This window comes from Eulemur rufifrons, chromosome 15 (assembly GCF_041146395.1).
Source record: "Eulemur rufifrons isolate Redbay chromosome 15, OSU_ERuf_1, whole genome shotgun sequence".
Classification (NCBI taxonomy): domain Eukaryota; kingdom Metazoa; phylum Chordata; class Mammalia; order Primates; family Lemuridae; genus Eulemur; species Eulemur rufifrons.
The window spans coordinates 20,982,111-21,126,289 of NC_090997.1; the positions used below are offsets into that span (position 1 = coordinate 20,982,111).

The window sequence follows — 144,179 nt, forward strand, 5'->3', positions numbered from 1 at the left end:
AAACTGCATAGAAGGTACAGAGTTCCATATACTCCCTTTTCCCATCACCTCCCTCTGCTTACAGTTTCTCCTGTTAGCATCTTGCAGTAGTGCAGTACATATGTTACAACTAATGAGCCACTATTGATTCATTATTATGAGCCCTAAGTTCATAGTTTACCTTAGGGTTCACTCCTTCTGTTGTATAGTTCTACAGGTTTTGGCAAATGCACGATGTCCTGTATCTACCGTGACCTTATCATACAGTTTCACTGTTCTAATACCCCCCTGTGCTCCACCTATACATCCCTGCCTCCCTCCTAACCCCTGACAAGGATTAATCTTTTTACTGTCTCCATAGTTTTGCTTTTTCCAGAATGTCATATCGTTCAAATTATATAGTATATACAGTTCAGACTGACTGCTTTCACTTAGCAATATGCATTGAAGTCTCTTCCTCCATGTGTTTTCATGGCTTGATAGCTCATTTCTTTTTAGCACCAAATAATAATCCATTGTCTGGATGTACCACAGTTTGTTTATTCACCTAATGAAGGACATCTTGCTTGCTTCCAAGTTTTGGCATTTATGAAGAAAGCTGATATAAATATCTGTGTGCAAATTTTTGTGTGACATAGTTTTAAATTTTGGGGGATAAATACCAAGAAGTGTGATTGCTGGATCATATGATAAGATTATGTTTAGCTTTGTAAGAGATTGCAGAAAATATCTTCCCAAGTGCCTGTACCATTCTGCATTTTCACCAGCAATGAATGAGAATTCCTGTTCCTCCATATCCTTGCCAGCATTTGGTGTTGTCAGTGTTTTGGATTAGCTGTTCTTATAGGTGTGTAGTGGTGCCTCATTGTTATTCTAGTTTGCAGTTCTCTAATGATATATGATGTGGAGAGCATCTTTTCATGTGCTTATCTGCCATCTGTCTACCTTCTTCAGTGAGGAGTCTGCTCAGATATTTTGCCTACTTTTTAATTGGGTTGTTTTCTTTATCCTTTCTTTTTTTTTTAGAGATAGGGTCTTTCTCTTTCTCCCAGGCAGACTGGTGCAGTGGTGTGATCATGGCTCACTGCAGCCTCAAACTCCTGGGCTCAAGCAATTCTCTTGCCTCAGTCTCCTGTGTACCAGGGAATACAGGTGTGCACCACCATGGCTAATTTTTAAATTTTTTTTTATAGAGACAAGGTCTTGCAATTTTGCCTGGGCTGGTCTTGAACTCCTGGCCTCCAATGATCCTCCTGCCTAGGCCTTCCAAAGTGCTGGGATTACAGGCATGAGACCCCAGCCTATCCTAGATTGTTTTCTTTGATTCTTTTTTTTTTTTTTTTTTTGAGACAGAGTCTTGCTCTGTTGCCCCGGCTACAGTGCAGTGGCTTCATCATAGTTCAGTGCAACCTCAAACTCCTAGGCTCAAGTGATCCTCCTTCCTCAGCCTCACAAGTAGCTGGGACTACAGGTGCATGCCACTGCATCCAGCTAATTTTTCTATTTTTAGTAGATATGGGGTCTTGCTCTTGCTCAGGCTGTTCTCGCCCCAGCTAGAGTGCAGTGGTATCATGATAGCTCACTGCAACCTCAAGCTCCTGAGCTCAAGCTCAATCCTCCTGCCTCAGCCTCCCAGAGTGCTAGGATTACAGGTATGAGCCACCACACCTGGCCCCCTTTTCATTCTCTTAACAGTGTCTTTTATAAAGCAGTTTTTAATTTTAATGAAGTCTAGCTTATCTTTTTTTTTTTTTTTTTTCAGAACATGCTTTTGGTGTTGTATCTAAAAAGTCATTGCCAAACCAAAGGTCACCTATATTTATTCAGATAAAAATAAATTTATCTAGATTTATCACCTATGTGAACTTTCAGGAGTTTTATAGCTTTGTGTTTTACAATTAGGCCTATAGTCCATTTTGAATATGGTACTATGTTTTTATTGTCCCTATCTCCTGATTTACTGTACCTGTCTGGGTTTTCCTGGAGAGTATGGATTATTTCCTACTTGTACTAGTACTCTCAGTACTAAGTAGGCCTCAGAAAAAAAATTAAAAAGTAACTTTTTTTCTGTTCAGCAACTCAGTCATTCTTAACAGCATCACAGTGGCTCCAGGTTTACCAGCCTAAAGAAAAGATGCAGAACTTTTTGGTTTAAACCTCTGCTTGCATGTTGTAAACACAGAACAGCTGTTTCCTCTGAGGACTTGCACAGTGTTGCAGGAAGATCTCTGAGTGTCAACAACGCTGTCCTGTTAAAAGACTAAGAATAGATGAGGCTTTTATTTTCATTAGAACTGGATTTGCTTCCACTGGCAACCTACAAAAGAATGCCCTGTGGTCGTGGGCCAACGTAGGGGTGCAGAGTCAAAAGTTTAAGGGTTATATGGTCACTGTCCCATCAGTGCAATGTGACTCACCGTTTCCTGGGTTAAATGTTCTTTTTTGCTATTTGTATGCCTATTGATGTAGAAACAAAAGCAAGTTCCTTGATCAGGGGACAAATATAGAATAATTTTTTTCTATGTCTAAAGCAGAGAAATACCTTCCTTAATCCTAACTTCCTTTTCCATGGAGAGATATCCACAAAAACAAAACATTCAGATTTCATTGGTACAGTGATCAAACAGTGTAGTTTTTCTGTGAAAAACACAATTTCAAATGAAGGTGATTTAGCTTATACCTTTCACATTTTATTTATATAAATAAATTCACAAATCAGGAAAATTCTTTGTTGCTTTGTCTTGGAAGGTGTTTCTGGGACATTCTTCCTTTGGGGCCTGAGGCCCACCAAGCAAATACCGCTTTGGTTACAAACTCTTCTCTAAAATGTTAGAGCCTAGACCGGCAGCCTTCAATATCAGTTGGCCACTACAACTTCATTTTTATGATTATTACTATTATTATTTGGAGATGGTCTCGCTCTGTCATCCAGGCTGGAGTGCAGTGGCACGATCATAGCTCACTGCAGCCTTGAGCTCCTGGGCTCAAGCTGTCCTCCCTTCTCAGCCTCCTGAGTGGCTGGGACCACAGGTAGTACCATCACACCTGGCTAAGTTTCTTATTTTTAGACAGACAGGGTCTGTTATGTTGCCCAGGTAGGTCTCAAATTCTTGGCCTCGAGTGATCCTCCTGTTTTAGCCTCCAAAAGTGCTGGGATTATAGGTGTGGGCCACCTTGCCCAGCCTACAATTTAATTATAATGTAGCAGTTTTTGTTGAATACCCATATGATATTTGCAATGAAAGCATGTTGCTGTTTTTTAGATATATATTTTTAAAGAACTGGTGGGTTCTTTGTGGTTGGTGGACTTTTTGACCAACTAGTAAAAGTTGAAACTACTCCAGCAGGCCCTAGATAGGGAAGGCCCAATGGCCAGCTTCACAAAGGGCAGAGCCTTGAGACCACCAGGAATGTGAAACAGGTTAGCTCTGACGCCCAACTTCCTAATATAGCTAAGGACGAAAACAGCTCTTAGGCCTTCAGGGGGCTCAGAACTCAGACACCAGTTCTCTTTTTGATAAGTGATAAGTCTCACAGTTTCTTGATCTAGTATCTGTCTTAATAATATTGAAACGTTGAGCCTTGTTCAGCCTCTTGGGTGGAATGATGAATTCCAGCCCTGGTAACAGCGATTAAAGGTGCTTACAAGAGGGGAATACTTTCAGAAATTTTGTCTCCCCTCACCTTCCTTTTGAAGCACATAAGAATGCTAAGGAAAAAATTGTGAATTGTTAATTAGCTTTCCTGTAACTCCAATTATAGTAAGCCTTTAGAGTTCAAGCCAAGACAGCTTGCTAGGCAAGTCAGGCAGCTGCATCCATTTGCTTGATTGACTTAAGTACCCTTTAGCTGGGTTTTTCTTTACACGTAAGGGCAGTCAGAAGGGTGAGTCCCAAAGCACACACTAATAATTTCTAGCAGCTTAGATTAGGATGGAATCTTGCTACTCTTTGGATATGGGAAGAAGTGGAATTCTGAGCACAAAAGTCAAGAGACACTCAAGTAAACAGTTTCAAAAATATAAAAATATTTTTGTTGTGTGCCACATATAAAAATATTATTTCTATCGATGGAGAATTGTAGGGAGTAGAACATAGTACAAAATACCAGAAGACAGAATTATCATTTTCATAGATCGCTTAATTATAACATTTGACACACATACTCTCCCTGTCTCTCTCTCTTGCCCTTTGCTGTGAGTTTAGGGGACATTTGGGATAAGCCAGTTCTGGCATGAAGTGGGTGGCAGCCTCCGATTCTGGGGTGACGTGGGTAGGATGTTCCCATGAACTTTGCATTCTCGAGGCTTTCTTGTATAAGCTTGAGTACCTTGATTTAGACCTCCCCGCTCACCTCGTATATTTCTAACCAGTCAGTGTTCAATGACTTTGGGACATGTTTGATCTTGGGTTAAGGTCTTGAGATTCCTTGAAGCCTAAACCTAGAGTCCAGGTTATCACACATGAAATTACATAGTCAGTGGTCAAACACAGAGACTACAGGGTTAATGACCGCTCCTAGATCCCTCTCCAGATCACTGGACCAAACCCAGAATGCCTGGGGGTCAAGTCCACCCCTGGACTTGCTAAACAGTGACTTATTGGAGGAGGAGCAGAGTCTGAGTCTGAAGTGGCATGAACAGAAACCGTGTCCCCATTGCTTGGCTTGTTTGGGGTTCACAGATCTGACTTGGTGAAAATTGTCTGCACTGCTCTCCCTCTGCAGGGGGTCTCTGTGAAGGACAGTGGGTGGCACAAACAGGTGATAAGGATGGAGACCATGACCATTTTATGTTTCTGCTCGTTCTCGGTTTTTGGAAAGGATGTAGAAAACTACCTGAAAGGAAGCTTTAGGTCACCTATGGATTTCAATTTTTTACATTCTGGTCATGTTCCCTATTACCAGGAATAATCAAGAATCAGCTAGCCTCCAAGTCAGGGATCTAATGATTGATGGTAATTTGGAATGAAAAGCAAGGTGAATCATTATCCAAGAAGTACAGATGTGCTGAGAAGCCCCGCAATATGCTGGCTGGTGGACAAGAAAAGATGCTGACTTTGTGGGCTTCAATCAGACATTCTACGTTCTTTAGGCAAATAATTTTAGCTAATGGAAACTGATTTTGAAACATGTTGCTTTGTTTGCCCTTCAAAGCAACTTAGCAAATAGAGCATAGGCTTTCCAATATTACAGACTGAGACACACAGTGATAAGTACATCTTACACTGTGAGTGACCAGTATATACATATCCCCCGACACGCGCGCGCGCCCACACACACACACACACACACACACACACAAATGTAATGGAAACAAGAGTTTTAGGTGCAATACCCTTTAGAAATAATGTACTGGAATATTTTTTATTCTCTTCTCCTCAATTCTATTTCATTAAAAATAAATGCTGATTGTAACCCACTGACTTGCTTCACTAATGGATCATAATTTGCAATTTGGAGACTCGTAATGGGGAGAGGGTTGGAGCTAAAGACACTGACTTGACACAGGGGCAGGTCATCCTAAGACCACAATTTCTCTGTCTGAAGAGCCAGGGCAAACTCTACTCAGTTGGATCATGTTGGTAATACAGGTAGACAAATGGGTTCAAAGCATCTAGATTTTGTCCAAACTATGGGGAGATGCATCTGTTTTGGAATAGTACCCTAACTTCTTGTTTATGGGATCTGGGTAGTGCAAGATTTTCCACAGTGGTTTCCAAGTTCATGTAATTATATTACTTTTTAATAAAAATAAGTCTGTATAGACTGAATTTTGCAAGGGGTGAAAAAAAAATTTTTTTTAGATAAGTCCATAAAGATAAGGGAACTGTCAAGGACTAGGTAGATTTTGAATGTGTCTAGTGGGGAATTCTAGTGCAAATCAGAAGCCGTGCCAAAGCCCTGTAATTTGAACCAGATCATCAAGGTGGGGCCTCAGAGTCCTGGATCACAGACCCCTTTGAGAAGCTAATGCTATGGTTTTCAAAGTGTGCCCCCACACCCCCCAGCAGTGTCCTGGAACTTGTTAGAAATACACAACGTCAGGCTGCACCCCAGACCTACTTAGTCAGAAACTCTGGGGATGGGGCCCAGAAGTCTGTGTTGTAATAAGTCCCCCAGCTGATTCTGATGAGAGCTAAATTTGAAAACCACTGATTTAATGAAATGAATGGACAATTTTGTCAGAAAAATGTACATACACTCACAAGGTTTTGCATATAATTTCAAATCTGTAAACTGGGGAGGGGGAGTCCTTAGGCCCTAAGTTAATAGGGAATAATGAGAGTCTGGAAGGTTCAGTGAAAGTATAGATGTGTATGTGGAGAGTATCTGTGAGATCTGTAGCCACAGGAAAACAAAACTGATCCTAAGCATCCTATATATAGGGTGGATAGGGCTCGTTCCATGCTGGCCGGGGGAGGACTGGCTCCTGAGTTACTGGGAAGAAGCCTGCAGGTGTTGGACCTCAGTTATTTGCACCTGTCTAGAGAGGGTGGGGAAAGTAAATGGAGCTTCAGAGATGGGGTTGACAGATCTTTGGGATAGTAAACAAAGCATGAGGATTATGAACGTCTTGCTAAGGACCATATGATGCAAATATAGGTCCCAGAAGTTTTAGAATGATTCTGATTTTATATACTTTTTTCATTTTCAATAAAAACCAATCTTATTTATTTATTCATTTATTTATTTTTAGAGACAGGGTCTTGCTCTGTCACCCAGGCTGTAGTGAAGTGGCACGATCATAGCTCACTGCAGCCCCGAACTCCTGGGCTCAAGTAATCCACCTGTCTCAGCCCCCATGAGTAGCTGGGACTACAGGAGTGTGCCACCAAGCCCAGTTTATTTTAAAATTTTTTTTGTAGAAACAGGGTCTTGCTATATTGACTGGGCTGGTCTTGAACTCTTGGCCTCAAGCAATTCTCCTGCCTTGGCCTCCCAAAGATTACAGGTGAGAGCCACCATGCCCAGCCAAAAATCAATCTTTTAGTGTATAAGTAAACACGGTTGCATTTTTATTTCTCATAGAAATAAATTTACAAATCAGAAAAAAAGTGTCCTTTATTGGGCCATGTGCCTTGGTTTCTGCTTCTGAGTGAGTGGTCACCCTGTCTATATGGCCTGGGAGATGCACTTTAAAGGGTTCACCATCATGGGTTCAGAAGTAAAGAAATGACTAGGGGATTATAAAGCCACTTAGCATTGACTGCAATTTTCATGGCAAATAATTTTTATTTTAATTGAGGTGAAATTCACAAAATAAAATTAACCATTTTAAGGTGAATGGCATTAGTGTATTCACAATGTTGTGCACCTACCACCTCTACCTGGTTCCAAAACATTTTCATCACTCCAAAGCAAGGCCCAGTACCCATGAATGCTGTGGCTTTACTCCCTGTTCTCTCCTTCTTCCACCCCCTGGAAACCATCCATCTGCTTTCTGTTTACCTGTTCTGGATATTTCTTACACATAGAGTCATACACTATGTGACCTTTTGTGTCTGGCTCCTTTCATTTGGCATAATGGTTTTAATATTCACCCATTCTGTAGCATGGATCAGTATTTCATTTTTAATGACTGAATAATATTCCATTGTATGGATATACCACATTTTCTTTCTCCATTCTTCCACTGATGGACATTTGGGTTGTTTCAACCTTTTGACTCTCGTGAATAATGTTGCCATGAACATTCATGTTCTATGGCAGATAACTTTTGCTCTTCTCTTCTTTGAGCCCTTTCAAAAGATGGGGATGTTAACTTTTTGTTATATTGTTTTATATACTTTCCCCAGCTAGTTATTCACCTTCCCCTTTTCTTAATGATATTTTGCTATAAACTTTATATCAAGTTAAAATTTACAGTAGCCTTTTGGATATCTTTTTTCATTTAGGATAATTTTTAAAAACGGTACTCAGAAGAATAGCATTTATTGAGTGTTTCATTATTCTATAGTAACTGTCTACTATTCATACTATTCTTTTATCCTCACAACAAATCTATGAGATAGGTACTATTATTATCGCCCCATTTTACATATGAGGAAACTGAGGCACAAGGAGGTTAGATAACTTGCCCAAGGTCACACAGGGAAAGCCAAGAAGTCAGATGTCAACTTGCTCCTTAATTTCTGTGTTCTCTTGCTTCCCTTCCTTGTTTGTGCCTTTTATTCTCGGTTCATGATCATTCAAACTTGTTATAGGTTTATCAGGAAAAATGAACCTTTAGCAGGGAACCTTTGGAAGCTCAAGATAGGATCTTTGCCAACCAGGAAATACTATATCATGTGGCAGTGAGATAAAGTCAGCTCTAGGTCCTCAGTCTAGATTAGGGGAGCAAAGTAAAGAGTTTGTCCCTAGGAGCTATAGAGGACCTGAACCTATCTCCAGGGCAAGAAACTCTTTCAGCTTGGTAACAGAGAAGAGAAAACACACTGTGGGAAAAGTAAGAACGTTAAGCAATTTATTCAAAATTTTATGTGGAACTGTTTCAATAACTGTCCGAAAAATGAGTTTGTACAGTGGGTGTGCTAAAAGTGCTCACTGGTATTGATTGGTTGTGAGTAGTGTTAATAATACCAAAAACTCATATCACTAATAGTAACTTTTTCTTACCAGAGGCTTTTTTGAGCCAGAAAAAAAAGAGAATCTTCCCTAGTGTTTCTTTGTGGTTTTTTTTTGTTTGTTTGTTTGTTTTTTTTTTTCAGCTTAGCAGTGTGCTAAACCCAACTCTTTTCCATCCATCAGAGAGAATGCACCCCAGGCTCTCTAGACAAAACTCAGACATGCTTTATTTGGGGGCATATATTCATGATCATGGTGTCTCCCCTGCCAGGTAAGAATGGGAGCATATATTCAAAAGGAGGAGAAAACAGTCAGAAGATATTGAATATCATTCTGGTAACCACAGTGATACCAAAACAAACCTGGATCCTTATCTCATATCTTGTTTATTTTTTCTGAAAGAATTATATTTACACATAAGCCTGTAATTTTGAAAAAGTGGCTCCTCTTTGTTATTTGATTGTGTAAGTGATGTTTTGTTGGCCTTTTGCTTCATAGAGAGTCCCTGTAATACTTTGGTATGTTGCCAGTGGCTGTCTTGTGCATGCTCACAAACAAATCTTTCATCTCCCATACTTGTCTGATGGCAGCCAGATCATGGGGCCCAAGGAGGGATAGACTACCTAGTAAGGGACAGCAATGCCTATTAGGGTTGGGACCCTTGGGGTGGCAAAGCTCTTCAAGATTCAGCTGCAAAATTGATGAGAACATCCTCTACTATGTTTCATTTTTAAAAAGGAGTATTAAAGAGAGATACTGGTGCCCCAGTGTTCTGAAGGACTTTGAGAAAACAGCTTTTCTAGGGTCTCCACAAAACTTGGACATGAATCTTGTGGTGCTGAACTGTGAAAAAAATCTGAGTCACAAGGTCTAGATGATGCTTGGTGGACACTCATGAGGATGTAGGATTCTTGAGGGCAGGAACTGCTTGTTTTGGTCACCCTGCATGTCTAGTTCAACAACCCCTGGCATGGAGTGGAACCTCAAGAAATATTTTTTGGTGCCAGATGCAGTTTACCACTGCATTGTCCATGTCTTCTCAGCAACAGGACAGTGAGGACTTTAATAACTTCCCAGCAGCTCCATGGAATCTTGGGAATCTTTTCTCTAGACAGAGCCGGCAACCTAATGCCCCATTTATAATAGGGCGGTTTACAGACACTCTGAGAGCCACCCTAAGAGAAAAGGTTTCCCCAGTGGTGCCTGAAATTCCATGCATAGAATTTTTTCTCTCTGTATCATCTTCACTAACTTCTTTGAAAATGCCTAGAGAAGGGGTATCCATATTGGGCCCTTGTGTCTTTATGAGAATGAGTTGACCAGGTGAGTATTTTCTCTACAAGAGACAGCACTAGCAGGAGGGGGCAGCTGTCCAGTTAGGAGGGTTAGACTTTCCCTGCACCAATATATCCACGCAAGTGGGCTCAAGGGTCCCTCTGGGCTTTCCCACTCAACTTTCACTATTGGCTTAAAATATAAGAGTTCCATGTCTTCTCTCCAGCAACAGGCCTCCGTCCTGTAGTTCATAAGCCTATTTCTTGGGAGCACTGACCCACCCCTTTTTCCCACCACCACCATAGGCTCTAGAGAGAACCTATGCTTGGCTAAACAGCCATTGTTAAATATGGCTATATATATATTTTTCTTTATAGGGATGATGTATTTTCTATTTTAAAAGCTCCCATGAGCTCTGTGTGACTTGCATTTGAGAACAGCCAAATCTGAGACCTTTTGCAAGGCAGCGCAGAGGCTGACATTTATTGATGAGCTGCCATGCGCCAGACACCCGGCCAGATGGATGCTTCCTGCTTGAAATGAGTTTGTTAAGCAGATGTTATCATTTCCATGTTTACTGAGAACAAAGCTGAGGTCTGAGAGAAAGAGATCGTTTACAGGGTCACCAAACTGGGTTGAATTCCAGAGACCCTGTTCTCTTCCATAGCAAGGAAAATTACCCATACCCACGGGGGCAGGTCAACATCACAGATTCTTTTTAAACCCCCCCTAAACTTTGCACAGAAGTTTGGTGTCTTTGATAGAGAATGCATGTAACAGAAACCCCCTCAGATTAAGCTTAAACAAAAATGCTGATTTGTTGGGAGAGTTGCTATTCACCCCCTAAAATCTGAGTCCCCACCAGGGACTTCTCTCTAATGCTCCACGCACACCTGGACCCACTAATATCTCTGTCTCTTAGTTGGAGCTGTCAAGAAAGAGAACCTAATTGGTTCCTGGCCAGCCGATGGATTGCCTCCTCCAGAGTCAGGGTTCACCTCTAGTCCGATCACCTATGACCAAGAATCATGACGTAAAAACAAGACCGCTGGGGTGTCATGCTGTGGATGGGATAGTTCTCTGAAAGACAGTCCAGCGCTGAGAAGATGGCCCAAAGGTGTCTGTTGTACTTGCACGTAACTCAATAAATGTTTATTGTCTGGTGTTTTTTTTTTTTTTTTTTTTCCAGTCCCAACCAAGCACTTTGAGAACCTTGGCTGAATTACCCTTCATTTAATCACCAGGCCGGGGTTTGTAAGGCCGTATGTGGTCAAGAAAAATATGTGACAGTTCTATATGCCAGTTGTCCCCTTGTTTAAAACCACTGGAGCAAATCAGGAAAGGAGGAACGAACTATTTATTCGCAAATGCTTGCTTTCGAGAGGACAGAGGAAATGGGGAAAACATCTGTGGCTAGAGCTATTGTGTTTGCTGCTGGAAGACTACCAAGGCCAGTTACTGAATGGGTGGGCAGCAGTAAGTACGGGCTTTGTTGTTTCCCCGTAGGAAGTTGTTTTCTCTGCTTGGCAAGTTTGTCGAATTTCTTTTGTTTCTCAGGTCAGTAACAGAGATGCCTGAGGCTCTTCCCCGCCCCCCGCCCCTTCAGAGTACTGAATTTTGCATTTTATGTAACACCAGAGCTGACCAAAAGTTGATCCGTTGAGAAGTGCGGCGCCTGCAGGTTAGCTTGTTGACGCCGAAGGCTGCATCTACATGGATTGGTCTTATACCGCCACCCCAAGGGAGATGCTGGAATGCCAAGGCTCCGTTAGTTAAAATGGTTCATTATCAAAAGTAAATTTTCAGAAAGGGAAGTAAACAAGTTATAAAACACACATAATGGAACAATCCACCTCTTAAAACATGGCCTTCTGGAAGGCTTAGAGGGATAGAAACCAGTGCCAGGTGTATCTAGGTTAGGTAGGTGAGGGTTTGAGACCTGCCCCCACTGACCATTGCTAGTGACTGTCTTTAGACCAGGCATTTAAGTCTTCTAAGCCGTAAGGGATACTCCGATAGTATCTATTTCACCGGGTTTTGTGTTGACTAAATGACATAAACAGTGTCAATCTGTAGCACTTGGTAAGCACTCAGTAGAGGACTGTTATTGTTACTACCTGAACTTGGCCATGCCTGAAAGCATTAGGACAGCCTTCTGCAGGGAGAGAAAGGTGCGGGTGGAGGGCGCGAGCAACCAGTGACACCCACCGCCCAGGACGACGAGAGGGGACACTCCACGAACAGGAGAAGGGTGAAGGGGTGAAAGGTGAATCACCAGAGATGGCCCCAGCTGCCAAAATAGGCACCAAAAACTTTCTTTTTTAGGATTTAGAGTCAGGGAATCATAACAAAAATATAGAATGTCCAATATAAAAATACAGACCATCCATGGGATAAGGATTCTAGAAATATACTTCAACCTCTTTTTTCAAATGGGGCAACCAAGTGATTGGATCCCTTCTCAAGTTAAAATGTGAATCAGTAGTAGAGTGGGACTAGAACCCAAGACTTTTGACAAATAATCCAGGGTTTTTTATTTATAAGCACTGAAATATCACTCAAGATTGGCCAAATCAGGACCACCCTAGATTAAAAAAAAAATAAGTTGGACAGGTTACTTAATCTAATCATGCTTTAGTTTCCTTGCTGGCAAGATGGCAATAACAATCCTACTGCAGAGGGTTGTAGTAAGGATTAAACGAGATGCTACACGTAAAGCATTTAGAATTGTGCAATAAATGTTAACTGATATGCTTGTGTGACCACAGGGTTCATCTGTCACGATTAAACTATCTCCTGGATATGGCTGAGAGAATTCTGCCATTGCTAAAACCACTGGCCTCCTAACTCTGTCTCCATGGTGATGAGCTCTGTAATGGCAGGAACATTTGTTAACTCTTTATACCTTCCGGCACCTGCACAATTACTTTTTTTCTATGAGAGACAAGGTCTTGCTTTGTTACCCAGGCTGGAGTGCAGTGGCTCAATCATAGCTTCATAATTCACTGCAGCCTTGAACTCCTGGGATCCTCCTACCTCAGCCTCCAGAGAAGCTGGGACTACAGGTGCACACCACCATGCCTGGTTGGTTTGCTTTTGTTTTTGTTTCTTTTTAACCTTTTGTAGATGGGGTATCGCTCTGTTGCTCAGGCTGGTCTCGAACTCCTGGCCTCAAGCAATCCTCCCACCTCAACCTCCCACAGTGCTAGGATTATAGGCATGAGCCTGGCCCAATTACCTTTTTTAAATTAAACTTTTAATATTAGATAATGATAGAGTTACATGCAGTTATAAGAAATAACACAGAGAAATCCCATGTACCGTTTACCCAATTTTTGCTCATGGAACAGTTTGCAGAACTATAGTTCAGTACCATAGCCAAGATATTGACATTGATATAATCCACCAATATTATTTGGATTTCCCTAGTTTTACTTGTACTCATCTATATGTGTGTATTTAGTTCTATACAATTTGATCACATTCATAGTTTCCTGTATCCACTGTCACATTCAAGATATTGGACAGTTCCATCATCCACAAGGATCCCTTGTGGCCTCTTATAACCATGCCAACCTCTCCCTTGCATTCTCCCTCCCCTATCCCTAAACTCTAACAACCACTAATCAGTATTGGGCTTTTTTCACTGAGTGCAATTCACTGGAGATCCAGATTGTTGCTTGTATCAATAGTTTGTTCCTTTTTATTGCTGAGTAGTATTTGATGATATGTGAGGGATGTCCGGAAAGTATCCAGCCATTGTTAATGTGATTAGAGTGGTTACATGGCTGGGTACTTTCCGGACAGGCCTCGTAGATGGGAAAGTTGGTGTGGCTATATCAACATCAGGCAAAGTTCAAAACAGGAGTACTACCAGAGATAAAAAGGAATACTTTATTGTGATATAAGAGTCATTTCATCAAGAAGACATACCAATCCTAAATGTAAAGATACCTACTAACAAAGCTTCATAGTATATGAGGCAAAATTGATAACACTAAACGGAGAAATAGACAAATCCACAATCACATATTAAGATTTTAAACTCTGCACTCTCAGTAATTGAAAGAGAAGCAGTAAGGATTCAGGAGCTCTGAAGAACATTATCAAAAATTCAACCTAATAAATAAAACTACACACTGTAGATGTCAAATATGCATTACTTTGAGGTGTATGTGGAGTATGTACTCTAAGAAAGGCCATACGCAAAGCTATTAAAAAGTTTAACATCCAAAGCATTGAAATCATACCAAATATTTTATGACCACAACGAGACTATGCTAGAGATCAATAATAAAACAAGATATTTAGGAAATTCTCAAAGATTTTGAAATGAAGCCACATACTACTAAATAACCCATGATCAAAGAAGAAATCACAATGGATGTTAGAAAATACTTATAACTGAAAAATAATGGAACTACAACAAACAAAATGACTAGGAAGCAGCTAAAACGTTAATAAATGTGAAATCCACCGCTTTAACTGCTTATTTTAGAGGAGAAGCCTATTTCTATCTTAAGAAGAGAACAGAAATAAAATATATTTCAATATGGAATTTAATTTTACAGATTTGCTCAGAATATGTGTCTATGAATTGGGGAATATTTGTAAACCAGTGAAACAAAATAGGTCACTAGAGGGCACTATTCTCTAACTTCCAGAGGAAAAAGCGTTCGATGTGGAAAACTTTGGAAACGCTAATTCTGGGACAAACCTGAGAGCCTTGAGATTTTTATCCCTCTATTCTGAGATTTTCTCTCTCTATTTTGTGAAGGAAACAACTGAGGCCCAGAAGGAGCAAATGACTTGTTCAATGTCACACAAATACAAGTAATAGAATCAGAACTAGAACCCAGTCTCCTAAATCTTTATAGCACATTGTGATTCTTCATGAAATCAGACCCAGACTTTCTTACGGACTTTGGGAAAATGAGAGGCTCTTTTCCACTGGGGTTGCCCAGCTACTGTGATGTATGCCTGGGGTCACTGGAGCTGCTGCGAGGAGGGTGGGCGCTGGAGGTCTGGGGAGTGTTCTCTATGGAGAAATCCTGCCCGAAAGTGAAACCGTTACATTGGAAAGGGAAGGCCAGGAGGGAGAAGAGGACTTGATGGCATTTGAAGCCCTCCTTGGTGCTTGAAGCTAGCGCCACCTCTTGGACATTTCAGTTAGACAAGCTGTTAGATTTCTTTTTTATCTAAAACTAGTTGGTATAGGAATTTTCTGTCACTTGTATACAAGTGTCCTGAATATGCCAAGTGTCTTTACTTTGCAAGACCAATGGTATTCAAAACACGTGGTTTTATTTAGGACAAAGCAACAAAAGGTGCTAGGAAACTCACCAGGTGTTTGAGAGGTGATAAAAATATGAGGATACTTCCACCTTTTCTCTTCACAGGACTTCAGGTCCCTGAGAAAGCTTCCATCAAGTCCTCAGAGATATGGACCAACCCATGCCACATCCTGGATTTCCACACATCTCTTGGCTAATTTGTTATCAGGTGGTGCTTTAGAACGTGAACTAAAAATAAAGTCCTAAGCCTCCTGCTAACTGTACGGACCCCTTGTCAGCCCAGAGGACCCCAGAGAAACCTTAATCCCAGCCATGATGCAATGGCAGGCATAAAGCACAATTGCACATGCGCATGTTTTCTCTTTTTATACATATTCATGACTCCTATATGGCTTGTTAGGTGTGTATAATTAGCCACCCTGCCCATTATAAAATGCTGTTCCCTTTGTCCCTCCCTCCCTCGAGGCACATGTTCCTGGCTTGTGGCCAGGAGCCCGGTTTCCCAGCCTGCCAGAATGGCCACCGCGGGCTACAAAACCTTTACGAAAAATAAAGCTCTCCGTTTTTCAAAATATAAACATCACTATTTTTTCTTAGCTAACAAAAAGGAGGCCGGGGCATAGTGGCTCACACCTGTAATCCTATCACTCTGGGAGGCCCTGGTGGGAGGATTGCTTCCAGCCTGAGCAAGAGTGAGACCCCCATGTCCACTAAAAATAGAAAAATTAGTTGGGTGTCCTGGCACGAGCCTGTAGTCCCAGCTACTCAGGAGACTGAGGCAGGAGGATCGCTTGAGCCCAGGAGTTTGAGGCTGCAGTGAGCTACGATGACGCCACTGCAACTCTACCTGGGGCAAGAGAACACAGACTCTGTCTCAAAAAAACAAACAAACAAAAAAGGCTAAGGCAAGCTCAAGGCTCACAGCCAGCCTCAGAGATGGGCCAAAGTGGCAGAGGCATCTGAGACCAGGAGGAAATCTCTTACTCACACAGGAGACTTGAGGGGCAGGAAACCAGACTTTAAGTTAGAAGCAGGTTCTGTATTAGGTTATTAAGTATGAAATGTCTGATTTCCTTAAGGGCTAAGTTTGACAGTTGGTATCTGACATTTCACTTTGACTCTTTTTATTGTGAAGGTACATCATTTTTATAGAGCAATTTTTGTGAAACCACGGGTAAGTCAAAAATTCATGTCATTTTCAAATATGAGTTCCATCAGGAACCAATGCAGCAGACAGCTTGAAATATCAACGAAGTGTTGGGGAAGGCTGTGGCTAATGAACAAACAGTGCATCAATGGTTTGAGAAGTTCCGTTCTGGTGATTTTAATCTTGAAAATGAGCCACGTGGGCAACCTGAGACCAAGGAGAATAATGATGAGCTGAAAGCTGTAGTGGAAGCGAATCCTTCTGAACCTACGCATCAATTAGCAGCAAGGCTTGATGTTACTATTCCAACAATATTGGACCATTTGAAACAAATGGGCAAGGTAAAGAAGCTGGGTACATGAGTCCTGCATGAATTAACACATTGACTGCCACACTAGAAAAAGAATTTTTTCCCTTGGAGCCACGGTGTTTTATTATGAAAATAGAATAAAAACTTTGAAAACAAAACCATCCTTTCTAATTTAATGAAAACTTTTTGTTTTCTGTGCTTGAGTTAAATACAACTTGAAAAATAGTTCATGCCATTCCCAAGGTGAAGAGATGTGTGAGTTACATATGCTTCACGAGGCCCTGGGCTCAAAACTAGCATAAGTACAACTCACATGGCAGTTAATGTATTAAACCAGCATCAGCAGAGAAATCGTCTTCAAGCTTGCCTTTCTTTGCTGTCACAACATAAAGGTGAACCATTCCTACACCATGTCTACCATTTCTATTGTTATGTGTGATGAAAAATGGATTCTCTTTGCTAATTGCAAACGTTTGGCACAATGGTTGGATAAAGTGCTGAAACACAGTCCCAAACTGAATATTCATCAAAAAAAGTGTTGTGTTTGGTGGTCCAGTGCTGGTATTATCCACTACAACTTCATGAAACCTGATCAGTCGATTATAGCAGATGTCTACTGCAACCAATCGGACAAAATGATGAGGATGCTTGTGGTTAAGCAGCCAAGATCGGTCACTAGAGACAGGCCAACCCTCTTGTAAGACAACACTGTTGCACAAACAATGTTGCTCAAACTACAGCAGCCTTTTGCGATTTCTTGGCCACTTGCTCTCCAGGTTTCTTTGCTGCTGGCATAAACAAGCTACTGTTAAGATGGCAAAACTGTGTCAACAGTTTAGGTACATACTTGTACTGCTTCTTGTTTGAGATAAACTTTTAATTCAAAATTGGACATTTCAGATTTATGACCTGGTAACAGTCAGTTGTATCCCAAATGAGGCTCTGAAAGTCTGGGCTTGGCCGCAGTTTTATTTCTACCAGGGAGAAAACACTTTCTGCTTACTTCAATGTTTATAGTTCTATTTCTTCCCCAAATCCCAAATTCTCAGTTGTGTTCAGATGGTAAAGCTCATGAAAGTTGTGGAGCTTATATTCTGTCTTGGAGAAACAGTACTAATACCTAACTTTTAGTAAGAAAAAATCTAGACAGACACATCACATTAGAATTAAAGGCAAGTGTTATTTAAAAATTGACTTGTCTATAACTCAGGTACAGAGGGTGATCCAAGTCCTTGATATTCACGTTGCCAGCAGACCGGCAACACCATTACCTGGGAGTTTGTCAGAAATACAGAAATGTGGGTCCCACCCCAGACTCAGCAAACCAGAAGACCCCCAAGAGATTCACATGCAGATTACGGTTTGATAAGCACTGCCCTAGAATCATTCAGGTAAAGAAGTTAAAGTTCTGAGAAACGTGTATTTGCTCAGATGAAGAACATTATTTCATGAACTCTGTGTATGGGGGTCGATACTGACACACAGACATGAACTGAAAATGACTCTGCAGGACTTGCTGATTCACGGTCTAAGTGTCTCCAGCCTAGAATGCAGTGTCCCCACAGCACCCACGTCACTCAATGGCCACCACGTCCCCCCTAACCCAGCACAGTTGGGAGTGAAAGAAAAATTCACTTCCAGGGGCAGGGCAGTCATTTCAGCCACAATTCAAGTCCTTCCCCTTCCCACAGGAGTTGACTGCCACTAAAAGAGATTAGACATCTGTCTGTCACTAAGCTTCTTTCTAAAAACACCTGAGGATCGCAATGATGAAGAAATAATTTCATGGCATAGGAGCTAGTTAACAAACCCCAAACTCTACTACTATCCATTTAGTTGTAGAACTTAACACACATGCAAGACTTTTCTGAATGCTAATTCCATTCTTTTATTTCCTCATACCACAAACATTTTAGTTATCTGCCTTTTTACAACCTGATTTATCATAAGCAAATTGCAAATAAAAAACAGGCATTCTTTAATCCTCCAAAATGCATGTATGAAATACAGAACAAAATCTAGTATTTAAACATAAACAGGTTTAGCTGAAGCAACTTTATTGCAGTCTCTTAGAGTTAGCATTACAGTTTAAATATTTATGCCTGTAAAGGTATGCATAATCTACAGTACATAGTTATTTCAGAAGCAGTTAAGACTTTTAACGAATTGGGAAAAAAAACAAAACTTCAACACAAAGCTGTAACAACAATTATCTGAAACTGAAATTATTTACAATTAAACATCTGGGGTCCTGATTCACAAAACTTAGTGCATCATTTCATGATTTATGAGTTTTACAGAGAAAGTAAGCAGTATGTAGAATGTTTCCCAGGTAAAATCTGGGGTGAATGGCTTTTAGAAGAAAGTCTATCAATATACTTACTGAAAACTAGAGATAGAGTAACAAAACTAAAGCAAATGCATATGATTTGAAAATTTAAGTATATAGCAGCAATCAGAACAGGCAACAACATAAGAGCTAATGCCATTTTGACAGTATTCTTTGTATGTATAGGAAGAAAAATGATTTTTTAGTTAAAAAACAGTCATCCCCATAATCACATGTGAATTCTGGGCAATAGTCTCCCTTCTTCCTACAGAGTTGTCCTAATTATTAATTAGTTGTTAAGCTTAATGCCTGACTCAGAAAGTTTAAACAAAGAAGGAAAGTTCCTTTTCTAAACAGTCATAAGACTTCAATGGGTTTTATTCAAGTATGAAAGCTTAGGGCAAGGTGACCAAATGGTTAGCTATTCCAATTGCCACAGAAATATCATAGATAAGGTGCCAGAAACCCAAGATTACCCTTGAAGCACTTCAATGGATTTAAGTGATTTTATGTACCCAACCAAGGAGATGACTCAAAGAAAATTAACAAGAGAAAGTGTTTTTAAAGGGAAGTGATAAATTTCAGTGAATCAGATCCCAGGTAGTCTTTAAGGGAACAAAAATTTACAGTAAACATTTTAAACTCTGGAATGCAGGTATTGTACAATTACCAGTGCATTTACAAAACTGCTCAGGCAGTAGAGTAGTTGCTCCAGAGCAAGAATTAAAAAATGTACAAGCCAGTTCACAATGACTGTAGATATGTTATTAAAATACATTGTTAATCATAAAAATACTTTACTATGTACATGTACTGTATAAACTCTAGATTTACCTACTGAAGGAAGCCTCTAAATCAATTCCTGGCCCACTGATCCAGGAAACAGTGCAGCTCTATTTGGTCTTCACACTATACACATGGGCTGACAAGCATGGTACTGCAGCCGGTCGTCAATAAAACAGTAACGCATTTTTCTTTTTGCAGAGTGTCTAGTTGGAAGACTCGGTTTTACTTCCGCTATATTTTACTTTCCTAAATGCTGATCCAAGTAACTCTGGGCATTCACATAATTCATTTGCAATTTGGTTACACTTCAAAAGAAGGCTATAATTCATTTCATCAGTTATTACACTATCTTGCTTGTAGTCAGGATGGTTTGCGATAAACTCCCTCATCCATCTGGCAACTGTCATTAGTTCTCCTGGGAAAAAAAAATAAAAAAAAATAAAAAAAATTTTTTTTTTTTTTTAGGATAACATAATAGAAGTGCGTGTGTGTGTGTGTGTGCGTGCGTGTTTTAACAAGTTGATATTTAATGGGCAGCATAAACATTCTTAAGAGGAATCACTATGACCTTTTAGTGTAGCCACATGGCAAGCGTTGGGAATGTCTTTCATAGTGTCTGAAGAACTCCTCCTGGGGAAGAATTTTATGTTGTAGGCAGGCAGTGAGAACACACACACATCTACTTTCTGTGGTACCTGTTAGATGCCACCCATATGCCAACCTTGCCAACTCCTAGGGGACAGGAGCCAGCACACGTGTAAAAGAGCATGTGTCCTCCCATTTGGCCAGAAGGCTAGGACTACACATTCCAGTGTCATGAGACTGCCTCAGAGGACTGTAGGGTCCCTCCAGTGATGTTGGATCAAAGCAGTAGGGAGAGTAAAGAACAGTGAGTAGAGTGAATGGAGAGGGAAACTGGTGATGTGGGGTTCTACCGCTTTCCTTTGTGCCTCCAGAAAGTTTACAGAAGGCTCCAGTGAAATACAGATGCCAGCACCATTATTACTGTTACTTTTATTAACTGCTGATGGCCCCCTGGTACTGAGTTCTGTTAGGTGCTGTAAATGTGATCTCCTCAAAGCTCACGAACAAACGGGGTTCCCGGGAGGCTCACTGCATGGAGGCAGGCCGAGCAGCTAGACACCCTGGCTGTGAGCTCGTCCTGTAGAGTTCCTTAGCTCCTCGTTGCAGCATAAACTGGTCCACAGTGACACAGCTGGACATAACTGACAAACAGGCAATCCAGATACCACATTTCATCATCTAAGATGCCATCGATTTTAAGATGCACCTCTACTTCATGAACCAGTAAGAAAAAAAAGCACCGCTAATCCCAACTGTGACTATCAAAGATGACAAGGTGCATCCAATTGCAGAAATGTTAAAATGTGAAAAGCTGTACGTGGATAAAATACGGCATACTTTAAAAGATTGCTTTAAGAAATTGAACATGTTAAGATCGTGTGGTTCTGTCCACAGTATGATATTAAGTAAAGAAAAGGCTGTCATACCAGATGCTCTCTTCTTAATCAGCTTTAGGTAGTTCAGAATACTACATCTGGTGTCCACATCCACTTCCATGTTTTCAAGGTAGGAGTTCAGAATTGGGATCAGTCCAGGAAACACACCTTCCTACAAGAGGCAGGACATGCTGTGAACTCCTTGCCAGGTGGCAAGAAGAGCAAGATGTACCGTACGGGGCCCCTACCTTCCCGTTGATGATGGTGTCTATGCTCATGAGGGTGTACTCCTCCACGGCGGGCTCCGTGCTGTTCGGCACCTTGCCACACCCGTCCACCACAGCATTGCCGCCTGCCGGAGAGAAAGGCAGAGGAGCTTTAGTGGCTTGTTGCAGCATAAACCGATCCTAAAATTCTGAAAGAATGTAATACCTTTGCAAATGTCTTTCCTGAAGTAAAACATGCCTCGCAAGACAGCATCTCGTTTCTGTGCTACTTTCATGTTTTCATCAACCTAAGGGAGAAAAAGAATCATGACTAAGTCCACAAACATTCTTCATCAAACACAGAAATCGTAGTGCTTTTCCTCGCTTCTGCAGCGAGACTCATTCTCTTATGAATTCTACTTTCCCTTCCAGTGCTTTCTGGTTGGAAGAATAGACTATGTGGGGCCTGCGTCACTCAACCACAGACTGGTATGTGCTTTTAATACCAATCAAGGAATTTTAAGAGAAGCTTACCTTGAAAAACCAACCCAAGCTTACGTTCCTGTAGAATGTCTGCAATTCAAAGCACCTTTGTGACTCAACCTTGCAGTAAGCCTACAGTGTTGCGGGGACAGGCGGCCAGTTCCCTTCACACAGCACGACGGCATGCCGGAGCTCCCAGGGCAGTGGAGGTGGGGCAGGCCTAGACTCCATTCTCCTGACTGCTAAGTTCAGTGTCCTTCCCTTCCTGCCACTGGGGTTTTGCCTCCTCACTTTAGTAAGAAAGGGGAAGAGTCAGCAGGCTGTCAGATCTGGAATAAGGTGACAGTCCTCCAAGGGCAGAGGGTCACTGCTGCATGCCCACCTGGTGGCTCTGGCAGTGGTGCCTCGTTCATGAACTCTTTTGTCTGTGAACTCTCCATCTCTCCAATGACTTTTTAAGACCTTCAAAGTAGGACTTTTAAGCTTTTTAGTAGCAATCCCTTATTTTCTACAATGAAATCTTATGGGGAATCTCAATGTATAAAATACTATATTATTTTAGTATTTTATATATTATGTATTATATATTTTAGTATTTATATTTAGATGATACTAAGTCTTTATTAGTCATCAAATATGAAATGTCTGATTTTGAATCAAAAGTATAGTCTATTATATCTCAAACAAGCAGTACAATTAGTCAAAATATGCACCTAAACTATGGACACAGTTTTGCCATCTTAATGGTAGCTTGGTTATGCCAGCAGCAAAAAAGCCTGGAGAGCAAGTGGCCATGAAATCAAGAAAGGCATTTTCCACAGCTTGTTGAGAACTGAATGTTTTTCCTTGCAAGAAGGGGTCCAAAGCCTGGAAGAAGTGGTAGACAGTTGGTGCAAGGTCCGGTGAATATGGTGGCTGACAGAGAGTTTCTAAGTCCAGCTTCTATAGTTTGAGCAGTATTGTCTTACAAGAGGATTGGCCTTTTTTAATTGACCAATCTCAGCTGCTTAATCACAAGCATCCTCATCATTTTGTTCAGTTGGTTGTAGTAGGATAGTTACCAGCGCTGGACCACCAAACAGACACCATTTGCTTTCTTGATGAATATTCAGTTCTGGACTGTGTTTCGACATTTCATCTTATCCAACCATTGTGCTGAATAGCTGCAATTGTCAAAAAGAACCCAGTTCTCATCACAAATAACAATACGGTGTAGAAATGGTTTGCCTTTATGTTGTGGCAGCAAAGAAAGGCAAGCTTCAAGACGATTTCTCTTCTGACACTCATTTAATTCATGCAGAATCCATCTATCCAGTTTCTTTACTTTGCCCATTTGTTTCAAATGGTCCAATATTATTGGAATTGTATCGTCAAACCTTGCTGCTAATTAATGCATAGGTTGAGATGGATTCACTTCCACTTCAGCTTTCAGTTCATCATTATCCACTTTGGTCTCAGGTCACCCACACGGCTCATTTTCAAGATTAAAATCACCAGAACAGAACTTCTCAAACAATCGATGTACTGTACATTCATTAGCCACATCCTTCCCAAACACTCGAGCTGTCTGTGCGGCATTGGTTCCAAGATGGAACTCATAGTCGAAAATGACATGAATTTTTGACTTATCCATGGTTTCACAAAAATTGCTCTAAAAAAATTTGAAAGATAATCACAAGCCAAAACATGCATGTGAAAGACTGAGGAGGTACCTTCACAATAAAAATAAAACAAGTGTCAAAGTGAAATGTCAGAGATATCAACTGTCAAACTAGGTCCTTAAGGAAATGGGACATTCATACTTAACCTAACACTTAGCCTCCTCCCTTACTCATTATGGAGGGAGTCCTATTGTTATTGCTTCATTTTTTTAAAAGACACATAGGACCTTCTGAATAATCTCAATACTTGTAGGAGCATATGCAAATATTAAATAATAGTCTAAAATTCCACCATGGCCATGAACATCTCTTGCTTTCATTTCAAATAATATTTGTTTTTTCTTAGTCTTAAGAAAAGCTCATAAAGATTATTGGTTTTATTTTAATTTCTGCTTTTATGGATTCCTTTTTAAAAGTATATTTTATGATCACTCTTCAGATTCTTAACTGCTTAGGTTTGTTTATTTTCAATCCTCTTGTTAAGACATTCAAAGCTGTGATTTTTCCTTTGAGACTGTTTCTGCCAGCATCCCACTGCCAATCACTCTCCTGTACAATCTGTAATTCTAATTTTGATTCATCTAAAATCTACTGGGAAAGACATTTTAAATTTCCAATAGTTAAATTTTTCTATAATATTCTTTTGGTGACTTTGGGTAGGAATGCACCCTGCATGTCTACTTTTAAGAAGTAAAGGTTTCCCTTAATTTTTGTAAATCTTCCTCAGGGCATTTGGATAATGCGGTGGCATGAGATACGCGATACAGGCTACACAAACCCACTCATTACCATGTCCTTTAGTTCCCTAGTGGCCTTTCTCGTCCTTTGATGATACAACCTGTCGGGTAAGTGAGTAACGCGAGAGGTGCTCTGCTAAGTGGGGTTTGCCTCCATTAATCTGGCCCAGGCTCACGACAGCCCACCTATCCCCATCTGCATGTGGAAACTGAGGCACTGAGAGGGGGAGTAACTTGTCCCAGATAAAAAGCTAGTAAGCAGTACCAGGGATTTATGTATTTAGCTCTCGCACTGAAGCCATATTTTACCCATCACCTTACACTCTTCTCATGATTCTAAGAAGTGCTGTTACACTTTATGGTACAAAAAGAACTGTGGCTTTAACATCGTCTTGGAAGAATATATAAAATTGCTTTCCCTATTCCATGTAATACTTTCTACTTCATATTTTACTTTCTCTGATATTATTAATACTTTGTCATTCCTGTTAGCCTTTTAAAAAGTCATTGTGGACTGGGCTCACACCTGTAATCCCAGCACTTTGGGACACTGAGGCAAGAAGACTGCTTGAGGCCAAGAAATTCAAGACCAGCCTGGGCAACATATTGAGATCCTCTCTCTACAAAAAATTTTAAAAAATGAGACAGGCATGGTGGCATGTTGTCTGTAGTCCTGGCTATGTGGGAGGCTGAGGCAGGAGGATCGCTTGAGCCCAAGAGTTTGAGGTTATAGTGACCTATAATGACACCACTACACTATAGCCTGGGTGACAGATCAAGACCCTGTCTCAGAGGGAAAAAAAAAAAAAATCATTATGTAAGCTCTTTACTGTCAGCATTTGTCCTTATTTTAGGTATGTCTTTTGCAAACAATTTATAAAAGTAATGTTGCTATTTTATATTATCTGTTTAGCCCTTTCATAGGACAGTTTATTCAAATTTGTTTTCATTTACTGTTACCAATTTATGTCCTGTGGACTAACACCATCTTACCATTCCCCTGGCTCCACACCCAATTTTGTGGCACTGAAAAGTTTTCTTTGTTTATTTTCCAACCCTTTTAGCCAGCAGTTTAGAAGTAATAAATCATATTTCTATACTAATAGTAATTTACCTTACTTTCAAAACAGGTAGTTTTGAAATGATCACTCTTTAAATGTCAAGTATTGAAAAGTATCTACCACTCATCTCCTTCTACTATCCCCTTGCTAGGTGTTATGGTCTAATGTTTGTATCCCCTGCCCCCCAAAATTTATACATTGAAACTTAATCCCCATCGGGACAGTATTAGAAGGCGGGGCCTTTGGGAGGAGATTAGGTCACAAAGGCTCTACCCTCATGAATGGCATCAGTGCTCTGATAAGAGACTCAGAGTGCTAGCTATCCCCTTCCACCATGCGAGGATGCAGGAAGGCGGCACTAAATATGAACCAGAGAGTGAACTCTCACCAGATGCTGAGTCTGCCAATGCCTTGATGTTGGACTTCCAGCCTTCAGACATGTGAGCAATACATTTCTGCTGTTTATAAGCCACCCAGTTTGTGGCATTTTTGTTACAGCAGCCCAAACAGTCTAGACTAACATGCTAGAAAAGACTCCCAGCATATTTTTAAGCCCTAACTTGATCTATTAAGCTTTGTTAGAATCACTTGGAATTTAAGGACTAATTTGGCTGGGAAAAGAATTCTGTGGTCCTAATTCTTTACCTTTCAGGCTTCTTTCCATCTATTTTCTAGTACTTACTGTTGTAAATGAAAAGCAGTATCAGCTGACTTTTGTATCCTTTGACGGTATCCTAATTTTCTCTCCTGTCCTGACAGTTGGCTGAGATTCAGAAATGTCTAGATTTTTCTTTAAACATTTCTGTCTCATCCTTAATAGACTCTTACATTAGGAAAAATTCTATTATTTCTTTAGTGTCTCTCCTATACAGAGTTTATTCTTTTCTTCTAAATTATCATACAAATGCTGAACTTTCTAGAGCAATTCTCCATGCTTCACTCTTTTCCGTATTTCCATTTCTTCACCATCCTGCTGGGATGAATCTTAATTTGGTCTCCTAAATCACTAACTTGGATCTTCAACATCTGCTCTACTGGTGAGTATACTTGAGTTTTAAAGGTACAGCTACGATGTTTTTTAAAAACTTCTATTCTCCAAATGTTCTTTGGTCCATAATGTATGTTTATTTTATGGCTGTGACCCTTATCTAGAATTTCTTTAAGAATTCTTTCCAGTTTCTTGAATCAACTATATTTCACTGAGAACAGTATACTCTGCAAGACCAGCTGGGCCTTTCTCTTTAAGGCTGTTAATTGTTCTCAACTTTCTGTTGACTTCCAGACATCTATTTTCACTTTATAAACAAAGGCCTTGATTGGTAGTGTACATGGACTCTCCCTTAGATGGATTTGGTCTCCCCAGCAGGTATCCATAAAGGCAATGTGGGAGCACAGAATTCTGTGGGTCACCTTCAGTCTGGGTGGTGATAAGCGGGCAGGCACAGGCTGACAGCCAGACTTCCTTCAGCAGGGGTGAGGAGGGACAGGCACAGGCTGGCAAACCCCTCATGGAAGGGGCAGAGAGCAAGGCATCCTGGGGACAGATGCTGGGGCTAAGTAGTTTTATTCTTGCTTCCATGTTTGTGTGACAGAGCTGCTCCACTTCTCTCTCTGGCCCTCACACCCTCAGCAGAAGCCCCTGCAGCAGAGCCCCCACTCTGCTTAGCATCTTTCCCAGTCACTCTCACCCTTCCTCAGCTTTCCTGCCTCATTGCCTACAGCTGCTCTAAGGCTCTGCTGGGAAACTTCTCCCAGAAAGCTCCTTTTTCGCCTTTGTTGAGCTGGGGCTGATTAACTCCGATTTGCTTTTCTAGCAGTCCATTGCTATCTACGTTCTTCATAAACAGCTCAAGTTCGGTTCTATTGAGACCTTTCCCTGCAGCCCAGAGGTTACACTTTCCCCTCCTATCCTAATTTTAATATTGTAATCAAAATGGGATTTTTTGGTGCATGAAATCAATTTGTGGTACTACTTCTAGCCATCATTATCTTCAATGGAAACCTTTTAGAAATAAAGCTTATGTTTAAAAGGGAAAAAAAGGTAAGAATGGAGGGAGAATCATTTTATTGTAAAGGGTAAACAATTCTAAAGGAAGTCAAATTTGAAATAATAGAGTATACTAGCAAATGACTGTATCTATAGATATCCATACCCATCACCATAATGAAACATATCCTTACCTTTGACAGCGGAATGAGAAAATCCAGTTTGTACGAAAGGATCACTCTGGTGAGCAGTACCACAAACACCACATAGGCAGAGTTCTCAAAGTCTGTTAACTGAACCTAGACAAGCAGAAGCCCAGACAAGTTATGGACCAGTGACACAAATGTGCTCTTCCCTGGCCCAGGCCCCTCCTTCAATCACCTCATTCCCAAACCCTCTCCTAATTCCCGTCCGGGTCTGGAAGCCCTCTGCCCACGTCTGTTTTCAGAAACCAAGCTGCCTTAGCCTTTGGACTTGCTTTTATCGTGCACATGCTGGATTTTTATTGCCATATAACAAATTTAAGAGGCTTCTGATAGGAGCCTCAGAGGGTAACGAATACTTAGAGGAGAATGCTTTTGAGCCAGTTCCTGCCAATGCCTGGGTCTTACCTCCATGGGTCGGAATTCAACTCTCCATCCAATATCTGAGTTTGGAGGAGGGGGCTTAAATCTCATTGTCTGCCAATTTGTGGACTGAATATTCTATAATAAAAAAGAGAATAAACCAAACTTTCCACATATCCAGGAAAATATTAAGATGATTTGCTATTTAATTAGGGAAGAAGATTGTTTACTGTCCATGCCAAATACTCTAACTTACAAACACAAAAAGGTATAATAAAACTTTCTTGGAGGATGATCTTCTAGGAAAATAAAACAAGTATTCACCAAAGTCAGATGCCCTACCCCTGCATGCCTCATCCCCACTCCTGCCGTCTACCCCCATGACTGGGTGGCATCTTAGGAGCCACACGGCCCACCCTCATTCCCACTCAGAGTTCTGGCAGCCAGGCTGCCATTCTGAGAGTCACTGGACACTTCTATCCTAGAATCCTGGACACGACACAGTCATTTCCTTTCCTCTGTCCTTCCCTTAGGTTCTGGGCATGCTGCTGCTTCAGTGACTCCAGAGCCTGAGAAGGGCAGCTGTTTCTTAAGATGTTGCGAGATGGCCCTGGCCATCCTGGGACGCCTAATGGCAATCCTGGAAGATTTGTATCTCTTTTCAGAGTGTGGTAGGGAAGGAAGGCACCATAGATTGTATTGAGAAAGGCATACATGTAAATCTACATTTAATGTTAGGTGATAGGACACTGAAAAAACTGATCGTGTTATTTTTTTGTGCAGCAGATGTTTGAATTTTTTAGCACTAGGCAAATAAGAGAAAATACAGAACAAAAAAATTTAGAATCAGAGATAGAACCAGTAAGAATCATAGAATAAGAGTACTTTAAACCAATTTATAATTTTTCTTTGTTCTGTATTGCAACTGGGTAATGAAGGGTCTATGAGAGTCCTACTGTTACCGATTCCTCACAGGTACAGAAAACTGCCTCCATCTGGGCTCATGGAACGAAATGCATTCAAAACAGAGGAGGTACCTCAAAATGGTCAGACTCATTGGCATCATCCAGGTGTATCTTCTCTTCAAACAGAGTCAGTGGGTCTCTGATAAAGAGGTGAGCAACATGCTGGGCCAGGAGATGGTCAATGCCTGCAAAGACAGATCACACGGGCACTCACTGCAGAGCAGGAGACACCACTTTCTCTAAGTCTAGAAAGAAGACAGAACAGCTCAGGAAGTGTGAAGAAAGGGTGTCTAGAGACTTAGGAAATAGCTGGTTTTTTAGCATCTTCACCTCGCCCAGGATTTTATCCTATGGACACTGGGGAAGTGTCAGAGTTTCATTCACTACTTACACAATGCCTGCGGGGGCACTGGTGTGGACCTAGGTACAGACCTCCAAAGTAAGTTCCTTTGGCTAAAAGTCAAGAAGATCTCACAAGTATTTGGAACTTGAAACTTTAGGAACAAGCAGCCTCATAAGAAAAGTTAGAGACTTCACACTAAAAATAGAAACCAGACCAGGAGTCAGCAAAAAAGTTTAAAAGAGCTTTGAAGAACTAAAGACGTACAATCAAACCTAGGAAAATGGAATGGAGGCTCACCTTCCTGCAACAGCTGTTCGTAGATTTCTTTATCTATCGTCAAGTCGATGTCATTATATTTCTCTCCACACTTAGATAAGTAGCTGTCTATTGAGTCGTATCGGGATTTACTAATCCTATAGTTATTGTTCTTTAGTGGCTAAAATTAAAAAAAATATGAATAAATGCCATATAAAATGATCTGTAAATAAATGAATGCCCCAACTAATTATATTAAAAAGCCACATATTTTTACATATGATAATATAAAAACCTCAACATAAGATACTGAAGTTAGTGAACCCTAAAAAGGATTATTAGGGAAAATTGTATTTTAAAAAATCTGAAGGCAATTTAAGTACTCTTGTCTTCTGATATGATTTAAATATCCTTTTTTCCTTTTTAATGTAGATCATCTCATTCTTACTAAGCTAGAAAAATGCAAGGTTGAAAGCAAAAAAAAAAAAACCCTATAAAATCAAAATGATCTATCCTTTAAAGTTTATTTCTACTTAGAAAGTATGCTCAATAATTTATGAATAATCACATAAAGATCAGAGCAGCAGTAGTACAGTCCAAGTTGAGACTTCACAATCACTTGGGAGAGGCGGGTCCTTTAAAAATACCTATGTCCAGGACCCAGTCCTAGAGGTTCTTATTTATCAGGTCTAGGATGAAGCCTGAGTGTCTATTTTTAAAGATCTTCACAGGTGGTTCTGATGCACACCCCTAGTTGGAGAAATGTAGGGTTACAGTTCAACATGCAAACAAGAGGTGCTAACATACCCTTACTAAGCAAAGCCTAACCCTTTATATGGAAAAAGAATCTTTTACAAAAAAATTATACCTTCCACAGCAGAAAGCATCATATACAAAGCACTCATGTAGTGCCAAACGCCTTTTGGTAAAAATAGCCATCAGCACTGACTTCCAAAACAGAAAAATGGCACTAATTTTAAAAGAAGCTAGAACAAAGACATAACAACATATGATAAAAATTAACTCCCCACCAAGATCAAATCACTTTCCCCACATATTCACCCCAAAACAAACCCTGTGAAGTCAAAGACCAGAAACAAAGACAGGTCTATGATAGTATTTCTTCCCACATGTGACTAACCTACTTAAGATAAAAATTTAAGGGGAACTTCAAAATTGCAAGTAGTTACAATAACTCCATTTTACCTGCTTGATTTAAAAGGGCTATTAAGGAAAAATCATTCCCACCTCCAGTCCTCTCTCCTCCCGAGTTCTGTCATCTACAGATGCAGAAATCACTCCCCAGCGACAATCAATGTCTGACACGTAGCCTCGGTAAAAAGGAGACGCAGCACTCAAAGCCATCTAAAAACAAACAGAAGTCAGTTCCTGTAGATACAGAGTCACTTGCATGCTGAAAAAAGCTCCACACAGTTATTTTTCTGGTCAAAAAGAATCAGTTTATGAAACCCATACAGACTTCCACCCTATGTACCTGCGCTTGCTTTCTTACAGTGAAACACATCAGAAGCAACCCAAATTCTCGGATTTGATTCATTCAAATCATCCTCTCTATAATGTGGAAACAACCCAAATCCTTTCCCATGAAGAATGGGAGAGAGAAAATGGCTACACTCAAACTTGACACTTAACACATGTTTTACTAGCAACAGTAAACTTCTACAGCTTAGACTCTTAGCTCATTAGCTCTAACTCTGCAGATTATTTACATTCTTTTCTGAACAAAGTTTTAACTGATGTGATTTAAATAGCACACTATCAGCAAATCCTGCACGTGCAGTCTTATTTCATACAAAGAAGTATTGAAAATAAGATGTAATTTCTACTTACGACAATTGGACAGATAGTGGCCAACTGATCATAAAGGTATCTGGCCTCAGATATGCTGCAGGCTTGGAATGTCACCTGTTTAAGATTGCAAGTTATTAACAGCAAGGAAAGATCATCAGCGTGCTCCCCAAGCAGTAAAGTCAGAGGAGAAAGATGGCTTGGGAAGGGAGGGGTAAGGTAACAGCCCTTCACTGGTGACAACATTTAAAGCACTGGTTTTGTTTAAAAGCTGTCTTCAGTGAATTAGAAAATGGCATTTAATCATTTTCCACTACCTATAGACAACTAATATATGTAACCATGTTCCTAAGTGAAATACGATTAAGAAGTCAGGAAAGAAAAACAGAACACAAATAGATGATGAAGTTCAGCAAAGCATTTCCTCTTCCACTGGCTTATTTTCTTCTGCAACTTCCCATCCCTTTGTGTAGCTGAGGGGTTACATACGTTGTGAAACAAAAGGGATTTGGGAATGCTCACGATAGTTTCCAAAGTTCACTGGTGGCAGTGTGGGGAACAGCTTGGAAGGAGGGGGGCAAGACTGGAAAGACAGGGAAGCAGATAGAATACTACCTGTCAAGGAAAAGGCTGAGAAGGGCTGTGGGGAGAGGCACACCAGAGTCAAAGCATCAGGTGCCAGTGACCAGTGGGGACAGAGAGTGGCAGGGGTTGGGGAAAGGCACTTAGGTTTTGGCTAGGGTGCTCCTAGGACAAGCAGGAAGAAGAGTTAGAGAAAAAGAGGTAATGTGACGTGATGGGCTTATGAAACCAAGGAAACATGACCAAGAGGCCTCATGAGTGGCTGAGTGCCCAGAAGCAAAGTCTGAGCTGGAGAAATATTTGGGGAGTAGGCGCAGATGATGTCCTGAGGATGGAGAGATCACCCCAGAAGCCCACACAAGGCAGACAGGGCAGTTAGGACATTTAAGAGTTAGGCAGAAAAAAAGATCACATAATGTGGTTAGCACAAATCATCCTCTAAAACAATTGCCCAATAGAAACTAAAAAGAGATCTGCCTTCTTTGGAGGATTGGCATAGAAGAGGCAACGAATACAAACTGTGTTTGTGTTAGCACATTTGTAATAACTGTAAATTGGGAACAGTTTTAATGTCCTCTGTTACTGTTATTCAATGACAGTTTGAATTTAGCATTGGTTTGGAAATTTAAGTGTTTAAGACTTGAAATAACAGCAGCTGAGTGAATAATTGTTTACTGTTATGATCTCAACCTGTTAGTTATAATAGTTTTAGCTAGATCTCAACTTTGCTTTTTTAACAGCTGACAACTTCTGTTGGTGACTCACAAGTTTATGTGCTCAATTATGATGGCATTTCATGTCAGTATGAATAACTATCAAAAATAATTGTTTAGACAATTTAGTGTCCCGATCTTCATATAATTCCCATGTCATTCCTTAAGTCAGCACTGTATTTTAATTAAAAGGTAATGATAATTAACTAGTCATTACAAAATAATTCAACATGGAGAGTGTCACAGACATCAAGGAGTAAAAGTTTCAAAGGTTAACAGAAATAAAGATTCAGAAGGATTGGCAATCAGGTCATTACCAAATCAAGGGTCATTTCCGCAAACAGGTGCGAACTTGGAAACCAGTTTGTGTATGGTAAGGATTAAATGAGAAGTGAGGAAACAGGAACTGGTAAGCCAAGTATTTATGTATAATACTTATTTATTGTGATCCCATCACTAAAATTTAAGCTTCAGGAGGGCAGGGACCTGTCTTGCCATTCCCTATTCCAAGTTTGTAGGACGGTGTCTGACACCTAGTTAGTGCTTAACAAATACATATTAAACGAACAGAGAATCTTGAAAGAAAGACGGTGCCAAAGGGGAGAACACAGGGGGGTAAAGGTATGGTGAGAAACTTGAAAAACCATGACCCCCAAAACCAAATTTATAAGGCATCAGGACTAAAAAATACCTAAATGTTCCCCCTAAGTATTTTGACTGATGAATTATTTTGAACGTGCATCTTGTTGTTTACTTAGGTCTTTTTTAAAAGTTATTTTTAGGTATTTTGGTGTGTGTTATTTTATTTATTTATTTTTAAAGATGGGGTCTCATTCTGTCACCCAGGCTGGAGTGCAGTGGCACCATCATAGCTCACTGCAGCCTTGAATTCCTGGGCTTGAGCAATCCTCTCACCGTGACCTCCCAAAGTGCTGGGATTACAGGATTGAGCCACCATGCCTGGCCTATTTTTGTTTTTAAATGATACTATGTGAAGCATTTATTCTTTCCAGTTTTTTGACTGGCTTCTCTCACGTCCTAATACACACTGGACAATTAATAGGGAAGTCCTAGAAAAGCCAACCCTAGAAAAGTATGCTTACAAAAATTAGGAACTGGAATTTAATAGTTTACAACACTGAGATGACTTAGTTATGTTAAATAAATTTAGTAATTAGGTTTCTTACTCTAGAGCTCATATAGCAACCATCAAATCAAACAGGGTGTCACTGTTGATAATGGCTTTAATGGAAAGAACAGAAGTGTCCTTACACCTTAGAAAGGTGTGAATATATCAACGGTTTTGGCTGTTGGTATTCTTTAAAGCACCATATAAAAAAGAGACACATGCCATTAGGAAACTGAAAAGAGGGGGCAAAAAAAGAAACTAGGAAAAATATATGTTAGAAACCTAAATATCTCAACTAAAATTTACTTAGAACTCAGTTTTGAAGTCACACAATTTTCTCAGAGGGAAAAAAACCCTATCAAAACATGTCATAAACTTACTACTTAGTAAGTGATTCCTGAAAAACCCAAAAAGAGTCAAAAATTTGAACATGGTTACAATGCTTTAGGTTTTAGACAGTTTTCTGCTTTATTGTAATAAGTAGTTTCTGGTGTTCCACTTAAGAGACACAAGGCAGGGATTTCCGTGGTGATTTGTGGAATTTGTCTCATTTGCCACATATTTATGTAGAGAACTGAAACTGGACATGACATGATCATAAACCCATGACAAAGCTTAAACTGGATGGAAATTGTTACCTACAAGCAACAAAAATGTTTGTCATCTACCAGTAGGTCATATTTACTCGTCTACATACAGTGTTTCAAGGGAAACACTATCCCTTTGGAACTACATGGTGTCTCAAAAGTCACCATACATAGGGAAAATGGGAAATTGTAGCTAAATATGCCTTTATTTACAAAATATTCATTATAAAATTTTTAAAAATGTTTCCTTTGTATGGGACACCCTGTATGTTGGAGTAAATATGCTGTCCTTGGCAGAACACCTTGTTTTAATATTAAACCAAGGGAAGGTAATCAGTACTGTAATAGCACTTCAACAATTTTAAAGCTATGCACTGTGAGTTCTAGAACTTAATGGTTCTCTTTAGAAACATTTGTAATTAAGATAGGAAAGCAGATATACATTTAAAAGTCAAAAGGTCTCTTTTCATGAAGTGTGACTGTTTGTAACTTACTGGCCTATGGTTGTTTCGGAAGCCACATTTTATACTACCTACACATGTCAAGAAAACAAAAAAAATTATCCTTGGCCATGTTATTTAAACACATCAGCATGGAAAAATCTGACTCTGGCACTTAATTTGGATTATACATAGTTAAAAAATAAACAGATCAGAGGTATATGTGCAAAGAGGTGTGTGTACATGCCGCAGCTGTTTGAGAGGAGGGCACACTGGCTTTCTGGGCCTGTGTATTGAGAGTAATCAGGCGGGCAGCCCAGAGGGGCCTCCCACGGCCAGGCGCTGCGCTGCTCCAGGCCCCTAAGGACTCTGCTCCCAGTCAGCTGAAGTAATCAGAACTGGATAAAATCTCTGTGGACAATAACAAGCAGCTGCTTTCTCTCTTTTTTTATATGAAATTTTCAACTTGAAAATTTACTTTTTGTGCATCTCCTAAGCCTGTTCTAACATGATTTTAATCAAATTGAAAGTTAAAGCACTGAAATAAATATTAGCTTAGAGTCAGATCTAGTAGAAGGGGCCTTAATATAAACCCTTCTTTTCACTAACGAGAAAACTAATCCAAAGTGCGGGGAGCTACACAGATACCTGAGCCAAAACCCGGTTGCAGGCCTGTGTGCTGCCTGAGGGGTTCTGTGCTCTCCCACTGAGGTCCTAAGTGAGCCTCGGCACAATCACTGCCAGGAGCACCAGTAACTTAATCAGACCCAGAAAAAAAATTGAATGGGTAAATACAGAAAGGCTATTTTACCCCCTGTACAACTTAGCCAGGGGTTAAGACAAACATGGGCTGCTAAATATTTACTCTTTTTATACCACTAGATGGCTGTGCACAAACGTAAAAATTTAAAGTCCAAACAATCCTTCTCTTGGATTACAAAATCACTGGAGTATTTCCATGAGAGCTCATTTCCAAGAAATAAGAGATTTGAGTGATGTTTAACAACTTCACTAGCCTGTCACTAGATGGCAGTAAAAACCAGGCATATAGAAAGAAAATAAAGATAAGGATCACAAAAATTCTACATTTTAAGTTAAATAATAACCACAGTACAGTATATACCTTTGTGGCAAACTGCACACTCTGTAGACTTATTAGTCATGATAGAGTTTCCAGTGAATTTCCTAAAGTAATTTCATGGCTTTTCAGAAAGGCATACCATCTACCATTTCATCCTGATGAAATTGTAATTTTTAAAAGAGGAAACATGCACACATAAAGAAAAGAAGCTAATAAACAGAAACGGATGAGGACACATTCCCTCTCTGGATATTTGAAACAATACCTGAAGACAGCAGTTGCCCATCCCAAATCCCATGGCATCCATGTAAATATGATCCGGCTTAGAAGCCTTTGCTGCCTCATCATCCTCAGGAAATGTTTCTATAAATGGAGATGGTGTGTTCTTGTCCTTAAATACTGTATTATTAATTAAAAAATAAAAGAATAAAATGTTTGAGTCAATCATTAAACAACAATTCAACAGGTATCTCTCCCATCCCGCCACCCCTCTGCAGACTCACTTGGCACATTGATGACAACCTTTTCTCCTCTCCTGTGTCGGATATTTCTTGTTAAGGTACTAAAACAGACAACCAAATGTCAAAAATTGGTCACCTATTAAGAAGAATTTCATGACATACAGGTAAATGTAATGAAATCAAACTAATTCTCTAAGACCACCCTACAGAAAATGTGGGTCAAGATGCTCTTCGGGGAATTTTCTGAAAAAGAGCTTTGCCTTAATGTCAATTCCTTGGCTCTTGCCTGAGAACGCCATTCTCTCCCTGCTCAGCCCTGCTTCCATAGCTCCCTAAAACTTACCAAATCCATTTCAGGTGTCAAGGTCTGCCATGGTCTGATTTCACCCTAGGTTTCTAACATTCCCCATGTTAACTTCAAAGACGCTGGTCAAACTTTAGTACTCCTTTTCCCCAGGCTTCTCTGGAGCCCCACCCAATACCTCGTTCCTCTCTCCCCGCCATCGTCCGAATTAGTACTTGTCCTCCAGACCCTCTGTCTCACCCAGAAGCTACCAGGCACACTGTGACCATTAAGCACTTGAAATGTGGCTAATCCTAACTAAAACATGCTGCGTGAGTAAAATACACACTTGATTTCGAAGACTTAGTACAAATAAAAGTAAAATTTCTCAATAATTGAAAAATACTGATTACAAATTCTGGATCTATTGGGTTAAATGACATATATTATAAAATTACATGCACCTGTTTTTTACTTTAATGTGCCTACCAGAAACTTTATAATTACGTATGTGGCCCAGCTCATGTTTCTGTTAGACAATGCTGCCATATACGCAGCGTAAATGCCACCTCTTCTATGAAGCTTGCTTTGATCCCCTCAGTGGAAGCACCCTCCCTTCTCCAAGGGGGATCTCCGGTGCTACCACCTTTGCGTATATGCCATAATCTATCTTTCTTGCAGCTGAATATTTTTATTTTCCTTTAAACACATGACAACATTTGAAGTTGGGAACTACGTCGATAAATCTTTGTCTCCCTTAAAGACTTTGCACACAGCACATGTGCAGGCCTGTTAAAGGAATGAAGACTGAGAAGCCCCCATGTTCCTACCTCCGGCTGAGGAGTCTGGGCTCAGGATGATGGATGAGCACTAAGGTACAAAGCCAAGGGCAGCCTCGTGAAGCCCTGAAGCAACTTAAACCTAAGAATTAAACTACAAACTAACAGACCTAGAAGTTAATAAGAAGGGAGAAAGCCTATACTAGCTTCTGGGCACATTTTACCTTTTTACCAAGGTATACAGAGCGAGATGAGCTGATCACAGATACTGATGGTAACTTAGAAAAAGGTAGGAGTAACTAAGGGAAAACTTCCTGAGGTAGGTGTTTACACAGCTAGGACTGAAAATAATCTCCCCAATAGAGAGGATAGGGGCTGGACAAATGACTTTAAGATGACTTGGAAAACAGACAAATCGAGGCTGGATGAAAGAAGCGACCACCAAGCAGCATTGGGGGTACCGGGGATGTGGACAGGTGTATGTCTGCCACCTTCTCTGGTTATTTAGGAAAGGAGCCAGAAATCAGTAAATGCTCATTAAGGATCCCCAGACTGGAACACAACATTCTCAGAAGGCAGAGGTCTGAGTGAGGGGCTCCCGCATTTCAACACTGAAGCCATACTCACCTGAAGCGAGGGTGCTTGTTTATTGCTTCATCTGGGAAGAAGAGGGACTTGGAAGCTCCTCCTTCAACCGGGTTGGGTTTGTACTCGGGTATTGTGAACCCAGGACAGCCTAATCTACAATAAATAGAAGAACTAAATGGATGGGATTTGTTTTCAGGAATAAATTATGTGTAGTTTTGCCATCATGGCACCTGTTAAGAACATCTCACTTCTATTCCCTTTTCAAAGGGCTTTGTGTTTACAAAACAAATGCTCTGTAAGTGTTGTGCCCCTTTACAACCACTCTTGCACTTCTTGCTTGAGTCTTACGAACATCGTCTTGCTCCTCTGTGATTCCAGCCCAGCACTGATCTACCAGAGTCTCTGTTCACTCACGATCCAGAGCATTTACTTGGGTCCTCCCCACCTCTCCATCTAATAGGAAGGACTGAAAACACAGAAGTCACTTCCCTTGGTCACATCAGTTGTTGTGGGTTGTATGTGTCCCTCTACACAGCTTCTGAGGCATCCTCTTTTCCCAGCGCTAACCTCTCAAGATTTTCCTCTGACCCCTGCACACCACCACCGCCCCCCACCTCCTGGTAGGCTTTGTTCGAAAATGGGAATCTGGACAGGGCCTGCTGTTTTTTGCCTCTGCAGATTACACGAATCCCCCAAGATCTGGCAGTGTCTCTACAGGTGTCCCCATCCACCAGAGATTTTCTGCAGTCTGAAACCCAACCCAATTATCTTACTTGACCTAAAGAAGAGCTCTAATTACAACACAGAAAAATGAAACTCCATATTTATCCCTAAGTTTGTAAAGCTCAAATTCCACATCACCTACAGTGATGCCACTGGTTTTTCCAAGTTAGGAATTTAAAATCAAAGTTAAGCATGCTGTGAGGACAAAGATTAACAAAATTAGTGACAGCAAAGCAAGGGAGGCTCTTGTCAGGGTTTTAGATCAGTGGTAGGAAACTTTTGCCTTAAGAGCCAACTAGCCCATGCCTTATTTTTAACCCCTACCTTTTATAAAATAAAGTACCTATTGGCTGCCCACATCCACCTTGTAAACAACTGAAGTTGCTGATCTTATCTGGAAAACAGTTCCCAGCTCTAAGGGCTCTTGAGAATTCCTGCAGCTATGTGCATTATTTACTATGAGCCTGCAAACCTTAGGAAAAGTCCTTTAGTTGAGTGACAATCTTAAATCTGGGGGATTCCTTGCTAAATGTAATCAGGTGAGATGCAGCTAGACTGAGAACATGTTTGTCTATAAGGGAGAAGGCACCGTCAGAGCTTGGATCTTCAGACACCTACAGTACTGCTTTCTTTTAGACCAGTGCCGCTCATGGAACTTCCTGCCATGATGGACATGTTTAATATCTGTACTGTCCAAATCAACCCGATAGTCACCAACCACACGTGGCTACTGAGCACTTGAAATGAGACTAGTGTGAATGAGGAACTAAATTTTCATTTTATGTAATTAATTAATTTAAAATTAAAGTCTAATGACCAATGTTTTAGACTACAATTCTACACTACAGACCTTTGCCTCCTTAGAGAGAAAAATCACACTGTTTACACTTAAGACTAGAGTATTCCCTTTCTCTCGTGATCCCACATTACAATAAACTTTTATCATTTACTGTGGATGTAAGGGTAGGCTTCTAACCACTAAATAACTAATACTTGTTCTTGTTTTGTTTACAAATCCAAAGTATCCTCCTATCCTAATACATATGGTTAGGCTTTAAAAAATTATCGATTTTTAGAATAAAACTTATTCCTGTTTCAACTCTCCTTTCATAACAACATAAGAAGCTTTAAAAAAGGACAACTATGCCATATAGAGCCATTCTCAATTAAGGTAAGAGACACATTAGGTTGAACCAAAAACTTTACCTTGTGGCCCAGAAAGAACCACCACTGCCTAGCAATACTACACATTCCTAAATTTTAAAATATAAAACAGTTCTGGTTTGTGTTACAAACTCTTTTTTTTTTTTTAATTTGCTAAGTGAAATGTACAACCCTCTTAATGTTAAGAGGCAAAAAGGAAAATGTAAGATATTACATTTTCCAGTTCACTAAAAGTTGTCAAATAACATCTGTAACCCACTTCTTGGCCTGTACTCCGATATTCTAAGGTTTTCAGGACAATCACTAATGCAACAGCCTTGACATCTCTCCCCCAGCAGGTCTGTGATTTTGCCGCCTTTTGATCTACCCACCCACATGCAGGCTGTCCTTGCTTCCCCCAGGTGGGCCCCTCACCTATCTCCTAGTCAGCTGGGGCACCTGTTCCAGGGCCAAGCTCACACTACAGCCCAGGTGAGGGCTGCGAAGCAAAAATGGGAGGCTACCCGCTCAATCCAACCTTCCCAAGGCCTCTCACTGCTGTTAGGATGACAATCAAAATTCTTCCTACGCACACCGGCCAGCTTGCCTTCTTTTAGTTCCCAGAAGGCACCCCCCTTGCCTGGCTCATCCTAGGACTTCTGTGCACACTCCTCCCCCTTTCTCCTCCCTACTCCTGTTACACACCTCCTAGTAGAACCCTGGACATCACTCAATTACCTACCTACCACGCCCCAGAGTGCATTAGAAAGACACGTCACACGCTTTGCTCCCCACCTCTTGCTCACAGCACTGCTCAAGTTTACACTTGCTGAATCTGTGGGCATGAGGACTTGTCTCTCCCCCTAGCTCTGTAGAGACACTGCCTGCCTCTTCTCAGTCATGACGGCATGTCCATACTGCCTGGGGCAGGCACGCAGCAGGCACTCAAGCGTCTGAGTGAATGGCAGAGCCAATGATTTTCCACCTCCTCTTTCAAACATTAGGGTGAAGAAATGTGCCAACCCTCACCAAAACACACCAGTCCACCCTCACCCAGCTGGTTTTTTTTTTTTTCTTCTGGCAGGGAGGGGAGTGGCCTACACAAATGGAACGAAGGAATCACAGAAAATAAGAGATGCTTCTATAAATGTTTGATGATTGGCTTAAAAAAGGTTTCGACTATTTAGATGTTACACTGGAGATTTTTTTGTTTGTTTTTGAGACAGGGTCTTGCTCTGTCACCCAGGCTGGAGTACAGTTGTGCCATCAAAGCTCACTGAAGCCTCAAACTTCTGTGATCAAGCAATCCTCCTAGCCTCGGCCTCCCAAGCAGCTGGAACTACAGATGCACACCACCACACTCGGTTAATTTTTCTATTTTTCTGTAGAGACACGGTCTCGCTATGTTGTCTGGACTGGTCTTGATTTCCAGGCCTCAAGTGATCCTCTCACCTCAGCCTCCCAAAGTGCTGGGATTACAGGCATGAGCCACCATGCCCAGCCAACGATGAAGATTTAATAAAAAGAAAATTTCCATTTAAATGCCCCTCTCTAAGACCAAGGGAATAATTCTGAATGTTTGTGTCTGTTACAGACATTTATCAGGGAAAAAAAGGTATAAAAATAGTTCCAAATGTTCTAGGCCATGGATGCCAACCATTAAAGCTCTTCTGAACTCTGGGAGGTCAGCACACTGCCACGATCTGACAGATAGCTAGCACAGACAAGTCATGCTCAGGATTTGGGAGAACTGCATTCTCGTGTAGCGGCTCTATGTAGAATGTGCACAGTATTTACATACCTCATTCTAAGCTAAGAACATTATTTCACAATTTATATTTACTCTTATGTATTCTAGTATGTGTCATAACTACCTCTGATGACAAATCCTAAATCTTTTCAGTACAATATCCAAACATGACCTAACGCTACATCCTGTTCATAATATGTACTGATAGTACACAGGGAGCACAGGTGACTCGATCTGCCACCAATACCACCACATGCTAGTAGGCAAATGCTCCTTTTCGAAAAGCGCACGAGGGAGCAACTGTCACAGTCAAGTGAGAAGAGCATTCGGAGGTCACCAGGAGGCTCAGCTACTGCCTGCAGGGTTGGAACTGCCTGGCAGGTGTGCCGCGCCTTCCACTCTTGCCTGCGGTGGACATGGCCACCACTGCTGGTCCTCATCACAGGTCCCCATGGCGTTTCCCCCAAGCCCAGACGAGCGCTCTCACCACAGTGCTCTGGGCGGCCACCATCCACCGACTGAAGCTGCCATGCAGTTTTGCCTTTAGCTCTAGCATTACAGAGTCTATTAAATGTGGTATATAACGTGTGAACTGTATGTGAAGTGTGAGGATTGTAGGGTGAAATGCTTGCATCACAACCTGCTCCCTTTATAACCTACAGCTCTAATATATCTTCTGGGGCATGTTCATATAGGAACTAACCTTGGAAATGAAGTTATTGTGCAAAGAGCCTGATTTTCTTCTAGTAGAGAAGTGGCCTCCTTCCGGCGTTTTCTCATGTTGGCCTCAACTGTGTTGAATTCAGACATTGTTCCCCCGTAGGGCTGTCCAGGTGTCCCTTCAATCATGTAACTCCCATATTCTGGTCTCCAGAGGGTAGGATGGCTACAGAGGAGAAACAACTTAGTTCCATTTTATTCTTTTGCTGCAGCCTACTCCATTTTTAAAAGTTTTAAGATTGCCTAAAAAATTTAGAAACCATTAGATATAAGCAAAGCTAAGAACTCATTCACAATTCCCAATAGCTATTACTTTTCCATAGCTCTTTATCTATAAGGGTTCACAAGTATTGGGTCCAAAATATTTGTAAATAACTGAAAATACACACATGCGACTCACTGTTCAGGACAAGCTAGAAAGGAGATGAGGCCTTACAGGTGTCCAAACTCAAATGCAGCTTCCCAAAAACTAGTGAGTAGAAAATGAACTGGAGAATTCATATCATCCCCTTCCCTCCCTCTCTTCGTCTATTTAAATAAAAAATATTTAAAAACATCATGCTGGCCAAACAAAACTCATCTGCAAGTTTTATCTTGCACCATGATTTCTGATCCCAGTTATGCTCTGGGAATGTGTTTTCTTTGCCCCCCAAAAATGCTTAATAACAAGTTTTAATATTTAGTTGGCGGTACACAATGCTTTAACATATTAATGTATTTAATCCTAGTGCCCTAGAGGTAGGTATTGCCATCATCTCTACTTTAAAGCAAGGAAACTGAGGCAAGTAACTTGCCTGAGGTTATTCAGCTTCTAAGCAGAGGAACCAGGATTTGAAAGCCAGGCAACCAGGAACCAGAGCCTGCACTCTTAACTGCTATGCTGTCCTGCCTACTATAAATCTGAGACAAGATTCTACATTCTTAGTAGTTCCAACAGTTTCAGAAACAGGCCTTCAACACATCAGCTTACTTTGGGTTTGTCCTTTCCCCCTTCTCTTGTAGAGTTTCAAGAACTTCCTCTCCAGATAGGATCAACTGGACTTTTTTATTTTCATGATCAAAAGATACCAACATGTATTCCACCTATTGAAAATAAAAGTGAGAAAGATTAACATTCTTCCAGATTTGTGCTCACTGTAATCTTCAGAAGAAAAAGGCAGGGAAATGTGAAGGTTGGAAAGGATCCCCAATAACTTGAGACAGCCACATTTGCTTACGCTACAGGATATAAGGAGTATTCGTTTGCATAATATGAAAACCTGTAGAGGATGGTCAGTCAATAGTGGCACTGTTGGAGGACAAGAACTCTTATTCTTCCATCCTTTCTCTCCTCTATTCTACTTTATGCCCCATAGAAAGGTCAAGATATCCATTTTCACAAAAATGTACTTTAAAAGAGATGGGTTTCAAAGCTAAGGGTCTGTAAATTGCAGTTGTAGAGAAGAAGTTGAGTTTTAAAATTTAAAATGGCTCACTATATACTCAGTTGGCTTATTATAAGTTTAAGAAAGTGGTTACTGGACAATCCTATCACAGCAGATTATACCTAACTTACTGGTAGATTTTTTAATAATCCCACTACAAGTTCCACTTTTGGAGAGTTAAACCATAATCATAAATATATCAATATGAAGAAGCTGCTTTAGGGGTTTCAACAATTTGGTTTTGTCACAAATAATTTAAAACAACTTCTCCACTCTGAAACCATATAAAATTTACAATGCAGGGTGCACCAGTGCACTTTTCATAATACCTTATGGTGGAATTCTGATAAAAATAAAGAGTTAAATACCAAAGTAAGACTCTTCCGGGCAGAATACAACTAGAACCTGCTTTTGTTTTCCCTTTAAATCATGCTTTAAATCATGACAGCTGGTGTGAACAGTGAAGATTATGAATCATTACCTGCAACTGAAATAAAACCACCATTATCTGTATGTAAGTGAAAAGGTATGGAACTGAATTATTCAGGCTAACACGTGAAATTACCATTTACACAAGGCACAAACATAGTTACTGTAGAGAGGAGGTGGCAAACTGACGTCCCACAGGCAAACCGGTCTGCGAGGTAGTTGGTTTGACTTACAATGGTAGTTAACAAAAAAAAAAGGGGGGGGGGCGGCACAGGCAGGCAACAGTATATCCACTATCTCCTAATATTTCACATGTAAATCCAGATTCTCAGCCTTAAAAACAACATCCAGGAGCCCAGCACTATGCCTGTCTCTGCAGGGCTGTGGTTGGGTTGCTCTCTTTTGGGCGTATGTACACTGTCTGCAGTGGCCTGTTTTCTATTTGTGTGGACCTGTCTGGTCCTGGAAGGCACTTGGGTCAGCCATCCCCACCACACAGAAATGGTAAGAGAATGTTTTGCCCTTTAGCTAAGAAATATAATTATAAAGAGGAAAAAATGTTAGTATCCATAAGAAATAGCTCAGCAGGTTTAAACCACAAAAAATAAACTTTCAATTCATTTTTATTAGTTGTCTTACTGGTAAGTTTAGTTTCCCACCAGAATTTTTTAGTTCAAGAAATGGGTAAGACCCCTTGATTTAGGTACACGAACCAGAAATGTGAGATCTGCACCTGCACAATCACTCAGTGTCAAATGACGGAAGAATCTGGAACTGCATCAAGTACAGGTTGGTAGGTAGCATCTACAGATCTATGACTCCTGAACAGCTAAAACTATGGAACAGGAATCTTTTTTTTTTTTTTTTTTTTTTTTGTTGAGACAGAGTCTCACTTTGTTGCCCAGGCTAGAGTGAGTGCCGTGGCATCAGCTTAGCTCACAGCAACCTCAGACCCCTCGGCTTAAGCGATCCTACTGCCTCAGCCTCCTGAGTAGCTGGGACTACAGGCATGCGCCACCATGCCCGGCTAATTTTTTCTATATAGATTTTTAGTTGTCCATATAATGTCTTTCTATTTTTAGTAGAGACGGGGTCTCGCTCAGGCTGGTCTCGAACTCCTGACCTTGAGCGATCCACCCGCCTCGGCCTCCCAGAGTGCTAGGATTACAGGCGTGAGCCACCGCGCCCGGCCAGGAACAGGAATCTTTAAGTTCCGGGATGGATACATGAAAAGATCATAAGTATGAGAAATAAGTTTACATTTAAGAGAACATAATGAGAAAGGATATGCTTTCATATATGGATCCTGACCTTTAAACCTAGCAGGCAAAAGTAGGCTTGATCACCCACTTTTTTTTTTTTACAGGTGGGCAAAGAGGTTTAGAGAAGCTGAGTAAGCTACCCGATGCCACAAGTGTCAGGCAGGAATTTGAAGCCAGCGCTGGCTGGCCTCAAAGCCCAGCATACCTTGCTGCTAGGACTATAGAGGATGCCAATCTTGGTAAGTGATGATAAGCTTTTTATAAAAGTGTTATAAGCTACATGAGGCAGGAAAAGATTATAATAGGGGCTGGAAATATCTCAGATTGATTATGCTTCAATTTTATGAAGTGGGCCTAACATTGTATCATAGAAGTCGAAATGTAACTAACAATTACAGTCAGATTTAAACATATGAATTGACTCATTTCTTAGACCCAGGACAGAGCCCACTTGCTCTGTGTAGCATTCCTAACTCTCCCAGCTAGAAGGAATCTTTCTCCTTCACTCACTGACTCCAAACACATATGCCTGGCATCATCTGCTACCTGAATTAAGTTATCCTCTTAGTCAGATAACATGCTTCCTAAAGAAAGAAAAAGACACTTTCTAGCTTACTGGGTCTGCATCATTTATTTATTACCAAAAAGAACAATAACTTTTGCAGCAATTATATAAGCTAAATTCAATAACTTTCGTTAGTTTCCTACTTTTGAAAAAAATTGAAATCCTTAGTTTTCAAATTCACTCTTAGCCCACAAGTTTAAAGCATGGGTACGGCAAAAGAAACAAAAAGCTCAAACTCTTGAGTTTTAAATATCAGCCAAATGGATGACATTTAAAATGTTAACAAACTCTTCTTAATTAAAAAATAATCACTTCATGATCTCATTAAGCAAATGAAACAGAAAAACAACAGAATATTTACCAAATACAGAAAAAAACAAACTTACTTTTCAATAAATGCTAAATTCAGTTGGAAGACATACAAATTTCCTGAATATTTTTCAAATTCAAATTCAGGGCCTTCGGAGGTACTCACCCTCTGTAGTCACCCTGATCCTTCTGCATCAGTCCTTAAAGTAGTCCTTTAACCTCTTAAGCTTTTTGGAATTTAATCGCCCCCGCCACCTTAACACATGTATGTTTATTTCCAATTCTAGTTCATACAAGCATACCAATGATTAACTAAATCTATAAAAGCCAAACTACAGCTGAATCAGGGTTTGGTTCAGTAACCTAGATAATGCGTGATAATGAAAAGCAATACATTAACACTTTCCTATTAATAAAACACCTAAAGCCACAATGATTTATTTTATGATTTCTGGATTTTGTCCTCATCCTAAACTTCCTTTTTGCATCCAAAGGGTGAGAGGAACAAAGTCAAAGAGAAAATAATAAAACAGAGGCTCTTTTGTACCACAACATTGATTCTAAGGATTAAATTGTACCAGCTTCCTAACCTTGAATAGCATCTGGGCTATAAACCCAGAATCCCAGCAACATCTCTTTCGTACATCGCACACATACAACTCTGAAAGCATATGGCCAAAGAGCATCATAAATGGGTTGCAGAGTAACCAATTCAAATTCGTGTAATTAACATACTATATTGGAAATAGAAAAAAAAAAAAAAAAAAAAAAACAACACTGAGCTCTATTCTCCAGAGTACATAGGTCACAACTCCCTAGATGTGACTTTGGGACAATGTTGTTTGGCAGCCATCAGTTATCCTTTTAAATGGTGGAAAAGAGGCCCAAGAAAAACACCCATCCACTTTGCAAGACACTCATATTTTAAATATACACTACCTTTTCTACAAATAGAAATTAAAATCCCTTAGATTTCTAGTGCTAAAAGGCTAAATTTTATCCTACTAGAATAAAAGTCACTAATATCCCTGAGCTGTCAAATCAAGGACAACGACACATATGAAAGACTAGGATGAAAGTCACTAATATCTCTAAGCTGCAGAATCAAGGACAAAGACACATATACAAGACTATGTACTTTGCTTTATGTGTTATATAGTGTTGCTAGGAACAACGTGGACATAATCCTTAAGTCATTTAATGCAGGTTTAAACAAAGGTGAGGTATTTTATGTTCATCTAAAATTAGGCCCATAAAAACAAAGTATCTTAACTGAGGGTAATGTAAGTATTCAGTACAATGCTAAATATAGAGTAGACAGGAAAATATCTGTGGCATTTGAGATAACAGTTAATATTCATAGTTTTAGGATTTATGTTGTCTTTACATGGCATTTACCACTAGGGTAAAACAGAAATTTTCCTTTGTTTTAAACATTTTGATACCCTGTATTGGCGGGTAAGAGTTTCAGGGAGGTCAGAATTTGAGGAATGGCTAGACATTTTACGAAACCCAAATTTCTTAATTTCTCCTACCTTGAGGTAAAAACTACTTAATCAGAAGACAATCTAGTTCTGTAAGAATCAGACCAATTATACAGGCAGTTCCCCATTTAGGGAGGTCCTATGATGAGAAAGTTCCTTTGTTAGTTTCTGTGTAAATCAGAACTACAGCATCTTCCCTCTCAAAAGTATTTAAGCCATCACATGCCTGACCTCTGGAGAGAAGGAACCTATCACCAAGTCCTGGAGGGACAATGACCTGTGAGGGCCCACATTTCTCCCAGATGGTGACACGAGGGCTTTCCCCTTCTCATACCCTAGGAGGGGTCTGTGTGCAGGTTGTCAGGTCAAAGAGGGCAAGACAGTAAAGGGCTCCACATGACTCAGCCCAGGGAGAGTGGGTGTGCCAGCCCCCACTAGAATCAGGGGTTCCTGGCCAGCTCCTCCATTCCACTGTTGGCTCTCTTCCACTGGCCCAAGTGGTTTTGATTCAATTGCTAGAACCACCTGCTGGTTCTCAAGACCCAGTTTTCTCCTTACAGTAACTCCTAAACAAGCCTACAACTATTTTGATGATTAAGGCGCTAATGAGAGTTGATGATAATCAGTGCCAAAACACCTGAAAGACCTGGCTCCTGTTCTCAAGCTTACGCTGATGCTGCAGTGACAGCCAATAACACCCAACAGCTGAATTATCTGGGTACGTGCTCAAAATGACCAAACGGACCTGTGCATATATAATACAGCAGGGTCTAAAATCCAGTCCAGGAGCTCAGAAGGCTTTCCAGAGGAAGCACCATGTAAATTTAGGCTGATTCCTGGAATGGGGACTAGCTGAGCAGAGGTGAGGGTCTAAGAATCCTTAAACATACACGCAACCTCCAGTCCTCCCTTGGGGCACTGCACTGCTGACTGCAGCATGATCACCTGTCTGGACTGTCAGAGATGCAGGTTACCTGGGGCCGCCCTGCAGAGACCAAGCATAATAGTCCCCGCTCTAGAATATAAGCTGTTTTAAAGTTAGGGGTTGTGCCTTCTGTCCAGAACACTGTTTTCCTCACACAGCGAATACTTTTTGAGCACCCCTCAACCATAGAGTTGGATGGCATCCATTTCCATATCTCGCACAGCATCCAAACCTGGAGCATCTAAACAGGTGCTAGCCATTGCGAGGCTAATTCATTTTTTAGTCACCCCTAGGGAAGACCTGAATGACAAGACCAAAAGAGCAGCTGCATTTAAATATTAATAGCAGAAAACTGAATAAGAGATCCTAATACAGATGTAATGAAATTTGATATGGCTCAGCATTTGGTTTAAGGTGGACTCTCATATTAGACATGTCTAATTATGACACCACAAATATCAAAACCATTGTTTTACATGGTAAGCTTTGAGTGCTTTTGGGGGACCAGTAAGTACCAAGTAGAAACTGCAATGTGTGTGCTTTTGTGTATATGATATTTTATACATGCTGATATTTAAAACTGGTGACTGTTGATATGTTACAATTAAACAACCCTATGTGTTCTGAAAAGAAAATATTTTGGTAGTCTCATGTAATAACAACTTCTTAAAATTTTCCTATATTTTGAGAAAATAGGCTTTTCTGCTTTCCCCCCTTACTTTGAAAGGTCAATTCATACCACAGAATTACACATGATACACTCCAGGGGAAGTTTACACTTTTAGGAACCAAAACAAATGCTGCCCTTGTCCCGACCTGTTCTTCTGTTGGGACCCTAGATTAGGACTTTGGCTTACAGACCATGTTGCCTTTTATTTATAAAATATTAATTTCCATTTTAACACTGCATTTAAAAAAAAAAATCAATGAATTTCCTATAGGATCAAGCACACTAACTTCCTTGACATTATCTTGGCCCAAACAGAGAAAACATTCTTCACATGCCTAGATTAGTGATATGAGGCCCAAGCGGAAAAACTTCAAGACTTTAAAAAGAAAGAAAGGTGAAAGACCTTTACAGGAAGAACTATGAAACACTGAGGAAGGAAATTGCAGAGGATGTAAACAAATGGAAAAACATATCATGCTCATGGATCGGTAGAATCAACATTGTTAAAATGTTTATACTACCAAAGTGATTTACAGATTCACACAATTCCCATTAAAATACCAACGTCATGTTTTGCAGATCTAGAAAAAATAATTCTACGCTTCCTACAGAACCAGAAAAGACCTCAAATATCCAAAGCAACCTTAAGCAAAAAGAACAAATTGGGAGGCATCACTTTGCCAGGCTTCAGGCTATACTACAAGGCTACAGTAACCAAAACAGCAAGGCATTGGCACAAGAACAGAGACCTAGACTAATGGAACAGACCAGAGAACCCAGATATAAAACCATCCTCATGTTGCTATCTGATCTTTGACAAAGCAGACAAGAACACTGTGGAAACGAATCCCTATTCAATAAATGGTGCTGGGAAAATTGGATAGCCACATGTAGAAGACTGAAACAGGATCCGCACCTCTCACTACTCAAAAAGTTAATTCACAATGGATAATAGACTTAAACCTAAGGCATAAAACTATTAAGAATGAAAGAAACTATAAGCATGAAAGAAAGAAGAACTATAAGAAGAAAATGAAGGAAAAAGCTCTTACAGACATCAGCCTAGGCAAAGAATTTATGAAGACCACCCCAAAGAATTTATGAAGAAGACCCCAAAGGCAGTCACAGCAACAACAAAAATAAATAAAAGAGGCTGACGCCACGGCACTCTAGCCTGAGCAACAGAGTGAGACTCTGTCTCAACAAATAAATAAATATGAGACATTTATTTTCTGGGCCTCTGAATTTATGTTAGCTGATTTTTTAAAAATCGTACCGCCACACTTCAGTCATGTTAGTTTTAACTTTCTGATGATAATAAAGACCAGAAAGGCACTCTTACCTTATTTCTGAACCAAATTTAGCAAAACCTAACCAGTCTGCTCACACAAATTAACATCAGAAAACACAGCACATCTAGTAACCAATGGTGACGTCTGTTGTGGCCACCAACATAGCAGAGGCACTCTGCAATTTAGAAACCTAAACCATAATACATTTCCTCTTAAAGGAACAATATTGTAAATATAGGTAGTTCTTATCTCAAAACACCTGTACTTTAGTACTATAGCTTGTGGGTTCTAAAGACAAGTGAATTCCTTGGCTCTTTACTGAGAACATATTCCCCTACCAGAGTCCTAGTCACCACGTGGCTGACAAGAAAGAGGGTATCCTGGTCCCAGATAGAGGCTGCTTTGGATCTGCAGTGGCCAGAGCTGGAGAGGAGCAGGGGTGCCATAGGAAGTGAGGTCTGTGGAAAATCTGCAGTGGCTCCCCAACAAGTGCAAGAGAGTTTAGGGCTGTAGCATGAGGGCATGACTTTTGCTAGAGAGAACATACGCCCTCTATGGGTGGCACCCAGCTCAGCGCCTTATGCATTTCTAGGGCTGAGCAAGCGAGAAAGCAAGCATATTCCCTTCTAAGGTATGTTTATAAATTAGGTTGTCCTAAATTCAAGGACTGCCTATGAGAAATAAGAGAAATTCAGGATTTTAACTCATAGCAACTGGTGTTAGATTAACCAATCCAACGAGGAGAGAAAAAAAAAAAGGAGTGCTTTCTAAAGAGACTAAGTGAGCCAACGCCAAACAGGAATTCTAACTCCAAAGTGACTACTGTGCTCAGAGGGGCACACCTATGCCCTCAGTGACAAGAAAACAGTGCTTCCAGACCCCCAAGTTTAATGTCATCCCACCATCATAAGCATTTGCGCACAGATACTCTTTTATAACCACACCTCATAGAGGCAGCCTCAGGCTCCTATTCAGGAGTCATACCTGGATATTACAGTAGATCCCACCAACAAAGTAATTCTAACCTGTGAGATTTGGAAGATTTAGACTCTTGTTAATACAAACTCCCTCCCTGCCATATTTGAAATTCATGTTAAAGGATGAAAATCTCAAAGATAAGTCAAAGCTCCATTCTGGCCTGCTACCTGCTGCCCTGGGAAGAGGTTGGCACAGGCTGCATAACTATCAGATGAGGTCAGCCTGATTTTCATATAAAGGGCTCATCCTGCATCTGCCTTTTCACAGGGCTTGCTTGCCAGCAGAAGATTAGCCGGGAAGGCTGCGGTCACATTACTAAACTTGTTAGCATTTGTCCTGCAGACCGAGAAATTTACCAAGCATATTCAATGGGTGTTGTTTTGAAAAGAGTGCTGGCATTTCACTAGATGAGAATTACTGGGTATCTGGTACCAAAAAATGCTTAAGCCTGCATCTGTGGCTCTACGACGTATTTACGTTTTCATTTTTTAAAAAAAGCCTACTTCCTGCATTACCACCATCCCTTCCTCTATTCTTTCTTCTTTTCTTCTCCACCCTCAATCTCATCTCTGGTTGGAGCCCATTAAAACTGTCACAGAGCTTGTTTCCTTCTGCCCATTTGGGTGGCAGTATGTGGGGGAGCAGTTAAAAGTGCTGGCTTTGGAGTCAATCAGTTTCAATCTTGGTAACTTTTCAGGGCTTCAGTTTTTTCTTTTGTAAAATGGGGGTAATGCCAGCCTCCCAGGGCCAGTAGGGAAGGATTACATAAAATAATGCACGTAACATGCCTGAAACAGTATTAAGTACACAGTGCCACTCAAGTGTTAGCGGTTACTATTTTCTAGCTCTAGGGCAGTGATACTCTGATTGAGGAAGAACAGTGTCTGGTGTTTTCCAAAAGCTGGTTAACCTCTTAGTGGGCCATGGTGTTGCTGTGATAAACATTACAAAAAATGTTTTAATAGACTAGAACAGAAATATCAGAATGTCACTCAAGTGAAGGGAAGTACTATTTCTCAAAAATATTGTTTTGACACAACACTTGTTCTGGGGGCACTGGTCTTAGTCAAAAGTGAAAGCTAGTAGTGTGGAACGCTGTCTAACTGCACTCAGGCAGACCAGGGTCCTTCACCAAGCAGGTCAAGTCAGTCTCCTTGAAACTCTTAAATGGCTCACACTCAGCCAAAAATCCAATACCCTTCCCTGAGACCATTAGGGTTGATCTTCTCAGCCTCCTTCATATCACCACCTCCCCCCCCAAGACCACCATGCTGCAGACACACCGGCCTCTTTCTGTTTCTCCAACCATCACCTCAGGGCCTCTGAAACACTTCTATTCCCCCTGCCTGAAAGATTTTACCACAGCCCTCAAAGGAGCTGGCTCTAGCGCATCTCAAGGCAAGTGCCACCTCTTCGGAGAGACCTTTGCTAACACCGTGACCCACCTTCCCATTCCCACCCCCATGGGGCACCACCCATACTGGTCCCTCCTGGAGTTGTGCAAGGTGGTTACCCTGCCCAGAGCAGTCTTAATTTTCCCCAATTACAGCCACTCAGAATGTGTTTTAGTCCCTAGGCCTTAGTTATATCATGTATAAAATAAGAGAAAAACAAATGTCTACCAGTTCTAAATTACTGTTTCTGTAATTAATGCCTCCTGGAAATTTTGTTAGTGTATGACCATCCGTTTTTCTTCCACCCTCAAATATAGAACGTTACTTACTCTGCATTGCCAAGGTGGCAATTTTATTCAAGTGAATTGTCTTGTTACTCAAAGCTTACCCCTTTAGAGCATACATTCTCTTAAAAAGTTTTATGTATATGAGTGGAAATCTTTCTAAAATTGATTACATCCTCTTCTGCTTTCAATAGGAAGATACTAAACATTACTTTCACTTTTTTTTTTTATTAGGGCTTCAGACTTTATTAGCAATTTCATTTCTTTAACTATAGTTATAACCTAGCAAGGCCCTTGGAGGCCACATCTGGACCTGCTTTTCGCAGTGGCTTTCCGACTGCTCCCTCTCATTTCTGCCTCAATTGATTTCTTGCAGTTTATCCTGAGCTGAGAAACTCGATGATGGAGCTTGCAGGAACTGTGTATGAGAAAGTGATCTCTGGGTATGGGCTGAGATAGGCTTCTAGGAGTAAAATGCATGGACTTTGTGCTCAGAGGACTTTTGTTTACTTCCTAGTTCTCACTCTATTTGAGTAGTGGAGCCAACAAATCATAAGCCCCAGACACAACACAACAATGGCAGGCTAGAGAACTACCCCGCTTAGCTCAGGCAGGGCTGCAAAAAAGTGTGTTAGAAAATAACATAGCTTCTAGGCAGCTGGTCTGGGTCAATATGCAAACACTTAGGGTAATGAAGGAAGCACACTCAAATAACTTTTAGGTTTGTCTGAGGCTTACAGTTCTTAGAAAATATACTTTGTAAAGATTTATTTTTAGAAGATGTTAACTTTTTAATGTTTAAGATCACTGCTACAATCCCTGACTCTTTCAAACACTTCAGAAAAGTGCCAGCTGGCTTTCACAGGTACTTCAAGACCTTTACTGTCTCTGTGCAGCTCTGGACACCCCAGCCCATGAACCCTGTGTTTAATACAACTGGGGTAGACGCACAGCCCAGATTTTTACTAGTTTCTAGGAAAGGGGTCATGGAGTCTCTCATCTTAGGGCATTGTTTTAATTCTTATAAATCAGCATTCAATTCAAAAAGAAAGGAGTTAACTAAATCCAAAGGACTAAAAAAACAATCTGGGCTGGGCGCGGTGGCTCATGCCTGTAATCCTAGCACTCTGGGAGGCCAAGGCAGGAGGATCGCTGGAGGTCAGAAGTTCGAGACCAGCCTGAGCAAGAGCGAGACCCCGTCTCTACTAAAAATAGAAAGAAATTATATGGACAGCTAAAAATATAGAAAAATACAGGAAAAATTAGCCGGGCATGGTGGCGCATACCTGTAGTCCCAGCTACTCGGGAGGCTGAAGCAGCAGGATTGCTTAAGCCCAGGAGTTTGAGATTGCTGTGAGCTTGACGCCACGGCACTCTAGCCCAGGCAACAGAGCGAGACTCTGTCAAAAAAAAAAAAAAAAAAAAAACACAACAACCACCACCAATCTGGGGGGAGAGGAAGAGGACAAAGATGACAGTGGGTCTGTATGAACATTTTGTAATCAGGAACATCTGTTCTGGGGGTTCTTTTGTAATCTTACTGTGGAAATAAGTTCAACTATCAAATGCTAACCATAACAGACACAAAAACCTAATACAGGAAGTTCTCTAAGGATCATCTGACAGAGGAGAACCTTAGCCATATGACATACCAACTTAGATAACCAAGTTTTCCGGGTACCTATAAAGATGTATCAAAAATGAACTCTTTTGGCTAAAAGTCTGAAGTTCATTACGTGCATCCTCATCTTTTAAACAATGTCTGAGAGACGTAACCACTAAGTGGAGATTAAAGGTTGTCACTTTAACACACTCGATCCATTACATTATCACTACACAACAGTGATAACTCAGTAGCCACGGAGACACTATCTAAGTGACCCAAACTCATATGCTGTCCCGGTTCAAGCCTGTTTCCTTCCAAAAATTATAATCAAGATTTCAAGGATCACATGAGCTGTAAAAACATGTATAGGCTTTGTGGCATTTATTTTGGTTAGAAACCACTTTTTGCTCTTTTCCTGAGTCCTTAATATGTTCGAGATATGTCAATGCCAGAGCCCCAGTGCCTGCCCACCTGGTACAGCCAGTGGCTTCACTGCATTCATCCTTCCACAACTCTGGAAAGCCTGCCATCCTTCCTGCACACAGCAATCCTACGTACCTCTCACACGAAATTTCTAGAAACCCAGTATCTGTGGCTTTATAATTAGATGACTTCTTCAGTTGCCAGTAAAGTATGTTATCTCAAAGAAAATGCTAAATCCCAAAGGGTGACAGGGGAAGAAAATGGATTCTACTGTTTCTCATATGCACTGACTGATTTTCGTAACTTCTAGGAAGTCTAAAGCATTCTGAAATAGCTAAAAATTAAAAGATACAATCACAAAAATATAGACCTATATAAGCATGCAATTCAAAACCAAATGGTATGCTGTCTTGATTAGTCTTACAGATGAGAAAATTGTAGTTCAAATAATTTAAGTTCCATATCTAAGATCACACAACCTGGGAAGACCAGGGGCTTAGACTCTCAACTTCACATTGAAGCTCATTCATAAAATATATGTAAACTTTCAAAATAATTGTGTTTTTATAATACTAAATACCCAGTCACAGGATGATCACACTGACACTAAATGACGAACATTATAGCTTAAGACCTAAGAAAATACTGACTTTAAAACTTGGCTACATTGTAGGTGCTGGCAGGTATCTTATAAACCACAAGGGTAGCCAGACTTTGGACAAAGTTTACAAAGGAGAGCAGAGCTGAAATGAAAGACTTAATAGAAAAAGTGGGAAAGACCTTCACTTCTAATCAAGATGGAGTAAAAGGGCCCCAAATTTACTCTCCCTACCTGAAACAACAACAAAAAAAAAAGAGGAAGAGAGAAAAATTAGATGGAAGAACAGTTTTCAAGACACTGCACATCAGATAACAAAGGGAAGAGATCCCTGAGACATGGGAGAAAAAATTAAGTGTGCCCTATAATTGTCCCAACTTAATGCCTGGAGAGAGGGTCTAGGTCATGGGCAGAAAGGCAGGAAAGTGAAGCAGAGCCCAGTGGAGTCCTTGTGAGGAGATGGAGCTGCAGGTCTAGGAAAGCCAAGTCCACTAGAGATCGCAGGACCAAGCACCGGAAAGAAAAGAGCTGCACAGAGAACCCCAGAGATCTACAGAGGGTCTCCCCTCAAGGATTAAGTAGTAAATCAACACATGCATGTGAGGCATGGGACAGGGTATGTTCCCACCAGCCAGGTGGAATAACTTGTAATTCAGGGCCATAGGGTAAAGCACTCACGAAGATATTCCCCAGTAGAGAGAAATAATTAACCCTAAACTTAAGAGGATTCTGGAGCTGCCTAAAAAACTGGGAGAGCAACACCTAAAAGGATCACACTATCTTCAAATAACCACATTCCAGAACAAAGCTCAAAATACTTACAGGAATATATAAATATCAAACACCCAACAAGGTAAAGTTCACAATGTCTAGCATCTAATCAAAGATTACCAGACATTCAAATAAGCAGAGAAATATATTCAAAATTAAGAGAAAGACCAATCAAATCTGACCTGAAATGACAAAGACAGAATTGGCAGCCAAGGACATTAAATAGTTATTAGAACTATACCCCTATGTTCAAAAAGTGAACTTAGTAAGACTGCAAAATGAATACACAAAATCAATTTTAATTCAATACACTAGCAATAAAATCAAATTGAAATTTAAAAATAATGTCATTTATAATGGAATCAAAACTTAGGAAACATTCAGGGATAATCTGACAAAAAAGATGTGAAAGACTTATACACCCAAAACTACAAAAAAAATTGCTGAGAAAAAGTAAAGACAACATCAATGGAAATATGTACTTGTTCATATACTTGAAGACTCATTTTTTTTTTTTTTTTTTTTTTTTTGGGGAGACAGAGTCTCGCTCTGTTGCCCAGGCTAGAGTGCCGTGGCGTCAGCCTAGCTCACAGCAACCTCTAACTCCTGGGCTCAAGCAATCCTTCTGCCTCAGCCTCCCGAGTAGCTGGGACTACAGGCATGTGCCACCATGCCCGGTTAATTTTTTCTATATATTTTTAGTAGTCTGGCTAATTTCTTTCTATTTTTAGTAGAGACGAGGTCTTGCTCTTGCTCAGGCTGGTCTTGAAACTCCTGACCTTGAGCGATCCTCCTGCCTCGGCCTCCCAGAGTGCTAGGATTACAGGCGTGAGCCACCGTGCCCAGCTGAAGACTCATTATTAAGACATCACTTTTCCCCAAATGGATCTAGAGATTCAATGCAATCCCAATCAAAATCCCAGAATATTTTTTTTTTAGTAGAAATTGCCAACTTGATTTTAAATTCACATGGAAATTCAGAGTATCCAGAAGAATCAAACAAACTGAAAAAGAATAAAGCCGGAAAGCTAACACTACCTGATCTCATGACTTACTATAAAACTGTAGCAATCAAGAGTGACTGACATAAAGACAAATAAATCAACACAATAGTAAAGAGTCCAGAAATAAGAACACGCATAAATAGACAACTGGTATTAGAAAGAGAGGCAAAGGCAGTGCTCTGTTGGCTGTGGAGAAAGTATAGCCTTTTCAATAAATGGTTCTAAACAAATACAAAAAAAAAAAAAAAAACCCACCAAAAAAGTTTAATACATACCTTGTATCGTACACAAAAATATATGCAATTCAAAACAGATCATAGACCTAAATGTAAAACTCAAAATTATAAGACTTCTATAAGAAAACACAGAAGAAAACCTTTGTGACCTTGCATTAGGCAAAGATTTACTTAGATACCACACCAAAAGCATGATCCATAAAAGAACAGATGGACAAACTGGACTTCATAAAAATTAAGAACTACTTTTCCTCAGAAGACAGTGTTAACTTTGGGAGGCCAAGGCTGGAGGACCACTTGAGGTCAGAAGTTTGAGACCTGAGAGAATGAGATCCTGTTTCTACAAAAAACCAGAACAATTAGCCAGGCGTGGTGGCGTGCACCTGTAGTCCTAGCTACCCAAGTTGAGGCAGGAGAATTGCTTGAGCCCAGGAATTTGAGGTTGCAGTGAGCTATGATGACGCCACTGCACTCTAGCCCAGGGAACAAAGCAAAGCACTGTTAAGAGAATGAAAACAAACTGGGAGGAAATACTTACAAAGCATGTATCTGACAAGACTTACATCTAGAATACACAGAACTCTCAAAACTCAATAGTTTGAAAACAAATAGACAAATGATGTTTAACATACTTCACAAAAAATATACACAATGACAAATAAGCACGTTAAAAGATACTTGACATCACTGGTCTTTAGGGAAATGCAAATTAAAAATACAATAAAATACCACCATGTACCTATTATCAGAAGAGCTAAAACTGAAAGAGACTACCCATACTAAGTGTTAGCAAGGATGTGAATGAAATGGAACTGGCGTACCCTGATCGTGAGAATGCAAAATGGTATGACCACTTTGGAAAAGTTTGGTAGTTTCCTTAAAAAGTTAAAACACGCCACTCCTGGGTAATAATTAAGATAAAGAAAAGCATAAGTCCATAAAAAGATTTGTATATTAATTTTCATTTTAAAGTTTTGTTTGTAATGGTGAAAAACTAGATATAATACAAGTGGTGAATGAATAAACAAATTGTGGAATATCCACAGAATGAAATATTACTCAGCAATTAAAATGAATAAACTACTGACATATGCAACATCATGGGTGAATCTCAAAATATTTATGCAAAGTTTAAAAAGCCAGGCCAAAAAAGTATATGCTGTATGATTTCCTAGATATAATAACCTAGAAAATGCAAACTAAGCTATAGTGACAGAAAGCAGATCAGCTGCCTAGGGGTATGGAGAAGAAGTAATTACAAAGGGGCACAAGCACACTTTTGGAAATGATGGATATGTATCATTTTGATTGTGGTGGTGGTTTCCCAGTGTACACATATATCAAAACATCAAATTGTACATTTTAAATATATGCAGTTAATTTTGTGTCAATTATACCTCAATAAAGTTGTTAAAATGTTAAAAAAAAAAACAACTCAGCTATATCATGAATGTAGAAACAAAGAATACTAATTAGCAAGCTCATTAGGATATGGTCCATCCAGTATTACCAGCAACATCAGTGATGCCCTGTACATATAGTTTTCTAACTTGAACAATATATTCAGATGCCTTGACTATGTAAAAATGTTCAGAAACACAAATTCTGATGTTTGGGGGCTCAATTAATATTGTGACATCTTCTCTTAAGATATAGGGTCTTACTGAACTTTACTTAGGTTTATGCTTCAAAATGGGGCTATATACAGAGTACTAATCGATGAATGTATCTGCTTACCACTGCAAGACAGTAAGGTCTTCACTGGGAGGATTTCAACAATGATACTGTGGGGTCACAGTAACTTTAAGTACTGAAACATTTTTCTACAGGAGGTAGGTATACAAGAATAATAAACCCTTTCCTTCCATTTTACTTCCTTCATTCTTTTAAAGCACAGCAAAATCTCTACTTATCCAGAACTACACAAAGACGTCTACCAACTGGCTATACCTATTCACTGAACTTACAACACTGAAGTGCACGTAACCAATGTTATACATATGTTTTATATTTATATATATTTTTCTTTTCTATTTTGAGTGTGGTGGCAGATACCTGGTTATATATACTTGTTAAAAGTTAATAAACTGTATGCTTGGATGTACAAAATGGGTGCATATTACTGTATGTAATTATAATTCAATGAAATTAGTTTAAAAAGAAAATCCACACAATGCTATATAACATAAAAATAACAGGGGAAAAAAACCCAAAAATGAGATGAACACTAAAAGCAGTAGTCAAGCTCACATTTAAAACAAACTTAAATTCTTAGCTTTAATTTCTAATATATACATAAGGTCAGATATCTGGTTTCCTAACCTTCAAAAAGGAATCTCTCGGTAAAAAAAAAAGTAATTATGTAAACAAAACAAAACAAAACAACAAAACCAGAAGGCTCTAACCATGTTGCACTTTTTTCCCTTGATTTCACCACTGTACTTTAGATTCAGGTCAATAAATGCTATTGAATCAATGTCCAGTAACAGCTAAAATAAATAGAAAGATGCAACAACTTTGTATTTTGTGCCACAGGACATTACAAAGATTCAGATTTCTTCTGTAGGTCATTAGGTACAGAAGACCTACAGAAGGTCTGTATGACCTACAGAAGAAATCTGAATCTTTGTAATGTCTATTAAAAAATAATTTCCAGCCTGAGCAAGAGCGAGACCCCATCTCTACTAAAAATGGAAAGAAATTATATGGACAACTAAAAATATATATAGAAAAAATTAGCCAGGCATGGTGGCGCATGCCTGTAGTCCCAGCTACTCGGGAGGCTGAGGCAGGATCGGTTGCGCCCAGGAGTTTGAGGTTGCTGTGAGCTAGGCTGATGCCACGGCACTCTAGGCTGGGCAATAGAGTGAGACTGTCTCAAAAAATAAATAAATAAATAAAAAATTTATGCTCCATATATCCTAAGAAGTCAGTGTCAACACATTTTTGAAATCCGATTTAGATTTTGAAATGCAATTTAGAAATACCATCAAAAATTACTAAGTTAGTGGAATGCAATTATATCTGAATGAGCAAGTTTCAGTTAGTTGGGGGAAAAAACCCTATATACATGGAGTGTCTCATTCCCAAGGACCATGGCTATTTAAATAAGATGCACTGGATATTTTAAAGTTTCTAAGTAAACCATTTAAGCTATTATTTGAGTCTTTACTTAATTTGCAAAACATTTCACTATTATCTCATTTAACCTCAATAACCCTGTAAGAAAGGTATTACTGCCCCTATTTTATACATGACATAACTGAAGTTAAGAAAGATTAAGCAATTTGCTCAAGGCTACACAAAACCTTCACTTAGACTCAAATGACTGCTTTTGTCCACTCTAGATTTATATCTCAGGACATTTTTTATGGGATCATAAGCTTATTCATTAATAAGTTATGCATTTTCTAAATAATCACTTCAGCATTCTGAACCTAGCATAGGCAAATTGGAAGTTCAAATTCAAGGTATTATTAATATATACCAGCCCTTAATAACGTCCTTCTCGCTTTTATACATAAGAACATACTCATAAACACTTAAGACATTGCATTTTCCTCTCAAAATTCACAGGAATCTTTCTGATAACTAGAGGATAATTTACCTTCTTGTCTTTGAGAGCCATTGCACTGGGTTAAAAAAACTAGAAAAATTACACAATTGCTTTTATTGTATTTATTTTTTTACTATTTTTTTTTTAGAGATAGAGTTTTATTCTGTCACCTAGGCTGGAGTGCAGTGGCATGATCTTAGCTCACATAACCTCTAACTCCTGGGCTTAAGAGATCCTCCTGCCTCAGCCTCCTGAGTAGCTAGGACTACAGGCTCGTGCCACCACACCCAGCTAATTTCTTAATTATTTTGCAGAGACAGATCTTGTTATGTTGCCTAGGCTGGTCTCAGACTCTTGGCCTCAAGCAATTCTTCCACCATGGCCTCCCAAAGTGCTGGGATTACAGCCACAAGCCACTACACCTGGCCCATGATTGTTTTCAAATGTGTTCTGACATCTCTACAACCTGTACAGTTAGAACTCTGTAAAAGGAAATGTGATGAAATCTCATGCATTGTAAATAATCCAAAACCTGGAATAGGTTTAATAGTGTTTAAGAAATGGATCTGGAGTCAGACAGATTTCACTTCTGAAATAGCTAAAAAGGCCTGGCAGGCAGCTAACACAAGTGATGAGCAAAAGTCAAGTCATATTTATTAGCACATTTACATCATAGATTTCTTAGATTTGTCTTTTAATGTGCAAACCCTGATTATAAACAAAACTCGGAAAAAACAAAAAACAAAACTCAAATCTGAAAAGTTATGTATAAGCTGTGCAGAGAAGTGCTTATTTCTTTTGCATTCTTAGCAAGCAACAGAGCACCCAGAAATATTCAACCTCACCTCTCCCTGGCACCCTCTGTCTTTGGGCAAGATTTTCCTGGCACCTATGAGTTAGAACTTCTTTTTCTCCCAGAAACAGAATAAATGGTGGCCAAGGTTAAGACTTGTCATGTTAAAAGTGAAACAAACACTCATCTGGGAGGTTGTCACTGGAAAATGAGTTCCAAAAAGCAGCATACAATTTATAATACTATTCTTTTCACATCAGTGATTGGTGGCAGCCTTCCCTTTACTCAGCAATCAAAAGATTACATCCATGTGAATTTCAAAGAGTAACAAATTGTTTTGAAATATGTACACTGTTAAAAATCTTACTCAAACTGTAAAAGCTGGAAGGGATCAGGAGTCCAACCCTCTCGTTTTCCAAATGAGGAAACTAAGGCTCAAGATCACATAGGAGTTTGGCAGGCCTAGGACTAGAACACAAACTGAACCCCAAATATTTATCTCTTTCTGGTGTGAAGAGATAAATACTGTCCTAGTAAGACAGACATTGTCCTAGTAAGTAGGGCTGAGCATTTCTAAAGTGGCAGGCTCTCACTCCAACCATACCTATCACCAGTTTTAAGGTTCATTTTTTTCCCTTTTTAATCCAAGTCCATGGTCCTGTAAGACCACCACCAAACCACGAAAAGCAGTATTTTGATACCATGCCAATACAGTCCAACATATCACATCCAAAACACAACCTTCTGCCCAGCAGAGCCAATACTTCATCTCCAGGGGCCACACCACCCACCACACCCTACTCTGCTTTTATCTGCCCAGCCGCCAACCTGTTTCTGAGTTACTTCCCAAGGCTTCTGCATAAAAACAAGCTTGCTTGTCCAATCCTCTAGGCTTCTGACCAGTCTTTAGACTTCTATTCAGTATATGCAATAAATTCCCACTATCTGCAAAGATGAGTGGTAATCTGTTCTTTTTCACAAGGCTCACCTCATCAAGGACGCCTTCTGTGAGACTGTGGCCTTCAAACTCCTATAACTGTGAACCATAGTAAGAAATAATTTACATGCAACCTGATACACCCCTGATGTTCACACATACCCTCAAATAACTCAACATTTTTACCTATTCTTACTATGATAAATTGATATTTTCATATACTCCATTTCATTTTTTAAAAAAGTCCTGTTGACAAAGAGATATTGGCACTCCAAGGTTCATTGTGGCACTAACAATAGCCAAGCTGTGGAGACAATCTAAATGTTCATCGATGAAAGAATGAAGAAAATGTGGTACATGCAAGCAATGGAATATTATTCAGCCTTAAAAAAGGAAATCCTATAATGTGTTGACAATTTGGATGAAACTTGAGGACATTATGTTAAGTGAAAAAAACTAGTCACAGAAGGACAAAAACTGCTTGATTCCACTTACGTGAAGCATCTAACATAGTCAAACTCATAGAATCAGAGAGTACAATGGTGGTTGCCAGGGGCTGGGGGCGGGTGGGTGCACGGGAATTGAAGAATTGCTAATCAATGAGTACAAAGTTGCGATTATGTAAGGCCAACAAGTTCTAGAGACCTGCACAACATTGTCCCTGTAGTTAACAATACCATATTGTACACTTAAAAAGTCCTGGTTGGAATCTTCTAAATTTATTTCTCAACCCACTAATGGATGAGGACCTGCAGTTTGAAAAATAATGCTCTCTCGTGAAAGGGTGATTAGATTACCTTGACATACATAATGCTACAGGAATAGTTAGAGGCATCATCAAATACTCAGGCGTGAGACTTCCCCAGAGAACATCACATCCGTAAGAAATGTAAAGATACCACAATGGAGAAATTAGTATCTGCATCCCACAGGTCAAGGGTGAGAGAGAAATGAGGGGAGACCAAGGTTTCACTAAAGCAGGAAAAAGTAGCGTGGGGCTTCTTTATTTCTAACCACCTGGGCAATCCTCACAATCTTAATTCTTCCCTTTGTGTCAGGCTGCTTAATTCCAACTGGATTGTCGACCACTTGACGGCAGAAATGTTATTCTTCTCAAAAATTCTACACTCTACCTAGAGACATCATTAAAGCACAATTTAAAGTAATAAATGAGCAGATTTTTTTTTCATCTAAGACAACTTTCCTACCTTATGGTTTCTGTTAAGCAGTAACCTCCCCACTCCAAGGACACTGATATGTTAGTGGGGGAAAAACAGCAAAGGAAGATGTGGGAAAGAAAAAAATCTAGGAGGATACAAGGATACATCATAAGATAATTAGCAAAATGGTGATAAAAGAGAAAGCATCTCAAGTCAAGTTTTAAAATTCAATTTATATCTTTGTATTTCATTCATGACAGAATATTTGGAACAAGAAATCGAAGATGCAGTTTCAAAAGTCACTAAGGAAAGTTTTCACTGAACATCTTTAACACATTTTAACGTAAGAGCAGTGCTATCCCATCAACTATTAGAGTCTTAAAACAACTCAAATCTAATTCTCCACAGATCTGCCCAGAATAATCTTTTCAAGAAGTGTTATCACCTGGCTGAAATGCTGAGCCCAAGTGTCTCCCCTTATAGGTGCATACTACAAGTTTGAATTACTGCCACTCTTTCTCATTCCCTCTGATCTTTGGGAGTGAGGAGAGGAGGCAACCCCATTACAAACCTTCCTCCACAGAAGCCTGTCCAAGTGGAGACATGTACTTCAAGGCCCTACTCTTCAGCTCTTCTCACTCCGGTTTATGCAACTACAAGTTACTTAAAACAGGAGTTCTAAATGGTCTTCCTGCCAACAGGAGAAACATTTTTTAAAAGGATAAGACTAAGGATTCCTGGAGAGTCCTGTATAAATACAGCAAATGGGCCAAAGATGGGTAGGCCTGAGGGGCCTAGAGTGAGTTGCTGTGCTAGGACTGTGCTGCAAGTCTCCTGTTGATGTAGTTCTATCTGAGACAATGACTACCAAAGACATTGTCTTTTTTTTTTTTTTGATAGACCTAGATAAATGTCAAAACAGGCACAAAATTTTACCTTTGAATTACTCAAGAATGGCTAGTTAGCTTACAGTAGGAGCCTTTTTTTTCTTTTCCTTTCTTTTTTTTTTTTTTTTGAGATAGAGTCTCACTCCGTTGCCCTGAGTAGAGTGCTGTGGCGTCAGCCTAGCTCACAGCAACCTCAAACTCCTGGGCTCAAGGGATCCTCCAAGTAGCTGGGACTATGGGCCCACACCACGATGCCCGGCTAATTTTTCTATTTTTAGTAGAGACAGGTCTCTCTCTTGCTCAGGCTGGTCTTAAACTCCTGAGCTCAAGCAATTCTCCCACCTCAGCCTCCCAGAGTGCTAGGATTACAGGCATGAGCCACCGTGCCCAGTCCAGTAGGAATCTTAAATCGTAGTTCACTCACTCATTCAACATGTCACAAGTATGATGCCAACTATACCAGGCACAAGGTTAAACCCTAGGGAAGCAGAAGTGAACAAGTAGTATAACGTCCTTGCTTTCTTGGGCTTACATGTTCCTGTGAGTGACACACAATACACAAATGAATATATAAAATGTCGGATGCTGTAAAGAAACAATGAACTTTTCACTAAAACTGAAAAATTATCACCAAACACATGATATGTCCTTTTTCTGTTCACAGAAGTGTGACACACCACTTTGGTAGAAAAGTGAATTACTAGTCATTATACTTTCCTAATTTATCACAGTACATTTCCTTCAGCTGTAGGAGGCACAATTATTTTCCAATCTTGGAAATAAAAACACCTAACTTTTTGCAAGGAGATGTTCTGCACTGGTGTAGCAGCACCTCAATGCTTAGGCCAAGAGCGGTAACAACACTGACGAGAAGATAAACTATTTACACAGGTGGCAAGCCATCTAAGGCAAAAGCTAACATGAAAAACAGATGGGCCTCTCAAGAATAATTTAATTAGGGCATTTACACGTGATTTTCAAAAACAAGAAGAGAGAACGTAACAGACTAACAGTTTTAACATTGCTGCTTTCCAGATCATTCCAATAAACAATGGTTCGACATATTGATAACCCAGACGTTTCATCTCTAGGCAGAACACATGCGGAAACACTGATTTGTAAAGTTTAGATGGTGGATCTAGGCAATGGAAAGGCACAAACACATCCTACGTTTGAAGCTCCAAGCATTCCTGTTTAGAACTAAACAGCATCAGGAAGGCTCCTCCTCACATAGAAACACTGAGCCATAATTTATTTTCCTCAAATTATAGGTATAAAGTGGAAGAGCGACGGATGAGAAGTCGGAGAGATTTAAGACACCTGCGTGAGAGAGTGCAGAAGCAGACATCCTGAAGACCTGATTTCTAACAGCAACAGGCCTACTAAGACAACTTAGTCTCTTTCACACTAATCTCAAGAGCGAATTTTGAGACCCGACGGGTACCGGTAGTGCCGATCTGCAACGAGATTAAAAATTCGCCAGCACCTAATGTCACATTTTCATGCTCACGTCCTCTCAGCGCCCAATACGCGTTTAGTGAATGAAGGAGAAAACCCAAAAGAATGAATGAACGAGAGAGAAAAGTGTGGCCAAGAGGCTGAGAGCGGGGCCCCCAAAGTCTGGATGGCCCTCGACGCTGACCCGAGCGAGGAGGGGACCCCCGCGGCGCAGTGCAGGGCGCGGACCGCGAAGTGGCCAGGGGCGCAGGTCCAGACAAAGGCGGAGCGGGTGGCCTGACAGGGGCTGCCAGCGGAGGCGGGGGCCGCGGGCGCTCACCTCGTCGCCCCACTTGAGAACGTCCTTGTGCCGGTCCTTGACGGCGTGGTAGATGTGCAGGAACTGGAGGATCCCGTGCCGCCGCACGTGGTCGGCGTGGCGCTTGGTCTCCTCCCAGCTCAGCGGCGACCCCTGGGACAGCAGCCCCATGGCCGCCGCCTCCTCCTCCTCCTCCTCCTTGGGGCTGACAGCGGCCGCTCGCTCCGGTCGCGAGCCGGACACTCAGCCGCTCGCAGAAGGCGGCGGCTGCTCCACCCAGGGGGGGCGCCCACGGGCAGCGGCCGGCGGAGGGAGGGTTCTGTCCGCTCCGGCTCCCGGGCGCGGGGGTCCCTGGCGCCCAGGTGACAGACCCGGGGTCCGGCGCACCGCGCGGACACAGAGGCAGAAGACGGGAGGGCAGGCTGGGCGGCTCTCGGCCCGGCGGCCTCGCCCCTCGCCCGCTCCGGCTCCCCCTCTGCTCCTGCGCCGAGGCGGCGGCAACGGACCCCACGGCCGCGGCCCGGCGGCGGCTCCCGCTTCTCTTTGCCGGTGTCGTGCACTGGCTTCTTCCGACTTGTGACCAAAACCTGCGCCGCCGCGGAGCATGCCCAGTCCTGGCCTCCGCTCCCTCGCCGCTCCAGGGCGCGATCCGTCGCTCCGGATTTTATACACTACGGGAGGGGGCGGGGAAAGGAGGCGGTGCGCAATGGGAGGCGTGGCCGAGAGCCGCCGGATCCCTAGCGCGCGGAGGGGGGTGTGCGCCGGCGTGGTTAGGGCGGAGCCAAGCGGGGCGCTAGGGGAAGCCGGGCGAAGTTGGCCTCGGGGTAAGCAAACGCGAAGTGTAGAAATCCGTTTTTTCTAATCGAGAGAGATACTCCGGGTTAGGGAAGAAAGTTGATTATTTGAGTTAATGAAGAACCCACTATATTTTTTTAGGTGAAAAGGCCTCACACTTATAAAATCAGACTGAAAGCAGCAGAATTGGTTGAGAAAAATACCAGCTTGGGAGTCAGATGCAAACACATGTTCAACTCTAGGCTCCACCACTTACTGTGGGACTTTGGACAAGTTCTTTCCATATCTGCATTAATCCTATCTTTTATGGATGTTGTAAGGATGTGTATAGTGTTGATGGTCAATAAATTGACCTGGTTATTAAGAGGAAGCATTTGTCGATGTGTGTATTATTTGTTATTCTCTAAATATTTGATGACATATGTTCTCTGTATGGCACAGACACGATTCATTGCAACCAAAGAGGCTTTGTCAACATTTCCTCCTCCATCCGAACCTAAAATTCATCCATTAAGTGATCAAAAGGATGTTCACTCGAGCTAGCCATGGGGGTAGACGATACTAGGAATACCCAGAGTTGGCCTTATCTTGGAGAGAAAGGGAGTGAGGGAGGTACCTTGGCCCCAAGTAATTGTTCGATGTGTTGACAGAGCGATGACATGACAGGTTGGCAAAAGTGACATCAACTAGATTATATATGTACTGAGAACAGAAAGTGTGTTAATGATGGCCCCTTCCCTCACACTGCAGTTAACATTTGGTAAGCACTTATTAATTGCTGAATGAGAACATGATAATAGGAGTCTTTTCTCCCACAGCCTTCATATTGGATGTGTCCATCCCAGGGATTGGGGACACAGATACCCAAGGTCTGGCTGTGATTTCCACAGTGGGGTGTGTGTATGTGTGTGTTGGAGGTGGGGTGGGGATTGAAGCTCAGGAGATGTTTCAATCCCCAGCACACAGCAGGGATAGAAGCCAACCCAATTTTATTTTATTCTAATTTTTCCACAGCCTAATCAACAACTTAAGCTACTACCCCCGCCCTCCTTCTGCCCCCTCACCAGACCTCAGCAGGTCCTGGCTCTGCTGTTTTTTCTGCTTGGAATTCTGTACCCGACACACTCCTGTTTATCCTTTGAATCCCAGTTATTCCTCTCTGTATTTTGATTCCCTTTGTACATTAAAAATAGACTCCTTTTAAAAAAATATCGTCAGGATAGATGGATAGATAGTCACTTCTGGGATTGAGATGACTTGCACTTTTTGTACTTTTAATTCTAGAAAAGTGCTTGTTATACAGTAGGTGCTTAATAAATGTTAGCTTCTCTGTGGAAAGCAGGAGACGGAAAGCGTTTCACATGCAGGTAAGACATCCAAAGGATCATTTGGTTATTCCCATAATTTCATCATCTCACAATTTCATAGACCTGCATTGTTCAACGTGATAGTCATCAGCAACATGAGGCTATTGAGCAATTGAAATGTGGCCAACATGACTGAGAAACTGAATTTTTAGTTTCATTCTATTTAATAAATTTAAATACAAATTTAAAAACCGATACTCCATTTGGTTATTGGAAAACTTTAAATTTGGAACAAGTTGGGAAAGTGAATCCACTTTTTCAACTGTTAATTTTATAAAATCCAATTACAGATCAAGTATTTCCCATTAAAATTTAGTGGCCCAGGAAATGTGCTGAGTGTAATACACACACTGGATTCCAAGACCTAGTACAAAAAAGAATGTAAATATCTCATTAAAAATTTTATATTAATTACATGTTGCTACCATAGTATTTTGGACATTTTGAGTTAAATGTGATGTAGCATGTTATTTAAATTAATTCACCTGTTGCTTTTTAATTTCTAAAGGTGGCTACTGGAAAATTTAAGATTAGATACATGGCTCATATTCCACTTTATTTAAACAGCGCTGACATACACCCTGAGTTACACTTTGCAAAACACACCTGCTGCCTTTCCTCACAGCGATACCGAGAAGCCCATATCTTAGAGAGACGGAGAGGTGCCAGCTTCATTTTAATAAGGAAACATGGACAGGGGACCTAGGAGAAAGTTCCAGTCTAGTCAAAGCCCTACACGATACTAAACGTAGTGAGAGCTGAACACTATACTTTTGAGTTCCTCTGCCCCAGATTCCGGTTCACACTCACATAAGGGGGATTCTCCCACCGTACGCTCGAATTCCGAACCAGCACCCCCAGCGAGGGTCCCAGGGCTTTGGACAATCCCAAACCAGGTGCAGTAACTGTTGCACCACAAAGCCCTTATGCCAAATTTAAACCATGACTGCCTCAGTTCCTTTAGCAGTTCTGTTACAAGGAAAAAACAAAATCCCCGACACGGATCTACGGAAGTCATGTTAAACCACTGTCACTCCCCTCCAGACAGTGTTTTGCCTTCGTAGGTCTACTTCTCCACTGCATTCTGTAGACTGCACCCAGGGCCGGGTTTCCACATCTGGAAGTGGGTTTTCTGCGGACAGCCCCATCAGGGCTTTAACATTACTAAAGGGAAAAGGAGGAGCTCCTATTTTGCAGCATCAGCTCTTCTCTAGGCAGACTATTTTCTTCCGCGGAAAAACGCGAGGACTCGCCCGGCCGGAATCCACCCCAACCGAGTAGCTGTCCGGCACCTCATCTTCGCCTCCCGGCCCCGCGGACCAACGCACGCTCTGCCCGCAGGGCCGCCCGGAAAACGTGGAGCCGGGCAACTGAGGACGCCGAGCGGTCGCGGGGCCGTGCTGAGCATGCTCGGAGAGACCCTGTCGCGGGAGGAAGCGGCGTGGGCCGCGGGCGCTGCACGCCGCGCCGTTGTTGTGATCCAGCCCTCGCCACGTGACTGCGCTGGCCACGCCCCCCGGCGCTGGTACCGCCTCCCCGTGACTCAGCACTCTGTGCGGACTCTGTCCTGAGGTCAATCCTGGTGAGCCTGGCCCGGAGGAAAGTCTCAGTCGGTCACTCCTGACCTCCGGGCTGCTGATCCTGGGATTGCAGCAGACATTTAGACACGCCGGGTTTCTGGCCTCCACGCAAGGAGGAAAAAATGTTTCCCTTTGGTCACGCCGTTCTTAGTTTACCCTGAGTCAGCGGCTTTGCGAGATCAAATGAGGAAAGCAGAGGGGTAGCACGTAGGGAACTTTGAGGAAGTCACTTGTGGTCACTCGCCCCTGCCTTTACTGCACTCTTTGGCCTGAGTATCGCTTGTCCTCGATAGTCTCAGTAGGTTACTCTGTGTGGCGCACCTGCCAGGCACTTTGAGCTGGAATGCACAGAACAGACCTGGTTGTTGCAACGTTTTATAGATGAGGCAGCTGAGATCCAGTAATGCTAAGTAACTAGCTACGCTGAGGTCTGAACTCCAGTGTGATGTTAAAGCCTGTGCGCTTTCTACTACACCACACAGCATGTGTGAAGCTGATGGCCGCCTTCAAGTGGGACTGTCCTGGGACTTGGTACCACCTCCATTACAGCTCTCCTTCGACACTCGCTTTCCTCAAAACCCTCAGATCTGCCTGTGAGGTGCTTAAAATTTTGTCTCTTTAGTTTCCTCATCAGTAGAAACAGTTATTTAACTTCAGTGTACATGGGTAAAGTATAAAAGCCGTAGAAGGGGTTTTCTCCCTACAATTGAATTACACTTGGAATTTGATTTGCTCACATTCAAGAAGGTCCCTGGGCGCCTTATAACAGAAGAACAGTAACTAGGAGATTGGGAGTTTCACCCCGGCTTGGAGGGTCACCTGCTAGGTCAATCTAAGCAAAGTTATGTTTATCATCAGGGGACCCCTTCCTCTTCACCTGTTCAAATGAGAGTCTAGAGGAGATGGGGTTTCCCTTCCAGCCTAAACATTCTCTGATATCATTACTAAAATTAGTCCAGAAAGTACAAATAGTTTTATATTGTGTGTATTTCTAACACATGCTCTATTGTCATTAAATCAAAAAAGCAAAGAACCTCTTAACATTTTTTAATCTGATTTTTAGTTCATATGGATTTTTGAAAAATATAAATGTGCTTATTTTCATTCAGAGATAAAAAAAAAGGTCTGTGAAGTAAAGACCTTTTTTAAGATGGAGAAGCTTGAGTATGCTAAAGAAGGCAGCTAAGAGTCAACAGGGGGCAAGACTGAAGATGTGAAAGGGAGAAAGGATGCCTTTAGCAGCAACATCTCTCGAGAGACATGACTTGGTGGGATCCAGAACATATGGGGAGTGGTGGGCTTTTTTAAAGAACAGTCTTATTGTCTTCCTCTAAGATGCTAAGGAAGAAAATAAGGATGCCAAGATGATGTGTTGGGATGGGATGGTGATAGCTGAGTCCAGTAGATTCACTCTTTTCACTGGAGTATGGCTAAAGAAAACACAACTTTTTATTATGGACATTTCCAATCAAACACAAAAGTAGAGAACACAGTATAATGACTCTTCCTTCATATATGTATTATCCACCTTTGTTATGTTTCAGTTATTTTCCTCTCAGTTTAAAGCAAATCGGAGTGGATCTCAGTTAGTTAAGGCTGTGAGAGTTGAAGAAAGAAAGAGGAATGCAGAAGATGGTTTGAGCAGTTGATATGGGGGTGATCCAGGAAGACAGAAAGGAATGAACTAATCCTTTACTAGAAATCAATTTCCTGCATCCTGAAATTGGAGATGGTAGCCATTACCCAGTTGTTTTCATTCCAAATTAGCTAGCTATTGTGCAAAATTGTGGGACTTTGTATTTAAAAACAAACTGAGCACAAAAAACCATGCTTGTCAAATGTAGTATAAATTATTTCACAATGGCTGACATGGACAATTACTATTGTTAAAGTAGGACAAGTGTCAAAATGTGAGTAAAGTCTTTTGAGGCACATATATTTACCCTTTTAAAGATTCCTAATCTTAGTCCCTATGTTTTTCTTCCTATATCATTCACCTTATTTCACATAAAAATATGTTAACTTCATTCTAGATTAGATAATTGACCAAATAATTGACCTTTGGCACAAGTCCTTTCTTTCACAAATTATGAGATGTGAAAAAAATGCTAACCATAATTACCTCAATGTAGAAAGGCAATTATGCTGAATACTGAGCCATTTTGCTTAGGTAAGACCAGTTCCTAAAGCCAAAAAAAGGAATAACATCACTGTACTTCCTGTAGGTTTTTTCTACACATAATACCTCCTGCCACTTATTTTAGCATCTAGGCTTAAATGTCATAGGTACCTTAGGAAAAAATACTTCCACTCACCTAAAAATAACTTATCCTACAATACACAAGAAAGCCTCACAACAAAGAATTATTCAGCTCAAAATTTCAATAGTACCAAGATGAAGAAACCATGGTCTGTATGTGTTGGGATGAACTAAGTATTAACACAAGGGCTTTTCCTTAAATATTGTATTTGCCATAGTTTCTAAGGTCATGAAAATGATTAGTTGAGAAGAACATCTAAAATGGTTAGCATCATTTTATTTTTAGTTATCACAAACACAAAAATATATATATATATAGCCATCCAGTATACTGCTAGTCTTTAGTGTGCTGATGGAGCCTATGACAGGAGAGGTTAGGGCCCCTTCTTCATCCTATTTCTCTTTTCCTTGTGGCCACTTACTCACCCAGCCCTGGTCTACCCTCCAAAGTGTCTTATGCCTGTCCATGAGAAACTAATTATATAGTTGTACCAACAGTAATATTAAACTGCAGAGTTCTTAGTATCCCATCTACATTTCTCAAAAATTCAGTTTTAACAAATGAAAACTCAGATTTTTTAGAAGCTTGTTGCTTACTAAACAGGAAATGATATAGCACAGCAGTCCCCAAACTTTTTGGCACCAGGAACCGGTTTTGTGGAAGACAGTTTTCTAGGGGTTGAGGGGGGAGGACAGAGCTCAGGCAGTTCCTAACGGGCCACAGACCGGTACTTGGGTACTTGGCCGTGACCTGGGGTTTGGGGACTGCAGATATAGCATACTGGAAAAAGTGTTAAGACTGAGTTAGAATCCCAGCTCTGCTCCCTTCTAGCTCTCTAATCTTGGGCAAACTACTCTGATTCAGCTTCATCATCTGTATAATGAGGGGCGGAGGAAGTAATATGTTGCTGAGTGGTTGTAAAGATGGAAAGTAACATGTAGAACATCTGGCACATATTAGGAGCTCATTAAATGGTACTTCCTTTGCATCAATCAAAGGAAGGTAGGAATTTTAGGAGATACAACACTGTTAGACTGCAACAAGTAGCAGTGAGCTTGGAAAACATCTTCCTCTCCAAGTAGAAACCTGGACTAAATAAAAAACAGCTTGCTAGTTAACAGCAACCTCCCTGGACTTGTGGACTCCTGCTTCAACACAGGCAGGCCACAGCTGTCATGGCATGGTGGCCAGTGACTTCTTCACCATAGGAGAGTTGCCATGAAACCTTACTTGGTGTGGGCACAGCCAAACCATCACCTTGCAGAGGAGTGTTCAGCCAGGGGGACAGGCACCAGGTAAGCAGGTTGCTTTGTTTGTCTTTGATCTGGAGAAGGAAGGAGAACTAGGAAATTATTCAACATCTGTGAGGATCAGGAAGGTTTGTATTTATTCCTATTTAAAAACCAAATAAAGCGGACTTTCCCAAAGAGTATACCCCAGAATATTAATGTGCCTTGAATAGTTACAGGGTGCCAAAATGCCAATTCCCCTCAGCTTTTGTGATAGCAAAGCAGGACCTGATGTGGGTGATCAGCGCTCCCTGGTCTGGTCACATCTCACTCTGGGCAGCGACATCCTTTGCAATGAAAATATTCTTATTTTCACAGTACGTTGGGAAAAACTACTATGAAGTATTACCCCATCTTACAGAGGAAGCTGAAGTTCTATTAGGAAGCATACACAAAGGCCACACTTGTAAACAGCAGAACTAGGATTTGATTCCAGGTTTGTTTGTCTTCAAAGTCCAAGTTCATTATGCTTTCCTCTCATTGCTAAAAACAAAACCAAACCATACAAATAGTAACACCTGAAATCTGAGCAGGCCTACAGGGCTTACGAAGTGCTTTGACAGAAGAAAGGAAGAAATAAGAGGTGAGGGAATGAACATTTCTCATATACCTACAATGTACCTGGTGGTTTACATTGAGTCTTATTTAATCTTTTGAACAGTTTTAATTTCTTATGCACTAACTTATAGTAGATAGCTCCGGTACATTTTTTATTAATTTAATTTGCTCTTTCACAGTTTTCTCTCTATACCTCCCTACTTCTAAGAACTGACTCAGTTCTTAGGGAAACAAAGACCTTAATCCCAGGTCTTTTCACTGCAAATTCTGGGCCCTCCTTGCCCCAAGAGCAATGGTTTAATTCAGTCAATAGAGATTTTCAAAATAAGAGTCATCTTTAATGGGTCAAGACTGTACAAAAGAAATTCCTAAATGTGATGACATTTTTAGTTTTTTATACATTTTTATTTCTCTACATATACCTTTTGATCTCTTTGTCCAGAATTTTTGGGTTTCAGAATAATATCTATGTCATGTGCTGATGGAGGAAGATACAGGGAGACCAAAAGGCAGATCAGAAGTTAAATTACCAATCACTTGAAGTATAGGCTTGAGAGACTAAAGTAACTTGGGAGGTAGTATAGCTAGAAGACCCCCAAGTGATGATTTCTCTTTAAAGGAAATTTCCTTCCAAGTATGATCCTTAAAGTAAATCCACGGAAGTAAAACAGACCACTCCTTTTTTAGTATCATTTCACAGTATCATTCACTAAAATTTATGGTATTCAAAATGAAAATTCTCTGTCCACGGATGTCTCTTAACCACACACCAAAGCCACTTTTCCTGTAAAAAAAACTAAATATAACTTTTGTGAGATATCATGAACCATTTCCACATACAAGGAACTAATCACTGCTTACACTGTCCTCATTAAGGTCAGGAGCATATTCCTGTAGTTGTCGGCATGTGTGATAGGGAAATCTGGTAGTTTTTCTGAGTCATAATTTGATTGTAATGGTGATGGCAGTAGCCAAAACCTTGAATGTGAGAATTTGTCTTTGAAGATAGATTATTACTGAAGTTACATTTGGCACTATCTTCTTGTTTTCATTATGCAAAACAAATATTTAAGAAATTTTTTACAGTTGTCTTTTAATATGTAATAACTTGGATTAAATAAGTTCACAAAATAGCTGTAAAATTAGTACCAATGTTGATCTGGGCTATCAGGAACTTAGTTTGGAAGTTTGGATAATATGTAAAGTACCAAAGTTACATAACTAAGGCAAATTCTCTGCCAACCAGATTAAATCTGTGTTTGTTTATATAACAAATACTAGGCACCTGCTCTGTATTGGTCCTGGCCTCAGTGCTGGGGATATTAGGTGAATGAGAAGGGCAACAATTCTGCTCTCATGGAGCTTTCCTTCTAGAAGGAGAAGACAGAAAATAAACAAAATAAGTTTGATCATTTTAGATGCCATTTTGAATAAAGAGCACCTATTGTTATCATGACAATTCAAATGTGTCAGGATGTCTTCTGGTTAGTTTTGCTACTGATTTAGCTACAGGTGCTGTGATTCTGCAGGCCAAAGAGCTGCCATCTCTTTAGAGAATTTTCCTTTGTTCCAGCTGGGGATAAAGTTTGATGGCTGAAATACAGAATTTTTTCCTCCATTTTCCTTTAGGTAGGGCATACAACTTCCTTCTTAAATGCAAAGTGGGATAATCAGCATGAATTGTTATTGAGACAGATGCTTTAATTCCCTTTTATAGTCCCTAGTTTCTGTTATGCATCTATAGATCCTTAGAAACATAATATTAATATTTAGTCAATTTCTAAAGCCTGGAAGGGATTATGAGAGATTTATGAGATTTACTCAGTAAACCAAAATAGTGTCAAAATGTCAAGATATTTGATTGATATTTTAAATTGACTCTACATGTTGTTACATGGTTAAGGTTTTAATTTTTAAAACAATTTCTTTGGGATGAAAACAATAATTAATGGCATGCCTTTGATAATATCACATTATGATATTCTCCAGGAAGACCACGCTGATAAGGTTCCGGGCACAGGATGGTGGAATGTATACAAAATGTAAAACAAGGGAAAAAGTACAAATAGTCCTGTTTTTCAGAAATCTGGTACATTTAATGATGTCAAATTTGTAAGAAATAAATAATTTAATCCATATTAATTATATTATACTGAAGGTTGCTTATAAACCCTGGGGTTTTCTTTTCTTCATAAGAAAATAACAAATTCTGCTTGAGGATGGATTCCTCTAAGGGTTTCCTCTCTTTTGTCTGTTTTTGCATTTTCTAGATGGAAAAAGGAAATTCAGAGTCATTACATTTTAACTATAGTAATATGTTTTGAGGTTTCCAAGTTTTAGTTTTCAAGTTATGGCTAGTTTATACAGTTTCAGGGATGTTTGATATTCAGATGATTATAAGGTAATTTACTTTAAAGGCAAAAAGAAATGCCAACATAATCCTGCAAATATTTATTTCAACATTTACAGCTCACTTAAGTAACATGTTGTTGCATGATTAATGAAAGCTGGGTTTCTTTTAACTGTACTTAGAATACTGTTGAAAAAATAAAAACAATGACCATTATGCTTTGTTTTCTCTGAGGCTTATAGTTTTAGTAATCGCATTAGTATTGCATTCCAGGGTTCCAGAGGAAAGATGTAAAAACTGGTGTAGAGATTATGAAAAATTACCAGAAAAAGAAAAGGAGGAGAGATGGAGAGTTGGAGAAAGGGAGAAAGGAAGGAAGAGGGGAGGGGAACGGAAAGGAAGACTAACAGCCTGGATTAGTGGCTTGGATTCCTTACTTACTACCTCATTAATTAAGTCATTCATTCATTCCTTCAGAATATTAACATGCTAGTGATAAGACTTTGGGCAAATAAATTAACCTCTTAGTCTGAGTTTGGGGAAAAAAGATTTAAAAAAATAAGAAAGGAAACTGGAAAGAATAATTCTTCTGGCTCTGTCTGATAGTTACTGTGAGGCTTAAGCAACATAACATATATGGAAGTGCTTTGGAAAAATTCGCTACAGAAGAAAGTTCTCTGCAGATACTATTAATAAAAGGTACAATTTCTGAAACCATATTTGAGGTATTTCAAGCAGTCTGCAGTGGGGCTCTGGCCCACTAGTACAGGGAGCAAGATGAACAACATCCTTATCTTGTGAGAAAGCTTATAGAGTGTCTCAGTGCTTAAGTTGAGTGCATGAGGATACAGCAGGAGCAGAACAATATCTCTTTGATTAGTGTCTTTGATAAAAATAACAAAAACTACAGTTTTGCATATTTAAGATAGGATATCTCATTGTTTGGGAGAAGTTGGGTAGATGATTCATTTTACAAAACGGAAAAAGATCAAGGAGGCTGACTCATTTAATTCAAGGCCTATTTATGCAAAGCTGTTTTTAAATGTTTACGGATCTGGATCAAATAATTTTGGCAGCTCTGTTCCATTAATTGAGACCTTAGCGTGTGTCTGTCACTATGCTCAAATATTTAAGTGTCGTCTTAGTTAATTCTCACAATAATCATATGAGGTGGGCAATAATAGTTGAAAAAAGTAATCTTTGAGAATATAAGCATATTTTTAAAAGTTTACATATCTAATAAGTGGCAGAATACAAATTCAGACGCAAGTCTTCACAGCCTTGCTTCTCCACTTCCCCCTCTCCAGGCATCTGTCCTCTGCTGCCTGCTTTTCCTCAACCACACAGGGGAACAATGGCACTGGGCTCTCCTGCAGAGTCAGTCCTGGGCTCTGAGAACAATGGGGTCAGTGACTCTTCTTTCTCCAGCCCGTCCTATTTCCTGTAGCATTTCCAGAGAGTGCTGTGTGCCTCCTCACCTCTTGTGATGGTGGCGTCATCCTGAGGGCAGCCCTTTGTCTAGTTAGATCTGTCCGTCTCCTGCTTCTCAAAGATGTTCTCCTAGTTCCAGCCGGTCAGTGAATCCTTTGCAGGGGTTAATGGAGGAGCTGGGAAGTGTAGGGATTCAATAAAGGAAAAGACACAGGAAAAGGAGGAAAGTAGGGGCTGGGGAAATATTAATAAATTTTTTGAATATTTATTAAGCTCCTACTAGCTATCTAGTACTGTGCTAGGTGCTGGGACGAAATAGTAAACAAAAGGCAGGGTAGTTCTCACAGAGCTTACAGCCTAGTTGAGTGAGAAGAGACCAGTTCTAAATAAAGAGCCACATGAATTAATGCACAATTTAAAATTATGGTGTTTTATGTCAGTAAAAGAGTGCTCTGACAAAGAATAAGGAGAAGAAGATATAGTTTAGCTGAAGGAGGTATTGTTTCAGAAAAGGCCTTTCTGAGAAAATGACGTTTTAAATAACATGCTTATAAACTGTTTGAATACTGAAATACTTATATGTTGATAATTCTAGAATAATATAACTATTAGCCTTTGATGGAAGCTAATTATAGGAAATACTTTTTTTATTACATATGCATAATTTTCCTACAGTTTTTAAAAGTAAATCACAGCTATAAATAAATATTTCTATATTTGCTTTAATTATGAAATTTAAGGAACATTTCATTATCTTCATGTTACCTGAAGTAAGCCATAATCACCAATTTTTACAGATAAAATATCTATTGTTTTGTGAAGGATTTCTCTTTTTCTTACTCCCCCAATTGACCAAGTTTTAACTATTTATATATATATAATAAACATTATCTTCTCACCATCAGTGTATCTGTTTTAATATTAATATTATACAGGCCAGGGACAGTGGCTCACACCTATAATCCCAGCATTCTGGGAGGCCTGAGGTGGGAGTATCACTTGAGGTCAGGAGTTCAAGAGCAGCATGAGAGTGAGACCCCGTCTCTATAAAAAATAGAAAAGATTAGCTGGGCAACTAAAAAAAAAAAGAAAAAATTTGCCAGACGTGGTGGTGTGTGCCTCCCAGCTACTCAGGAGGCTGAGACAGGAGGATAGTGTGAACCCAGGAGTTTGAGGTTGCTGTGAGCTAGGCTGATGCCACGGCACTTTAGCCCGGGCAACAGAGCAAGACATACATACATACATACATACATACATAAACTGTACAGTATATGTAGACTATATCTCATTTCTAAAGCTTATTTATGTAACCACATGGTGTTCTGTGCCCAATAAAATGTTACTTATATACGTGGTTTACAACACACCTAATTTTTCAGAGAAAAAAACTGATGAAATTTTGGCAACCTTTATTGGTGACAAAATGAAACACTTAGAACTTTTTTTAGCAAAAATAAAATATGTACTTTCCTCCCTACACTTTGGGTATGGATTATCACTTGTTTTCTATTGAAACTTGTTCCTTAAATAGCTTATATTAAAAATAAAGTCATGTTAATTAGTGGGAAAGAATATTGATCAAAATCTTTTACATTGCATCCTTACCTCTCTGCAAGAACTTTAAAACTGTATATGCATATTTCAAAATCTAAAAGTAATGTTTGTAAGGAACTTCACAATTATCAAGGCATCAAAAGTACCATTAATTAATTTTTTAAAAAGACATCATGTCAGTGATAACCAATAACTTTTTATTTGCTGAATAACAGGTAAGTTTGTTAAATGGCATAAATATCATATTTCCTTCATTCAGATACTTCTTTATTACAGTTTATGATATCTGAATCCAAGATTCTTTTATGATCATTATTTATGGTTGTTCAGGGTAAAAAGAAATTTTTCAAAAAATATCTTTTTTAAATTGATGGTGCAACTTACAATTAGTGGCATTTTAGAACCGGCAACATATGGCATGATTTACATGTTGTCGGCAGCAAGCCTTGATTTCATCCAACTGAGGTAGAAAATGAAATACCATTAAATCTTAATATCCAACTTACCATGGTTCTTCTTCCCAGGGTGTGATTACTTGAGCTGGCCCTCGTCCCCCACTTTTCCATGACTCACACCAGGTTTATCATCTGATCCTCTCGTGTTCCCATGAGGCACCTGGGTTCTCTCTTGGGCTCTGCTTCCTGGCCACGCCCACCACACTTCCGGTGGCCTGAAGGAGGATCACTGGAGACTTGCTGGGCCTGTGTCAGGTGCCGTCCTGGCTGCGACCCACCCACCACTGTTTAGTGGTCAGGTTGTCCGTAGCTTCCATGTGGAGAAGCAAGAAGGGGCCTGTCCCCACTGCTTGCTCTTCTCGGTCCTGAGCAGTTCTGCTCAAAGCCAGATGATCTCCAAGTCTCTTAGGGAAGATTTTGCCACCCCTTCCTCACCTTGTTGCCTGCCTGGACCTCTCAACCTTTCCTTTTGCCAACCTCCCACCCACATGCCATTCTCCACAGAATCACGGGGCGGTCCCAACCCACTCCTCTCTCAACAAGGAAACTGTGCAACTGCCTCCCTTCTGCACTAAAGCCCTCACATCATTTAAAAGAAGGTTGAGTAGTGAGTAATAACAATGCGACCACGATAGCTGTTACTCCGTTTTCACATTAGGAAACTCAACAAAGACAATCAGAGAGGTTGAATGACTTGCCCAAGGTCACAGACCTAGGAAAACCTCCAGTAGGATTTAGGCCCAGGACTGCCTCTCTCCAAAACCACCTATGCCACCTCCCATAAAAGGACTCAATTTTTTCTGCCCCCAGGGCTATTTTTACCTCCTGCTGAGCCTATCAGCTGAGGTAGGTAGAGTAAAAGGAGGTGGGAGAAGCACATCTGTCCTCCTAGTGCAATGGGTTGAAACACCCATTCCACATTACTACTGTCGTTGCACCAGGGATAAAGGGGGTCAGCGTTTTATCAAAAGGCTTCTGAATTTATTTTTCAGCTCTCAGCTTATATTTTGCTTTTGTACAATTTGATTCGTGCACCTAAGTGCTTTTGAAAAGGAAGCTTCAGACAGCTGAGAAAGTTATTAAATTGGTGACATCTTTTGTTATGAAATCAGTTTTACGTTTTGAGTGGGTTTCTGTATTTTGTTGATCAGTTTTCTCCCTCGAAAGAACAAATGAACTAAATCCAATTCATTCATTCCGTCTTTCTTTTCCCCCCTCTCTGCCTCTTTTCCTTCTTTTCATCATTCCCTCATCATGTTAGAGATGCTTGCAATACAATATTTGAAACGCATTGCGAAGCACTATGGGATATAGGGACGAGTGCAACTGGTACGTTTCCTAGAATACTACACTGCAAAGAACCAGATCTTTAGAACAGCGGAAAGTACAAAAACAAAAAACAAACAAACAAAAAAACTCTAGCACAAATTATAAAAGGATAAACACTTAAGGATAAACTGATAAAGTGCTATGTTTTTTATTTTGTTTTTTACATAGATTACTCTCCACTGGGAGATAAGAAAGCAGGGCACTAGGGAAAGCCTCAGGAGGAGGTGATAAAAGGACTAGACTTTGAAAAATGGGTGAAAAGTTGTGTAGAGGTGAGGCATAGACAGTTTGGGGCAGTAGAACTCTTAGGTAGATAGTTAGGATCTCCAGCTCTTCTTGGGACAAGGATTCCCTGCTTTGGTGCTATCTCGAGCAATTGCTCCACCTGGGACGAAGGATAAGGGTGGGCACTCCATTTTGGTGTTGCCTCACCCTTAATCCTATCCCAAGCTATTGCTACACCTGGGGAAGAAGGGGATGTTTTATCAATCTGGGAATTACCCAGCCCAGGCATAAGATTTAGAAAGTGACCTCGAGTAACCTAAGGGTAATTATCCATTTGCTTGAATCTACATTTTGGTTCACCCTGCCCCCCACCAGGTAGGTTTTCTTAGAGGGAGCTTATATATGCAAATGGATTCTGAGGACACCTGTTGATCATTTGATAACATCCCACATCTCCCAAGAGTCCTCTCCCAGACTGAGTTAATAAAAGGAAATAATCCAAGAATTAAGAGAGAGAGAGTGGGTCTGTCAGTTAGAGAGAGTGAGTCGGTCTTCTCCACTCAAGGAGACAGACCCATTTTGTTCTACAATAAAGAGCTGCTCTTGTGAAACTGCTTCCTGTCTGAGGTTATTTCATTGTATTGGCCGTGCTAGTGATTTTTCCAAGAAAGGAGCCAGAGGACAGGGATAGTAGTCTTGACACTTGACACTTTGGTATGTCTGGTCATGCTTTGGCCAAGAGCACACCAAAAGCTGAGGGCAGCCTGCCACCCTGACATCTTTGGTGCATGACTTGACAGAACCATCAGGAGCAACATGGAGCCAGCAAAGAGTAGGCTGTACATGGTGCAATGGACTGAATGCTTACATTTCCCCACAATTCTTATGTTGAAATCCTAATCTCTAAATTGATGGTGTTAGGAGGTGGGGCCTTTGGTAGGTGATTAGGTCATGAAGGTAGAGCTCTCATGATTGAGATGTGTGCTTTTATGATAGGGACGCCAGAGAGCCAGCTAACCTCTTCCATCATGTGAGGACACAGCAAGAAGTCACCATCTGTGTCCCAGTAAGTGGGCCCTAACCAGACACCAAATCTGCCCATGCCTTGACCTTGGCCTTACCAGCCTATAGATCTATGATGAATAAATTTCTATTGTTTATAAGCTACCTGGTTTACAGTATTTTGTTATAACAGCCTGAATGGACTAAGACATATGGTCAACAATAAGTATTTCATTTTGATAGGATGTTAGATTTTGAAGATGAATGAAAAAATAGTTTGAAAAGGTAGGCCAAGTCCAAATTTAGGAGACTTTAAATGCCACTGTAGAGACTTAGGATTCTGGGTTTTTTTCCCTCTCACCTGCTCGGGATTGAACCAATTATACTCCTCAGCTTATAGCATACTCTGGCTGTTGGTCTGTGCTAGGCTCTTCTGCTTCATTCATTCATTCATTCATTTTTATTTCCTTTTATTCCCACTTTCAATTTCTATCCCCACACCCACCAATGGCAACTATTCTAATGCATTTGATATTTATACTTTTCTTTGTATGTGCTTTTATTATATAAATGTTATTGTTTTGAACCCATCCTTTTTATTATAAAAACACCTTTAATTATAGAAAATCTCAAACATAAACAAGTGGAATATTATAATTCTTTTTTTTTTTTTTTTTGAGACAGAGTCTCACTCTGTTGCCCAGGCTAGAGTGAGTGCCGTGGCGTCAGCCTAGCTCACAGCAACCTCAAACTCCTGAGCTCAAGCGATCCTCCTGTCTCAGCCTCCCGAGTAGCTGGGACTACAGGCATGCACCACCATGCCCGGCTAATTTTTTCTATATATATTTTTAGCTGTCCATATAATTTCTTTCTATTTTTAGTAGAGATGGGGTCTCGCTCTTGCTCAGGCTGGTCTCGAACTCCTGAGCTCAAACGATCCGCCCACCTCGGCCTCCCAGAGTGCTAGGATTACAGGCGCGAGCCACGGCGCCCGGTCTGAATATTATAATTCTTATGTATCTATCCAGTTGTAATAATCATCAATTCTTGTCTCATCTCATTTTATCTGTAGCCCTATACACTTTAACAATCCTTCCCCTAAAAGAATCACAGATATGTTATTTCGTCTGTAAATATTTTAGTATGAATCTTTAAAAGATAAGGACTTTTTGGGGGAAACATAGCTACAACACTGTTACCTCACTTAAAAACTTAGTGAAAATTCCTTAATTATTTCTTAAATGTGGTGTTCACATTTTCCTAAAATTTTTGCAGAGTATCAGAGGAAAATAAAATTATTAAAATCTATTAATCTGGAGGAGTTGCCCTAAAGAGTTGGGGTTGAGGAGGGACCATTGCTTTCTGAAGGGTGCGTGGAGGCTGGTTCTGGGAATATTCAAAACTTTGCAAACTGGAATCAACTGTTGCTGCTGGAACAAACTACCACTGTTGGGGAGAGGAAGGGTTGGTGTAGTGGCAAGGTTTCCCTCTTTGATTTTTCAGTTATTTAGAATGTGGTCAACAGTTCTCTAGTTGTGTTAAATTCTCTCTGTTAATAATAACTGTATGTTTCTGCCTCTTGACTAGACTCCTACTGATACATACCACTTCATGTCCCTTGGTCGCCTCCTCTCTACCACTGTCTTGATATTATCTAGAATTTTAGCTCTAGATTATTATGGTGTAAATATATTTTTTATTTTCTTTCTTCACCTGTTTAGAATAAAAAATTAGGGTCTGTATTTCATATTTTTTTCAGATAAAAATTTTATTTTTCTGTAATTTGTTTCATTTTTAACAGATTTATTGAGGTATAATTGACATACAATAAACTGCAAATATTTTAATTGTACATTTGGTGAGTTTTAACATATATATGCTTGTGATACTATCAATATAATCAAAATAATGGACATGTTCATTGTTCCCCTAAATTTTCTTGTGCTCTTTTGTAATCTTGCTCTCCCACCTCTCCCTGTGTCTCTTCCCCATTCCCAGGGACCCACTGATTTGCTTTCTGTCACCATAGATTAGTTGCATTTTCTAGAATTTTATATAAATGGATAAAATAGTATATATTCTTTTCTGTTTGTTTAGCATAATTATTTTGAAGTTCATTCATGTTGTTGCATGTATCAATAGTTTATTCCTTTTTATTCCTGAATAGTATTCCATTACGTGAATGTACTACCATTTGTTTATCCTATCACCAATTAGTGGACATTTGGATTATTTTTAGTTTGGGCTATTACAAATAAATTTGCTATAAACATTTAGGTACAAGTCTTGTATGGACATATGCTTTCTTTTTCCTTGAATAATACTTTGGAATGGAATGGCTGACTCATATGGTAGGTGTATATTTAGCTTTTTCAGACACTGCCGAACTATTCTTAAAAGTAGTTGAGCCATTTTACATTCCAACCAGTGGTATATAAGAGTTCTAGTTTCTCTGCCTCCTTGGCAACACTTGGTATGGTTAGTGTATGGTAGTATTTCATTATGCTTTTAATTTGCATTTTCATGACTAATGGTGTTGAGTGTCTTTTCACATGCTTATTTGCCATCTGTCTTCTCTGGCGAAGTATCTACTCAAGATAGACCACATTTGGGGCCAAAAGACAAGTCTCAATAAAGTTAAAAGGATTCAAGTCATATAGAGTGTGTTTTCAGATCACAGTGGTATTAAGTTAGGAATCAATAACAGAATGATGTCTGGAAAATCCCCAATATTTGGATCCAATGTTGCTGTTAAGCAATCTGATGTCAATCTGAATCTTATACCTTTGCAGGAGATACGTTCCTTTTCCCTGGAAGCTTTTAGAATTTTCTCTTTCTCTTTGGTGTTCTTAAATTTGCAATACTATTTCTAGATTCTTAATCTCTTTTATTTGGCACTCAGTCCTTTCCATCTGAGTTCTTTCAGCTTTCTTTAATTCAGGGATATTTATTTTCATTATTTCCTTAAATATTTTACCCTTCCTTTATTTTTCTCTTCTTTTAGACTTCTATTTTTAGAATATCATCGGCATGTCTACTTTTATTCTCCCTGGTGCTTAACCTTTTATTTCTGTATTTATCTCTTTATTATCTTTTTTGTGTGTCTTCTGAGAGATTTCCTCATTCTTCTCTTTTTAGTTCTACGACTTATCCTTTGGCTATACTCAGCTCACTATTTATCCCACCTAGTATTCTTTCTTTCAAGTATAGTGGTTTTTTTTTTTTTTTTTTTTTGAGACAGAGTCTCACTCTGTTGCCCAGGCTAGAGTGCCGTGGCATCAGCCTAGCTCACAGCAACCTCACACTCCTGGGCTCAAGCGATCCTCCTGCCTCAGCCTCCCTAGTAGCTGAGACTACAGGCATGCGCCACCATGCCCGGCTAATTTTTCTATATACATTTTTAGCTGTCCATATATTTTCTTTTCTATTTTTAGTAGAGATGGGGGTCTTGCTCTTGCTCAGGCTGGTCTCGAACTCCTGAGCTCAAACAAAATGCCCGCCTCGGCCTCCCAGAGTGCTAGGATTACAGGCATGAGCCACGGCGCCTGGCCTAAGTATGGTGTTTTAATACCTAATCTAGTTATACCATTTGGCTCTATGACTTTTTTCCTGCTTCCTATTACAAATATCCTTTTGACAATATTGTTTGTGCCTATTTTAAATTCTTAATCTGTTTGTTCCAATGTTTCTGATTGATATGGTATTTATTGTTTGGTGTGTGATTTTCTTTTTACGTTGGTTCTAACCTCGGGTATTTTACGCTGTGAGCTGATGTTCCCCTGGAGTTATGAGGTAGCAGGGTATCTGCTTGCAGATAGAGTTAAGAGATGAGACCCGGGGAGTCCCAGGCACTAGAACTGAAGTCAGCAACCCATCTGCTGCGCCTCCACTAGGCATTACTCCGGTAGGGGTTCTCCTCTAAAGCCTTTGAAGGGGAGATGGCCGTCATCTCTTGTGCACTACCGTCCCTTATTCAGGCTTGGTGAGTGGGACTGGAGGAGTGAGTGCTCGGGGAAGTGGCTACCCTCCCCTTCTTGGTGTGGGTTATTGCTGCTGCCCTCTGACTCTCAGGGGTCACGGGGCAGGCAACAGCCCAAAGGAAACAGGAGAGAGAGGGACAGCAGAACCTGGCAGCACTCTCTTTACCTATTGTCCTGCCTCTGCCTGCCTCCTCACCCAAAGTTCATGATGGCCTTTAGTCTCTCCAGGGGTTTCTCACAGTTTTTAAAATTAATGTATCCTTCTCTCTTCTATAGTTTCCCCAGGGCTGATTCTCCAGGCAGTCTGTGGCCCGAGCCTGATCAACATCTGGTCTGTACTGCAGTGGGTAGTCGTGGGGGATAGGTCACTGAGAGCTTTTGAGTTCTGCTGTGAGAAAATTAATCTTGCAGCAGAGTGCAATAAAGGGAGGAAGGAAACCCAGTCTAGGTAAACAATAATGGAGAACTGGATTAATAATTTGTATGTTGAAGTGAGAAGATATATTTCCTGTATAAATGATTTACTTGTGATTTGAGCCTAAGCTTGAAGAAGCTGCTGTTTTACTTTACTTTTTTTCTTCCCCTCAATATGTTTATTCTTAGCTTTTTTTGTGTGTGTGTTTGTTTTGGAGTGAATTTTTGAATTCTCACTGAGGGAATCTCAAGATGTTACAGTGAAAAAGGAAGCTAAATGAGGCCAGATTGGAGAGCAAATTGTTATTATTTAAAGCTTATGGACCACCTTGAATATGCCGAGTTCTATTTAAGAAAATACAGAAACATAATCCCCCCTCTTTAATAGCTAACATTTTCAGGAAATATATACCACATTTTTATGTGTGTTTTACTGCATATACTGCCAATATTTAAACTTGTTTAGTTTGAGGAATTTCCTCTTATTAGTTTTCTTTCCCTCTATTTATTTTTTTTTTGAGAGGGGTTCGTTTTTTAAAAAATATAAAAATAGAGACTATGAACAAATGTCACTGTATATGTTCATATTGTCTTGAAAGTTAGAAACTAAAACACTGCCTTTATCCTGTGATTTTTCAAAAAGCAGGCTGGGCGGAGTGTTTGTTACCCTTTTGCAACTATTACTGAACAGTTGCCCCTCCACGAGATGGTGACTGGCTGGTCTCCATTTTTATTTCAGGCTAAAATCAAGGAAATCGGTTTAAACTGTAGCACACAAGATTTATGTTAACTATAAACATACAAAAAATGTTTAGTCTTAAGTGAGGCAAGCAAAATGTTGGGTTGTTTTTATTTTCTGATTTTTGCCTATCATTCTGCCAGAAATTATACGTACAAGGAATTTGTTGAGATGCAATAAGAACTTTCAAAAATGCTGATTGGGTACATCTGCTGACCATGAAGGAAACTTATATAGACACAGCTGTAGCTGCTTCCGCTGCCTCCCCGCCCCCAATACACCAGTGGTCCTCAAACTTCAGCATGCCTCAGAATCACCCAGGGAGTTTGTTAAAGCAGGGATCACTGGGCCCCACCTCTAAAGTTTCTGATTCAATACTTCTAAGGCAAGGCCTGAGAATTTGCATTTCTAACAAGTTCCTCAGTCATGGTGATACTGCTAGTCCAGGGACCCACTTTGAGAACCACTGCCATATACCAGTAGTTCTCAACCCTGGCTGCACCTTGGGTTCTTAAAAAGAATGCTATTGCCAAAGATTACCAGTGCTCAGGTAACTGATTATGATTGAACTGGTTGGGAATGGGGCCCAGATGTTTGTATTTTATAAAAGCTCTTCAGGAGATTTTAAGGTACTGGAGATTCTAAGGAATACTTAGGGTTGAGAAGCACTTCCTCATTCCTTTTTTTTTTTTTTTTTAAATTTCATCTTGTTATGGGGGATACAGAATTGCAGGTTACATACGTTGCTCCTGTACCGCCTTTCCCCCCAAGTCAGAGCTCCAGGCGTGTCTGTTCCCCAGGTAGTGCGTGTTGCACCCATCATGTAGGTATATATCCCTCCCTTCCCCACCCCCCCTTCCCGAGTCAGCACCTTCAAGCGTTACCAATCCCCAAACTGTGTGCAATGCACTCATTGTGTAGGCATACCCCCATCCCCTCCCCCACCCCCCACCTCAGTCTGATATCCAATTGGTGTCGTTCCCAGATTTGTATTTAGGTGATGATCAGGGAAACCAATTTTCTGGTGAGTACATGTGATGCTTGTTTTTCCATTCTTGGGATACTTCACTTAATATAATGGGTTCCAACTCTCTCCAGGAGAACCATAGAGATGTCGTATCTTCATCATTCCTTATAGCTGAGTAATATTCCATGGTATACATATACCACAGTTTACTAATCCAATCATGTATTGATGGGCATTTGGGTTGTTTCCACATCTTTGCTATTGTGAATTAGCACTTCCTCATTCTCATTCTCCGCTCATCATCCAGAGGAGCTTGTGTAGAGGCTGTTCCACCTTCCATTCCGAGCCTTCAACATTAAGATGTTGTCAGGATGTTTCTATTCAGGTTGGTATGCCTGTTGGTCGTGGTCACCACCAAAATATGTCATTACGTATTTATCCCCTCCCTTACTCTTAACATTTCTTGGTGATTTCTCTTTTCTGCCCCAATCTCTCCTCCGTCGTCTTTCTTCTCTTTTATCCCTCTCACATCTTCCCGTTGCTTCTTCCAGAACTGTTCACCACATGATTAACAACAATCTCTTCGATGCTTTTGGCCTTTCTACCAGTTTCTCCTTCATCTCCTTGCCTTACTGGAAGCCTGGCTTGTTCTGGAAGACAGTGCTTCCCTTGCAGCCCCTTCAAATGCAGGCTGCTGGTTTCCCCACACTCCCTGGGTGCTGGGATCTGGAAGCCAGTTTGCAGTCTTCTTCCCACCTCACTGCAGCTTCCAGACATTTATTTACTCCTCAGTCCCTTATGTAAATTTCCCGCATCTTTGAGGTTGATGCTGTCAGGTTGTGCCTCCTCTTTCCCCTTCATATTATTATACTATTGCCTCCAACCTCCCTGTCTCTCCATTCATTCACTATAAAGTCTTGGGCACCAGGCCCCCAGCCTTTCCTTCAGCACCATCCCCTGCCATCACCCTAGGAGACATCGGTACCTGCATGAATGACCATTGGGCACCCTGACATCTTTGTCCTTTGATGGCCTCTTCCTGTCTGAGCTTCTGCTTCACTCCACTTCCCCACCTGATCTCATTGTTATACTCTGGGCCCTTCCCGTTGTGGGAAGCACCATGGTCTGTGAACTGCTACCTTCCATCATTCCAGCCCACTGTCATTTACCTAATGCCACAATCACAACAAGCCCGTCCAGAATTTCTCCTTTTTAGAGGAAGGCACTACACTTGGCTGCAGAACTGGGGACATGTTACTGATCGAGTAGTAAATAAAATCTCACATAATTTAAAGTCTTATATGCCATAAAATTGATGAGCTTTATGTCATACTCATGTATCTATAATAGTATGTGTAATAATGAAATTTCAAAGGCCCAATACCGTGAATTAAAACCCCCTTTTTAGAGGGAAAAATAGTCTATCATAAAGGTGGACTGTCTTTGTGGCTTTCTCTGCAGAGGCCATAAGTGGATAAGGTGTGCCCCTGGGATTCCTAAATTGTCTTTCCTAGATACTTCAGGTTTTACCCTTAACATTTTAATCTTTAAGCTAGGGAGCAGTAACACTATTATGTTTTCTCAGATACTCAGGTTTTACTGTGAAAAAAAGTTTCAGATGCCTTCAGAATAGATTTTGTGCTTTGTATGAGAGTCAGTTTTCTATCAAAGTGTGATTGACAACATGATTCTGTAACATGTGTCAAGAATCTTAAAAATATTGGTACTCTTTGACAATTTGGGCAGAGGGAATGCAGGACTGGGAGGTAAGGACCCATGACAATCCCTTTTGTCTATTTTACTCCTTTATTATGAGATGTGTGAAAAGGGAAGTAGCTTCCTATGTTTTCATTAGGCACAGAGCAGAGCACAGCGATCCTGAAATTCGATTCTCCCCAGAGCTATACTTCCCATTGGGAACAAGCCTAGGGATGCTGGGAGAAGGGATACTGACATAATTATTTAGGTGGTATTTATTTATACACTCTGGACTATTTTTGTTAGTATCTCTGTGTTACTACTCATAGTGTTCTGTTTTCCTACTTTTTGTGTGTGCATAAGGTTTACGTACATTTTGGCTGGCACGTGTGGGTACAGTAGCATGAAAGGTATGTTTAAGTCAGATGATTATTCTTTAATAGAGACAGGCATATTCTGACCCACTGTGTAGAAACTGGGTGCCCAGAAAGGTAGGAAGGACAGTGGGATAGTGGAAAGAGGAAAAGACTAGAGGTCAGAAAACTCAGGCAAATTTTTTGACTTACTAGCCTTGGGACTTGGGGCAATTTACTTCGTTTGTCGGAGCCTCAGTTTCCATATGTGTAAAACGGGGATAAGAGTGTTTTACTTTCTCACAGGGTTATTGTGAGGATCAAATGATTCAGTGTGTCTGAAAGAGCTTTGACAATGACAAAGTGCCATAGGACAAATATAAGGTGTTCTTGGAGGGTGGAGTGTGGTGCTATCTTGAGTTTTAAGGGAAATATTAAGCTAAATTGACTTACAGTATCTGTAAAGTAGAAAATTTAGTAATGATAAATTATAAATTTTAAAAATGCTTGGGATAAATTGTTTGGGAATTGTAAAATGATTGAAGATGAATAAAAATAGCAGAAATTCATCAGACTAAGAAGTGCCTCAGATTTCGAAAATGTGCTCTTTCATTTTTTGTTGTCTATAGCAATAGTTAATATATAACATATTTTAATGTACAACACTAGATAAACAGCATCAATATTTTTCTATCTAAATAAAAACACAAAGCCCTTTCATAAACCATTTTTCTTTGACAATAATGATTGTTTTAAGCTTTGCACAGTGGCTGCATTGTAGCCAGTGAAGTTTGTCTGGCACGTGATTATTGCTAATAATGATTCTTTGCTCTTTTTGCACATTTTCCTAGATCATAAAGGTAGGAATGGTGCTCTACCCAGTATGAGTAATCTTTTATGTTTTACTTTTTAAAAATTCTCAGCAAATTTCAGCATGGTGCACATAAGAGTGTTAATTATCTAGAGTATCTCAATTTCTTGAAGTCTTATTCGTCATAGTCTCTCATGTTTGTGGTCCCTCTAGTCCTTCAAATCAAAAATCCTTAAATCATAGTGTCATTTTTTTGGCAAAAGATAAGAATGTTCTACTTATCTCCTAAATTTTGATTTCCAATAGTCCCTTATTTCTCATGTCCAGGGATTTATAAACCTCATTACTTCTTTTCTACACATTAAATTTCATATTTGGCCTTCTTTCATCATCTCCAAAATCATCTTAATATGTTCTTGTTTATCTTTTGCCTGGATATTTTCTGAATCTTAAATATCACCATCAGTACGATGTTCCAAGTTCAGATTTTGGCCTTGCTTCAAACTGGTGTCAAATTATTCATTCTTCTTCACTGCTTTCTACTTGCTTGCCTTCTCTTTAAGCTAAACCTACAGTTTGTCTGTTGTGTCCTCAGAACAAACAAATGAGTGTCCTGCTCATTTTAGGTTTCCAGTTTGTTGAATCCAGTTGAGTAATTTTCTTAAAGCTTGCAGCATAAACTTGGAACTGTATGAGCAAACATAAATGTATGCCCCCCTCTGTATATAAAATATGGGTTTAGAGTTTGCAATTTGAATCCTAGAAAACAAACCATCTTGGTGAGACTGAAGAGCAGTAATGTGGGATGGTGAAAAGCATAAACACTTTCTTTACCCCAGGAAGTGGGAGAAAATTGTAGGCCCCTTCCCTTGGTAATTGGAAATATCGTCCAGGGTCCCAGGATAGAAGCTGGAGTTTGGAGAGGTGACAGTCAGAGCTATGGAAGTGGATATGAATTTGGCCCAAGGAGTATATGTGAATGAGAAATAAAGGAGTCATTTTCAAAAAGGGAAAAGTAGCAGTTAGCAAGGCTGGAGGAAGTAGAATGGGAAAACTGAAAGGTCAAAGAAATCAGATAGGAGATCTTATGAGAATATAAACTTCAGCAGGGCAAAGATGTTTTTGTCTGTATTGTTCACTATATCATTCTATTCCTAGTACCCAGAACAGCACTCGGCATGTGACAGATGCTCAATAAACATTTGCTAAATGGATATATTAATATAAATGAACAATAAGTGGTCAGTGTGTCAGGTATGGCAGGGAATTTGAAAAAGCTCAGGGCTAAGACAAATTCACACAAATGTTACGGCAAATGCTAGATTATGGGGGAATAAACAAGTGGAAACAGCGAATCTGTCTTTGGAGAAACTTGTTGGTTCCTCCCAGCAAGATGTCATTTTTTGCTCCCCATTTCCCACATTCCCATGGAAATGATCAAATGCATAGATGAATAGGGAGAATGCAAGTCGGCACGATCACATACCAAGAATCTCGAGTAATTTGGACTGGATCCCGTGTGAATGGGATCCCGTGTGAATGGGAATCCAGCCTTCAACGCAGAGCCCCGTTCAGCGTTGAAGGCTCCTGAGCACTCTTGCTCTGAGAGCGTGTACATTTGGGATGCAAATAGAAACAGGCCCTGCAGATCTTCTCTGAGGAGGGCAGGCAACGAAGTAGGCAGTGAGGCCATCACTGCACATTATTTGATCTTTCTTCTCTCTTTCAAGCCTTCTGAAGGCCTAAAGTCTTTACCCAACATTCAGGCTCCATCCAGAGACCATGTTCTACTGCCCTCTCTCGCTCATCCCTCCCTGTCCTTTTGAAAGCTGTCACTGATGTTTCCTCTTTTGATGTCTTCAGGTCAATTCAGGAAGAAAGGCTGAGGGGAGAGCAGGGGCTGAGATCAGCACTTTACACTCTAAGGGTTGTGTGTGTCAGTGGAAAAGAACCCAAACTCTGTAAAATGATTTATTTATTTATTTATTTTTTGAGACAGAGTCTCACTCTGTTGTTCGGGCTAGAGGTGGCGTCAGCCTAGCTCACAGCAACCTCAAACTCCTGGGCTCAAGCAATTCTACTGCCTCAGCCTCCCGAGTAGCTGGGACTACAGGCATGCGCCACCATGCCCGGCTAATTTTTTCTATATATATTTTTAGTTGTCCAGCTAATTTCTATTTTTGTAGTACAGACAGGGGTCTCACTCTTGCTCAGGCTGGTCTCAAACTCCTGAGCTCAAACGATCCGCCTGCCTCGGCCTCCCAGAGGGCTAGGATTACAGGCATGAGCCACCACACCCGGCCTGTAAAATGATTTAAAGAGATTTATTCTGAGCCAAGCATGAGTGACCATGGCTTGGAGCCACGCCCAGGAAGTCTTGAGCAAGTGGACTCACTGTGGTTGGGTTACAGTTTGGTTTTATACATTTCAGGGAGACAGGAATTACGTGTGAAATCATAAATCAATACATGGAAGGTATACATTGGTTTGGCCCAAAAGGCAGGACATCTCAAAGTGGGGGCTTACAGGTTATAGGTAGGTTTAAAGATTTGTAATTGGTTAAAGAAATGAAGCTTTGGCTAAATGCTTAGAATATTTTAAGTTAAGATAAGGAAGTCTGTCAATCAGAAACAAGCCTCTGGACGTATACTGGACAGATACCCAGACTCAAGTGATCTATTAAGGAAATGGAGGACCAGCAGGTATGGTTCAAGCTCTGCCCTGTGTAGCCCTAGGCTTGTTTATGAGTTATCATGGATATCTCCAAGAAGAGAGAGGTATGTCTGATCTCCCTTGTCATGGCCACCAACTCAGCTTTAGGGTATTTCCAGGGTCCCCTTGGCCAAGCGGGGGCCCATTCAGTCAGCTGGCCGGGGTGTGGGGGGCGTTTAAGATTTTATTTTAGTTCGCATGGGTGTGAGTTGAAAGGCTGTGCCTGGAATTCAAGTGCCAGTTTCGACTTTCTAGGAGACCACTAATGCTCCCTTATTGGGTTGGAGAAAGCTGAGCAGGATTAGAGGGAAAGAACTGAGTGTACCCCAGGTGTGGTTATGGGAAGGCAGTGAAGGAAGCCAGAAGATTAAGATGAGGTTCACTTTTTATTCGCATCCAAGGGAAGTCTGGGGATGCAAGGACCTGGAAGGGAGCATGATGCAGAAGGGACAGAGGAACAACTCTGTTTGTAGCAAAATATTGCTGTGGTCTCTGAGTCAACTCCTTTTGGAGCTCACTGAGAATTCCCTTTTTCCCTCCCTGAGTTCTCTTCCACACCATAACAAATGAAAACAAGAGACTAGGAAGAAGAGTCAGAGCACAGTCTCTAAAAGCCACCATCTGTGGGCTTGAATTTCTTTGGTCCCCAGATCAACCCATAATGATTTTGACTAGAAAAGAGCAATTTTATGACTCATTAGTGACGACTTCCTCCTGCACCGTTTTAGAGAGTATATTTTCTTTCATTTTTGTGGGAGTCCATTTTCAATGTTGTTCCTTAATCACTATTTCTTGTGATTAAGCTCAACGGGCAAAGATCACCAGTGATAAATCAGTATTTCAACAACGTTAGATTTATTTTATTTTCTTCCTTGTCTCTTCCCTGCTGGGTGATTATAGTAATATTAAACCAACTGATATCAAAGATGCCTACATGGTGAACAGGATGCATAAGGTCATTTACAAGCACACTGATACCTGATGCTCCACAGGTGATACAAAGGAGGAATTAGTACCCTGAAAGAAAATTCTGACCAGGCCAGAATCTGAACCACCAGCAATACACAGAACATGTTCTTTGAGGGTCGGGTTTCTGCCTTCCCCAGCCACCGTTTCCTTCAGCTCTTTCGGTGAAAGGCTGACAAGTATCAGCGTATAATGAACGTGCCTTGCAAATAAGCATCTCTCTGATGTGTAGAAATTTGAAAGAAAATGTACTAGCTGGGTTTTTTTTTTCCTTTAATTCATTTTTTCCTATTGTATTTGTAAGCAACCCAGAAAAAAAAGTTCAAAATCTAGAAACCAGTAAAATTAAACTGAAATGTATGTCTCAGTGTATGATTTACATTCTAATTTTATGTAATTGTTCCCTTTTTGTTCTTAGAAAGTTAGGAAATTTAAGCTTCTGGAGGGCAGCCTTTACTATGCTTTTTTCCTTTGCTGTTTTGATGTTGGTGGATTTAGGAAGCAAACCATTCAAATAAAGTTACCATACTGTTGGGGATACAGAAGGAGACAGCTTCTTAAGGAGCTCACAGCTTTCAGGATACCCTTGCTCCATTGTGACTTAGTGCCACTTCTGAAGAAAGAAGGAAGCTAAAGTCTTATTTTGTGACTGTGGGGCAAATCTATGACTCATTATATTTATGGTTCCATTAAACTTAAATTAGGAGAAAGTTCCTAGATAAGTATTTTTAAGCAAAAGATAGTTGTGATAGATTGTAAAAATAGCCACAAATTATTTCATCCCTGTACGCATGCCCTTTGCAATGTGAATTTATGGTCTACCCATCGTGCCGTGAATTCTGCTTCTCCACCTAGAAGAGCTGGTCTCGGTCATGTGACTTACATAGGCAATGGGATGTCAACAAATGTGTTGTAAGTAGAGGCCTGAAAATTGCTTGTGCTTTAGGGCTTTCTGTCTAGCTGCCTCTGGAATCCTTGAGATAACCACATAGATGGACCTGCTGGATGATCATGTCATCCCTGTCACTCCAGCTAACATATGTCAACCACCAAAGATAAATCTGAGGCCATCTTAGACCATCCAACTCTGGCTGAACTGTCACCTACCTGTAGATGTGTTGAGTGAGCCAATAGCCAGCAGCTACACAGGCCTAGACCAAAAGAACCGCCCACTGCAAAGTGTGTATTGGATTCTTTGCAACCCACAGAATCATGGAAAATAACAAATGTTTTAAGTCACTACATTTTGGGGTGCTTTGTTATACAGCAAAAGCTAACTGATATTAAAGTGTTTTTAAAGCTCTTAAGCTTTTCAAATCTGCTGCAACAACAGGATTAGGATGAGTTCGGAAAGTAAAAACATAGTCTTAACATGTAACATTTCTTATGACTGGATGTCAGTTGTATTGAATTTTTACCTCAGGATTTACATGAATTAGTTGATAGAGATCTTTATTGTTTTTTGTTATCTCTAGTGCAAGGTCTGAAGTTGAAGATGTTCAGAGGTTAAACTTTCCGGTTAGTAGTTAGATGAAAGAACAGATGATTATTCCAGCTTTTATTCTTGCTCTGCCTAACACACCGTCAAGTCAATGTTTGCTTAAGGAGTGGTCAGTATTTATTGCCCTTTAGTTCAACAATGGCCTACTTTTTTTTTTTTTTTTTTTTTTTGAGACAGAGTCTCGCTCTGTCACCATGGCTAGAGTGCAGTGGCATCATCATAGCTCACTGCAACCTCCAACTCCTGGGCTCAAGCAATCCTCCTGCCTCCCGAGTAGCTGGGACTATAGGCACCGCAGTGCCTGGCTAATTTTTTCTATTTTTAGTAGAGATGGGGTTCTCGCTCTTGCTCAGGCTGGTCTCGAACTCCTGACCTTGAGCGATCCACCCGCCTCGGCCTCCCAGAGTGCTAGGATTACAGGTGTGAGCCACCGCGTCCGGCCTATTCAAATATTTTAAAACATTTATTAGGTACAGTGTGGCAGTCCGTATGCCCAAAGAAGATGGGGGTACAGTTTGAGAGACATGTGAGGGGCTAGAATCAAGAACATGTATGGACTGTATGGATATGTGTTTGTCGCTGGTGGGCGTGTGGGACACCTGTACACTCCACTTGGCATCAGCAAGTGTGCAGGTGTAGCCTGGCAATGCCTTGCCTCAGCTGTGCTGCTTATCTCTCGTACCTTTACTTCTCTGTTCTTGCTGTGTGGGATGTCCTCGGGAACCCACTGAGACATTGTGACACATGCACAAACTGGAAGTGGCAAAGAATAGCACTCACTGGGACAATCTGACCTGGGGGCTCCCAGTGAGTGTTATTCTTTGCCACTTCCAGTTTGTGCATGTGTCACAATGTCTCAGTGGGTTCCCGAGGACATCCCACACAGCAAGAACAGAGAAGTAAAGGCAAGACACCTCTTTCCTCCGTCCTTCAGAAGGACAATTCTTAGTTGCATTTTACACAGATCCTCAGAGATCCCAGTTGCCTGTAGCAGCCACTAGCTTAATTATGTACTCATGGACTGGTTCTTCCTCCAAGTCCCCACTTCCATTCCTTGGGATCCCTTCCCCAAATAAACTGGCCACAGGCAAAACTTTGTCTCAGGCTCTGCCTTTTGGGGGATCCCAGTCTAATAGAGTGGGAGAGGACAGTAAGTGAGAGAAAAGGACCCGGAGTGTCTCCAAGATTTGTTTTAAACAGCTTGGTGGTCAGTGGAGCTAGAGATTGGAACAGAAGAAGAAGAGTAGCAGCAGAACGTTAGAGTGGAGAGATGAGGAGTTTGGTTTTGTACATCTTAAGTTGGAGAGGTCTGTGGGGCAAATAGGTGGATATTCAATAGACAATTGAAAATTATGACCCTGGAACTCAGGAGCGATGTCAAGGCTTGGGGAAGATTACAAAGTATTAGCATGTAGGTGGAAGGTAAAGTCATACTTACAGAGGGGTTCACCTTGGGGGAGTGTAGACAGCGAGAGGACACTGGGGAATAACATCACTGAAGCAGACCAAGAAAGAGGAGCCCACAAAGGAATGGAAAGAAATGGTAGGAAGAGAGCTCTGGACAGCTGGCCTCTCAGAAGCCAAAGGACAGCTGCTGAAGGAGGGAATGGCCAACAGTGTCCAAAATCATGAAGAGGTCACGTAAGACATGGTGATCATACCTGAGACTGAATGTTATGGACTGTCCCAGTGTGATCACGGTGGGGTGAGGAGTGAGTGGGAAATGAAGAATGGGGCAGCATGTCTAGACTACTCTTTAAAGTGGCTTAGTTGTGCATGACATTAGAAAGATGCTGAATTAATAGAGAGGACTAAGATGTCAAGAGAGGTTATTATTTTTTTTAATATGGAAGGGATATAAAGATATCTATATGTTCAAACTTGGATCTAAAATAAGCTAATACTGTAGAAGTTGCACTCAGAAGAATGAATTAAAAACCCCTTTTAATTAGATCTATTGCTATTCTGTTACTTACAGGACTTAATCTATACCTGGCAAAGCCATGTGTGAAATTTTGCCATTATGGAATTTCTAGTATAGAATCCTAACTTAGAACACTTCTCAGTACCCCATACTAAAGCAAAATTTCATTTTTCTCTGGTTACTGGTTAACATCTTTTTTTCTGTATGAAACGCTTCATGAATTTGCGTGTCATCCTTGTGAAGGGCCCTGCTAATTTTCTCTGTTTCGTTCCAATTTTAGTATATGTGCTCCCGAAGCGAGCACATCTTTTCCTTCAAGCACTTTGTTTAGCAGCAACCAATGTTTGCTGGCTGGACACTCCCTTTTCCCAGGCGGAGCCTCACTTTTTCTTTTATGCCCTACCTTTATTTGAGGGAGAGGACTGAAAGAGCCGCACATCTGTCATTTGTTTTCTCCTGCGGGCTTCTCAGCACATAGAACTTCATGTTTGTCACTCTGTAAGCTGAGGCAGGGGCCTACATATGATAGATAGGCACTTAAGTACTTTGAATGGGTAGATGAGTGAATGAGTGTGACCAGAAGTAATTGAGAAAGTTGTAAAAGAGAGAAGGTTTCTGATATTACCTGTAGATCCACTTCTCTGCCCAAGTTATAAAATCCTGGAGATGTTTATTGGCTATCATAAGTACAGATTTCATTCTTTCAATATTTCCCCAAACTAAAAACACTAAATAATGAGACCAAACACTCCACAGCAGAGGGAAAAAGGGAAACAAGATAATTGTTGCACCATTCAACTTCATCTTTGTGACATTTTCTTGCTGGCAATCAAGACAAGATTTAAATATTGGGCATTCATAATTCTGATTTTTAAATTCCATTTTGCATATTAGGAAGCATGGATTTCCAATAATCCCTGCAATTTTTCAGGGTTTTAAAAATTGCTTTTTAAAAATTGGATAATAAATATTCCAACTGCACATCTGTTAAGTAGTAAAATTGTGTATGAGCTGTGTGAAGAAATGGTTGTAACTTGCTGTAGTGATACCAACTCTAATAGCCTTGTAAAATTTCTTTATATTAAAATATATTTACAAGATAGATTTTTAATTGGCATAATATTTGTGCATATTTATGGGGTACATGTCATATTTTATTACATGCATAGAATGTGTAATGATCAAGTCAGGGCATTTAGGGTATACATCACCTCCAGTATTTATCATTTCTGTGTTGGGAACATTTCAAGTTCTCTCTTCTAGCTATTTTGCTTTTTTAATTTAATTTATTTCTTTAAGACCATGTCTTGCTCTGTCACCCAGGCTAGAGTGCAGTGGCACAATCATAAGCTCACTGCAACCTTCAACTCCTGGGCTCAAGTGATCCTCCCTCCTGAGCCTCCTGAGTAGCTGGGACTGCAGGTGTGCACCCAGCTAATTTTTCTATTTTTTGTAGAGATAGGGTCTCGCGATGTTGCACAGTCCGGGCTCAAGTGATCCTCCCGCCTCAGCCTCACAAAGTGTTGGGATTACGGGTGTGAGCCACCACCCCTGGCTTCTTCTAGCTGTTTTGAATACACAATCCCTTATTGTTAACTATAGTCACCCTACTCTGCTATGGAACATTAGATTTGCTCCTTCTCTCTAACTGTGTGTTTGTACCCATTAACCAACCTTTATCTTCCCCCTACCCACACACCCTTCTCATACAGGCCATGGTTTGACTATGGAATTTTGTTAACCCATCTGATTTTCTGAGTGGTGAAGTGGAAGGCACTTTGGACTTGGAATAATGGACTGTGTTTAAGTCTGGTATCCCTACCATGGGATGCAATGGTATGTGCAGTCTTGTTGGGTGAATGATAAACGAACATGAGACTATCAGGTCTTACCATTATTACTAGGTCTTTGAAAATGGGTATATCACCTTAGAAATTAACATGTATCGGAAATAATGTCATCTTCTGAGTCACTCAAATGAGAATAGGATTCCTAACTCTACCCTGCACTTTAATTACTTCTCTCAGCCTTGGTCTCTGTTCTGTAAAGCATAGAGCAAAATCCCCACCTAATCATAAATACCCTCCAGTGTAGCGATGATTAAATAAGATAATGTACTGGATCTGTCGAATAGTAGATGCTCAATAAATATTCATTTTCCTCACAGTTTATGCATTTATAAAATTGTGATTATGACTTATTGTTTTGGTAAGTTTTTTTATATTAGACTTTAAAAATAGTTTTAAGAAAATAATCTTTTAAACTTAAAACTCTTGGAAAATTGGAATTATGCTGAAGTACCTCACTGACAATAGCTACAGTCAAGGAGTATAGTTGAAAGGGTATCTTATGTGTAATTAGAAAAACTGAGATTCTAGTTCTGGTCTCAACTATTACTCTGTCACTTTGGACAATCTGTGACAACTCTCACAACAGTGGGTGAGGAAACCGGCTTGTCGCAATTCCTAAGCAACTCTTGACATGCAGGCAGGAAGCAAGAAGGGGAAAAGAATGTTTAATGGTAACATAGGCAACAGCATTTATTTCCTGCTTTCACTTCAAGGAAAAAGCGACTCTTAACAACTAAAATAGGTTTAAAACCACACACACACTTAGTCACAACATGCAAAAGGATGATCTGCAGAAAGGCCACCGTGACTCCGGCTCCCACAGATTCAGTGAAAAAGCTCAGCAATTTACAGTCACAGCTAGGATTTTGCAGCCAATGATGGACAAAGCCTTTCATCCTAATCAGCTGATTAAAAACTCAGTCTTCAAAGAATGCATGTGAAAAAGCTAATAAGCAAAGCTAACTCCCCGAAATCACCCCGATGGCTCCCAAAGCAACAAGCAGATATCTAAATGACTGAGCGGCGTCAGGATGTCCTGGGCCATGCAGAGAAACCGAACTGAACCCCAGCTAGTTCCTTCGCCCCACCAAGAACTTTATGGAAGAGAAGTCAGAGATGATATAAAAACATAAATATCCTTTAGAATCTGGTATACATATTTATGGAGAATAAACTCTATCAATCTCATTGGGTGTCATTTAGTCATTCCCACCCATTGTTTTACTTCATTAAAAATCTCAAGTTAAATTATTTCAGATGTTGTTTTAGATTTTTGAACATTAGAATTAAGATTCTAGCCCAATATGCAACTCCTGTTAAGAAAAATCAAGGCTTTTGCTAGCCCATGTGGTGTCATTGTGTAGGTGAGAGAAGTGAGCCACTTCCTCCAGGTAGATGCAGCCTGTGCCAGGGTGCATGGCATGGAGAACGGAGACCAGGATGGATCCCAGCTCTGCTCACTCCCTTCACTGCCTGCCTTTGGGTGGTGGACACACGGTGGATCACTTCAACTCCTCTCAGCCTCACCTCTGACTCCAGCCTCAGCTGCAGGGATCAGTTCTATGTAGGCACCAACCAGTTTCATGCAGATGCCACAAATAGTGCCTAAGCACCACCTTAGGCATCTCACGTCCTGGCTTGGGACTGTTGTGATCCCTCCATGGGGACACCCATGGGAACCTTCTTGGCATTCATACATGTGAAAGACTGAAGTGGGGCGGGAAGGGTAGGATACGGGAGGGGGTAGTTAATAATGCTCTATGAGGAAACCCTCGACCCATGGGACAGAGATCAGTGGATCAGATCTGCCCCCTCCACCTTCTCACCCCCGATGAGTGTTCTGAGACACATTCCGTAAGGGTTGTCAAAGGCTCCAAAGGGTAGAGCAACTGATTGAAGCTCCGCTTTGCCGGGACCCACCATGAGACATACTTAAACAACTATATGAATTAGTCCCAGCAATAACCCCTGACCCCTCCTGCCTCAGATGCCACCTTAAAGATACTCATTTGTCTCTAGGTGCTTTACATGTTGCATAATCACTTAACATTTCTGAGATCCAGTGCTCTCTCTGAAAAAGGGAACTAAAAACAATTTAAAATGTATTTAAGTGTAAAGCACTAAATCATTATTTCTGTTTTCAAACCTCACATCTGTTACCATGTTACCATATAAACAAATACTTGCCTATGTAAAAAATCATTTATAAATGTCTCTAGACTCGTGATAACAGGTAATGAGTGTTTTAGGCTGAGATGCTAATTCTAGAGACAGCTCTTTTCTAATTTATCTCTTATCTAGGCAGCAGGATTGTTAGGCTCTGTCTGCCTGATCTGGGCTTCATCAATGCCCTGCCTGCTCGGAAGTCTATGCCTACTCTGACTCCCTAATCGGTATGGTTTGGCCGGCCTGCCTATGTCCCATACTAAGCGTCGGTCATTCTATGTGAGTCTTTGAAATCTTAGAGCTTGAGGTGCCAATCAGATGACGGCAGCTTTGATCTGCTCCCCCTCCACAGCCCCCAGCTGGAATCTCTTCTCTGTCAATACTGATGTTTGTACTACGCTGTGACATCAAAAATGATCTGTAATTAATTGATTGCTCTATTGGACTTTTATTTTCAGACTCAGAAATAGCCTCCCATTTACGGCAGAAAGAAAGCATTGAATAAAACTCTTCTCTTTCTACAGCATTAGTAGTACATCTTTATCCCATGAAATGAAAATGTATGACAACAGAATCAGATTATTGGCATTCATTAAAATTTCTTTGAGTATTCATTTGATGCTAAATATTTTCATTCCTGGAGTCAAGCCAGTATCAGAGAAATTGTGTTTTAGCTGCTGTTTAGAACACAAGATTATCACATCATTGACTCCACTGTCACATTTTTGGTGCTGTGAAGTGGACACTGGGTGTTTAGGGACCTACGTCTAGGCCCACTTCTGTCATTCTGTCACTATGTGACCTCTGATAGCCACTTAATTTCTCTGGCCTCCAGCTTCTACTTTTATAAAATATGACTTTTGGACTAGATAAACCACTTTTTCTGAAATTCTATGAGTATCTCCTCTCTGCATTTGACCCTCTGTGACCAGGGTCAACTGAGCACACACTAGGGTCAAGGTATCAGTATCAGTGTAACCTCCTTTTTTACTTTCTCAATTGTCCTTTGCATTTTTTAACAAGTCATACCAATGGTCCATTTTGACTCTTACTACAGCATATTGTCCTGGGGTGTAAAAACCTCTAGGTTACCAACAAAGGGACACTTTGAAAACTTGGTGTCTGAGAAACTTCCTTCAGTCAAAGCACTATAAATGTGCCACATGTCTCTCTCTGTGCATTTCTGCTCATGGAGTACCATTAAACAGTGGGTCTTCCTGCCAACATTCCCATTTTCTGATTTCTTATATAGTATTGGAGCAGTGGGCATGAGACAATTTTTAGTGACCTCTCTCTTTTATCCCCTTTTACTGCCAAAGAATGCATCTCTCCTGACGCAGCGTCCAGCACAAGCAAAGTGACTGCTGACGGGGAGGCTGAGGGAGGCAGTACCTTACTTCTCCCAGGTGAGCAGCTGATGGCAGGGCTTCGTGTCTTGTCTGTTAGTCACAGGATTAGAATACAGAGATGGTTGGCTTGAAGACACCCATCAGCAAGTGAATTCGAAATGGCAAATGAAATCAGATTTTTTTCTGACCAAATGTCTGATTGGGGTCATCGGTTTGACAACCATCATTGGCTCTCTGTAGTAGTATGCTGGGGCTGCCATAACAAAGCCCCACAGATTGGGTGGCTTAAACATCAGAAACTTATTTCTCACAGTTCTGGAGACTAGAAGACCAAGATCATGGTGTGGACAGGTTTAGTTTCTTCTGAGTCCTCTCTACGGGGCTTGCGGAGAGCTGCCTTCTCCCTGTGTCCTTCCTCATGTGGCCCTTTCTCTACGTTCCTGTCTCCCGGTGTCTCTGTGTTTCCTTTTCTGATGGCGACTCCAGTCAGATTGGATTAGGGACCCACCCTAATGGCCTCATTTTAAATTTAATGTCCCTTCTAAAGGCCCTATCTCCAAAGACAGTCACATTCTGAGGTACTGGAGGTTAGAGCTTCAACATGTGAATTTGGGGGAACACAATTCAGTCCGTAACACTCTCCACATATTGAGTGAGCTAAATCAGCAGCTCCGAGATTTTTATGAGAATAACGTCGTAATAATGTTTTGCAGTGAGCAGGTCTATGCAAATATACCCCACAGTCCGAGGAAGATGAGAGGCTGAAGAAAGAGACTGATCTATTCAGTTTCTCAGAAAGAAATATTTAATAGGGACTTATGAACAGAAGCCATGTCCTGGGTGGCTGTGAGATGGTGGACCACCGGGCCATTACCCTCCAGACCCAGGGCTTATCTGCCACAGGAAAGGAATGTCTAGCACAATTGAAGTTAATCCCTCAGAGAAAGGCAAGAATGCTGTGTGAATCTGCCTAAGGGCAGGATTTACAGTCAAGGTTGTTTTCACCAAAGGGCTGGATTTATGGTAACAATAGACAAATATCTAACAGCAGATAAAGTAGAAATCTTAGAGGCATTCCTGGAACAGGGGTTAATCAGAAGTCAATGTGGCAGATTCGGATCCAAGATGGAGTTGCTTTTTAGCCTCCACAAATAAGAAAACACTATTTTATAAAAATTTGTATTGGAAAAGGCATATTGAGTTATTTTTATTTTTCCAATCCATTCTGTGTCTCTTGAGTTACACTAGGTGCCTCAAAGAGAAAAAAATAGCAGGTACAGTTCTCATTCATTCAGTAGGTATTGGTCAGACTGATTTTTTTTTTTACTTGTTTTGTCAGTCGCTGTTAAGAGTTACTTTCCAATTATTATTGTGGATGTGTCTGCTTCTCCCTTTAGTTTTGTCAGTTTTTACTTCATACATTTTGAAGCTCTACAATTATGGTCATACACTTTTAGGATCGTGTCCTCCTGATTGATTCTTTTATCATTATGAAATGCCTCTTTGCCTTGAAGTCTACTTTGACTGATATTAACGTAGCCACACCAACTTTGTTACACTTATTGTTTGCATCTTTTTCCTTCAACATACTTAAATTGCATTCCTTATGGACAGCATATAATTCAGTCTTGCTTTTTAAATTTAATCTGACAATCTGCATTTTAATTGGAGTGTATAGTCCATTGACACTTTATGTATCAATAGCTGTTGATATGGTTAAATTTTATCAATCTGTATTTGTTTTCTATTTGTCATATGTGTTCTTTATTACTCCTTTCTTGCTTTCTTTTTAATTAAATATTTCAACATTCTTTCTTATTTTTTCCGTTGATTTGATAACAGTCTTTCTAAAAATAACATTGTAATATTTCATGTAAAAATGTGAGAAATTCACAAAAATATAATTCATTTTACTTTATTCTTTGTTCTGTGTTGTCATATAATTTACTTCTATGGACTTTATAAACCCCACGCTACAATGTTACTACTTTTGCTTTAGACAGTTGTCTTTTAAAGACATTAAAAGAAAAAAGGATAGTCTTTTTAATATGTCCATATATTTACCATTTTTTATGCTCATTTCTTCTTGTAAGTCTGAGATTTTATTTGGTTTAATTTTTCTTTTAGCCTGAGGAGTTGCTTTAGCATTTCTTATAGTGCAGGTCTGCTGATGACAAATTCTTTCAACTTTCATTTGTTTGAAAATATCTTTATTCTCCTTTTTCAATGATAATTTATCTGAATATAGAATTTGGGGTTGGTAGTTTTATTTTGTTGTGGCACTTTAAAAGTTTGTTTTCTGACTTATCGTCACCATTGTTTTCGCTGAGAAGTCAGTTTCAGTTTGTATAATAGTTTCCCTGAATGTAATGCATCTTTTCCTTTGGCTTCTGTTAAGATTTTTCTCCTCATCTTTGATTTTTCTCCATTTTGCCTATGATATGTCTAGGTATATCTTTCTTTGTGTTTATCTTACGTAAGTTTCGCTGAGCTTCTTGGAGGTATAAATTGACTTTTTAAAAAATTTGGGAAATTTAATCCTTCTTTCCTTCAAATGTATTTTCCTGTTCTGTTTTCTTTCTCGTCTCCTTCTGGTTACTCCTATTACACACATAGTAGAGCATTTGGTTTTGTTGTATATTTTTCCAAGACTATTTATTAAAACTTTTTTTTCTTATTCTTCAGATTGGATAATGTCTTTGTTTGTCCTGCTACATTATAACAAAATGCCTTACAGTAGGTAATTTATAAACAATGGAAATGTATTGCTCACAGTTCTGGAGGCTGGAAAGTCCAAGATCAAAGCACCAGCAGACTTGGTGTCCAGTGAGGGCCCCATTCCTGTAGACAGTGCCTTCCAGCAGCATCCTCCAGCCTTATTTATTTATTTTTTAGAGACAGGATCTCACTCTGTGGCCTAGGCTGCAGTGCAGTGGCACAATCATAGCTCACTGCAGGCTTGAACTCCTGGGCCCAAGTGATCCTCCTGCCTCAGCCTCCCGAGTAGCTGAGACTACAGGTGCATGCCACCATGGCTGGCTAATTTTTAAATTTTTTGTAGAGAGGTGGTCTCACTCTGTTTCCCAAGCTGGTCTCAGACTCCTGGGCTCAAATGATCCTCCTGCCGCAGCCTCCCAAAGTGCTGGGATTACAAGTGTGAACCATTGCACCCAGCCTCAAACCTCTTCATAAGGGCACTAATGTCATTCATGCTCATGACCTAATCACCTCCCATAGGACCTACCTCTTACTACCATCACATTGGGGATTAGATTTCAACACATAAGTTTTGGAGAGATGCAAACATTTTAGACCATGGCAGATGATTTCTTTTCATTTGTGTTCAAGCTCACTAACTTTTGTGTATCTAGTGACTATTTTATTTCAGGTACTGTGACTTTTCCATTTGTTTATTTTTTATAATGACCATTCATATGCTGAGATTTCCTCTCTGTTTACTATATTTATCTTTTCTAAGTCTTCAAATATATTTATAATGGTAATTTTTATGTTCTTATCTGCAATTCTAGCATTTAGGTCCCACTGGGGTCTATAAATAAAGCTTCACAGGAACACAACTGTGCTCGTTTATATGTTCTCTGTGGTTGCTTTCATGGTACTCAATGAGAGAATTGAGTATTGTGAAAGAGATCCTATTACTTGCAAGGCTTAAATATTTACTATCTGGCCTTGTAAGAAAAATGTTGCCAACCTCTGCTCTAAAGTATGCCCATACGCATAGGCATAATCCTTCTTCCTATCCCGTGCTCTTCCTACATTCTCAGGAAGTACCCAAAGTGTCCAGCTAGTTCTCCCAGCACTGAGCTGAGCTCGCACCACTGAGCTAGTCAACTCTGCAACAGCCTCTCCCTGCTGGACCTTGTGGAGTTTTGCCCAGTACGTGTGCAGCCCTGCCCTCAATCAAGGATCTTTAGGGTACTCCCACTCAGACTTCTAGAAACTTATCTTTGCAGTTCCCTCCTCTCTGCTACCACACCCTGCAAATTCCAGACCTTCAGCAGGATGGATGGAACTTCCGTCTGTGCCTCTTCAGCTCAGAGGGACTGCTGTGTTCTGTTTGGGCTCCACTTCTTCGCTCTTATTGTTTGCAAAGTTTCTTCCAAAAGTGGAGACGAATATGCCACTCACTTCATGGGCCTCCCTTCTCTTGGAGAGCTTGGTCCTATGCTACCTGATGTCTAATGTCCAAAAACAGTTGCCTCATTTATTTTGTCATTCAGAAAACCTGAATTGCAGTAAAGAAAAGCATAATCATAGATGAAATGGTGCAAAGACTTCAGTTAAATCTACCTAACATTTATCTTTTCTTCTTTGCTAACTGGGCTATTCATTTGTCCATTCATGTACTTTAGTTTTGTTTTTGAAAAAAAAAAAAAAATATGACTACCATGCTCTTTTATAATCATAGGAAATGTTCACAACCCATCACAACATTATGTGTTTATATTGTCCTTTTAAAACTACCTCTACTAGAAAATAGCTCAAAGCTAATAGCAATATTTTCTTACACTAAAACAATATTTTTAGATTTGGAAAAAAATGATCTCAAGACTCTCTATAGATATCATATATATTTAGTTCTTATTTTATTGCTACACCCCTCTTGTCAGATGATGAGAGGTGGAATGTTTGTTAAGGGTCCCTACATTTTGGGGAATTGGAGGCAGGATACACTTATAGAAGGCAATATATACTATGTTGATAGGTCAAAGTCCCAACTTTTATGGCTAAGTTACTCTGGCATAAAGAAGCTCTTAATTAGCAGATTAATTTGGGCTGTTTTCTCAGAAATTTAGTTATATTACATTTTATCTCAGTTTTAGAACTTATGTTATCGTACCAGGAAATCTGGTTGATTTTAAATTACTAAACACCTCTTGGATGTCAAATCTGTATAATTTGAAATGTTACAATAAGTGTCCATAGGCACAGTGATAAATTTCTCTTCAATGTTCCAAAGCTATTCTTCAAATGTAAATGATTTCTACCAAAAATAACAAGTCTGGATGAGTACTCAATTACACATTTAAATTTTAATTAGAAAGTTGACACTCTGATGGACTTAATTCTCCTAAACATTCCCAGTACAGAAAACACTAATTTGTACATATTCTCTAATCTTGTTAGAGTAATACCATAGCTTTGATTATCTTAAACATTTTTATGATTGATTCTGAATCTTCCTGGAATTGAAAGGTACTTATACACAAAGGAATGAATTTCTTCATCTCACACAATTTGGGAGTTACTGTCTCAGCTTGCCTAGGGTTGCATGATGACTAGCAATTTCAGCCAGGAGGCTTCCTTTGTTCTTTCTGATGACTTTGGTGGGACATGCTAAACTTGATTCTTGCAGCTTTGTTATTGACTCCATGACTTCCAGAGCTGGGTAAGCAGCCCCACAAACTTCTAATTCTCTACACAGGGAAGTGGGTTACCCATCTCTCCTTGACTCTTAAGGTTTATAAATAAATGCCTTTTACGTATAACTCTGAAGCACTTCAAATTTTATGGAAACTTATAGCGCTATTATGCATATGAAAATGGTATCAAATTAAATTTTGGAAATCTCTCCTGGCTTGTAGACTAGTTGATCATAGCTTCCCAAGTCACATTTCTGATACCCCTGGCAGGGACAGCTTATTTGTGCTGTACTAGATGACCTGCAAGAAACTTTTTTTTTTTTTTTTTTTTTTTTTTTTGAGACAGAGTCTCACTCTGTTGCCCAGGCTAGAGTGAGTGCCGTGGCGTCAGCCTAGCTCACAGCAACCTCAAACTCCTGGGCTCAAGCGATCCTCCTGTCTCAGCCTCCCGAGTAGCTGGGACTACAGGCATGCACCACCATGCCCGGCTAATTTTTTCTATATATATTTTTAGCTGTCCATATAATTTCTTTCTATTTTTAGAGGTGGGGTCTCGCTCTTGCTCAGGCTGGTCTCGAACTCCTGAGCTCAAACGATCCGCCCACCTCGGCCTCCCAGAGAGCTAGGATTACAGGCGTGAGCCACCGCGCCCGGCCGAAACTTTTTAAACACAGATACAATGCTTTGATTCTCAAGGACCAATTTTATTTGTTTACTGGAACCAGGCATCCAGAAGTTTCTCATTTTGTCTATGTAACAGGTGTTTTTCAAGAAAATCTGGCCATTCAATTTTGATCCTTTTAAAGTTTACAGCCATGTGTTTAATAATTTCTTTCTCCCTTCGTCCCTTCACCACCACTGATCCTCCTATCTCTCCTCTTCTTTCTATTACACACAATAAATGAGTGTCTACTCTATGCTGGGCATGGTTCTGGAAAGATAGACACAAATAGAGATTCAATAAATAAGTACATACTAATAAAGTTTTAAAAATTGATATATAATTTTCTTATCATAAAATGCACAAAAGTTAAGTATAAGCTCAATGAATAACTTGGTTTGTTTGTTTATTTTTGTTTTTTTGAGAAAAGGTCTTGCTCTGTTGCCCAAGCTGAAGTGCAGTGGTGTGATCATATTTCATTGCAGCCTCAAATTCTTGGGCTCAAGCTATTCTCCTGTCTCAGCCTCCCAAGTAGCTAGGACCACAGGTGCATGCCACCACACCCAGATAATTTAAAAAAAATTGTTTTTGGTAGAGACAGGATGTTGCCATGTTGCTCAGGCTAACTTGAAGGAGTTTAGTTTAAGTTTAAGCTCAAACAATAACTTATCAGTTATCAGTTAAGTGCGAGGAAGTTTATCCAAGAATAGCTGAGATTTTGCCAATGAGCACAATATTCCAAATAAAATAAATAGGCTTTGGCTTGAATTGTCAGTTTGACACAATTACTCAGATATTTGGGAGTTGTTGGTTTGGAGCATGGTCAATAAACTATGGCCTGTGGGATGAGGAGCTAACAATGTTTTTTATATTTTTAAAGGGTTTAAGAAAAAACAGAAGAAGAAAAAGGAGAAGGAGAAGAAGGGACAGAGACTATATGTGGACAACAAAGCTTAAAATATTTACTGTCTGGTTTCTTGTGGAAAAAGTTTGCTGACCTTGGAACTACAAAGGAAAAGTCAACTGGAAGCCAAGGACAATGGTTCCTTTTCTTTGCTTGCTAGTACGTTATTAAGCATGAAATGTCCAATTTTCTTAAGTACTAAGTTTGACAGTTGATGTCTCTGCCATTTCACTTTGTTTTATTTTTATTGTGAAGGTACATCTTCAGTCTTTCAAATGCATGTTTTGGCTTGTGATTATCTTTCAAATTTTTTTAGAGCAATTTTTGTGAAACCATGGATAAGTCTAAAACTCATGCTATTTTTGACTACGATTTTCGTGGGGGAGCCAACACAGAACAGACAGCTTGAAATATCAACAAAGTGTTTAGGCAGGATGTGGCTAATGAACACACAGTACATCAGTGGTTTGAGAAGCTCCATTCTGCTGATTTTAGTCTTGAAAATGAGCCACGTGTGTGACCCGAGACCAAAGTGGATAATGATGAACTGAAAGCTATAGCGGAAGTGAATCCATCTCAACTTATACACTAATTAGCAGCAAGATTTGACGTTACAAGTCCAACAATATTGAACCATTTGAAACAAATGGGCAAAGTAAAGAAACTGGATAGATGGATTCTGCATGAATTAAATGAGTGTCAGAAGAGAAATTGTCTCAAAGCTTGCCTTTCTTTGCTGCCACAACATAAAGGCGACCCATTTCTACACTGTATTGTTATTTGTGATGAAAAATGAGTTCTTTTTGACAATTGTGGCTGTGGGGCACAATGGTTGGTTAAAGATGAAATGCCAAAACACAGTCCTAAACTGAATATTCATCAAAACAAAGCTAATGGTATCTGTTTGGTGATCCAGCGCTGATATCCACTACAGCTTCATGAAACCTGGTCAATGGATTACAGCGGATGTCTACTGCAACCAACTGAACGAAATGATGAGGATGCTTGTGATTAAGCAGCTGAGATTGGTCACTAGAGACAGGCCAATCCTCTTGCAAGACAACGCTTGACCACGTGTTGCACAAACAACACTGCTCAAACTACAGAGGCTGGACTTGGAAAATCTCTCTCATCCACTGCATTCACCAGACCTTGCACCAACTTACTACCACTTCTTCCAGGCTTCCGACTACTTCTTGCAAGGAAAAGTATTCAATTCTCAACAAGCTGTGAAAAACACTTTTTGTGATTTCATTGCCACTCGCACTGTAGGCTTCTTTGCTGCTGGCATAAACAAGCTACCGTTAAGATGAAAAACTCTGTCGATAGTTTAGGCACATATTTTTGATTAATTGTACTGCTTCTTGTTTGAGATATAATAAACTACACTTTTGAGTCAATATCAGACATTTCATATTTAAAGACCTAGTAAAATTAAATACAAGGAATAGTTTGCTGAAACACCGTGGCAAAACCACTAAGTCAGGGCAATCCGATGTTGTTGACTTCAATTTTGATATGAACTGGATTTTTTAGACATGTAGGAAGAGTTATGCCTATGTTTAACTGTTTTCATGGCTATATTTCATGGAAATATCAGTATATATTTCAAAGACTTTTCCATAGAGATTGTCATGATATAGTGGCTTGGGCCTTTGGAACAATAGGAAGGAGAGAAAGCAATGAATAGAGGTGTGGGATTATGACTTAGCAATTTCCAATCATACACTCTATTCTTCCTTCTCTGTCTATATAGTCCACATGCCTTTTCCTCAAGTTGATTTCAGCTTGGAATGTGCTTCAGCACTCAATATCCTCCTCTCCAGAAGGGAATTCTGCTTTAAATCAGACCAGTTGGGCTAGCATTTGGTCTGATGACTGGATAGGAGACAGCATGGGAGTTTCTAGGTAGTTTTTTTTAAAAATATGGAATGGTTCATGAATTTGCATGTCATTCTTGAGCAGGGGCCATGCTAATCTTCTCTGTATCGTTCCAATTTTAATATGTGTGTTTCTGAAGCAAGCACTTTAGGTAGGTTTGATGTTAGATTTGTTACCGTGGTTTGGGCTGGTTTGTGTTGTTGGATAGACTATGGTTATTGGCATGGGGTGGGTGGCTAGAAATAACTAGGAGAGTATTTGAGTCATAATAAAATGGGTGGCTCTTAGGGGAAAGTTTGTCCTGGAAAGGGAACTAGCGTGTAATTCAGGAAAGTTGGACAACAGCCAAGGTATACAAGCTGAACAAAGATGGCTGGGGTTAGAGATAAATTGCCATTTGTTGGGCTCAGGCTCAGCTGGGGCACATTACACACCAGGCTTGGTGCAGGAAGAATAACTATAGACTCTGGCCACTTATAATGGCCTTCACTTGGCTGTTGAGACCGAGCTTGCCCATTGGAGGTTGATTGGCAGTTGCTGAGTGTGGTTGGGTTGGTAAGGATTGATGAGACTAAGTTACTGTTATCATTATTAAGAAAAGTATTTCATGACACTTGCCATTTATTGAGCAATTGCTAGGTGACAAACACGTCATATATAATAACCCTACTCCTTTCCACAACTCTGTTGTAGCAGATATCATATTTATTTACAGAGCAGACAACTAGAAGTCAATGAAGTTAAATGACTGACTTGGGCTAATAAGTGACAGAACTGAGATTTGGATCCAGGTCACTCTGAATTCAAAGTATAAAAACTGCTTAATTTTATATCCAGTGTTCCTTCCACAAGGGGCATTCAACAAATGATATAACCAAAAGAAACAGTTACTCGTTATACATCCTAGGATATAAATGCCTTCCCCTGCATAGATTTGGGTCTATCTAGGGACTACATCTAGCCTCATAATCCTCTGAAATGTTAGTATAATATTTTTATTTGGCCAGTTTTAACTGAGCATCTTTTTTGTATCAGGCACCATGCTGGGTGCTGGATGTACAAAAGCAAATGAAGTACCCACAGTGGCAGTCCTCACTGGGCTTCCAGTAGAATGTGGTAGATAGACCAGGAAGAGACAGAGGCTGGAGGTGCTGCTACACGTCCTACATTGCACAGGACAGCCCCCCTGGCAAAGAATTTTTGCGCCCCAAATGGGAGGGGTACCAGATTGAGAAACAGAATTTGGGAGGATCAGCATTTAGGAAACCCCTCTCCTCCTCTCCTGCCAGGTGGGCTAGCATCTGTCGCAGTCCTGAACTAAGAAGAATGGCAGCGTGGGGCTAGTGAATGAGGTGAGGCTGAGAAGGACCTGGTCATGCATCGAGGGCAGTGTTGTCCATCATAATGAGGATTTAGATTTTGTTGCAAATCCTCAATGAGTTTGCTCATTCATCCATTTCAAATTTTGTGATACGATCAAGTTCCTATTTTTCAGGAATTTCAGGACAGTTTAACTCCACGTAAGAGGAAGTCTTAGGTGAAGCATTGCAATAACACTTTCCTTATCTGCTTTTAGATTCTATAGCAGTAAAGCACCTAGTACATACGGTTTTAAGCATAAATTAACCAGCTTAAATACTATCTACTAACTTTCTTGCATCTTTAACTAAGACTTTCAATCAAACATTGCACTTAATTTGTCACTTTGATCTCTCTCACATGTGCCACAAGTATCTTGCTGGGTTGACTCTGTGCCCTATAGACAGGGTCACACTGAGTCATTTTAATGGTCTATATGGTCAATTATTAATAATTAATCATCTAAATTTATTTAATTTAATAATTAATTGGTTAATATGTCATAAATAATGAGAATAACGCAGCTTTATGAGAATTCCCATAAGTTTTTGTAGGACCACAGAGGTGAAGAAAACGTTTTTTGTTTTTTTTTACTGGAGTTGTTAGTGGGTGACATTAAATAAGCTTTGGAACATTAGTTTTTTCATCTATAAAATTAGCATTTAATTAGTGGAATAGTTTCTTGACTTTTTCAGTATTGTTGCAATTCAGACCCAAATTTGAAGATCCCAATTGCTTCAAGAGAGAATTGAAAAAAAAATAAAATATAAAGGAAAAAAAGACATAACCTATGATATGATGTTTGGCCCTCCTAAATCTCATGTTGAAATTTGATCCCCCGTGTTGGAGGTGGGGCCTGGTGGAAGGTGTTTGGGTCTTGGGGGCGGATCCCTCATGAATGGCTTTGTGCCCTCCCCGTGATAATGAGGGAGTTCTCCCTTCATTGGTTCACACCAGAGCTGGTTGTTTAAAGGAGGCCGGCACCACCTCCCCTCTCTCTTTGCTCCTTTTCCTGCCATGTGACACCTGCTCCCCTTTCTTCCTCCACCTTGACTGGAAGCTCCCTGAAGCCCTCCCCGGAAGCAGATGCTGGCGTGATGCTTCCTGTACAGTCTGCAGGACTGTGAGCCAAATAAACCGCTTTTCCTTATAAATTACCCAACCTCGGGCATTCCTCTATAGCGGCGCAAAACAGACTAATACAACGTCTTTCCTTCTGCCAATGTTACATTTATGAACCAGCCAAAAAAGAGGTAATTTGGTTAAAATGTAGAGAGAGAGAGATATGAAAGCCCTGTAAGTAAATCGATGTGACTAAGCAAGAACACCACAGAAATATCGATTGATGTATTTACTTTTTCGTTGCTTTGACCCAGGACCTCAAACAAGTCAATGATTCTCAGCTATGGCTGCATTTTAGTGGAACTTTCTCTGACTAATCTTTTTTACTTTACTGGGAACTTTTTGTGCCAGGAGCTACTTCTTTCTTTTTTCTTTTTCAATGACTTTAAGCTCATTTGCCTGGGCCTTTAGTAGGCACCCAGTGTTGGGATGGATGGATGGATGAATGGAAGGAGGAACGGAATATTTGATGTTGAATTGTTCTACCCTTTATTCCACTTGTTTATTGATTCGAAGAACAAAACATGATGGCCTCTCTTGTTAACTGTGCAATCTGCCACATTTTAATTGGCTGACACAGTTCTTCCAGTGACTTCTTCATGTCCTCTGGAGTTCACTCAGTGTCTGTTCTCCCTAAATCTGATTATGATCTTTAGGACTGAAAGTGAATGTTACTGAGGATTTTTTTCTATCATGTGTTTTCTGTGTTCTTCACATATGTAATTGCTTACGATTTTAGGTTTTGGAAAATGGAATTAGTTATTTATTAGTTAAATCAAATCCTAAACTCAACACCACAGTATTCACCAGGGTGCATCCGAATTTCAGTTGCTGCTCCACGAATTTAGGTAAAATTTTTAGTTCTCAGTTTATATGTTAGAGTTATTTAAATGCTTTGATGTGTGTATGTGTGGGTGTGTGTATACATGTGGGTATATATACATATATATATATATGTATTTTTTTTTTTTACTAGTGATTCACTCTAGAGCAAGATTCTGTTACTGCCTAGCCTGTAGCTTTGTCCTTTCCCTGGCATTTGACATATGGGCTGGTTTCCATCCTCTTCTCTTATTTGGATCCTTACCTCTTGACCTTGATTGTTGGAACTAGAGAAAGTGTTTTCAAACACTGTAAATATATGAAAGTCAACATAGTGTTGACAATATGAGGTCTGTGTCCAGACCTAATGCTGATCCCATAGCAGATCCTGTCTTTTATTTGACAAATATAACCAAGGGGAAAATATGGTTCATGGCATCTACTGTGTCAAAAAAAAAAAAAAGGAGACAGTTATTATATCAACTATTACCATCTGCTAATATTTAAAAGTAAATTGAGAAGGAAAAACATGCCTACTTTCCTAGGGCAGAGGGTTCTGGTTGCTAAACAAAGCAGTGGAAGAGACTGGGGCTAGGGGAGTCGGGGATGGGTGAGAGGTGGAGTACAGGAAGTGGAGACAATGGAGCCTCTTTTTACTTTTTGGAGCATGAGGCTTTAGGTTATGGGGAAGGTGTGGAATGGCACATCTACTGATCTTTTGTGGGCTTATCAACACTTGGCATTCATTCATTCGTTGTTCAACATGCATCCATGAGCACTCAGCACCAGGAAGGCAGTATTTTAGGTGCTTAGGATACATCAGTGAATAAAACAAAGATGCCTGCACATTTTAGCAAGGGCAGGCATACAATATACACGATAAACAAGTAACCATATAGGAAGTCAGAAGGTGATAAGTGTTATAGAAAAAAAAAAAAAGACAAATTAGAGCCAGGGATCAGGAATGTGAGGTTAGGTACATGGTCAGAATATGATATTAACTAAGGAGGCCAGGGTAATTAGGTTTTCTTGAGAAGGAGGAGTTGAACAAGGACTTGAAGGAGGTAAGGGATTCAGCCAAGTGGATGTTTGAGGAAAGAACATTCCAGGAAGAGGGAACAGCCAGTGCAAAGGCCATCTGCAGAGAGGGCGTCTGGAGTGGCCCACGTGTGGCAAGGAGTCCAGTATGGCTGGAGTGGAGTGATCTGCAGATGGTGATGGTCCACTCTGAAATGGCGCCACCCAGTCAATTCCTGGCACCTCAGATCGTTGAGGGCAGGTGGAAAATCCCATCTCTCAGTTCTGGCCTTTGATACAAAGTTGCTTCATTATTGGGCTTCCCCTCCTTTCACAATCGCATGCTCAGGTCCTGTTTGTTGGATCACAAGCACCACGTCCTGGTGGCTGGCCAGGGGTTGCTTCCAGCATCAGCAGGACTTGTGTTTAATGCAGCCCTTCCTCATTGACTCTGGGGCCCTTGTTATGAGCCCAGTTGACTAGTTTAGATCTCTGCTATCATATAGTTAATTTAACTTCAGAGCCATCGTGGGTCACGTTTATAAATCCCCGACTTTCAGAGAGCTGAGGTGATTAAAACTGTGCCTTGGCTTCCAGAAGACCCTGGACTCACTCAAATTGATCCACTGTCTCCCCAGTGTTCAGCTTTATGAAACGAGGATCTTAGAAAGTGGTACCCTTGACTGAGATATAAAAGTCTGGGTTCCAACCTAATCCCAGAATAAAACCTACCTTCTTGCCCTATGTCTACCTAAAAAGGCCAATTATGTGACTACTCCTAGGCAAAAGAAGGTTCGCTCTCTGGAACAAATTATTTGAAAATTATTCATTGGTGCACACCTATTCTTTAAATCCTAGACAAAACTTTTTGGTCAGCCTTTGTCTTAAGGAGATACTACAATCACGCACCCCATAACGACGTTTTGGTCTACAATGGGGACAGCATATACAATAGTGGTCCCATAAGATTATAATGGAACTAAACATGTTCTATTGTCAAGTGATTTGCATTATTGTTGCCTACAGTATTCAGTACAGTAACATGCTGTAGAGGTTGCTAGCCTAGCAGTAACAGGCTATATTATATAGCCTGAGCATGTGGTAGGCTATACCATCTAGGTTTATGTAAGTGCACTCTATGATGTTTGCACAATGATGAAATCGCCTAACAGTGCATTTCTCAGAACTATCCATCCCCCTTGTTAAGCAACACCTGACTGTATTCTCAGAAGCTCTGATTCCAAAGTAATAAACGCTAAAGACAGGGGAAGGTTTTTCCTTTCTTTGTGCCTGGAAGAGCACACAACTTGTAGTTTTCCATTTTTTGCAAGGGAGTTGGTACAAGAAAGAAGTTTAAAATGTCACTCTCTCTGCCTGTTGAATTGGGACAAGCATGGTCTTGGAAATAAGCAAGAAAAAGGAAGGGAAGGGGACACAGACTCCATCAGGAAAAACTCCAAATTCACTTACAAGAATTTCTTGATCAGTTGCAACCAATGGTAGTTATTCACTTCTTTGCGTCCTAACCCGCTGCAGTTTGAACCATGCAACCTGGCACAGGATTGGATTTTAGCAGACACTGTTCTCACCTCCTCAGGTGGATTGAAAGCGTCTCAGTGCCTAGCACAGTGCCTGAACACAGCAGGCTTTACTTATGGCCGGGAGTCACCATGCCTTTATTTTCAGGCAGGCGCACACTGCTGCTCTCAGCCTTCTCATAGGTGGGGGAAAAGAAGAGGGTCCAAAGTTGGGTAGCAATGAATTTATAATATTACTTGCAATATAATGTGATTTTCTCAATTTTTTCTGATGAAGATAATTATATCCTCAAAAGCCCTTTTCTTGGCTCGGTTTCTTTGGCATGCCCATTTCTTTTCTCGCCACATTTACAATGCTATTTGTAAGTAGACATTCAAGGAGCCGTATTTTAGATATTCTTGGACAGCACTAGAAACTCAACTTTTCAAGTATGTGTCATGTGTACCACCCCGGTGTTCAGACACAGTTGGTTGGCTAACCCATGGCTGTCTGCAACGCATAGTGTCCCATCTCCCTTGCAGCTAGGGTGGCCACGCGACTTAGTTTTAGCCCCTAAGCTTTAAGTGGAAGTCTTTTAGATGTGGCTGGTGAAATAACTTCTACTTTTATGGATAAAAAGGGACAGATTTAGTTGTCAGGGCCCTTCCCCTTTGCCCTTGCTGTCTTAGCCCAGGTAATGTTGCCCCGGCACATCTTAGAGGAGTTGCTTCTCTGCAGGCTGCGGTTTCAGGAAGCGCTAAGCCGCCAACAGCCAGCACAGGGATTTCTCTAGATCCATTGCGTTCCCGGCTCTGTGCCTCTGCATGCCTAAAATTCTGTGTTAGGAATGTGACTGGCTGATCGGACCTCTGGAGATGAGGAATCTGCCGAGTCGTCTTTTTGGATGGATTCTGATATTATTTTCCCGTAAGAGGCATGGATTTTATTTATTAATTGTTTAAGCAGTTTTTTAGCCATAAAGTTACACAATTATTAAAAAATTCAAACTGTACATAATGTATTAAGTGAAAGGCTTCTCTCCTTCCTTGAAAGGAAACATTTCTGATGTATTGTTCCCAAAACTTTCAATTATGTGTACATGTATTCATTCGTACAAAAAAGATCGTACTACATGATGTTCGCAACTTGCTTTTTAAACTTTTTTCTCAGCATGTATATGTATATTTTTTTAAATTGGCACACGGTGTAAAGCACTGCATAGATAAATCATAGAGAAATGCAGGTTAAAACCACTATGTGATACTATTGCATACCTATTATATTCATTATGAATAATGTTGCTATGAACATGTATCTACAAATCTGTCTTCGAGACCCTGGTTTCAATTCTTTTGGATAAATGTCCACAAGTGGAGTTGCTGGATCACATGGTAATTCCATTTTTGAGTTTTTGAGGAGTGACCATACTGTTTCCCATAGCAACTACACCATTTACATTCCCATCAACAGTGCACAAGGGAGTTTTTTTATATTTTTGATAGAAATTTTTTGTGTACATTATTTGATTGTTAAATATTATGATTTATATAAATTAGGTTAATATAAATTAATTCAAATGTATTATATATTATATTCCTGAAATTAAACCTCATATTGATTAAAAATAAATATATCATAAATTTATACTAAAATTTTTTCCCCACAAGTATAGCATCTAAAAAGCCAAGTGGTGCAATGTTCGGTAAAAGAAGAAAGTATGCATGATGAAATGGATTAAAATTATATGAGGCAGTTATAAGTTTGGCTAGGAAACACAGTATTTCAAATACAGAAAAGGAATCTCTAACATTAACATTATTATAATAGAACAATCATCAATTCAAAGTTACCTAAAGAGTCTCTTTTGAATTATGAAGAAAAAACTGAAGAAAGAAAAATGTTAGACATTTCAAGAACTTGTAAACAAGAGTATGAGCAAGAAAATAAGAAAATGCTCTTTGCAATAAATTTTAATCATGCTTCATTGTAACCACTAATTTCCAATAAAAGAAAAATGATTTTAAAAGCACATGGACCCAAACAAGGATAAGATACAGATTATAGATAATCTACTTTACGTGATGAATCAAGGTTTCGAAAGACTTTTTATTTAATGTCGAAAGGCAAGTAGATTCATTGTGACTGGCTTATTCTAAATAATTTTTGTCTTTGTTTTCCATGCATACTGATGTAACAGAATCAGATATCTGCAACTCAAAAAAAGGTTTCAACAATTGAAAGAATTTGAACAGATCTTTTTGCCATAAAAATTCCATGTTTCATCATTATGCTTTTTTAAAATGGAAGTATTTTAAAAAATTATTTAAACTGATAGTTTAACAGATGATTTGCAGAAGGCAATAAAATTAGAGAAACAAAAATGATGCAGTATTTTGTGATTTTAGATGTTGTTATGTTTGGTGTAAAAGTAATATACTTCTTACAGAATGACAAGAAATTATCAAAAGCATAGATGCTAGATTGTTTCTAAACTTAGCTGAAATTAAAGGTCATTCACGGTGATACAGCTAATCATATAGCTAATCATAAAAAGTCATAATTCATAACTTATTTGTCTAATAAAATTCAAAACAATAATGCTACTAGGAAATCATAGTATATCTGAAATACTATGGAAAATAAAAGAAGCAAAATACTTTGATTTTGATTATACACCATATGTATCCCATTGTAAACAAATATGCCAGAATATTAGGTATGTATGCTCATTTTATAATGCTCATTAATAATGTTCATTAAGAATATATCATATCAATAGAAGAAAGTTATATTGACTTTATTGAAATGAAAGTAAAACTGGATATGATCTAGCTGATGAAATTATTAATGAATTAGAAAAAGATAATATTGACAAAAATGCTCATTGCCAAGGATACACTAATGGAACATACACTTGTGTACACAAGAGTATATAGCCCTTATTTCCCTCCCAAAATGATTATGCTAAATTTGTTAAGTACTCAGATCATAATCTTAATTTAATATGCAAAAATGTTGCTTCTGTGAATATAAATATGATAACCATTTTTAGTATTATACGCAAGCTATATACATTTTTTGTGAATTCAGTAAACAGATGGAATATTATTATGTCTGTTCTAAGAATTACATTTTGGATACCTGATGAGCATCAAGACCAAATGCAATCTAGGTACTCTGTATATAAATTAAAAGCATTTATCAAACATGACGGAATACATTATGCTATAATTGAAAGCATCTTGGTGCAATAGATTATACATTTTTATCCTGTATTCAATAGAGTTTTAAACCAAGTGGAAAAAGTTAATAAAGCTCTATATTCAAAAAGCATGACGGTATATAAAGTTGTATACTTAATAGAAGACCTGTCCCTTTACTTATAACAAATGAGAAAAATTACTTTGAAAGCATATTTGATTAACAAAAAACTTCAGCAAGAAGTATGAATATGCTTCTGGAATTTGTAACTAAATGAAAAAGAAAAATTAAGGAATTGGAAATCTATAAATCAATGCATAAGAGTATTAATTATTATGGGCAAAGTGCATATCAAGCAAAAATCATGGAGAGTACAGATATCTTAATCACATTTGGAATGGAGATACGAAAAATTACGTAAAGCATATTCAGATTTTGAATTAACTAGAAAAAAGTTACTTTCTATGGTTACATTTGATTTACAAAAAGCAGTCACTTACTTGGCTCTTAAATATTCTCGCAATTTAAGTCCTGTACAAATTTCATCTGAAATAGCTCTAAGCAGTGTTCAATATCAGTAATTGGTAATTGAGAATCAGTATTGTGTTTGGATTTTCTAAAACAGATACAAGTATTTGACTTCATGCAATCTTATCCAAATTTGGAAGTAGCCTTGAGAATTTTTTATTTATTTATTTATTTATTTATTTATTTTTTGAGACAGAGTCTCACTCTGTTGCCCAGGCTAGAGTGAGTGCCGTGGCGTCAGCCTAGCTCACAGCAACCTCAAACTCCTGGGCTCAAGCGATCCTCCTGCCTCAGCCTCCCAAGTAGTTGGGACTACAGGCATGCACCACCATGCCCGGCTAATTTTTTCTATATATATTTTTAGCTGTCCATATAATTTCTTTCTATTTTTAGTAGAGATGGGGTCTCGCTCTTGCTCAGGCTGGTCTCGAACTCCTGAGCTCAAACGATCAGCCCACCTCGGCCTCCCAGAGTGCTAGGATTACAGGCGTGAGCCACCGCGCCCGGCCGAGAATTTTTTAAAAAATTTTTTTGAGACAGTGGTGTCACTCTGTCATCCGGACTAGAGTGCAGTGGCATGATCACAGCTTACAGCAAGCTAAAACTCCTAGGCTCAACCAATCTTCCTGCTTCACTCTCCGGAGTAGCTGGGACTACAGGTGCATGCCACCACACCCAGCTGATTTTTGTATTTTTTGTAGAGCGAGGGTCTTGCTCTTGCTCAGGCTGAGAATGTTTTATAGCACCCATCCATGGTGTTCCACAAAAGGGGAAAATGAGATAAGCGAAGAAGTAGATTTTGAAAATATTATACATGAGTTTGCTTCCATCAAAGCCAGAAAAGTAAGATTATAAAAAATTCTGGTTTGGTATAAATAAAATCTTTACACTTAAAATAATATTGTGAGTTTTAATATGCCTGTTTTTCAATGTATTTTTTTATTTTAATGTTCTGAAAAAATATTCACAAAATACATAAAAACATGTATTTAGGGATGCAGTTTTTCTTTTGCCTCAGGCTGCAATATGGCTCAGCATGGCACTTTAATGGAATACTATTCAGTAATAAAAAGGAAGGAACTCTTGATACATGCCACAGCATCGGTGAATCTCAAAGGCATTGTGCATAGTAGAAGCAGCAGACTCAAAAGGCTACATACCATATGATTCCATTTATGACATTCTAAAATAGGAAAAACTGTAGGATCAGAAAATAGATCTTTGGTTGCCAGGGACTGGCGGGACAGGGGGTGCAGAGAAGATTGGCTACGTAGGGACAGGGGAGGACTTTTGGGATAGATGGAACTGTTCAATATCTTGATTGTGATTGTGGTTACAGAACTATATGCTTTTGTAAAAACTCACAGGATAGTCTACTAAAAGGAGTCAGTATTTCTATTTCTGTAGGTACAGTGAGCCTTAGATGATTTATAGCAGGACGGCATAAAAATTTTTGTTTGGAGAAGATTACTTTGGCCATGTAAGAAACCCATATTGAAATAAAAAGATTCTAGAGACAAGGAGACCGGTTTAAATCTAGTATAATAGCTCTTGTACAAATTGTTCAGTCTCTGAATTTCTTTTTGTCCTTGATTATTGTGGAGTTTTTCACTTTGCTCTACTTCTTTTATGGCCTATTATCTAGCTAACATCTTGTTTGTTTATGGGATCTAAATGTTCCTTGCAAGTAATAGAACCAATATGTGAACTGGTTCCTACAGAGTTGCCTAACTCCATTTGAGGCTGGGAGCTCAAGAGTCTCTTGAAAACACATGTTTTCTCAAGGTTGGGCTTAATTACCCTTTAGTAAAATCTTGGCATGGGGACAGCCATATTCAGGGTGCATGTCAGAGCAAAGGCTTCTAGTCTTTGGAGGTTTTTGCCCACATCTCAATTATGTTCTTCATTATCCTCTTGGCAGGCTGGCTGCATTTCTAAGCCACACGGAGTTCCCCTAAGAGTGCACATTCGGAGATACATGTTTTCTCCCCAAGCTACTAACAGTAGTAAACTTTTATCATTTTATGTTTTCATGGTCCGTTTCACAGATACACTATATGAATCCTTTTATAGAGGACTATGAAAACCGAGGGTTGGAAAAAGCTTTAGGGTCTCATTACCCAAAGTGTGGTCCACCAGTCAGCATCTGTATCACCTGGAAGTTTGGGAGAATTGCAGGATTTTGGCCCAACTCCAGGCCTACTGAATTAGAATGCTTATTTTAACAACTCCCCACCCAGGCCCCATGATTCGTGGGCACATTAAATTTGAGGAACACTGCTATAATTGTCATCTGGCTTAATCACTTACCTGGTGCTTACCTCTCCCACAGCAACCCTGCAAAGAGCCGAAGTAAGGTTAGCTTATTTTCATACCTTACAATACTATATTATGTAATATTTGTATAATATAATGCTTGCACAACATAACATGGATATTGAACAAGATCATACATGGAATATTCTGGCCATTATTTATCATGTAAATAAATGTGTTTTAGCAGAAGTCTGATAAGCACACAAAGTATTCATAGGAAACCATTTCCATTGCAAAGCTGATAAGTATCTGCTTAAATATTTTTAGGTAGAAGATAGTCTCAGAGTAACAAACAAGTGCAAAGACTTCTCATGCAGTTGCTTTACCCTTTACCCTTGTGACATCCTGCAGTGATCTAAAAGGGCAAATATTAAAATTAAGTTATACTGGTTAGTGATATTTTGGGGGCTAGTTTAGCATTCAAATGTAAGTAATGTTTAGAATTTATGAAGAATTTTTGATGACTTCATTCTAAGTGACTAATTTATATAAATAGTTTAAATTACTGAAATTTAAGCAACATATTCATCTAATATTATTCCACATTCTCAAAATTTCAAGTTTTTTTCTTTTTCATTTCTGCCTACCTTAAAGTTGTGTGATTAGCCTAAACTCTCTGCCGAAGTCTGTATTTGCATTGAGGTCATCTTTATAAGTACTGGGTCCACAATCCCCTCTTCAAACCTTTGGGCTCAGAGGTGTTTGAAAATTCAGAAATTTTCAAATTATTAATAGAAGATACTCTTTACTATGTAATATTCCAAGTAGGGTCTGGGGAAGCACCCTTTAGTCAAACATTTCTGCAACATATAAACTGAGCATTCATACTACGTGATATAAATAAAGACTTTAGTCTTTTCTGGGGTCACATCAAGTTTTTGGCATAAAATTGATTATAAAAAATTTTCCATTTTCATAGTTTTGTATGTCTTGTTTTTGTATTTTGCAAGTGTGTATAAACATAGATGGACGTTTTTATAATAACAAAATGGGAAGAAATTTTAGGAGTGCTTTAGTTTACCTTTTGCTTGGAAGTAAGTGGTAAGGTCTCAGCAAAAATGAATGTGAATAGGTGTTTACCCAAAACTAAGATTTCTTAGTCTAGCCATTCCATAACTTTCTCAATGCTAAGCAATTAACGTGGTCATAATATTAGTGTAGGGATAAGGCAGAAAAGGAAGGGTGAGAGAGCCTAAGTGCAGCCATTTTGACCAATACCAGACCCTAACCGCCCTGAACAAGGAAGTCGTGGGCCTCGGGCCACCTGAGGATAGATGAATTACTAAGCCGGGTGCCTTACAAACTGTCTGTGCTTATGTTTCTGAGACAGCAGTTTATGATTAACCTTTATGGCCTGCCCTCAAGACAATGCCAGTCACCTACCGCTGTTTCCTAACGGGGTTTTTGAACATTTAAAAATGTTACCATTGCCACATATGGGGTCCCCTTCCTGCTCCGGGAAAGGACTCCTACTCTGTGGAGTGGGATCTATTGTCTGTCTCTCTCTTAATAAACTTTATGTCACTAGTTAGCTTGTGCTTGAATTCTTTCCCGGGTGAAGCCAGGAGCCCCTTGGCGAGTTAAGGACACTTTCCTTTAATGCGGGGCAGCCTCCGCATCAGTATCATGAAAGGCTAAGGCCATCTTCATATTTGCTCATACCAATTCTCCTCTCCTTTCTTTCTAAAAGAGCCTAATTTTATCCAGTATGCCAAACTAAAAATAGTCACATGACCCCACCAGACTGTCTTACAGCTAGAGAGATCACTGGACTCTGTAGTTGTCTGTGAGATAGAAGCAGGGTGGGGGTGGGGAGGTTCTGTGACAGTTTTTGTTTTCACAGTTTTTGACAAGTGTAGCCCCTTCCCACCCCTCCTTTCTTCTCCCTGCCTCAAATACAGATGTAGTACCTGAAGATACAGCAGCTATCTTACAAAAAGAGGAAATAAGCATTGAGACGAAAGCCTCATTCTAAGAATGGTAAAGGTGAAAAAAATAGAAACAGCCTGCTGAACCTCCACAGCCTTGGGCTGCCCCAGATTTCTTGTTGCATGGGGCAAGCTACTATTTAAGCTATGGTTTTTGAGTTTCTGTTATTTGTAGCTAAACATATTCCTAAATGCTACAGTAATGTCGCCACCTTTTTTCTCATTTACTTTTATATGCTATAGATTGACTCTACCTACATTTATTCCCATGCATGATAATTGTGGCTCTGTAATTTGTCCATATCTATTGTTACTACCTTACCAAGTAGAAACATCTTTAGTCTGTGTTAATTTTCAAGGTTACCTTTAATCTATAGAGATGGATTTACTACATGATACTTCTCTCATCTATAGCTTTTGTGCCACTCACCTTGTCTTAAATACATGTGCTTACTCAGGTAAAATGATAACCCTTTTCTGCTACTATAAATCACTATCACACAAAAAACTGTAGGCCAGGCACAGTAGCTCATGCCTGTAATCTGAGCACTTTGAGAGGCTGAGGTGGGAGGATTACTTGAGGCCAGGAGTTTGACACCAGGCTGAGTAACATAATGAGGCCATATCTGTACAAGGAAATGTAAAAATTAGCCAGGCATGGTGGCTGGAGTCTGTGGTTCCAGCTACTTGGGAGGCTGGGGCAGGAGGATTGCTTGAGCCAGGAGTTTGAGGTTGCAGTGATGCAGTTAGCTATGATGATGCCACGGCACTCTGGCCCAGGGCAAAAAAGTGAGACTCTGTCTCAAAAAAAAAAAAAAAAAAGAAAGAAAGAAAAGAAAAGAAGAAAGAAAAAACTGTAGAAGTTGAGAAAAAGTTCAGAATGATTTTTAAAAATAATTTTCCTAAATAACTTTAGAATAATTAAAAATTTTTCCTGGAAAATTTATATTTATTTTCTTCATTTTTTTCTGTTCTTAGGCAGTATCTACAACAAAGCTTAGTTAACAATTGGTCAGTTTAGTATTCAATTCAGATCAAGTCAGAGCGTTATAATTCAATCCATTCCATTTGACTCCCTTTCAAATCTGCTTGTTCTTTTCTCAAAATGTTCTTTTGTCACCAGAGATTCTCTTCCTTTCTCCATCTCTTTGAAACTTGAAACATTTATTTAAAGTTCCTTTCAGATTGTTCTCTTTTGTACAGCTCACCACGTGTGGTTCCTCATATCTGCTGTGAAAGGATAGCATTGCTAATAAACTAACAGAGAAAAATAAACTATCAAATAGATAAAGAGAGAAAGATCACAGCACACAACTGCCCCCTTTGATTAACCACCTGTGGCTTAACTTGTCGTCTTTAAGAGTCTGTTTTTACAGCACTTGAAAAGAATTGAACAAATAAAAAGAGCATGACCCTCCCCCACGTCCCATCAGACCACATTCCAGGGAAACTGATAAGCCAGCCTAGCAGAAAAAAATCCCCCCAAAAGCCAAACACAGACAATTCACAGATGCCCCCTGTTATCAGCTTACAACAGCATTTTTCCCTTTTTCCTTTATCCCAATAAAACCCCGAACCTTTTACCTTCAGGGGCAGCACTTGTTTTTTCTTTCTTTTGTGCCACCCCCCTTTCCTCCCTTAGAAAGTAAAAGAAAACTTCATTCTTTAAAACCTATCCATATCTTTGCGTCGAGACTTCTTTCTCATTCCGCTCCGTGTTCCCACCCTAACATGTCGTGTCTGCTGATGCTCTCCTCGGCCTTTTGTTTCTGGTGAGCATATCTTCAGAGGTAATTGTAACCTCTGTGTGTCCTATTTGATGTCAGGGTTGTAGAAGAATCTTTATGGATTAGTTTCTTGTAACCCTAGCTGGGGATCCATGGTGTTCATTGTTTCTACACAAACTTTTATGTTTGTCTTTTGGTTTGAAGTTTTCCTAGTGTGACGAGAGAGACTGGGAGAACGTGCGTCCTGACTTGTGCAGTGAACTCCAAATTCTTGAGGCTCTTTGCACTCATGGCCTGGAGAAAGCTGTTGTTTCCACGCCATAGTCAGGGGTTGGTGGGAGAGAGAGTTTCTGATAAGACAGACCTTTCCAGCTGTCTCCTATTAGAAGCCTCAAATGCCATCTCCATGACTTTAAAATCCCAGGACCTAAGGGGTCTAACCCAGCCAGTTTCCTCTATGAAATCTGCAGTTTCAACTCTCTCTCACTTGCTGTGGAAGCCTTTTACTTTTCTGGCACTTGGAGATTTTGCTTTCTTGTTTCAGAGCTTGTATATGCATATTTAAATCATTTTAATATTTTGTTTATCATTTACACATGTTTGGAGTGAGAGAGGGGGTTTCTCATATCAGCACAGTTTGGTATTATTTTTTTCTGAATGTCAGTCTTATCCAATCCACTTCAATTCATTTTATTTAAGGTCAATCTAATAAATATTTATTGAATATCATAGTAGTTAATAATAATAGCTTATACTTAATTGAATTCTTGCTATGTGATAAGCACTGTGATAAATACTCTATATACATTATCTCATTTCATCTTCACAAAATTATATAACCTGGCAATTCCACTCCTAGGTATATACTCATGACAATTGAAAACACAGGTCTGCATAAAAATTTGCACACAAATGTTCATAGTAACTTTATTCATAATAGCCAAGGAATGACAACAACACAAATTTCTATTAACTAATGATTGGATAAATAAAATGTGGTATATCCATACAATGGAATATATTCAGTCATAAAAAGGAATGAAGTGCTGATATGTGCTGCAACATGCATAAACCTTGAAAACATTATGGTAAGTGAAAGAAGGCAGACATAAAAGGTCACATGTTGTATGATTCCATTAATATGAAATAGATCAAGAATAGGCAAATCCATAGAGACAGAAAGTAGAACAGTGGTTTTCAGGGACTGTGGAGAAGAGAAATGGAGAGTGATTGCTAATGAGTATGGGGTTTATTTTGGGGTGATGAAAATATTCTGGAATTAGCAGTGATATTAATAGTTGCACAACCTTACATATGTACTATCAAACACTGAATTTTATAGTATATCGACTGTGTTTCCATAAAAAAAAATACATTACCAAAAAATTCCCCATATGGTATATACTATTATTACCCTCATTTTGCAGATGAGAAAACAGAGACCTAGAAAGGCTAAGTAGGTCGAGTGTGGTAACTCACACCTGTAATCCTAGCACTTTGGGAGGCCAAGGCAGGAGGATTGCTTGAGACCAGGAGTTCAAGACCAGCCTGAACAAGAATGAGACCCCATCTCTACAAAAAATTAGCCAGGCGTAGTGGCATACACCTGTAGTCCCAGCTACTCAGGAGGCTGAGGCTGGAGAATCACTTGAGCCCAGAAGTTTGAGGTTGCAGTGAGCTACGATGACACCTCTGCACTCTACTCAGGGCAACAGAGCGAAACTCTGTCTCAAAAAATAGGAAAGAAAGAAAGACTAAGTACCTTGCTTAACACATGCTTAAAAAGTGTCCTGGCTGCTGGTACAAAGCTAAGTGCTGTGAGGTGATGATTATTGCCTCTAATGGTAAGATTCAATGAGTTTTAAAATATAATACTTAAGTTTTGTCCATAACTCCTTAGACCAGGGTTTGCAAGCTTGCAGTCCACAGACAGACTGAATTCAGCTCTTAGACATGTTCTGTGCATCTGACCCAGTGTTAGCCCATTAAATCTTCCATAAAATTGAATTTTTTGTCAATATTTCAACCTCAAATTATTTCACTTGAAATATGGACTTTTAATAGCTCTTGAAAAATCAGAAGACTTTGAACACTGGGCCCACACTCCGGCATGACAACCATTTGCTGGAGGAGAGAAACTGCTCCCATTAAACTGGGATGTTCTTTCCAGTTTGCAAGTCTCTCTACTTGCCTTTTGACTCCCAAGGCCAAGGCCTTCATTTATCATTTATCATTACATTAAATATTTGTGGTGGTGTTTTTCTCGTAGTAGACTTAAGAAGAAAGTGCACTATTTCTCGCAACTCTGTCTCTATCGATAGTGAAAAACCAAAGGTAGATGAAGACATGTTACATGAGAAATAGGAGAGACAATAGTGATTTGTGAAAATAAAGACTATTTCATGCACTATGCAGACAAAATGTGTTTCTTTTCAAAGAATACAACTGGGCCAGTTAACTAATTTGATTATCGGCCACTTGAGTTTCTCTGCCAAAGGCAGGGTGGGCTTGAGAGTCAGAGTAACTAACTATGGGCCTTGGGTAAGTTAGAACTGCCCTGAGCCTCGATTTCATCATCTGTGAAACCAGAATAATAAAGCTGCCTAGTGTATAAATGAAGAGCAATGATAACCGTGGAGGGAAGAACTTTGTGAACTATAAAGTGTTATTAAAATGTTAGTATCTGCTATGGACTGAATGTTTGTGTCCCCACCCTGACCTCCATCCCAATTCATATATTGAAATCCTAACCTCCAAGGCAGTGGTATTAGAACATCACACCTTTGGGAGGCCCTCATAATGGGACTGGTGCCCTTGTAAGAGAGGCCCAAGACAGCTCCCTTGCCCCTTTCCCCAGGCAAGGACACAGCCAGAGGACACTGTATATGAACCAGAAAGTGGGCTCTCATCAGAGAGCAAAGCTGCCAATGCCTCGATCTTGTGTTTTCCAGCCTCTACAACAGTGAGAAATAAACTTCTGTTGTTTATAAGCTGCCCGGTTTACGGTATTTTTGTTATAGCTGTCCAAACAGACTAAGACAGAAAAGTGGTACCAAGAGGTAGGTGTGCTGCCGTAACAAATACCTAAAAATGTGGAAGTGACTTGGAAACTGGGTAATGGATAGAGGCTGCAAGAGTTTGTAGGTGCATGCCAGAAAAAGCCTACAGTGCCATGTATTAAGGGCAATTCTGCTCCACACCAGAGGGAAAAGAGAAGCGCTGTAGAGAGAATACACTAGCGATCGGGAACAGAATGTTGGTAGAAATATGAACGGTAAAGGCCATTCAGGTGAGGCTGCAGACGGAGATGAGAAACATGCACAGTCACGCACTTTCAGCACTGCCGTGTGTGGGTGTGTGTGCACGTCCCTAGATTCATGACTACAGTGTATACCCAGGTATGGATAGACCAGTCACACACTTAAGAGTTTGATACTGGGATTGCTTCCATATAGAATGAATTTCTAAATATTAGCTCAGTGCTGCTCTGAGTAGTGCACAATGAGTCAGCAAGAGCTTAAATGGGAGGGTGTGAACCTATGACAAATTCCTTTTGAAAGGGAACATTTATCTTTATTGTATCACTGCCTGCTTCCTCTGTGCACTCTCATCGTTGCCTGCAGTATAACAATTGAATGTGTTTTCCTAATAGCGGTGGTGACAAGGCAACATGTTTGGAGCGAGTAGTGCCAGGTAGAAAGGAAAAGAAAGTACAGATGCCGAGTCACTGTGACTTGATGATTCTCTAGTGGAAAGGATATGCGGGGAGCTTAGCTTTCACTTCCTTTCTTTTGCTAAGTTTGGATGCATTGTCACATGATCACCTTTCATTCATTAAAGCTCACATTCTAGGTGCTTCTCCTTCTCACAGAATAAAATAGGCCCCTGGTGTCCATGGGGGAAACCAAGTTTGTCTGGCTGCCTGGAGGACTTTGGACCAGACTTGGTGTGGAGGGGTTGGGAGCTGATGCTCAGGCACCAGGACACTGAGAGTCAGATTAATGAGCAAAGGACTGAGTGAGTGTGAGTGTGTGTGTGTGTTAATCCCATCTATTAGGTGATGGAGAAACTCATTCAAAGTTGAACACTACTAATAGAGGCATTTCAAGTTGCTTTAGAGAGAGAATTACAAAAAGCAATCTTTAGGAGTCAGACGACTTTTTGGATACCAATAAGAGAGCCCCAACACTGGTGAGGTGTAGACCCTCCTCACTTGTTGGTAATAACAGCAAGGTCTACCTGCCAGGACTGGTTATTTGTGGTGCAAGTGGTGCTGACCATGGGGATGGAACCTGCAGCAATCAATGGAGACTGTCTTACTGCGGTGGGGGTGGCGTTAGAATCATCTTACAGCAGGACGATGCCAAGAATGCCAAGGAGCATCAGAATGATCCAGAATCCTCCCCTGGTAAAAGAGGGCTGGAAGGCTGGGGGTTTCTGGGAGTCTACTGGGTGGAACCCCACCTCCCAGTGAAACAAATCTTTGTTACCTTGTATGTGTTACCCTTGTTCTCGTAGCTACTATCTCACCGGACTGTAGCTGTCTGCCTATTCCACTGGGTCAGGAGCTCCCTGAGGGAAAGAGCCATATTGAATTCATCTCTGTGTTTAGCATTTTGTTGAATTAGTGAATAAATCCATCTCCATTCGTTATCAAAAATCTGAGATGTGATTTAAAAAAATAGTGTCTCTACTTGTGTTTTGGATTCCTCAGTGGGGCTTGTGCTTCTACACTGACATGCTCCTATACAGAGTAAGCACCGCCTGCCACAGTTACTGCAATTTCTAAGTTTGCCTTAAATATTTATATGTAAAATTTTGACTTATTACTTTGGTATTTTATTTTTTTATTTTTTTTATTTTTTTGAGACAGAGTCTCCTTCTGTTTCCCAGGCTAGAGTGCCGTGGTATCAGCCTAGCTCACAGCAACCTCAAACTCCTGGGTTCAAGCAATCCTTCTGCCTCAGCCTCCCAAGTAGCTGGGACTACAGGCATGTGCCACCATTCCTGGCTAATTTTTTTTTCTATATATTTTTATCTGTCCAGATCATTTCTTTCTATTTTTAGTAGAGACGAGGGTCTCACTCTTGCTCAGGCTGGTCTCGAACTCCGGACCTCGAGTGATCCACCCGCCTCAGCCTCCCAGAGTGCTAGAATTACAGGCGTGAGCCACTGTGCCCAGCCTGCTTTGGTATTTTTATTGGATCCCATTCTCCTGGTGCTCCCTTTTAACTTTAAGCATATGTGGCATTTTGCACAACAGTTTGAAGTTTTATTTCTATGATCCCTTTTATTTTCTGCACAAATGTTCACGTTTCTCCTATTTCCTATCACTTTTGAACATTTCCCTGATGACAAAAGTCATGAAAGCAGTCTGTAAGAACTGATTTTACATCTACAGCTCTGGTTAGACACAATCTGGTTAGAGAAGGAATCTGTGGCCAGTCTGTAGCGTTCTCTCTTTACTTAAAAAATATTCCTCCCTTGACCTCACTTCAGTGTCCAATTATCATTTCATTTCCCACAAGTGTACATGACAAAATGTATGGAGTGCGGGAAATCTACATTTCCACCTTCAACCACCTGCCAGGACTAATCACTTTCTCTAAGGCTCCTGGTACCCTTTTTCTGACTTTGAGCCAGTGGGCTGTTTTCATACTCCTCTTTCCTGCTTACTTAGTTGGTTAAACATTATCAGAAGGTAAAATAAAACAAAATTCCCCAAACCAAAAGCCTCTCCTCCTTTGAGACAGCCTCCTCATCCTGACACACCTGTGGCCCTGAGCTCATCTGCTCATCTGCATGTTGTTGTTGTTGGTTTTTTTTTTTTAGAGATGGAGTCTCGCTCTGTTACTCAGGTTGGAGTGCAGTGGCACAATCACAGCTCACTGCAGCCTCAAACTTCTAGGCTGAAGTGATCTTCCCACCTCAGCCTCCTGAGTGGCTGGGAACACAGGCGCAGGTCCAGCTCATCTGCATTATTCTAACCTGTCTGGTGAATGCTGACTTTTCATTGTCGCACTCAACATCAGCATCTTTCGGCTTTCCCAGGTGAGCCCTCAGCTGTCCCCCCTCCACAGGTGCACATGCTTGTGTTTCCTTCCCGTCTCTGCATCTTCACCCCCTCGTGGTACTCTTAACCCCACATAGCACCTTGGTTTCTAAACCCATTTAAAACTTAAACACTGGCAAGAAGAAACATAGCTTCTTAAACTTTCCCTATTGTAATAGCTCCGTGTTGTTTTTTTTATAATACTAATTTATTGACACATGTCTACTTCTTTGTAAACAAGCTTATGCTTTTTCATGAATGTATATTGCTCCCTGAGATCCTTTCTTCTATTTGGGTTTCTTCCAAAATGCATAACATGGTCCTCCATACACAGTGGACACTAGTTAAGTATTGGCTAAAGTGAGTAACAATAAAAAATGTAATATTTACTCCTGCCAGCAGAGTCAATATTTAATTTGCTTAACATGACTCTGTGACAGTTTGTCCAGGCACTGCCATTCCCTGCTTTCAGGGAACTATGGTCTATTGCTAACTTGTTGTTCCTCTGGGTCTTCTTTTCCTACCTAGCTCAGATGCAGAGCATGGGGCTTACAAAGTTAGACCAGGCCATTGTTCTCACGGGTGTTGTTACCTATACCATTAAATAAGATAGGAAAAACCAAACCAGAGTGTTTTTTTACATAGTCAACACAAAGTACCTCACCTCTAGTCACCAAAATGTGTGGGGATTTCTTCCTGTAAGCAACCAGTCAATCCTCTAGCAGACATCAGCTGGTTGTCCTAAACGTCAATTAAATTCTGATGCCAGCTACCTGGAGTTATCACCAGATCCCACAGGTTAGGGGCTCAGTCCCACAGCACTGCACCCACTTCAGAGACCCACTACAAGCAGTAGGTAGTCACCTACACTTCCGACTGACTGGCTGTAAATCAGGGTTCCTACTGCTGCCTCCTTGCGTTCAATTAATTTGCTAGGACAGCTCACAGAACTCAGAGAAACACTTATTTGTGTTTATAGGTTTATTAGAAAGGATACAGATGAACAGCCAGGTGGAAGAGGTGCAAAGTTAAAATAAGTAGGAAGGGGCATGGAGCTTCTATGCCCTCTATGGATGTACAACCATCCAGGAACTTCCACGTGTTCAGCTATTTGGAAGCTCTCTGAACCCAGCCCTTTTAGGTTTTTATGGAGGCTTCATTATGTAGCCATGATTAATGATACCATTAGCCATTGGTGATCAACTTGACCTTCAACCCGTCTTCCCTCCCTAGAGGTGGAGGTTGATCCATGGGACTGAAAGTCCTAACCCTCTAATCATGCCTTGGTTTTTCCAGTGACCAGACTCCATCCTGAACATATGGGCTCCCCACCCATAAGACACTCTTATCATTCTGGAAATTCCAAAGGGTTTTAGGGACTTTCCGTCAGGAAACAGGGACAAGACCAAATACATATTTCACAATATCACAACCACATAACAGCCTGTCATAAAGACCAGGTACTCACCTACTAGGCTGAATGCTTGTAAAGAGTTGATGAGGTTTACTTGGGAGAGAAGGAACCAATAGAAGCCTCTAGTGCCAGACTGTTGGGGTTGACTTTCAGGTTTTGCCCTATTCTGGTAGTGTATTTTGGCCAAGTTACTTAACTTCTCTGTGCCTCAGTTTCTTCTGCTATCAAATGGGGATGATGATAATTATATGTTGATCTCCAGGGGTGTGTTCAGATGCTACACATAAAGATTCATGAAAATGCATTGTTAGATTTATGCATCCTAAAATAATAGATTGTGGAAGGTTAGCATAGCATACATCAAGTTTTATCTGCTAAGGCAAAGCAAACTCCTAAAGGGGCTGAGGATAGTGAAAATCAGTTCCTATACTAACAACTGCTCTGCACTCTTCAAAATGGTTGCTGCCAAGACAAAGAAAGGCTGAGCAACTGTTCAGATTAAAGGAGATGAAAGAGGCGTGACGACTAAGGGCAATTCATGATCTGGTGTTGGTTCCTGGATTGCTCTAAAGGACATTATTAGGAAAACTGGCAAAATTTGAGTACACAGTATATGATAGATAATGGTATCGTATCAATGTTAAATTTTCTAGTTTTGATCATTGTAATGTGATTATTTAGAGAATGCACTTCTTAGGAAATACATGCTGAAGTACTTAGGGGTAAAAAGGTATTAAGTCTGCACTGACTTTCATGTGATTTGGGGGAAAAAGAGTGTGTGCGCATGTCTCTGTGTGTGTGTGTATGTGTGTGTGAGTGAAAGAGAGAGAGATTGAGAAAGTGAATGTGTGGCAAAAATACTAACATTTGATGAAATCAGATAAGGATATGCAGGCTTGTATCTACTATTTTTGCAACTTTTCTACAAATCTGAAATTGTTTCAAAATAAAAAGTGAAAAAAGGCCGGGCGCGGTGGCTCACGCCTGTAATCCTAGCACTCTGGGAGGCCGAGGCGGGTGGATTGCTCAAGGTCAGGAGTTCGAGACCAGCCTGAGCGAGACCCCGTCTCTACTAAAAATGGAAAGACATTATATGGACAACTAAAAATCTATATAGAAAAAATTAGCCGGGCATAGTGGCGCATGCCTGTAGTCCCAGCTACTCGGGAGGCTGAGGCAGTAGGATCGCTTAAGCCGAGGAGTCTGAGGTTGCTGTGAGCTAAGCTGACGCCACGGCACTCACTCTAGCCTGGGCAACAAAGTGAGACTCTGTCTCAACAAAAAAAAAAAAAAAAAAAGTGAAAAAAAAAATACTCCTGTGATTTGGAGACTCAGTTTTTCCATTTGCAAGACGGATGGGTTTTCATTTATGGTCTTAAGGAATGACGATATTTTCTGAGCTGCAAGCTGGGATATTTTGTCTGAGGAATCTCTTTACATTTTTTAAATATAAAAGTCTTGCAAAGATTACAAGTTAAAGCACATTAATGAATAGATTTTTTGAAAAGAATAAAAATATAGGCCAGGAAATCAAAACTTAATAAACTACCTTTATTGGTTAACAGAAGAGTAAAACTATCATATGTCCATTTTAAAATCAGTGGTGTATTGATCCACTTGTATTGTTTGAAGAACTCAGTGTGCTCAATAACTATTTTTTCCCTATAATTTCTTTGCAGATATCAGAGTAATGGGATTGAGTAATTATTGTTGAAACTTCCAATTTATCCAAAGTGCTTAACCTAAAAATACCGTTTCTCAGTGTGCCCAAAAATGAAAAGGACAAAGTCATGCATTTTTATTAGCATATGAATGTGAAATATTCACATTCACAGAATAAAAACTTGTAAGTAAATTTTTCATCTCTGACATATAACTTCTTTTTCTGTGTCACATACAACTAATAAGTTCTCTTTAAAATACACTTTCATGATACAAAGTTAATTTTAAAATCATATTACCAAATAGCAGAGAATGTCAAAAACATGACAATTTGGCTTCCAGTTTAAAATGAAATGTGCTTCAATGCAACCTCTTCTAATTTTACACATTCAGAGTCATGAAGACACTGAAAAGTGATGAATCCACATAACCATGACACTGGAAATGAAGCTTGAGTGGCAGCCAGAATCCGGGAGGAAACATCATTAAGTGGAATCTCACGGAGCTTGACTGTCAGGAACAGTCAAACGTTCTGCCCCTGACGTGAAAAATCTTGCTAGAAGTTGAAAGAGGCTTCTGCCTACTCCCTGGTTCAGGAACTGAAGACCTTTACCAATCAGAAAACTGGGTAGGTAGCTGTTCTTCTGCTGTAAAAGTTAAAAATAAAGAGGTAAATGAGGCCGGGCGCGGTGGCTCACGCCTGTAATCCTAGCACTCTGGGAGGCCGAGGCGGGTGGATCGCTCGAGGTCAGGAGTTCGAGACCAGCCTGAGCAAGAGTGAGACCCCGTCTCTACTAAAAATAGAAAGAAATTATATGGACAACTAAAATATATATATACAAAAAATTAGCCGGGCATGGTGGTGCATGCCTGTAGTCCCAGCTACTCGGGAGGCTGAGGCAGTAGGATCGCTTAAGCCCAGGAGTTTGAGGTTGCTGTGAGCTAGGCTGACGCCACGGCACTCACTCTAGCCCGGGCAACAGAGTGAGACTCTGTCTCAAAAAAAAAAAAAAAAAGAGGTAAATGATAGAATGTGGGGAGGGGGGAGAAAGAAGAAAGAAGGAAAGAAAGAAAGGAAGGAAGGAAGGAGACAAAGCTGGCAATATTAGTGTCTTTCAAAGCAAAAATAATTTGGTAGAGAAAAAGAATTGTTTTATAATGATAAAAGATATAATCCACAATGAAGATGTAAAATCTATGAGCTTTTATACTATAACAACTTAAAATAAATAAAGAAAAAAAATTCTGGAAAATAAAGGAGAAATGGATAGAAATGTAATTGTAAGAGATGTTGAAATATTTTTCTCAAGATTTGGTAGAAACTGAAAATTAAAAGAAGATTGAATCAGTAGGCAGAAATTGAACTTTGTATCTTAAAAGCAGAAAATATATCCTTTTCATGCATCCATGGATCATTTGGAGTAGCTGATCATACACTGGGACACAAATGAAATTTTATTATATAATTAAAAGTGGAAATATGTAGAAGCCACATTCATGTGATCAAAACTACCACATACTAAGAAAAGTTTAAACAAACAAAACTCTTCAATCCATGAATCACCTAACAATTTCCAAAATAAAGTCTTAGAATATATATGTTTTTGAAATTTTAAAGTTCATTTATAAGCTATAGGAGGATATTTATTCATTAGAACACTGTTTGTAACAACAAAATGCTGGAAATAACACAATATTTGTCAGTAGAGCCCACCCATCAACGGAGAATTGTACAACTGTAAATGAGGAGTTTCTCTGTATGCTGCTATTTCTATATATCTGCAGGATACATTGTTACATGAAAAAAGCAAGATGGAGGAAAATATGTAATATGCTACCATTTACCCAAAAATGGCAGGATGTATATGGAGATATACATATATATTTGCTTATATTAAAAATCACGGCCACAAAACAAGGGTGTAATCAAACAAAACTGAAAAAAATTAAAATTAGATTGCTTATATTGGGAACAGGATGGAGGAAACATGGATTAAAAACAACACTTTCTGATTATACTTTGTTTTGTAAATTTGACTTGGAAATCATGTAATAATTTTTAATAATTATAAAATCAAACTAAATTTAAAAAATAATCCCTAAAAACTGAAAGCAAAATAAAAGTTACTGTATTGAGCTAGAGGCTTAACTACACAGAGAAAAATAATATCAAGTTACGCTGTAAAACAGGAGTTTAATGTATAAGCCTAGTGGGATATAACCTAAGAATAAAAAAAAATTACAAATACACCTAATGCTACTTTCAGTTATCATGCTGTTTATAATAATATTGGCACTGCGATTCTGAAACTAGGCGTATATTACAGGATATGGCAAATAAGTAATTTTGTTTATATTATTAAGAACTATGATGTTAGTATGAGAAACAAAACATATAAAAGCAAAGAAATACAAACCCTATAATCCTAAACTTGAATTGATAACATCAATATGAACTCATGATGTATTTTCTGTTAACAAAACAAAACAACTTATTTCCTAGCTCTGCCCACCAAAAAGTCATAGAAACAATGACCAGCCCAGCACAGCAATAAGCCCCAATAGCACCCAGACTGTAGATTCTACTACTATTTCCCACTAAAAGGAACCCTGATTCGTGGAGAGTCAGCTAATATCAAGATTGGGGAGCAAAAATTCAAGAATGTTCTTATCTTAGTCCTTTTGTGCTGCTATGACAATACATGAGACTGGGTAATTTATCAAGGAGAGAAATTTATTTTTTGCAGTTCTGGAGGCCAGGAATTCAATATCAAGGCACCAGCAGATTCGGTGTCTGGAAAGGGCCTAGTCTTGCCGCTATGTCTGCTGGAGGGGAAGAACCTTGTGTCTTCATGAGGCAGAAATCGAAGGGCAAAAAGGGCCAAACTAGTTCCCTCCAGCCCTTTCACAAGGTACTAATTCAGCCATCTCCCTCATGAGTTAATCACTTCCCAAAAGGCCCCACCTCCCAACACCACCACATGGGGTTAAGTTTCAACACATGAATTTTAAAAGGGACGCATTCAAACTATAGAAGTCCTGGAACATATGTTCATACCATATAGCAAGTACATTTCATTGACCACAACAGTCATGTCAAAAGGGACTCAGAATCCAATCTGAATACCTGTCCAAACTTCACTGGCTGAAATACGGGACCATTTAAATGAAGGATTGAGACATAGCAGATATGTTTAAATCCATGAGTTCATAAAAAAAAACAAAGACCTCTTCTTGCTCACCTGTAGAGAATTCTGGAAAATCAACTCACTATTTTGAAAATTGGTAAATAAAAGGAAAGGATCAAGCATTTATCTTATCTTTCCTGTACTAAGTGTACCACAGGGGAATCAAATAGTTGATGAACGGAAGTTCTTTATTATAGAAGTATTCCTGCTAATAAATGAATGAGGAATGAGAATTAGAATATTTGCAGTCTCTAATAAAATAGTGGGTTGAGGCTAAAATTTCTAACATCACACAAAGAAAGACAACTGGGCATTATACATCTGTGAGTGAGAATCCTGTCACTATCACCAGTGATGTCTTCTTGCTGAAATATCTAATTATAAGTGATCAAACTACCCGTTAGGAAGTGAGAGAGTGCAGATGATACAGGGGCGGCGAACATTAGCAACAAAAGACACCGTGTGGATGCAATCAGCAAAATCCAGAATGTTGGAATTCTACAGGACAAACTGACCCAGTTTCTTCACCGTGTAAATGGCAGGGAGGGAAAAGAGAGGGGCTGTTGGTGCCCACCCACACCCTTTGTGCCTTTCACTGTGCTCAGCCTGATGCCCACCTGTCCTAGCAGCCTCTTTGTGCCTAAGAGCTTTTTCTCCTCCTGAACCACAGAAGCCAGAAATGCCAAGCAATTAATGCCCGCAGAATCAGCCCTTAACCAATGATTAAATAAAGTGGATGATTAAATACCCAAGCTCTGTCAACTCCCAGGAGAATAATTCTGAGGTGAGTGTGTGTTTATACCTTTTCCAAGAACTTCACTGAAGGATTAAGCTTCAGTCACCTGCTGGTAAATGGCTTAACAGCTCACCCTCTATTGGTTGCTTTTTCTTCCTTGTACCACTTGCTCTCTTCCCTTATGGTGCACCCACCCTGCACGTCCCAGATAAACTACATATACTCAAATCTTTGCCTGAGCGTCGGTTTGTTGAAGAACTCAAACTAAGGCAGAGGGGGAGCTATAGATTAAAAGATACTTAAGAGACTTGTTAATCAATTGCAAAGTGGGGAGCTGAGTCAAATAAAGTGTTAAAAAATTTATGGGGGCCGGGCGCAGTGGCTCACGCCTGTAATCCTAGCACTCTGGGAGGCCAAGGCGGAAGGATTGTTTGAGCTCAGGAGTTTGAGACCAGCCTGAGCAAAAGCGAGACCCCGTCTCTACTAAAAATAGAAAGAAATTATATGGACGACTAAAAATATATATAGAAAAATTTAGCCGGGCATGGTGGCACATGCCTGTAGTCCCAGCTACTCGGGAGGCTGAGGCAGGAGGATTGCTTGAGCCCAGGAGTTTGAGGTTGCTGTGAGCTAGGCTGACGCCACGACACTCTAGCCCAGGCAAGAGAGTGAGACTCTGTCTCAAAAAAAAAAAATATATATATATATATAAAAATAAATTTATGGGACAATCAGGGAAGTTAGGGGGCAGTCAGGGAACACTGATGATTTGATAACATTTAGGAATTATTGTTTTTTCCTTAGGTGTCATAATGCTGAAATGCTTATGTTTAAAATCAAGAGTGAATGCTGAATATTTACAGATAAAATGTTAAGATAGCCGAGATTTGTTTTCAAATGAATATAGGTGGAATTGTGGCTGGCAATAAGTAGATAATTATTAAAACTGAGCTATGGGTATGTGACAGTTCAGTATACTTTTTTTTTCTACTTCTGTATATGTTGGAAGTTTTCCCCAATTAAATACAAAAAAAAAGCTGAAAGCTCTGTGGGGGCTGTTAATAACTGTGTTCTTAGTGCTTAACAGTGTTTAGTACACAGTTAGCCAAAAGGCACTCTCAAAACATTATTTGTTGAACAAATGCATTTTGTCTTATGTTGGGGATACCAAAGCAAATATTGTTAATGTTAATATTTTTAGCTGATATAGTAAAAACCTTACCAAGAATTGTATACAGATCAGAGGGGGAATAATCATTTTATCACTTAGCACAATTTCAGATTTAAAACATTTCATACTAGCTTAACCACTAATTAGGATATTTTTTGAACTGGTGACTCATCACTATCTGTAGCTCGAAATTATTTTTGTTACATATATTTTTATTATAATTCTTATATTTTTTACCAAAATGCTCGAATTTCTGGGACATTTTGATGATTCAGTGAGACAGAATATGGGACTGAATACTTGAAAGCAGGACTTGATTGGAAAATCTAAGGTTGTGAGTGCTGAATTTACCTAAGGGTTATGTATTTCTGAAATTTACAAGGTGACTCCTTTTGTTGCTACCAAACAGCATAGCTGATAAAACTAAAATTTATTGGGAAAATCTTTTATTTTTTTATTTATTTATTTTTTTTTGAGACAGAGTCTTGCTTTGTTGCCCAGGCTAGAGTGAGTGCCGTGGCATCAGCCTAGCTCACAGCAACCTCAAACTCCTGGGCTTAAGCGATCCTACTGCCTCAGCCTCCCGAGTAGCTGGGACTACAGGCATGCGCCACCATGCCCGGCTAATTTTTTTTTATATATATATTTTAGTTGGCCAGATAATTTCTTTCTATTTTTAGTGGAGACGGGGTCTCGCTCTTGCTCAGGCTGGTCTCGAACTCCTGACCTTGAGCGATCCACCCGCCTCGGCCTCCCAGAGTGCTAGGATTACAAGCGTGAGTCACCGCGCCCGGCCGGGAAAATCTTTTAAATAAAAATAATTTATTAAATGGGAGAGGTACGGTATATATGAAGTCTTGGAAGCCTGTAAACAGAAATTTGCGAGAAATTCCTACAGAATATAGCCCGGGGTGGTGGTGCACACCTGTAGTCCCAGCTACTCAGGAGGCTGAGGCAGGAGGATCATTTGAGCCCAGGAGTTGGAGGCTGTAGTGTGGCAGGATCATGCCTATAAATAGCCA

The 144,179-nt window shown here is 40.0% G+C and overlaps 1 protein-coding gene and 2 non-coding genes across 5 annotated transcripts; all 3 read right to left on the reverse strand.

Moving 5' to 3' along the window:
* Positions 1–18,470: 18,470 nt before the first annotated feature.
* Positions 18,471–67,565, reverse strand: GCLC (glutamate-cysteine ligase catalytic subunit). Of its 3 annotated transcripts, XM_069489224.1 has the most exons (16): positions 66,962–67,565; positions 43,168–43,280; positions 42,181–42,363; positions 37,901–38,014; positions 36,254–36,312; positions 36,016–36,149; positions 31,261–31,335; positions 30,658–30,774; positions 29,452–29,590; positions 28,884–28,996; positions 27,892–27,984; positions 27,475–27,579; positions 21,578–21,659; positions 21,394–21,497; positions 21,197–21,317; positions 18,471–20,100 (listed from the first exon to the last, which is right to left on the reverse strand). In XM_069489224.1, exons 1-16 carry the CDS (start codon positions 67,109–67,111, stop codon positions 19,889–19,891), a joined length of 1,914 nt encoding a protein of 637 aa, XP_069345325.1. In that variant the 5' UTR covers positions 67,112–67,565; the 3' UTR covers positions 18,471–19,888. The 3 variants fall into 3 exon arrangements, with proteins under 3 accessions (XP_069345325.1, XP_069345328.1, XP_069345327.1); XM_069489227.1 differs by lacking the exon at positions 37,901–38,014; XM_069489226.1 differs by lacking the exon at positions 31,261–31,335.
* Positions 67,566–99,399: 31,834 nt separating this feature from the next.
* On the reverse strand, positions 99,400–99,505 carry LOC138396126 (U6 spliceosomal RNA). Its single transcript, XR_011235606.1, has one exon. It is a non-coding gene; the product is annotated as a U6 spliceosomal RNA (small nuclear RNA).
* Positions 99,506–113,435: 13,930 nt separating this feature from the next.
* LOC138396108 (U6 spliceosomal RNA) lies at positions 113,436–113,542 on the reverse strand. The gene has a single exon (XR_011235588.1). It is a non-coding gene; the product is annotated as a U6 spliceosomal RNA (small nuclear RNA).
* Positions 113,543–144,179: the final 30,637 nt, after the last annotated feature.

Bases quoted from the DNA above. Each gene is read 5' to 3' on its own strand.
- GCLC (XM_069489224.1), bottom strand. From the start codon at position 67,111: ATGGGGCTGCTGTCCCAGGGGTCGCCGCTGAGCTGGGAGGAGACCAAG. The intron at 27,985-28,883 runs GTACCTCCTCTG...TTTTTATTATAG, and splicing joins ATGAGTCTGACCATTTTGAG to AATATTCAGTCCACAAATTG. The intron at 21,660-27,474 runs GTAAGGATATGT...TTTCTCCCTTAG, and splicing joins TTCTCATTCCGCTGTCAAAG to GTTGATGAAAACATGAAAGT.